Raw genomic sequence first — 144,179 nt, 5'->3', positions numbered from 1 at the left:
TCATCTTGGGTGGTTCCTTGGGATCCAAGCGATTTTCTACTCTGACACTGTCTTGACTCGAGTCGTGGTTTTTATACTACTATTTTAGTATATGGTTTGGTCCCCCCCCCCCCGCCGGGAGCCCACTGTCTATTAGTGCTATTTATGATTGTTTCACAGTATTGTGTGCTTTGTGTTCATCTGCTTGTAGCAGATACTGTGAGGTATTTAAGGTGTTATAATAATAATAATATATATTCTTAGAACTACCGTGTGGTTCTCCTTTCATTTAACCAATACAATAAGGTTGCATTCTTGTAAAACAAGCTGCTTAACATTGCTTCTAGACTAAGCCTGAAGCCTTTTCTCCACAGCTACCATTTGGATAGCTTTCTAAGGTTATCTTTGACCTCTTAAATCACCATAAGGGTCGTTTGGACTGAAGCAAGCTGCACACTTTAATTATTGGACATCAAATATCAGGCCAACTTCTCACAGTTACAGATAGAGAAGTGCTTCTACGACTCAAATGAATTGTAAACTTAAAATCCTCTTTAATAATAAAGTCAGATTTTAGGTTACAATTCTGAAAATGTCACTTTTAGAAAGTTGCATTTTTTCTGCCAAAACCAAATGTGCCTTTCTGCCAGTGTCCAGGGTCACATGACTGTAAATGGTACTGTAGTATGTTGTGTATTCCCTCCAGACATGGGGACAAAAGGGTCTTGGGTGTTGGTTAGAGTGTTACTCTCCAGAGCAGGTTGACTTGGGGGTTGTACTGACAAATGCAGTTCACACACACACGTGCCCGCCCATTGATACCTTACACAGTTTGGAGCCAAACACAGGAAAGAGGGAAAGTTATACAAAGTTGACAACCCTTACCTAATAACCCAATTTCTTACATCAGTGTTCAGTGGTGGAATCCAATATTTGAGTGGGTACAGTACTACTCAGTGATTTGTGTAAAAACGAAAAATCCTTTGTAGCAACCTGACAGAATTGATTTTTTTAGAAATGTTCCTTTATGTTTAATAGGCTACTTTACCAGAGTTTTCTAAAACTTCATTCCTTTCACATTCCTTGTGTGCCTGTGATTTTCCTAAAATGGACCTGAAGTTCAACAACATTGATAGCTTCAAGGTGGTGGAATTGGGGAAGCTCTGCAAGGAGAGAGGGCTAACCTTGGGAACGGGGGCCACAAAAGTGGACTTTCAAATAGACCTCAGAGCCATTGAGGTGATCTGCAGGTTGCACACAACAAAAGAACAGGAGGGTGATGAGCTTGAGGATGAAGAAGTAGATGAGCAGGATGAAGACGAGAAAGGGGGTGGTCTGGCCATAGGCCCAGAGCTGCAGCAAGTGAATGAGGAAAACCTGTCTACTGGCTCAAGGTCCCCTGCGAGGAGAAGTGTGTCATCCCCACAACCCTTCCCCTGAGGAACTGGAAGACAGAAGAGATGAGAGAGAGAGTCCGATCTGCAGCTGACCAATTTCTAACTGGTCATGGAGGAGAAAAGGTTGGGTTTGGAGGAGAAAATGGTCTTGCTAGCTCATTAAATGAGCCAGAGAGAACTGGACTTGAAAGGAAAGAAGGCTCACAGAGTTCCGTTAAAAAGGTGATGGCCACAATCCGGTGTCCACAGAGGATAAAAGGACCAACATCACCGAAGTCCTGGTGCCTAGCTTTGAAGAGGAAGGCCATATCGATAAGTATAGGCATAGGGTTCCAGAGAAGGATTGAAGGGCTACTCAATGGAAGCACATGACAATTGTTAGGATGGATAAGGTGTCTTTTTTTTTACATATCTACGTGCTTTGATTGTTCTGAGTTAGGGCACAAGTAAGGCAACCTTGTCTGTTCCACAAGACCATCCATTGGTGGTAACTCTGCAGAGGTGGCAAATGTGGCGTTAGGTAGAGGTAGACCTCAGGTTTTGCCATTGTGTTGTGTATCTAGTTTCCTAACATGCAATCCTCAAAGTATCTGAGATGTAGGTTTGTCTGTGTTAATGTGCATTGTTTCATATAAGATCATAACTATCAACCTTCATTACATGCCACATGTTGAAATGGTGTCTGTAAGTGTATTACTGTAAAAAGATAATTCCAGGACCCATAATATATGTTAATATTTAAATGTATGGTCCATCCAAACTGCATTTTGGCAACAGGTATGTAATACTAACCATTTTGCATGTGTTGGCAAGTCGAAATTGAAATGACTACAATGAGGCCTTGCTATTGTAACTCAAAACAAGATGGCATTGTGATTTTACCCATACTCACTTGTCTGACATATTACAACTGATGTTAATTTCTCATGGAGTTAACCATTTTGCAAGTGCTGGCAAGTAGAGATTGAATTGACTACAACTACGAGGCCCTGTTTCTGTGACTCAAAACAAGATGAAATTGTTATTTTGCCCATTCTCTCTTGTCTGATACATCACAACTGATGTCCAATTCTCATGGACTGAGCAATATACATATATGCTGTACTCATTGGCATGTCTGCCTACTTAGCGTTATGTTGTCCTGGCCTCCTCAACTGAAACTATTGATGTAATGAGTTACACCATACCAAGTGTGTAGCTCAAATATTTGTAAGACATAAAGGAAACTCAGCTGATTAGAAGTGGCAGGTGACCAAATTGACTCTGCACTGCTCACATGATGACTAATGCTGAATATACAACAATGTTGTGTGATCACCTGTTTTGTACACCTAGGACTTGGAAGGGTCAAATACTCATGTTACCTCCCCACTGTGTTGCCTTAAATGTTTGGGAGATGTCATGCTTATTCCTTATTCCAAAATGCTACATTTTAGAAGATGTCTAATTCACGTACATGTATTTAATATCTTCAAATATCATGTTATCAAGTTCATTACCACTGAAATATATCAAATAGTAAATCGGTACCTATTTTGTTTTACCTAGGTTTTTACTTACTGTATCCCAAAACATTTGGATGCAGATACCACACTTCCACCTAGCAGAGCACCTGGCCAGAGCATGGCCACTGAAGAGACTCCCACTCGACCCCAGGATCAAGCCCACGGGGATGACAGCTCTACTGGAGTTCTGGACATGGACGACGGTGCTGGTCCATCTGGCCAGTCTGTGGAGACAGCAACAGTGAGTTTCACTGTGCCCACATCAACACCCCCCCACCCCAGCAGCAACACCTGAGCCAACCTCAGTCTCCCAACCTGTTTACCTAGTGCAGTTGCATCCATTGTGTCCCCCTCAGTCCAGGTGACAATCAACAGCCAAGTTAGAAAGAGCCAGGACCCAGTCGGAGAGGCCACCCTGGGCCCAGGGCAGAGACCCGTGGGGGTAGGGACTGTGGGAGGGGTACTGTGGGCCAGCTGAGTGAGGCCACTGGGGCCACTCACACCCAGGCCACCATCAACTAATTCTTGGGAGCCTATCGGGACTCCCAAGGCATGATGGGCCAGGTACTAACCGAAATTTGGTAGCAAAGCAGTTGCATAGGGACATACACCAAGAGATGCAGGCCCCTAACAACAACATGGGCTGCCTCACAGGGGCGCTGCAGGACATTTACATACACACCTGTGCAGGGCTTTTCCATCACCATTTACCTCTTCCAGTGGTCCAACAACATGGGACCCAGCAACATCTGCGGCAGCCGAGGAAGAGAGGCTAGAGGAAGACACACCTGCAGACACCCCTGTCCATACAGCTGTGTATTTCCCCCACACTGCCAAGCGAGGATGTCCATGCAAATTTCCAGGTCGTGTGGTTGGCAAGACCTCAACCACCGCCAGCAAACAACCTTGCATCTGATTTCCTCCAGTGTGTGTAATATATTCACTCTGTGGACTATTTCTGGACCCATTTACCTTTTTGATGTGAGTAGTTTTTTGGACATTGGACTTCAAACAATTTGACATCTACAACTATGGTTTCATTCACCATGACTGGCTTCTTCAATTTTTGGTTTTCCCTGTTTGGTTTTCCACAATGTACATTTTCTCCTTGTTCACTGCAATAAATAAACTAGTCAGAAACCCATTGCCTGCTGTAGTATATCTCACAATGTTTAGCTCAGGATCCCAACGATGCCTCACCAACACATACATAAAAGTCTATTCTCATATACTATCTTTATTCTATTGTTCCAACAATAGGTTGGCATTATGTTGGAAACATAGCAAATCACACATAACTCAAATATTCTGTGCCAGTGATCACATTTTCAGTTGCAGACCGTAACAAGATGGAAGGAGGAGATACATAAGGCAAATTCCTATTGGTTGGGCAATTTAAAATTGGTCAATATCATCAGCTGGAGCCATATCGCCTAGCTCTCAAAAGGAAACCCACATTGATTAACACCCATAGAACAAAACAGTACTACATTTTCTGATCATATTATCTTTTCAATCCATTGTTGCTGCATCTGTTGGCATGTCACAACCGAATCATCACAACAAGAGTTGTTGTAACAGTCAAAGTAATGACATTTCACAAAATACTTACTCTCATGAGAATAATTTGTGGATGAGACCTTGGTGCAAGCCAGCTCTTTCCTCTTCACCACTATCATCATCATTTGGTATTCCATGATACTCACCCGGTGGCACGCATGGTCTCCATCCTCCGCGATATAAAGGATGTTTCATGGAAGGGCAGTGTTGTGGAGCATGCAGCAGGCCACGGTGATTTACCACACCTTCCCGGGAGAGTAGAGGAGCACTCTCCCAGTCTTGTCCTGACATCTAATTTTGGCCTTCAGGAGCCCAAAAGCCTGCTCCTCTGGCCGCCGTGTCCTTCCATGGGCCTAACTGAAGCGGACTTACCCTGGTCTTGTTGAATTCCTCAGTGGTGCCATCAACCATGGATGGTCGGAATATGCTGAATCTTCTAGGTGAGAGACACAGGCACAACAGTAAGTTCAACACTTACTGATTCTACTACCTGACTGTAGTAAAGAGGAAGTGAAAGTGGTGAGGGACTCAAGCCTCGGCTGACGCGCCACGACCGGCTGGACGACTTGGGCGAGCCGTGCGCACGTTGCAGGAGACAGGAGCTCCATTAATGGCAGAGTGTGCTTAAGCTAAAGCGAGACCTACATAGACTCGCATAAGACATAACAACCAACACGCCTGGCCACAGAAAGAGACCCGAAAGCGCATAGGGAGCTAAACAGTACGAGACACGCCCATGCCCACCATCCTGGGACACGCACGGGTCAAGCGCAGAGCGGCGAATAAACTGAGAGACACACAGGGGAGACAAGCATAATAACCTTCCTCTCACCATCGCATACACAAGGCTAATGAAGCACTGATCACATAGTGCAGAAGGACTGAGACCCGCATTTAAGCCTAAATGGGCAATATGCAGTGAAGATTACGAAAGGCAGCGCCATACCTAACATAAGCACACTGCAGATACGCGGGCCAAATTAAGAATACTGCCCACAAGCTCCAAACCACTAAAACTAAGAAGCAGAAGGCACAAGATTACTAGGGACACCAAAAAACTATTTGCACAGCACTTAGGAGGAGCAGAGCAGCTGAGGGGGGTCTGCATCTACCGCTAGGCAACACAGCCTGGGTGACCACATCACCATACCAGGAGGGGCTCTTAAGCCCACCGGTTCTCCCTCAGCGCTGCCTGTTCAATATTGGGAGGAAGACCTTGATTAGAACCCTATTATACATCCCTGATAGCTAAAAAACTCGATAAGACTATTTTAGATTTGCACTGGTATTATAGCTCTGGGGCTGAATACATATTGTGGTAGTCACACAACTAGATTAGCGTATTTTTGTGCTTGTGCCCGGCCCTGGTTTAAGATAAACAGATTGACTCTATTTCCTGTCACAAGGAAGCATGAACATTAACTGAAGGGACAGACATTATCTTCATTGTGTTATTCTATATTTAAACTTATATAACTGTGATAGACTGTATACGAATTGCACGAATGGCACATGGTTGTAAAACAAACTCACTATCCTGTACATATATATGTGATTGTACTAGGGGTTACCAAACACTAAGCATGGGTAAAAGGAAATTACCACAAGATCAATGAAAGACCACCTCCCCGGACCGGACACAGACACATACACAGACCTCACTACTGAAGTTTATAACAGGTGCCATGGGTGCAATAGAAAAACAGATTACCAATGTCAAAGAGTCTCTTTTAGTATGTGGAGAACAGAATCTGACATCCCCAGCTATAGCACAATCTTTAGGCAGTGGTATGGTTAGACTGACTGAGAAAGAAGCAAATTGGTGTATCCAGAATATATCCAATACCATTAACACCTCTAAATCAGATTCGCCACTTCCGTCCAGATGGACAAAAAAGCTACGCATGTGCACAACAACGAATACACAAAATAAACAGACCCCCAGTAGTAAAAGGTCCAAGCCTCAATGTAAAAATGCCCAAAAAGTAATAATGGATGTTCTTGACCAGTCTAAGAAGGTTAGCGATCTAAATAATGGGAAACTGGAAACATTGTGTGCAGTTGTCAAATCCCTTGAGTTATTTATGAGAAACAGCATAGAGAGCATTACCACATGATTAACTGAGATTGAAGTTAAATGTGCGACATACCTGGATAAATTGAATTCCCGTGTAATAAACAAGTCCATGAGGAATGAGATGGCCAACAGTAATGTAAACAAAATACATCTAGAGAGGCAATCAAATAATGTATGTACATACACTCCACACCACTCTACTTTCAAGCTTACCAGAGAAAGCAGGGACAAACTCAGATAGACAGTTACCACCGCATGATAATCCGATCCCTGCAGATGCTTTGTCTCTGCATCCAACTGAGTTCCTAGACCTCCCACCTACTGCCACTCCATATGTTATAATTTTATCAAATGTCCCGCCTTTAAATCATAACACCGCAGAATCCTGGACTTCTCTTAAAAATAAGTCCTTAAACTGGTTGGGGGTAAGATCAGGGCTAACTGAACATCTAGTTGCAGATCTAAAGATGGCTAGAAGGATCAAATGGGTGGGTAGATCACATAAATCGCACCCAGGAGATTGCATAGTTCTGTCTTTTAAAACGCCAGAACTTTTGGAAACCGTACTAAATAGAACTAGGCCACCTATCATTACCTCAGACTCAATATCTGCACTCCCTCTGGGTTATTTCTATCAACCAGGCATACGGGGGTCCATCCAATGGTCTACCCCGCAATGTATCCAAATACCTCCTCTTTATCAGTCTTACAGCGCCCCAACTGTTAAGAGATGTCATGGCCTTGAAAACTTAGAGGATATGGATTAACCACCAGCAACGGATCAAGAGGGAATGGAGCAGAGTCAACTGGAGACAAATGTACCTAATCACTTGGGAGGAGGGAGACAGGGAGATCCATCCCACTCAGCAGATGAACGCATAGGACTAATATTTTGGAACGTGGCAGGGTTTAAGAATAAAATTAACAATCAAGAATGGTTAGACTTTGCAATGAGGTTTAATTTGATATGTTTGCAGGAGACCTGGCTGGCAGAACCCGTACATACAAATGGTTTTAGAATTTTTTTTTCCTTGCTGTCCCAGTGAGTCATGGCAGACTTAAAGGTGGTTTATGTATCTTTAAGTCTAATAGCTTTCCACCCGTCAAACCAGTTATGTGGCAAATCAACCCTTACTACCAGGTGATCATGTGTGAAGGGTCAGGATCGGCCCGGATGGTTGTGGTGAATATGTATAACAATTCCCAAAATGGAGATATGGTGCCCGATTTGAATAACTTATATCAGTGCCTGGAAAAATTGGACAACACCAAAAAAAAAGATATTGATTGTGTGGGGAGGTGATTTTAATATCCAACTGAGCTGCTCTCAGGATGAGAAAATATGCGGCATGAATAGCTTAGATGGTTCAAGCAAAACAAATTTCCTACACAATAGTTATGGTGACAAATTAAATTAATTAATTTATACATTAGATTTATCCTTTTGTAATGAAATGTCAATACCATATGAGCCTTTTAAATGTACTTTTAACAGTAATAGTAAACCTTGTACTATTGATTACGTTTTAAGCCCAAATAATCTGGTCCCTGAAGTTTTTCATATTAAAACCCACTCCATTCCACTAAGTGACCATTATCCTCAATCAGTCCAACTAACAAAGTCTCTATTAATTAAAGATAATAAAGCCCCTGAAATGGCTTCTTGCGGCGACTTAGGGCTAGCCACTATTAATGGCTTTTCATTGCGTTAGCACAAGATCATTCCAGAGGACTTCCTCGGAAAATTAATTAGAGAAGCGAGGGATGACTTTGACATATGCCTGGATGACAGTGCACAGCCAACAGATATCACTAACTCCTTCCTAGCCATAAGCAAGATGGCGAAAGAGAACCTGCAGTCGACAAGAAAAATGAGGAAGGTTAGAAATGGTTGGTTCGACACATATTGTACAAAGGCAAATAAAAAACTTAAACAGAAACCTTAGGAATGCAAACGGGTTTAAACAGTGTAGATCTGCCTACAGACAGTCTTGGAAAAACCAAAAAATAAGGCTAAGAGATGAGGCCTGGGACGCACTGTGTGAAGCAAGTAGGTTAAACTATAATAATACATTCTGTAGGTTAGTAAATTCTGCCCCATTGAGCGAAGATACTGGTCCAGGTATTGTGGTTGCAATCCCTGAGGATGACTGGATCAAACATTTCTCTGTCATTTATGCTGCACAGTCCCCCCCTAATTCTACCACTGCTAACAATGTTAATAGGGACACCGACCAGCCACCAATTATCGCCCTTTTTACCCTAGATGAGGTGATTGAGGCGATAACTTCTAATAAAGGGGGCAAAGCACCCGGCTCTGATGCCATGCCGATGGATCTGTAAAAAGCTAATATTCCATTGTGGGGACCCATCTTCTTAACAATTGTTCTTAAAGCCTGCTGTATGTCAACATTTCTCCCAACATGGGGGGAATCTATAATAGTTTCCATTCATAAAAAAGGGGATCGACACAACCCTGCCTGCTACAAGCCGATCTCGTTGCTTGACTCTTTAGTCAAAATAGATGGTAGAATAATTTTAAATAGACTACAAGAATGGACTGACAGCAAGGGTATGTTGACCGATCTACAATATGGGTTTCGTACTGGAGTGGGGTCAATTGAACAGAGTCTTAATTTGTCCATCCTCATAGGGAAGTACACGAAAATCAAAGGCGTCTACCTGTTTTTGGGATTCGTTGATTTTTCTTCTGCCTTTGACTGTGTTAACCATTCCAAACTCTGGGCGATTATGCGCGAAATGGGTGTGGACTCTCAGATAATTTATTTTTTAAGGGACCTATACTCAGGAGCCATGGCTAGGGTTAGACACCAAACTCCCAGCAAATGCACTCAGTCATTCAGCATAGGAAGAGAGGTGAGGCAGGGCTATGTCCTTGCACCTTTTGTGTTCTCACTTTATATCAAAACTGTTGTCTGGGAGCTAGCTTTACCTCACTGACCCATACAGAGTGCCACACAACCTTGAGGTCATGTATTGGAAGGTCACATTATGCAATTTTATGTATTGATGTGGTGGAAATGTATTGTTTATTTAGGATAAGTAGGCTCAGCCTGCAGAGAGCAAGGCCTGACAATGAGTTGTGCTGACTCTGGGCCACGTGCCAGGCTGTGGCAGAGTTACTGTGGAAATACAATTGATGAACAGAGTAATCTCCCTGTATACCTGCAAATCCTTGGATGATCCCAAAAAGAGTTTTCAGAACCAATAGTAACCCTGATTGCTTTTACATAGACTACATTTGGAAGGGTGACTGAGGTAACCCTCTGCCATGATACTTCTTTCAATTGACCCCCACTGTCAATGTATGTCATTTACTTATGACAGGCCCCTTACCCCCTACAGGTCTCTTTTCACCTTTCCATAAGTCATACTTGCACTGTAAAGACCTATTGAACATGTAACACATTACTAGTGGAGATAGTTGGTTACTTCAGAAGAGATTTTGATATGTGAATCACCAGCTTTGTTTCATTCAACGAATGAAACAAGAAATACAATGATATGTTGATTTCATCCCCGTAACAGTGCCACATATGGCAAAAGGAGTGTCCTTTGATGGCACTACATAATTCTATACAAACTCAATCAGACTTAATATGATATTCCAATAAGTAGCCATGTCCACATATCCTCAGATAGGAGGCTCTCAGTGACACACATGGCAGCCCTTTCATAGTGACCGAAGTCTTAGAATGTAGTCTATACTATGGCACCCACCAGGCTATATGGACTGTATGCATCAAGTCAATGGGCCTGACTGTAATGGTGTCTGTACAATAATGCACAAGAAGTTTACCAGGCTATATGGACTGTATGCATCACCCGGAAGATTGTGGAGGTCCAGTTGGGCAACTCTTCGCAATGTGGATGAGGCGTGCACAGTGCCCTGCTCCCCCTAATGGCCTGCATTCTTGGTGTGACCTAACCGGAGCTTGATGGGCAGTTGAGGGTCTGATAGCAGCTACAAGGCACTGAGTCCTGGCCAGAGTTGTACATGTTACACTGCCAGGTTTTTGGGTTACAGGCAGGCATTTCCCCATCAACATTGGGGGTGACCCATGTGCGACATACAAGAAGAGTTCTTGTTTGTGTATGTCTGATAGTAGGTGCATGATGATGTGCTTTGTCTATTGTCTTTATGACCAGGAACACAGCAGAGCCCAGTCCACTGCCAATTTACGGTCTTGAGCAGACTCATGGCTGAGTAAAGGGATAACTTACTTCATATTGTTTGATGTTCTAGGTGACAGTTGTACCAGGCATGCCACTTGTCTTCATTGTGTAAGGAGTGATGTTCCCTCACTATTGTCTCTCATGTGATGGTAGCCCTATTAAATGTGACATGGCATACCGTGCATTTTTTATGCAGTGACTGGACAACACTTCCCATTTGTAAGTTAGAATTTTACAGTGACATGAGTGTGCAAACATCACTGGTACCATCAGCATTAGGGCCTACATGGTGCACAGTATGCCCTTCCCGGTTATTTCATCTACAGTACTGTTTCAAGATTAATTTGCTGACTGCTGACATGCATCAGGGACTGAGATGTAGAAATCAGGAGATCATATGTGAGTGTCCACACTCAGTCCTACAAGGCAATTTGTGTTTGCTATACCAAATGGTACTGTGATGTGCCATCCCATAACGTCTGTAGTGATCACAACTCTTCATGTCATAGATATTCACTTACACACAACAACCTACAAATGTATATTGGCTTATAGGAATGCAATCTAAGAATGGTGTTCTTGCCAGTACCAAGCAGGATTAGGGATGTTCATAGGGCTATAAGAAGTCTTATGATGTGCGCATTTGGAGTATCTATTTCCCAAAACTTTGAAACTTAGGTGCCGATTCCGATCCGGTAAAACCCGGGTACGAATGGTCGTACGGAGCGTTTTTTCCATCCGACTCGTACCCGGGAAAAACACCTTACAAACTCGCAAGTACGATTCGCACAGAAATACCATTTCCGTACGAGTCGTAAAAAACACCGTCCGACAAAAAAATACATACAAATCTGAATCTGGACGGCGCTTACGCGACGTCCGGATGGAGTCAGGCAGCGTTCTACGGACCAGCAAGTACGATTCATGCCGACGTGACTCCGCATGCAGCATTTTTTATGGGAGCCTAAAACTGCCGGGAAATTGAGGACGACGCGAAGCTGGAGCACCGGTACGCGACGGACAGCGATGGACCCCAACCTACGCGTCATCCCGGCCCTCATAGCCTACGACCTCGTGTTCAGAAACCGACGCAGACTCCACAGACGGTCAGAACAACCCCCAGGGGCAAAGGGGGGGTGTGTGCAAGGGGCAGGAAACATAACCCACACCCCACAAAATACTAATACATCCTGCACATTAATTACCTCCATGGTCTGGTCACTTCGGGGGGCGTGTCCACCAATCCCACATCCCGCCACAACGGAAGTGGACATGGACACGTACCCGTCGCCACCACAATGGTGGTACGGGACATACCCACGCCCCCCAGAGTGTGGGTACGGCCCGTACCACCATTGTAGTGGTGATGTTGGGGTACGCGTGTACGGACCGTACCCACTCCCCCAGAGCGTAGGTATGGGCCGTACCACGCGTACCCCTATGTCACCGCCACTATGGTGGTATGGCCCGTACCCACGCCCCAGAGCGTGGTAATGGGCCGTACCACGCGTACCCCTATGTCACCGCCACAATGGTGGTACGGCCCATACCCACGCCCCCAGAGCATGGGTACGGGCCGTACCACGTGTACCCCTACATCACCGCCACAATTGTGGTACGGCCTGTACCCACGCTCTCCAGAGCATGGGTACGGGCTGTACCACCATTGCAGTGGTGATGTAGGGGTATGCGTGTACGGAAAGTACCCACGCCCCCAGAGCGTGGGTACGGGCCGTACCATGTGTACCCCTATGTCACCGCCACTATGGTGGTACGGCCCGTACCCACGCCCCAGAGCGTGGTAATGGGCCGTACCACGCGTACCCCTACATCACCACTACAATGGTGGTACGGCCCGTACCCACACTTCCCAGAGCGTGGGTACGGGCCGTACCACGCGTACCCCTATGTCACCGCCACAATGGTGGTACGGCCTGTACCCACACCCCCAGAGCATGGGTACGGGCCGTACCCCCATTGCAGTGGTGATGTAGGGGTACGCGTGTACGGACCATACCCACACCCCCAGAGCGTAGGTACGGTCCATACACGCGTACCCCTACAGCCCCAATACATGATGGATACAAGGCGTACACACGCCACAGATGTAGGTGTACGGCTTGGTGAAGCACATCAGCTGTAAATTGGGGGTGGTGTATGCCCAGGACAGCAGTGTACCACAGCAAGGGCGCAGGTGGGTGGGTGGGTGCAGAGGACCCCCAGCAGTGCCCAGACATATGAGGGGTGGGTGCAGAGGACCCCCAGGAGTGCCCAGACATATGAGGGGTGGGTGCCTATCACTCCCAGCAGTGCCCAGACATATGAGGGGTGGGTGCAGAGGACCCCCAGCAGTGCCCAGACATATGAGGGGTGGGTGCCTATCACTCCCAGCAGTGCCCAGACATATGAAGGGTGGGTGCAGAGGACTCCCAGCAGTGCCCAGACATATGAGGGCTGTTTGCCTATCACTCTCAGCAGTGCCCAGACATATGAGGGCTGGGTGCAGAGGACTCCCAGCAGTGGCCAGACATATGATGGGTGGGTGCAGAGGACCCCCAGCAGTGCCCAGACATATGAGGGGTGGGTGCCTATCACTCCCAGCAGTGCCCAGACATATGAGGGGTGTGTGCCTATCACTCCCAGCAGTGCCCAGACATATGAGGGGTGGGTGCAGAGGACTCCCAGCAGTGCCCAGACATATGAGGGGTGGGTGCCTATCACTCCCAGCAGTGCCCAGACATATGAGGGGTGGGTGCAGAGGACTCCCAGCAGTGCCCAGACATATGAGGGGTGGGTGCAGAGGACTCCCAGCAGTGCCCAGGCAAATGAGGGGTGGGTGCCTATCACTCCCAGCAGTGACCAGACATATGAGGGGTGGGTGCAGAGGACTCCCAGCAGTGCCCAGACATATGAGGGGTGGGTGTCTAACACTCCCAGCAGTGCCCAGACATATGAGGGGTGGGTGCAGAGGACTCCCAGCAGTGAACAGAGACATGGGGGGGGGGTGTACATCATTATCAGATGACCACAGCTCCATGGGTGAATGTACGTATCCCTAACTTAGGACAATGATGATAGTGCCATAACAACACATCACTGACAGCAGTGTCCCACTCCCAGGAGGAAGGAGGTCTAACCCCCACTGCATGACACACCACATGTGGGTGTGAGGACAAATAACACATGCATACCCACCCCTGGCAGATGCAGCACAATACACACACTGAGATCATGCCACAAGACTGTATAGTCATGTCACTGCCTAACAAACTAAGAGAGCCAAAGAGAACACACACTGTCACGCACATCCCAGGACTGATAGGAATGTTCAGGTGCTGGGCTAGCCACCAAGATGTTGTCTGTCATGGAAGGAATAGTGTGGAGTTCCCACAGATACAATGCCCACAATTGTGAGTCAGGTGTTCAAAACCCAGCAGAACAAGTACCATATGTGTACTAGGCTGGGATTACACACATGCATTGTGCGGAAAAGGGACCATTTATCCATGAAGGCATGGCAAAATACTCTATACACATGTACAGTGAGTACCAAGGATGGCACAGACGATGCATGGCCAGAGTTGAAGGGATCCATCACCAACAAAGGACATGTAGACACAGGGCAACACAACAATTGTGCAACTCTCTGCAGGGGAGATGTCAGGTGCCACAGAGGAAGGAACACCCCTTGGGACAATGTCTCCAAACACAAAGAGCATACACGACAAAGAATCTTTGCAGAGATCGCGTGATGGCACGCAGATACCAGGTTCCACCCCATGAGCAGCAGACCACAACATTTCCCTGAAACATAACACATGCCCACAACCCCAACTCCTGTAGCATCAGCATCAACATCAATACCTGAAATGCAAGACTTTTCCAAAGAAAAAGAAAATGCTTTATTCAGCATGAAAATAATAATGTGTAAACGAGACTATTCACAAAGGCCAATGGCCAGTCCATATCAGCAGTCCTTGGGGGGGGACACATGGCCATGCGTCTCCCCTAGCTTGCCTGCACATCACAAGAGTGTTTCGTCGACTGGGGGGGCATCATGTGGGGAAGGACCAGGCACCGCAGGGACAGGAGGGGGAAGGGTAAGTGTTGTGGGTGCAGGGACGGATGACTCCACCACAGGGGGTGGGGCAGCGTCAAAGGTGGAGGCGAGCTCAGCACTGCACACTTCTGCCAGTTCTTCAAGCGTCTTCCCTGCACCCAGAGAAACAACAGGCCCCAAGGAGGGGGGGGGGGGGTCAGAGGGATGGGTTGCAGCGCCACTGGGGGAGGTGGTGGACGGGCTGGGGGACTTAACTCCCCTACCCGTGGAGTGCCGTGACCGTTTGCGTCCAGGTGAACTAGTGGGGCTGAGGCCCAGCCCAGCAAAGTAGGCCTCCTTCTCCGAATCTGGGGCAGGGGAGCCAAGGGGAGTGACATCGGAGGGACTGGGGAGTGAGTCATGTGGATGAGGACTGTGGCTGCGTGCCTGCCTGTGTGCCCCAGACCCAGTGGGTGTGCCTGCTACCCCCTGAGTGTGCGTGTCAGGAGGTGTGCGCTTGCCCTTACGTGGTGGTGTGCTGCTTGTGTCTGGTGGGGTGTGTGTGTGTGGATGTCTTGGTGTGCTTGGGACAGGCATGGGTGTTGGACTTCTGGATGGGCCAGGGATAGTGGGGGGAGGCAGCGCTGCAGGTGACTCGCTACTGCCGTCAGTGACGAGTCCAGGGACCTCAGCAACATCCGTTGGTCAGACATCGCTGATGACATGCCCTCCATGTACGACACCATCTGGGTCAGCAGTCTGGTGTGGCCATGGAGGACAGTCAGGATCGATGTCTGCCCAACTTGCAACTGTCGCTGAATGTCCACAGACTCGGCAGTGAGGGCAGCAGGGGGGACAGGGGCAGGGGGTGCGGTGCCTGGCACGAAGGAGACACAGTGTGGCCTAGCACGGACAGAAGGGACCCAAGCAAGTGGGAGGGCGGTGATGGGAATGGAGGGGGCAGCGAGAGATGTACTGCTGCTTTCAGCTCTGGGAGCAGCCTCCGCTCCCTCTGGGAGCTCAGCCTCGGACCCGTCTGCCTCGTAGTCTGTGTTGGTACTGGGCAGGTCACTCCCCTCGCCCTCCATGCCACTAGATTCCACCGACTCCACAGCAGTGGTGGCACCACTGCTCGATCCCTCCTCCACGTCCGTGCCGGTGTCTCCCTCGGTGTCTTCCGATGATGCTGTGGGCAAGGTGAAGAGACAGGAAAAAATCAGTCACCTGTATACATCTGACACATGAGTCCAAACAAAATAGGCAACAGTGCATATCAGGAAAGGCATCAGGAGTAACATCTAGGATACTCCCCACATATGTAAGCCCTGCACTCCCCGGTTGGTTGACACACCATGCCACTTGCAAACAATGAAAATTAGGACACAACAGCAAATAACTTGAAATCACAAGATCATGAGAAGCTAGTGTCTGGGATCAGCTGAGCACAGCAAGACTATGAAGGCATTCCACCTCTTGTTCACTGGGAAACAAACAGTATTGTCGCACCCAAGGCCAAATACCACATGCCAATGCAGAAGGTGTCCCCACACTCAGAGACCTGTGAGTACTTTTGACACCCCAAATAAATACATTGTGACTCCTGGAGAATCACAACCCTTTACAAAATGGACATGTCTAGCATGTGTGAATGTGGCACTCTGTGAACACAACACACATGTGTCTGTATAGCAGAAGTCACACAAGGAGGTGCACACCAAACTACATGTACACAGTCATTGTCTGAGCTACCAGACTCATTCAAATCAGTCACTGTTAGGCAGAAATGGCGTAGCAGTAAGTACATATACATGGCACCAGGGTGGCTGGATGACTTGACACTCGTAATTTGGTATCAGCAACAACCAAGGATTAACCCAAATGCTAGCACACTGTGGGAACATGTATATGTATGAACTCCAAACAAGTGTTGTCCAAACTGTGCCTTACTGTAAAATGTGCCAGCGTGTCCCTGGAAAGTGTAAAGGTGGTGCCTTGTGCACTTCCTTGGGAGACATCTGTCATGCAGGCACATCATTGTCCTTCACAACAAAACAACAAGGTCAAGCATATGAAACATTGAGACATGTTGACAGGTGTAGTGAGTGCCAATGGACATTTTCTCTGAGTAACAACTTGAATAATGTCATTTTTCACATGGCTATCCGTCACCTGATCACACAGTTGGCTACACATATGACCTCCTGACTGTCATCTGGAGTGGCACACATGTCCACACCCAGGACAATGCATAAGCTAATGGGCCTGCAATTGTTTAGCAAAAAAGCCTAGCTGTACTGTGGGTTCCCCCTCATGGCAAGCCAGAATGTACCCACAGATGTCAGAACACAAAGTCACAACTGTGTAGCATCTGAACCACACACAGGTGCCAAAAATGTACAAGCAAGAGACATGATTGTCAAAAACTGACACAGGCAATGAAGCACAAACATTAAGCACTGGCCAACATCACGGGGGCACTGCAGGATGAATTTCTGTACTGCGAATCATCACACACAAGTCAGAACTGGCAATAAAAACATCAGGGTTGAACATGTACGCCCCTCCCGCACATACCCACCCATACCTGAGTCAATGTGACTGATACCGATCAAGAAGTGACACCTCTTAATCAGGGTTACAATAACTGTGCTTGAAAACTAGCTTCATTAACACAACATCACCTTGTAGGGCTGCCAAAACATATTGGTCACAAACAAACATCAACAGATTGTTGTGAATAGCCACACAGGCACTGCCCAGTGTGAGTATGCACAAGCAAACTGGTGTATCCCTGTCCAGTGGGCAAATGTATCACACATATGAAAAATACTACCTAGGCCAGGGAACAATGCCACAGAGGCAGAGCCATGCTGAACCCACAGTGAATGTGCTGGATGACACACATGAGTAGGAGGGCAGGCTGTGTCAGGGGACTGTAGTGGGCACACTGCTCCATGGTCCTGGAATGAGCTGACTGTTACAGGAGCAACCGTCACGGCACTATGCATATATCCCACTCATGCACATCATGTCTGAGGCCACAACATTGGTAATGCATGCTGCAAGTCTGTTCATTTGAACCCTCACACTCCTATGTTGAGACTCAGCATCAGTGCCAACAATTATGCACCCCCAAATGACTGAACAGGACAGGGCACAGGCAAACCACCCCCACACATGATGCTGAAAGCAGTGTGCACCTTGATACACTGGCAGCCTAGATGTCCATTTGCAATAGTGATAACACACTGACCAGGTAACACATGTCAAGGAGGGGAAGGGAGGAAGAACAGAACAGGTTGACTTGGGGTAACAGGATATGCACTGCACATATATAGCCTGGCAGTGTATCCAGGCGACTGAGCAGCTACAACAAACACACATGTACCTACCCCCTTCCTGCTTTTGTAACTCCTGTATCCGCCTATCCAGGTCAGGGAAGACCACCGCCAGGACACGCTTCATCTGGTGGGTCAGGCGCCGGCGCCCGCCATGCTTGCGAGGGGCCTCCTCCTTCAGCATGACCCGGGCGATCCTCCGGGTCCAGCACCGGATGTCCTGCCATCTCTTCCTCACTTGTGGCAGGCGCTGACTGCGACCCTCCACCGATTGCACGGCCTTGACGGCATCCTTCCAGATCTTCCCCTTGTGGTAGGTGGATACCTGTGTGGATGACAAAGTGGGACAACATCACTACACCTGCACCATGTCACAGAGACACACATTTGAACATCTTAGATTTGTTGAACAGGGCATAGTATGCTGGCAAGTAATAGCACCTTAGTCATAGGTACTGGCCGTACACGCGTGAGTACGTGCCTATCACTATAGTTGGGGGTACCGTAGGGCCTAGTGATACGGCACGTACTCACGCGTGTACGGGCCGTGCACGCGTGAGTACGTGCCGTATCACTCGGACCTACAGTAACACAACTATAGTGATAGGCACGTACTCACGTGTGTACGGCAGGTACTCACGCGTGAGTACGGGCCCTACACACGCCCTCAGAGCATGTGTACTGACTTTCACAGCTTACACTGGTGATAGGAGGCGCACACGAAAAGAATGGAGGTGTCAGACTCGCACAAGGCTGTACATCAAGTCATTGTCAGTGCAGTCCTTCATGTGCAGGGCCTAGGTGTGTCACGCAGTGATGTGGCACATGTCTCCTCATGTTGTGGCACAATAGATGTGTGATGAGCTGTTTACACATGTCATGTGTGATGGGGCACTAGGTGGCACACTTCCCCTTCACACTTTGCACATGTGTGCATGTACGACACACGTGTCAAGCACTGCATCACTGGTATGGCACAGTCAGCAACACCCGCAACTGTCCCCTGATGCCAGGTACATGGATAATTACACCTGACATGTGACTCCCAGCGTGCCACGATGTGACTATGTCATGTGTTCCCATGAGCTTTCCATTGGTGTTCCGTCAACTCCATCTGCTGTTACAGTATCCAACATGTGTCTGTGTGCATATGTGCATGACACACATATATGCACACCATGTCACATGTGGACTCACACGTTACATGTGTCATGATGTTTCGAAGATGACTTCCTGACATGAGGCAATATGTGCGTTCTCTCAATGTCTGTGTCATCAGTTTTTGACATGTACCCCTTCATGAAAATGTGTGTTATCTGTCCTTTTCCAGATGACATGTGACCTGTGCGTCTAGACTCCTGCCAGCTGTCTGTATGAGATGACATCCTTCAAATGCTGATATGTGGATGTCTGTCACTCATGTAATGTGTCTGGCTTGTCACTTACACTGGCCCACAGCTATTTTAATGGCATGTCACGTCAACATTGCCATGCAACTATTGTGGCTGGCTCTTCGTAGGAGTATCACCTGGCTGGCCTACGTGTCCTGGATGGATTGCACAGCACAGACTCTGTATTAAGCAGATGTGTATTAGTTGTTGAACATGTGCTCACCTCAGTGACATTGGTGTGGTAATGTACTCACTCTTCGTTATTCCTTCCAAATCTCTGCAGGGCACCGCCTCTCCCCAGACGAATGCCAGACCTGGATGCAATGCGTGAACATGACTGCATACGCAGATACCGCTTCTCGCAAGAGTTGATAGAGGACTTGACCCGCCGGCTTGCACCACACCTCCAACCACAACACAGGTATCCTACAGCTCTGACCCCCAAGATGAAGGTGATGGCAGCCCTGCATTTTTTTGCCACCGGCACGTTTCAATTGAGCATAGCTGATGTCGGTGGCATGTCCCAGACAATGTTCAGCCGTGTCCTGCATGATGTTATAGAAGCCATGTTGGTGCACCCGGATGAATTCATCCATTTTCCCACTCATGAGCAGTTGACAGGTGTCAAGGGTGAATGCCCTGGGAGGGATGCCTTGTGTAATTGGGGCCATTGATGGGACACATGTGGCTTTGGTACCACCACAGGCACAGGAGGTAGCCTATAGAAACAGAAAACATTACCACTCCATTAATGCCCTTGTGGTGTGTCTTGCTAACATGCTGATTTCCCATGTCTGTTCCCGTTTTCCAGGGTCCGCACACGATGCATACATCATGAGGCGTAGCAGGGTGCCAGAAATGATGCTGCAGCTGCACGCGGAACGAGCATGTCTTGTTGGTGGGTATACTCTGTTAGTCCTGTGTTTAGCGCTATCTTTGTAACTTACGGCATCTCCTGACCCACTTCTTCACATGATGTTTCCATGTAGGGGACTCTGGCTATCCCAACATGCCATGGCTGATGACGCCTCTCCGCAACTCCAGAACAGCCGCAGAACACCGGTACAACGACACCCATGGGCAGACGAGGCGCGTGATTGAGAGGACGTTTGGACTCCTGAAGAGCAGATTCCAGTGCCTCCACAAGACCGGCGGCGCCCTCCCATATGCCCCGGTGAAGGTCTGCAAAATCTTCATTGTGTGCTGCATGCTGCACAACATGGCAGTGGAGAAGGCCGTGCCACTCATCCTTGATCCGGATGAGCAGGATCATCCACCCGTGGAGGATGAAGGGCTCAGGCACGGGGCAAGTGAGGATGAGGATGAGGATGAGGACATCCGGAGTCAGCTTATCCGCAACTTCTTCTCATGATGGTGAGTTCCTGTGTCTGAGTGTGCACGCTTTGAGCCTTGTGTAGCATGTGTTGCAATGTGTGTGTCGAGCTGACTGTGTGCTAAGTGACTTGGAGGTGTGTTCTGATGTGTCATTCAAGTGATGATGTCATTCCACACATTTTAGCTGGGACACTAAATTTATTAAGGGCATGGTGACAACATCATTCCTGTAGAGTACATGTACATGTCTGCGGATTACTAGCTCTTCGCTGACTTGTTGTGTGTCTGGCCTCCCCAGGTTCTTGCAGCTGTCGTCTGCTCATGTCATCATTGCCCTCCTGCTATTCCTCATGAGTATTGCAACGTGTGCTGGATCAGAGTTACATGCACAGACATGGTGAAAAGTCATTTGGGGTAAGGAGTGCAGCAAGCCATTTTGTGGGTGGTACGTGTTTGTGATATGTGGGGACTGCTCCTGTGCATGTTGTGTTACCATGCATACATGTCGACTCACCATGGGCCACATGACGTGTTGCATGGCTCCCATGAATTGATAGTCACCCTTCCTGACAGTCATCTGTAATGGTTTGTGGATTCTGATGAAGGCATCAATGTGTGTATAACGTCCCTCAGGAACATACGGGATGCTAATGGTGGACATAGTGTGGGACATCCCCATATGAGGCTCAATGGGGAATTGTAGACTCTCCGTGTGCAGCAAGGGGTGTTAGGCTCAACCCCTTCACTTGTGTGCCAGCTCAGTAGGATTTACCACATCTGTGTGTTGAAGGGGGTGTCCAGTGTAGGTCACACATGGTCAGCCAAATGACCTGTGAGTCTGTTCCAATTGATGCATTTCCCTTAGTGTGAGGCTGAGTAATAAAGGTGTTCGTCACACTCCAAGGTGCCTCATCTCTGTCAATGCAGGTCTCTTGCCACTTTGCATGCGGCATATCTGGCATAGTTGTGGAAGATTATGCATAGGAGTCCATGTGTAGTTTAGCAACATGCATGCAGTTGCTCATGGATTAGGCTCCCTATTGGGCATGAAGTACATGGTCGTGTATGTTTTTCGGCATGTTGGTCCACACAATGGGCCATCAACAGCTGCTGAGGGTGTGTCTCCTGTGCGCAGGTCGGCCTTCAGTTTCCTGATCCGGTGTCATGCTTCTTTGGTGATTGTGCATGCATTGTCTCTGGGTGTGCCATGTGACACTGGACACTCTTTACTTTACACACGCGCCTGTTGCAGTTGTCCTTCTGACATCCTAGTCTTTGTGTGCAAATTCTGTCATTTTGCAAGGAGATGCCGCCTGCTGCTGCGTCCCCTGCAGCAAGGGCCCACAGAATAGCCAGATTTGGCAACACACACGCCTCCAAGATGCTCCTCACTTCCTCCCTCCACCCATTCATTTGGCTGTCCTCAGCTTGTCTATGCTACTGTTGCTGCCACTCGGTGCCAAAGGCTGGACCATCAGCACATGCAAGGTGCACATTGCACCACCATCCTGTCCTTGCATAACCCACATCACACTACAGTCTGCTGTATCAGTCACACTCCGAGCTATGTCCATCCACACATCTAACGCCTGCTGTCAGACATACCCTGGGCACACACACGACACCTTTGCATTCTGAGTGTGCAACTCCAACTGCCTACACTGCGCTGCCCCACCTTCCAGGCCCTGTCACACCAACCAGGTCACGTCCCTAATACTCCCCACCGGCTCTGTAGCCCAGCAAGGGCATGGGAGTGGGACTCAAGGCTTCAGCATGTAGTATGGTGTCATCGTCTGGGACATGGCACAGGTATCATCTCTCAGCATGTCAATCTACAGAGTGTCCAGGACCCCCCTCTCCACCATCACATGCGCACAGCACCTCATCATCAGCTCATATGCCATTGACAGCCAGGTGCTGCTCACCCTCAACAAAGACACAGACATTGGCAGTTCCATCATTCAAGTATGCATGAGATCCATTGATGAATGGCTGAACACGAGCCACCTGAGGCTGGACTTGTACAGGACTGAGGTGATCATCTGAGGATTGTCCCCTTCCAGCTGGGTCAAGTGCCTGTGTCCCACCCACAAGAGCCCTGAACAAGCACCCAGTGGCCACACACACAAGATGGTGTGCATCATGTTTGGCTCGCTCACATATGCCATGCTAGTCCACAGCATCTGTACCTCATGCTGCAACGCCCTCTGCATTATGCACATGATCCACAGATAGATCCACTCCAAGAAAAGACAGACCATCCCCCAGGTCGATGACAACATCTGTGTCAAATACTGCCCTGCCCTCTACGGAGCAAGTACATCCAAACTCCCAGGACACTGGTCCACTTCCAGGGGGCATCTGCACACCTCAGCTTCAACACCCTGCACCCCAGCCACCTCACCGTCCACCATAGATAGCTGCAATGGATCACTGTCTGCTGCAGGATGACCTCCACACTCCCCACCCACACTCAGGAGGCAGTCCACAACCCCGACCCCAAACCAACCTTGTACGTCTGTCATCCTAGATCCCGTTGGGCCATCTCCGTGCATCCAACCTTGCCCTGGCCACCGTTCTTCACATCCACCGTACTCCAGCATACAGGACATTGTTCTCCCACCTGGCCATACATACCTGGGACTCCCTCCCCGGGAAACTCCACATGATCCATGACCTCTACGCCTTGATGATAATCTCCCAAATAGGTCTCTCCACACAGTTTAGCAAGCCCCCCCTCAGCAGCCAGAGGCCATCACAGGTGAGTGTTGTGCTCCATGCCTACATTGAATGATACCTTGTGACCCATGTGTGTCCTGTACCAGACTCTGATCCCAGGGTATGGGTGGCTGGAGTTAGTTCAAGACTCAGGCATAGTTTGACATTTCCACACACATATGTCGTGAATAATGCAAAATGACAGGAACGTCTCATGACCAAAGTAAAAAATGTATTTGCGGTGGGGTACGTGTTTTGGTAGATGAAATTAGGTGCTCTACCGGGGGAATAGAATCCAAAGTTCACAGGGGGAGATGGTATCCTTGGCATTGGAAGTCATCAGAGTCCAGGGCACAGTGTTGGTCATCATTGGTCAGACTATGACCAGCAAGTCCATGTGGCAGAGAATGTCATTGGATTAGGTGCTGCTGTTGCGCCAGAGGGCCAGGTGCCAGACCAGGTGACCTGGGAGATGTGGATGGTCCACTGACTCTCACGGTCTTTTCCGTGGACGACCCACCTTCCTCCGGGGACCCTCAGATGCAGGCCTTGACGATGCTGGGGACGCTCTGTCAAACGAATCCTCCTCCTCCTCCCTCCCTGTGTCTGGTGCTGGTCTATGCCTGGTGGCACAGGGAGGGTTGCCCATGCTTTGGGCAATCTGATGGAGTGATTGGCTCATGCCCCTGTGCACCGCCAGGAGCTCAGCCAGTCTTGCCTCCATCCGTCCTTGGTGTTGTTGATGACTGGCATGATGCTCGACCTGCAGGTTCTTTATCTCATCGAGGGTCCCCTGCATCTCGGAGAGTCTCGACACGACCTGGTTGATGCCTCTGGTGTCATGCCAATATGAGTCCAGGATGTTGCATATGTGTGACATACCGGTGTCCTGAGCTGGCTGGTCAGGTTCGCGCCTCCGCCTGCCTCCACTCCCACCACCCCTGCCCACTTGAGCCTGGCCTGCCCTTGTGGGCACATCGGGTCTACGGGACCCCTGAGGGATGGCATTTGCAGGGTTGCCTGCCTCCTCCTGGGTGCCCGGTGAACCTTGTCCCTCCTGGTCAGACTGGCTCTGTTGTTCAGTGTGAGCAGGGCTCCTGGGTGTGTCCTGGGATGTGGCAGGAATGGGGGTGGTGTGGTTGGCACAGATGTACCTGACACAGGTGCTGCAGGGGCTTGGGCACCAGAGGGTCCAGGTTGGTCGGGGTCATCCACGGAGTGGTGAGAGTCGTCGCTGCCGGTGGGATCATCTTCACGCGGAGCCTGGGACTGTGATTCTTCCCCCCAGTGTTGGGGGGAGATCGACGACGTTGCCCTGTGTGTGAGAGAGAGACAATGTTAATGGTGTTTCATGCGACATCTATGTTTCATACATATTCAAGTTGACACAGTTCCTCCAGGTAGTTGCATGTGCCTAGCATTCCTCTCAATGTCCACTTGGGGATGGGTAAGTTGCGGGGGACAGATTGGGATGTTCTCCTGAGTGTTTGACCTGTAGATTGTTGGCTCTGATGCTTATTTGGCTATGGATTGGTCTTGTTGTGTCACATGTCCATTGTGGGAGTGTGTAAATCCGTTGCCTGCCCCGGGGGTGTGTGCTTGTGTTAGGGGGGGGGTTGTGACCGGGCCTGCTGTTGTGTGTAGTGCGAGTTGTCATTGGGTCTCCCAGGTGATGTGTCTGTCCCCTCATGGTGCATGCTGGCATGACAGTGAGTGTGAGTTCCTGTGCTAGATAACTGTGCTTGTGGAGTTGGTGATTGAGTGTACAGTGGTCCCAGGAGGGCCTTGTGCTGCATACAGCAGGGCCAAGTGTCAGCTACCTTGTCACTACTTTGCCAGTCCCTGTGCATTGTGCATGGGTATGTACCTATGCCATATGGGCTGAGGGCATTGGTATCTGCGTCTCATTTTCACAATGTGTTGTGTGGGGCCCACCCTCCCAGCCTCCCGGACATCCAGTCTTGTGTTTGTGGTTGTTGTAGCCTTGGACATGGCCTTGCCTTGATATGTGAAGGGTGCATGGAGACGTTAGTGGCATGAGCGTGGTTTTTGAGTGTGGTTGTGTGCGGTGAGTGCTTGGGGGAAGTTGCGTGCATTTGGTGTATATGTGGTGTGGACCCCATTTCTCCCATGTTACGTTAGTTGTTTGTGTACTCACCAGGCTCTGCGACTCCTTCGACTCCGTGTACTCCCACCGGCAGTAGCAGGGCCATCACCTTCTCCTCCCAGGGATGGTAGTGTACGGGTCTGCGGGGCGGCCCACCTCCAGTGATGTTACTCTGGGCATATTCTTCGTTCATTTTCCTCTTGACCGCCCTGCGCAGATTGTACCACCTGGCTTGGCATTCATGCCTGGTCCTTTGGATGGGCGCAACAGCATTCACCTTATCGACAATCCACTGCCACATGGCAGATTTTTTAGCTATGCCGGTCTGTCTGACCAATGTTCCAAACAGCTGTGGCTCGACTCTGATGACTTTGTTGACAAGGAGGTCCAGCTCCGCTGTTGTGAACTTTGGATTCTTGTCTGTGGGCATGGTTTGGGGTGTGGGTGTGGGTGTGGATGGTTGTGGGTGTGTGGGTGTGAATGTGACGGTGTGTGTGTGAATGTGAAGAGGGGGATGTTTGTGGAGGAGGTTGTGTGAAGGTGTGTGAGTGAAGGTGTAGTGAAGGTATGAGTAATGTGGAGTTGTTTCTCTGAGGGATCTGGCAGCAGTGGGTCTGTTGCAAAGGCTCATGGGTTGTGTGTGTGGGCCCTTTTTATTGGTCTATTTTTGGGTGTGGCTGTGTTTGAATTTTGGTGGGTGTGTTATAAGAGGTGGTTGTGATTTGGGGCCTCTGTTTGCCTGTTTGGATGTGCCAGGTCAGTCATTGAGATGTATTTTGTCATGTAGACGTGTTTTGTGGTGTTGTGCGAGTCAAATTGACCCTCCTTGTGCTGTTTTACAGTGTCCTGGTTCTGTAAGAGTCTTTTTCGCGTAGGTACAATCTGTACATACGCGATGCTGGGTGAGGCGGCTGGGGTACGGTGTCGGAGTGCGGCGCGTACATGCGGTGGGGGTAAGGTGCGTACACGTGTGGCCCTGGGGTATGGCGCGTACATGCGGAGGTATGGCGCGTACATGCGGTGGGGGTACGGTGCATACACGTGCGGGCCTGGGGTACGGCGCGTACATGCGGAGGTACGGCGCGTACATGCGGGGGTGAGGCGCATACATGGGGGAAGGCGCGTACATGGGGGGGTACGGCACATACAGGTGCGGGGCTGGGGTACAGTGCAGACAGGGGGGTAAGGCGCGTACATGGGGGGGTACGGCGCGTACATGGGTGGGGGTACGGCACGTACAGTTGTGGGGCTGGGGTACAGTGCGGACAGGGTGGTGTACGGTGCTGACATATTTGGGGGAGGGGGGGCTGTAAGGCTCGTACACGGGCATAAGTTTACCCGTGTACTTGTGTGCTACTGCGTTGACTCCGTACGGGCCATTTTACATGCGATTGTGTATTCGGACGGATGGTCGGGATCGTACTTGCGCGCTCGGACTAGTGTTTTACAATTTGCACGTAAATATGTCCGGCTCACTCTCGTACACTTTTCCCAACGATATTCGGACGTAAAAACTTTCCGACGCACTCTCGTAGACTTTTCCCGACGCTATTCGTAGTTATTTTTCACGTACGAATCGTACTTGGCCGTTTGTACGGTACTTGTACGACTCGTACGTAGAAAAATACGGATACGGGTCGTACGCAAATTATTTTTAACGGATCGGAATCGGCACCAAAATGTTCCTAAACATGACATGGAGACATGAAAAATATGGAGAGAAAAATGTCCCAGTTTTGCGAAATTGGTAACTGGGCATTTTGGGCCCTTGCTCACCCGCCACTCAGGGAAACCTTCAAATTCCAGACATTTCTGAAAATCTAGACACCCATGAGAGCTCAGGGTAGTGTGACTTTCATGGATCACACCTTTATGTTTTTTTATACAGAAGACCTTCCAAACCCTCAAACTTTGGCTAAGACCATGCCCTTTTTTCACATTTCTAGGGGGAAAGTTTTCAGAATCAGCGAGGATCCACAAATGTGCTACCACCTAACACGTCCACATGTCTCCTGATTAAAACAGTACCCCACTTGTGTCGGTGGGCCTAGTACCCACAACAGGTAAGGACCTAGAAAGCAAAATAGACAGTTCAACTCTTTCCACCCAAAACTGACCTTGTTGTTGCAATGTAGGTTACTTTGAATTTTGGGCCTGTGTTTGAACGAAGCGAAACCTAATAAACCCAGACATTTCTAAATGCCCATCTCCTGGGATGACCAAGCTGGTGTGTTTTTCAAGGATCCCATGATGGTTTCTTACTCAAAATGCCATGCAAACCTCAAGACGTCGACCAGCAATCCAGGTCCAGATATTCACAGCCCAAAATAATTGTGTTCATTTTCTATACCCATCATGTTACCACATTAAGGAATGTGTGGAAAACAAGTGCCCTAGAGAAGCTACCATCATCTTGGGATTAAAAAGCCAGTGACATGAAAGAACCTCCGTGGTGAATGGAGACTTGAATAGATTGGAAAAAACAGGAATCCAACAGTCTTTTAGAGTTCTGGAGTGAATAGTCAGGATCAGTAAGTTTATGGAGTGAGAAACAAGCAAAGAAACAGCTTTGTTTTGATGCACACTCCAACCAGATGGAAGCCCATCTATAGCAAAAGAAGAAGAAAAGGAAATAACATCAAACATCACAAGACAGAAAACAATTGGGACAATCATGATGAAATTAAGGAAGAAACAGCTATACCGGAAAAGGAAAGAAAAAAACCCTGAACTGCACTTGCTGTGGAATAACCTTTAAAGGCTTATGCAAACTCCCAGGCAGGTGATTGCCATTTTGGAGCTGGAAGAGCAATGAGCTACAGCCAGGTCCCCAGGAGCATGAATGAAAGCAGCCCCTGGTGAGTGAGCCACACAGCCCACAGCTGCAGGCTTCTTGCTCCATTTCCTAGGACCACTGACCCGTCAGACCAAGCAAGAAACCATAGGTGTTGGGTGCACAAATGGCTGAGATGCTGCGGTCGCAAAAAGCTAAAAACATACATTTTCCTCTCTGAGGAAACGTTCCGAAACCTACAGGGATCAACGAATATCCTTCTACTCAGCATTCCCACATGTTTTCCATTAAAACAGTGTCCCACTTCTGTGAGTGAGCCATTTGCCTGTGACTGGAGAGGCACCAAAATGCAACATGAACAGATTAAAAATGTCCACTCAAAACGAATAATTTTTTTTTAAGGTGGGCGGCTGTAAAGTTTGGGCCTTTATCAGCCCCCATCCAGAAAAACCTACCAAACCAGACATTTCTAAGAACTAAACACCTCAAGGAGTGAAGAGTGGTGTGATTTGTGTGGATCGCTCAAGATTTGTTGACCCACAAGCCCTTTCAAACTTTGTCTAAAACACACATTTTCTTCACATTGGCGTGAGGGGAAAGATCCAGAATCTCCAGGGATCCACAGGCCTAGTGCATGATTGTAGGCAAGGTTTTGTCAAAAGGGCCAGGAAGTTATCATGTAATGCAACATTCACTGCAGAAGCAAAACACAATCTCTACTTATGGCTTCACACTTGGTCATAAGACCAATAGGAGGACACTGTTGGCTTGTAAATAATGCTCTCTGGAAGGTAAGACTCCAAAACGTCCTCAGTACACTAATACACTCTTGAATGGGGCTGAAGCATATCCTGCGTCAAATATTGTTGGGCATGGAGGTTAACTTGAACAACAATCTTTCAGAGAAAATGATCATCTATGAAGAGACTAAAATAATCAATTGGAGTGAAATTGTCTGTGTACACAGAACAAACACAAATCCGGTAAAAGTAGGAAAAACAGTTTGGACTCCATCTGGAGCAACCAATATCAGCCACTTCTCCACCCGTGCTCCAAAAGACACAAGTCTCAGAGACTGTGGGTAAGCTTAAGGTACATTACCCATGGAACTTCCACTTCCTGCTCTGTAGTCCTTGGGCTTTTCTTGGCAACGACAGAAGTGTCGCCATCATGAGCGAAATCAGATTCCTCTCTCAATTCCTCTCCAACAGAGAAATTGCTGTCAGAGTCCTCTCCACCCTCACCATTTGATGCAGTGGCAGTCTCTTAATCATGCATGGCTCCAGTTCTGAACTGGATTCCAGAATCAGCTCCAGTGCTGCAGCAGTAGACCTCTTGAGCGAAGCCATATATGAAAGTTGAGAGCACACATTTTCAAAGAGAAAAACCTGAAGAAACACAGTGAAAAACGAAGTAAAACATTGATATTGTGTGAACAAAAATAAAAAAAATTGACTTCTCTAAAAGTAGAAGTGGAGAAAAACAAATCATGCTGTGCAACAGAAAGCACACATTATATATGTTGTAAAAAGAGAAATAAAATATGCAAAGAAAATGCACTGAAATAAAGCACAATTTAACAAATGATAACAGTTTCACATATTCTACCAATTACAAAACCTACAAAAAAGCAACAACCAACAACAATACTATACCAAAGAACTCTAATAAAACACACACACAAAATGATAATATTTGCACATATGTGACCTCTGTTCAGTGGGCTCTGCAGAGAGGCCAACATTGAATAAGGTTGTATCGTGAAAACAATTATAACACTGTGACGTTCCCAGTGAGAAACACCCTGCCTTCAGCCTCAACTCCAAAGCTCTCAAATTGTCCATAGCTATATGAACCAAAAGCACCTAGTTCACAGTATCCACAACCCATGGGTCATAGGTGGCATAAAACAGTATTGAAGCAAATCCTCTGGAAAAAGCAGTGCTTTTAGGGAATGCCAGGGTCACAAGTGAGATGAAACAGAAAAGAAATCTACCATTCAGAAAAAGCAAAAACATTCATGGAATGCAGGATGACCTAAAGTATGAAATGTGAAGTCCCCATCTTGTACACCCACTGAAAACCTGATGAATGCAAGCAACTCAGTTCACAGTATCCACTATTCAAGGGTCACATGTGAAATGAAACAGTACTGAAACGCACCAGTTTGATAAAGCAATGCATTTCTGGAATGGAGGATGACATAATGCATGAAATGTGAAGACTCATCGTGAGCACTCACCAACAACCTGATCACTGAAGGCAACACAGTTAACAGTGTTTACTATGCAGTGGTTACATGCCTTTCGGCAAAAACAAAAACTATTCTGGAGTACAGGATGAACTAAAGCATGAAATTTTGAGCTCAATCATGAACACCGGTCAACAACCTGGCAACTTACTTCACAGCATCCTCTATGCAAGGGTCACATGGAGCATGAAACAGTATAGAAACAAGCATTAATATATACACAAAAAATACAACCTGAAACTGTGTTTTGCAATGCAATGCATTCTTAAAATTTCTGGTAGAGGGGTGGGGCTGCCAGTTTTTACAGTATTATTATTATTAATGGGGGCAAGGTCATGTATCATTTTACCTTCCCCACCATGTAATGAGAGGCAAACATCCTGGGTGCCTAGTGAAAGCACCAGGTGATCACATCCAGTGTGCTCACCTGTGCTATTCAGGTTAAAAACGGTATTGCTGCAAAGCGTAGTTGTGCAGGTTTCCAGCATTACCTCACATTTTGCACAGTACCTTACAAGCAAGAACAGGGCCGTTTTCTGCCCCCTTTGCACTTGCAGGGAAACCATAAAGTCGTTTCCTGACTGTCAGTCTCTGTAACTGAGGTCATTGCTTCACTGATACAATCATGTCAGTTGCAGGACCTTCACACCCTATGGGCTGGGGCAGGAGAGTCTTTGCTCTGACCCAGGGAGGGTGATGGGTTATTATTATTATTATTAGCTTATATAGCGCATGAATCACTCCCAGAGGGGTATCTCGGTGCTTGCGGAATTGCAGAAGAAGTTGTGATGGTATGCTACACTAAAAAAGGGTGGTTTTGAGGGCCTTTCTGAATTTCAGGTAATCAGGGCATTGTCTTAAGGCCAAAGGGAGCTGATTCCATATTAAAGGTGCCGGGTATGAATAGGCTCTTCCTCCTGTTTGTGTTTTTTTAATCCTAGGGATTTTGAGCAGGGATTTCGACCGAGATCGCAGGTCCCCTGGGGGATAGAATGGTGAAACCTCTCCGCCAAGTAGGAGGGACCGTTTCCCCATATTGCCTTGTGTGTCAGGCAGCAGATCTTAAACTTCACCCGTTTCCGTACAGGTAACCAGTGTAGTTGTCGTAGAAGAGGGAGCAAGGCTGACCTGTAGGATGTGTTTGCAACTAAGCGTGCTGCGGTGTTTTGTACCACTTGAAGGCGATTTAAGGCAGCCTCGTTGGCTGAAATCAGGAGAGCGTTGCAATAATCTAGTTTATTCAGTACCAGGGCTTGTATAAGAGTCTTTCATAAGGAGTCCGGGAGGTAGGGGAAAGCTCTTCTCAGAAGGTCCAACACATGAAAGCATGCACCAATCGTGTGGGTAACATGTTCTTTCATTGTTAGAGTCTGATCGAGATGCACCCCTAGATTTTTTGGGGCAGGAACAGTTCCCAACTCTTTAGGCCACCAGCTTGGTGCCCATAAAAGCGGAGCTTCTCCGAAAAGCATGATTTCCGTCTTACTAGCATTCAGTTGTAAAAAGTTGTTACTCATCTATTGTGAGATGCCCAGCATGCCGGAAGAAAAAGAGGCTTGGGATGTCTGGGATGATTTATTAAAGGAGAAGGTGAGTTGGGTGTCATCTGCATAGGATATCGGGACAAACCCGTGGCTCCCTAACAGAGTAGCCAAGGGGGCAACGTAGATGTTGAACATAGTTGGGCTCAAACAAGAGCCCTGAGGCACTTCCTTGGTCAGTATTTCTGTATTGGACCGATATGGGCCCAGATTGATAGTCTGAGTGCGATTATAGAGGGAGCTGGTTATCCATTGCAGTGCCACTCCCACAATCCCTGCTTCCCTCACTCTTCCGAGCAGAGTCTGGTGGTTGACCGTGTCGAATGCGCTAGAGAGGTCTAGAAGCACCAGGAGGGTTGATTGGCCCGGATCTAGCGCAAGCCTGATGTTGTCTGTTATGGCCACCAATGTAGTTTCCGTACTATAATTGGGGCGGAAGCTTAATTGAGATGGGTCCAGGTAGCCAGCCGATTCGATATGGTCAGATAGATGTTTATTGACATGTTTTTCCAGGGTAGGGTAGGAGGGATATAGGGCGGAGATTTGAAAGATCTTCCATGGGATTAGGGGAGTACCAAAGCACACAACAGCTGCTGCTCCAGTGCCAGGTGCTTTGATATTGCCTCCATGTCAATAGCGTCCAGTTGTGAGCAGTCGTGACATGGAGGTTACATCAATAGCACTGAAGGAGTTCATTCTTAACAAAAAGCCCCATATTGTCAGTGTGTCTGTCCCATGCCATGCACAGCTCAAATATGGTAATCATGATCACCAAATTACACAAAAGTAAATTATGAGTCCAGGGAGACCTGGTTCACTCCCTAGTATTAGTTGTTTGTGAAATAGGTAAAAAGTTATAGAGACTAAGGGGGTTATTATGATGGCACTGAACCCACCACCGGCAGCCTGACGGTGATGGGTCCACTGCCATCATGCGGCCATTCTCCAGCACCAGATTAAGATGGTGGGCGGTGTGCTGGCGGACGGAAGGCCAGTCCGCCACGGCTCTGACACAGGCAATTTTTATGATTGCCTGTCGGACCCATCCCGCATCCACAAAATGGTGGCGGTGCCTAGCAGGGACAGCCAGCCAGATATGGATGCTGCATCCCTGCTAGCCTCTGTATGGTGGTTCAATTGTCATTCAACGGTTGGTGAGGATGTATTGTAAGGGCCCATTGTGGGCCCCCCTTTTGCAGGGGCATGTAACTACAGTTCCCAAGACCAGGTGGCAGGCACAGCGTGGTGCCTGCCAGGTAGTGCAGAGAAATGCACAACATGCATTTTTATCATTGCGGCGGGTGCTACAACCAGTGGCACCCGTCGCAATGGTAAACATGCACAATGCGTCCACCACAGTGGCGGTCACATTGTAAATACATGTGCAGGACCGCCGCCATATAGGCAGCCGGTCCTAATTCCCAGAACAATGGCAGACGGACTTAAGTCCGTCCTCCATCATAATCACCCCCTAAATTATTTAATTCATTGGCTAAAGAGGAAGCAGACTGAGTGAAACACACTACTCTCAGGCACCTTTCATCAAAAAGCTTATGAACATGTCATTAGTAGGAAACACCTTTTGTAAGAAGTAAAAAAACTTAGAGAGTTAATGGAATTAATAGAAAAACTATGTGCAAGACTCTTTATATAGTATAGATGTCCAGCCACCTCAATTTGTAACCCATTTTATTACATCTAAAATCAGATTGTACGTGTTGCACAGTTACCTGCTTCTGTCTAGGGCCATTGTACCCTAAATTCGAATTAATGGTGAAAAACAATTCCTGATTCAAGCAGAAGTGAACTATATCCTCCCCTACCAGGATGGAGATCTTTGTATGATAAAGTATAGGGAAATTTTCCCTATGATTTACCATGCAGAGATATCTGCCCGACTGCAAGATCTCCCTTTGGTGAAGTATAGAGATCTTTTCCATATATTTTACCATATTGAGATGACTGCCCTGGATGAGGAATCTTCCATTGGTAAAGTGTCGGGAAAAGTAAAACAGTTTATTAACCTTGGATTAAGTTTGTAAAAAACACTTATATTAAATATATAAATGTACATTTATTTTCAATGTAGAACTAAATAAAAATGCTACAGTACTAAATTTGTCATTTTGAAATAAATCTTTAATTAATGTAAATATATAAAATTACATTAGGATTTTTTCCCCTCAAGTTTACATTAGAAAATATATTCCCATTGATGCTGAGAGAGAGGCAAGATGGTGGCTGCGGCGATAGACGAGTACGCTGCTGCTCCTGGACCCCTCCCCTGTGACTGAATTATGGTAAGAATCGGGCAGTCTAAATCCGCTGCTAAAAGTACGCGGCATGATTTGGTGTGTTTTCGTTGCCCCGCAGCCAGGCGACCTGCACTACTTTGGTTTGGCATCTGCTTCGGTCTTCGCGTTCTCTGTGTCTCACTGCAGCGGCCGAGAGCGATGCCGTGGCTGGAGGCGGTGCAACTCCGGCCATGCTCCTCACTAATATGCCCCCGAAACCGACCAGAGACGGGAAATCACAGATCTCTGCTGGCGCCTCCAGAACAGCAAGGGGCGGTTCGGCACTTCAATGCAGCGGCAATACCAATGGCATTCCTGAAGCTGTGGAGGAGAAACATTAAGGAATGCTAGGAGAGGCTGGTGGTAAGCGCAATATACCCTCTTTATTTTTAGCAGGGAAAGGAAAAAAGAAACCCCAGCTCTCTCAAAATAAAAATACTGTCCCGGGCAGCAATGTGGGTGGTCAGGAAGGAGCACCTGGAGGGCAGCTGAATTCTTCCACAAGATTGGGCCAGCTTCATTCTAAGGCTGACACCGCTCACCAGTATCAGGAGATGCTAGGCAAACATGATATGGTAACAAAAATGAGGAGTGACCGTGTTGTTAATGGTGCTTCTGGGGGTAAAGAAGGACACCTCTCTGCACCTAGTGCATTAGAGGGTACCCCTAAGGATCACACAGAGTTTAATAAAGTTATTAGTACAATTCCGCGTAAATCAGTCAGTCAGTCATAATGCTTTATTTCGATAAATTAATATCATAAAAAGACATAGGAACAATACAATTACACTTAATCAACAGTTCATAATTAATACAGAATCAAATCATGATATATTTACATACTGTTTCTATTTACACAAAGAAAATCTAAAAGCTATGTAGTATCTAAAAACCCAATTATTAAAATCTTTAAAAAGAGGTCAGTTAAGTAAGACAAACAATTCACATCACTTGTATATAAGAATGTGGTATAGAAGAAATTCAGGGAGTATCCTTTACAAGTAGACAATATAAGAATCTCCCAATTATTGTAACATATTTATAGGATTGTTGGACAACATCCTTTTCTTAATCCTAATAGCCCCCACAAGAAAGCTAGCAACAGAAAACATGATCCTGGGGGACTGTAGTAACTGGAGAAACAAAAGAGCCGGCTTAACTTGTAAAAACCCTGCCTCCTTAAGGATCGGGATTAAAAATTTCCGTCTTAATGCCGTGAAGTGATCACAGAACATTAAAAAATGCAGTGTGTTCTGAGTCGAGAAGTTGTCACACTTACACGACAAAGCGTTTTCGGGGGCACACCAGGTTGGAAAGTGACCAAGGGATAAATTAATCAAATTAAGCCGAAAACGAGTTAAAAGAAAACGATGGTAAGGCAGGTTTACAATAGTTAAGTATGGTTCAGGGCTGAAATGGGTACTCAAGATAATGCTAGTCCTCACCGTAGGTTTCTCAAGTTCTACTTGTTCCCTTTCCAGACTTAACAAGTCTCCCATCATACCTTTGATCAGAACAATGTCTTTTGCGGTTATTGAGGCGGGAGAAGGAAAAAGATCTGGTCTCCCTAGCTTATCAAGACAGTTTTTAATATAAGCTAGCCACGGTATATTGTTTACTCTATCTAGCTGCAAACAATCTTTTAAGATGAGATGGTTGAGGGGAATTTCTTGGTTCAGCCATATCTTTAACCACGCCAAGACGGGGACCACTTTAATCATGCCTGATATATATCCTATACCAAGTTCAGAGTGGACAATATATGTTGAGGTCGACTGTGGTACAGAGAGAATAGATCTTAGAAACTTGTTCTCAGTAATCTGGATATTTTCCATGGAACAATTACCCCAAATAGCACTACCATATGTAGCAACAGCAAGGCATTTAGCTTTATAGATTTTAAGCAGAGTTACTATTGGCCTAGCTCCCAGTTTTTTTATAAAACTCAGGAGGGCAGAAGAGGACCTAGCAAGAGAAATGTTTCTAATTTTTATCTGGGGGCCCCAGGTTCCTCTCTCATCAAAAGTTATCCCCAGATAGGGAAAGGTAGTCACTCTGCAAAGCTCTTGTTTCCCACAAGTAAATGTTTTTATGGACTTGTTGTTTTTGCCCTTGCCCATTATCATAATTTGAGACTTTTTAACATTTATCTTTAGGTCCAAAGAACCCATAAAGTCCTCAAAGGCGTCCAGTAAACGTTGGAGACCGACGCCAGTCCGTGAAAGTAAGACAGCATCATCTGCGTATAGGAGAACTGGGATACCAAGTTCTCCTATACGAGGAACATCAAGGGTTACTGCATTTAAGGAAGGCTCTAGGGCATTTATATAGACAGTAAATAGGAGAGGTGCCAAAATGCAACCCTGCCTAACGCCCCTTTCAGACTTAAAGTGACTTGTGCAACGCCCCTCCGGGGTGACTCTAACCGCAGCTATAAGATCAGTATGGAGGTCTGCTAGAAGATTAACAAGGGCCCTGTCCAATCCTATGTCCAGCAGGATCTTCCAAAGTTTAGAACGATTTACAAGGTCAAAAGCTGACGAGAGGTCCATGAACCCCAGGTACATGGACCCCTCCTTGGCCCTCGTGTATTTTTCAATCAATAAGTGCAAATTAAGACCTTGGTCTATTGTGCTCCTTTTAGGTCTAAAACCATACTGAACGTTTGAAAGGACCCCTTTCTCAATTAACCAATCATTCAGTTTTGTTAAAATAACCCGGCCCAGAATTTTCACAGATGAATCAATCAACGAAATAGGTCTGTAACAGGATGGGTCTTGCCTGTTACCCTTTTTAAAGACCGGTATGATGATGGATTTTTTCCAGGAGTCCGGGATTTTGTCTGTTGTAAGAACATTAAAAACATCACAAAGAAGTTTTGACCAGAACTTTGGAGCACATTTAAAAATGTCCCCTGGAACTCCATCAGGGCCCATAGCTTTATTTTTCAGGGTCAAATCTATAGCCCGTTCCACTTCAGCTGCCACAAAGGTGACAGCGGCCTTAGCAATACAACATTCCGCTGCCTCAGTTTCTGTAATGGCAGCAGAGGTAACAGCACTACTAGTTTCTGAATATATCTGACTAAAATGTCTGATCCAACCCTCATCAGGAATATTTGCCTCTAGAGGGGAGTTAGAATCATCAGAAAAAAGTGGCTGATTTATAATATTCCAGAATTGGCCACTATTTTTTAAAATTTCTGGATCAAGAAGTTGGGCTACAGCATTTTCTTTCAGATCCCTCTTTCTTTCTAAAATAGATTTTTTACACACAGACCTTGCACTTACTATATCTGCTCGGATTTTAGGAGTGGCCTTCAGGGCTTTTAGTAGGACTTCATGTGCTTTTGAACATTTCCTATCAAACCATCTTTTGCCCACTAATAACTTCTGCCTAGATTTCTTCTGAAGGCCACAGTTAATTTCTGTACAGATATTATCAAAAGCCATTATGACCTCTTTGCTTTGTATTCTATTAGATAAACATATTGCAACTTCATCCTCCACCTTGGACAGAACCTCCTGAAGAAAAGTTTCAGGGACTATTTTTGACCATTTCAGCTTTCGGTTCTGATCTTTAACCATTAGGTTTACTCCACCTCTACCTTTCACTGATTTTAAAGAAATTAAATCAGCAAGCTTCAATTCTAATAAAACAGGATTATGGTCACTAAAAACTGATACCTCCGTACAATAATTTGACAGGTTATTTAACAAAAAAGAAGTCACAAAAATATAATCAATAATAGTACCCATGTCTTTTCCCTTAAACGTAGGGGCTCTATTTTTTCCATCCCCGCAGCCAGATTCATATAAATTCCATCTTGCGAGAAAGATTTCAAGAAGCTCACCACCCCTAGTATGTTCTAAATGAACTGGAAGAGAGAGGGGGGGACCTTCATCTTCCTGTCTAATGCATGGTAGGGTGCATGGGTGTATATTAAAATCCCCTAAAAATATTAATTCAAAAGTATTTACATTTGCACTATAGACTGAAAGAAACTTGTCCAGTACTTCCAAATTTTGACTGGTACAATCATTTGGGTGTGAATTATAAAAATTAACAAAAAGGATCTTGGCCTTATCTTGGGAAGAAAGTTCAACAATCAAGCAATTATCAGATCCAGACGAACACTGAGTTAATTTGCCTTTTATGTCTAATTTAAATAAACTTAGCAAGCCCCCCTTTGCTCGACCTGCCACACTGCTAATAGCTGGGGTACAAAAATGGCTATAGCCATCCAGGGAAAAGCTGTTAGCCTGATCCCAAGTTTCTTGTAGGGCAATTATGTCAAAAGCTTTTAATGTTGATAGCCATTCGTCATTCCCAATTTTATTCTTTATACCGGCGACATTCCAAGTGGCAATTTTGAAGGACGTGGCTGATGGCTGAGTAAGATTCCTCGAGGCATCGGGTAGTCAATCGTTTTCTTCCAATGCGGATAAAACAGTATAACGATTGTAAAGGGGAAGAGTATTAACCATCTGCCTATTGGCTGACTGATAACCAAAAGAATCGCCGCTATTATGGTGCATAGGTGCATTCATAGGTATATTAGAGAAGCATCCAGCCCTTCCCTTTGCATAACCATTTCCGGGAAACCTATGCTGCTGAGGTGGTTGGTGTTGAGTGATAGCCAGATGATTATAAAAATAACCTAGGGGTCTAGCAGATACAGAATTTTCCTGGGTTGGTAAAGATGCAGCTCTAAGGAGGACGGTAGCAACATGTTGTGGGTATTTAAAATTTACAATGATGCAATCCCCTCTTATATTTTTTGTTCCTTTACCAATCCAACTGACTCTACGGGTAGATATAATGTCATTAGCAAATGCTAGGGGAAAACCACAATTCCTATTTAGCCAAGCAAGTTTTTTATTCTTTAAGGCATCATGTGTTTCTAGCCTAGGGTCAGTCAAACAAGAGTCAACCTCAGGAACATTTATTAAAACCACAGTGTATGGGACACACTGCGGTGGGAGGTTGACAACATTTTTCCCCCTGTATTTGCTATTCCTAACCGTGTCTCCCCCTGCTAGGTTATTCTCAATGCTCTTTTGTACTGTTTGAGGATGTAATAAAGTAGGTACTAGAGCTAGAGCAGTACCCACTGGTGGTGGGTTAGATGGTAGAATAACCTGAGTATTTACAGCTGGAGGAGCCTGGGTGATCACCCCTGAACCACACGCCCTGGAGCTAGCTGATGCATCTACTACAGGTTTCAATGAACTATAACCTATGGAACCAGATGGACCGGGTTGAGGGCTCCCCATGGTAGGAGACCGAGTTAAATGGAGATCAAGGAGGCCCTTCAATCTAGTGACCTCTTGTGACCTCTTGGACGACTGATTCTAATTTTGCCACCAATGGGCTAATAAGAGCCTCTAATTTGGATTCAAGAATGGCTGCCAGGAGTTCAATATGTGCTGGAGGCAGAATACTACCGTCAGCATTATTTGTAGACTCTGGAGTATCTCCCCTACCAAGTGATATTGGACCTGAATTTTTGGACTTTCGTCCCGCCACCCTCTTAGCCGGAGCCTTCCTACATGCACGCACTGTTCTACGTGCATGGGATTTAGATGATGTGGGCCTTAGAGGGGATGTCAGGGTCTGGCTAGAAATAGGGTCAGCTACTGTAGACACTAAAGTGGATACATCATTCATTAAATCTACATTGCTGGAATTAGCACAGCCTATATCCGAAGTAGTAGATGTGCTCAACCTTGTAGGTGACACATCTGGACTCAACCTGCTCAATGATAGTCTCCTATCTTTATTAATCTTACTGACTACTTTAACAAGATAGTTATCCAATGTCCTTGTGTCATTAGTAGCCACTGATTTAGAGGACCTGAGCTTAGACATGTTCTAGCCAGCAGGTGTTAACTACAATATATTAGACAACATTGTATAAGAAACAGTAATGTCAATGGGACCAACACGCAAAATGCGAACCTGAATCAATAATGGCAATAGTGTCCAGGCTTACTAGCAAGCCAAGAACCGAATAATACGAACCAAGATCCGTAGCCCAGCCCGGCCTCCTTTGGCCCCTGACGGCCACAGACGGCCCGCCCTTTGCCCGGGCTTCGCCCGGCGCGTCCCGCGAAGCGGGTCTCTGCGCGATTTGTAGGCGCCTCCTGGTGCTGTCACAGCGTCAGCTCAGCGCGCCGCCGCTGGGGCTGCCGGGAGATCGAGTCCCGGGGCGGCGAGGCGGAAGATTGGACCCGCTGCTGCTCGCTGGCAATGGCGCCCTTGGACTCCTGGCGGTGGCGGTGGCGGCGTGGACCAAGAAGACCCAGCTTGGTAAGTTTGCTGCTTCCCCCCCGCTCCGCCAGCCTCTGCGCGATTTGTAGGCGCCTCCTGGCGCTGTCACAGCGTCAGCTCAGCGCGCCGCCGCTGGGGCTGCCGGGAGATCGAGTCCCGGGGCGGCGAGGCGGAAGATTGGACCCGCTGCTGCTCGCTGGCAATGGCACTCTTGGACTCCTGGCGGTGGCGGTGGCGGTGGCGGCGTGGACCAAGAAGACCCAGCTTGGTAAGTTTGCTGCTTCCCCCCCGCGTAAATCAATCACAAGGAAAACAAAGATGGACAATACCCCGGTGTCTGATATATAAGGGTTGAATGGCAGTTGCAGCAGCCAGGGCTCTGCAAAAGAAATTGACTCTGGGGACAATTTTTTTTCCCAATAAGGTCCCTCTGACTCATCAGGAGATGAGTTTTCATCGATTCTCAGATCTGGCTCTAGAGAAGTGTGGTAAATAATTTAATTACCGGAACTTAATTTGATGCGGAAAATCTATAATAATAGCTCAGTAAAATAAGAGGCAGAATCCGTGGTATTAGAGGTTCTGAACGGGCTTTATTCCAGAATCAAATTAAATTGAGGAGCTCCATATTCCATCACCACGAAGGTTCAGGAAGTGAAGACGCTACTTTATTGACAAGTAATCATTTTTATACAATAGGCATTACAGTGAAACAAATGCAGGAGGCGTAACAATTGATAGTAAAGATAAAACATACATGCGTAGCAAAAGTGGGTGTAACTGGGTGTAACTAGAGAACGTCATCAGGTATGATGTCATAATAGGGTGGTTCCATGAAAGAATTTCGCAATGTCAGCAGAAATACTTGGCAGAAATGCGCGCGCAGCGGCATGACGTGTGATTGACGTGCAACTAGGGGGTGAAGGGGACTTGACATTTAGCTCTACATGTGGCGACAGAAGTCTGGAGGGTCAAGTCAACCTAATCCCAAATCATATCTGACATCCTATGTTTAAAGAACTGTGTTATCCAACAGAGAAGTCTCTTAGAGTAGAATCTTATTCTATACTGACTATACTGACTATTAGTGCGTGTACAAGCGTCTAAGTGTCTACACTAGATGCGGGGGCAGAAATCTTCCATGGTAACAGGGCTATGAATTACTTGCATAAAGACAGAGAAGCCGGGCCTTTTGCTCGGTAGCTGGAAGAATGTTTACTTAAACTACTAGACAGGAATGCATTGGATAGGGAGCGGAGCAGATAATTTCGAAGGTGAAATACAGTTTTTGGCAGGCAACAGGCTGATGTCAGGCACCGTTAGCCGCGCAGAGAATGAGACAAAGTTCATGGTCACAGATGCAGGCTCAGACTGGAGCTCTCAGAGGCAGAAGGCAGGAAAAAGCTTGATGGCAGAATCAGGGCCTACTTGCCTGGACTGTAAAATGGCATAAGTGAACCATATAAAGCCGGTGGCCTTTCATACTTAGGAATGGAATATCCGGCCCATTCATGGCGGATCTGAAAGAGGACATGTTGACGGTGGACGCACATGTGTTTGCGTCTTCATAACTGGAACTGGAGGGAACATACATGTACTTGTGATTTATACATGAAACCGTTGGGGTCCAAGATAGGGGACATAACTGATCAGAAAAATCCATATTTCCACATTCCCTCCTTGTCCCCTACTTGCCCGTTAAGAGATATCAATCTTCATCAATCCGTTGATCTGTTCATATAGCATCATTTGTTCTTCTTTTTTCTTCTCGGATGAATGAAATCTTGGTGGTGGAATACACGATGTGGCACACAGACCACAAATCGCTGGTCCACATTGCAGGCATAGACAGCAACTGAATAGTATGAGAAAGCCAATACCTAGGAAGGATAGGACCTTCCATCCAAAGGTAGACAATACACTCCAAAACCAACCGGACCAAGTCCAGGTGCCTGGATTCTGGTGTATCTGGCTTACAATCTTATGAAGGCGAGTTATGGCTTTATATACAGATGGCGAATTTTCTGGTATGAAAATGCAACAGCTTGATCCGATGACCCTACAAGCTCCGCCCCTATCGGCCAGGATGACGTCAAGGACAAGACGATTTTGAAGCACAACAATCCGCATAGCAGACTGTTCTTCTGTTAAATTGCCTAAGGCGGAAATAGTTTCGTTCACTACTGCTTCAAGGGTTCTAGTTAATCTACGTATCAGCTTACTATTAGTAACTGTACCTATATAGGGAAAGAGACCTTTATTGAAATCTGTGTATTTTTCCCATGCTGTCTCAGTGTAATCGACTATTGGGAGATCTCTCCTTTCTCTATTGTGTACTAAATGAGTATTTCTATGATAATCAGGAGGAGCTAGAAAAACAGGTGGCAAAAGGAATCCGATGTAGCAGGTACCATCCCAATCTAGAGGCAAACGTATATATGCCGTCTGACCACATATGAAGTAGGAATGGCGGGAAGCTCTAAATGTAGATCTGCCTTGATCACTAAATTCTATTACAGTGGTGCATCTACTATGGCACATATGTATGGAACCATTCTTTCTTACACATAATTCACCTTTTACTGGAAATACTGACATGGCGGGTAAAATTGGTGTAGCTTCGGATTCGACATTTAGGATCATGAGATTAAGCGTAAAATTACCTAATCCATACACTTCATTTTCTAGATCAGTTCCTGTTCTTTTGGGAAGTCCCTCCTTGTTAGGGTGACAGACTTTGAGTAAAACTAAGTTCAGATTTCCCCATACCCAGTTATTCTGGTAAACTGCAGAATTCGAATCTAGGGAATTAATTAAACTAAACCATGCTCCACAGGAGCCGTTGTGTGTGAACGGGTATGGAAAGAGAGGTAGAATTCCTTTATAATTCTGATAGGGAGGGAGTCGACCACATATCCAACAATTTGTAGCATTGCTAACCTGATGGGAATGATGTAACATACTAATAAACGTGTTATTGCGCAGCGCAAATCTATAAGACAATTCATGCGGAGGTAATTCACTAAAAGAATGTTCAGCAGTAACATTATAGACATGTCTAGAAATAGGATAATATATGTGCAACAATATACTTGTAGTAATTATTAAAAGACTTAAAAAAAACAAAATTAATAACGTCACTGTGCAATGACTACGCAGTGATTTACAGTACGCATGTCGTTTCAACTTTATCCTTCTGTTTCTTTCTCTATACAGGTCTAAGGGATACATGTCAGAGACAAATTCGACCGATTCACCTTGGAGAGGACTTAAACAATCAAATTGCCTGACTTGTTAGACCTAAGTTTTAGTTTATATTGTTCATGGTTACTCAGTTCAACCAAAGGAAGTTTTGAGTCAATCGGTGAAGACACGCAAGGTGTGTCGTTTACGTCTGACGGTAGTCCATGAAATTTCTTGATATGACTTGAATGTATCCAGCCTTATCGACCTTCGATCTTCACGGCTGTCCTCGTCGTTAGCAATACGAGTTGAGGCGATCTCCACCTAGGATCCAGCTGAGACTTCCGATCAAAGTTCCTCACTAAAACTAAATCTCCTGGAATTACGTCATGGGGTTTCACCTCGGTGTTGTCGGGAAAGGCTGCAGCTACCTGTGAACGACAAGATTGTAGTGCAGACATCAAGGAAGCCAAGTAATCTGTCAGCATATTACAGTCAATATCAGTTATTTTGCGTGGTATAGGCGTCCCCCACATATTTGGTGGTCTACCGAAGATCACTTCATAAGGGGATAGCCCTGTTCGAGAGTGTGCTACCATTCTCATGTAAAAGAGTGCAACGGGTAAGGCTACTACCCAGTCGACACCTTTCTCTCTACAAATTTTGGACAATCTAATTTTCAGGGTCTGGTTATGTCGTTCCACGAGACCTGCTGCCTCGGGGTGTCGGACACAGTGAAATTTCCACTGATAGCCTAACAAAAGTGAAACGTGTTTCATTAGTTCGGATGAGAACGGCTGGCCGTTATCTGAGTAGACAACACGTGGTAAACCGTATCGTGGGAAGAATTCTCGAACCAACTGTTTGGCAGTAGTCGGGGCAGTGTAATCTGAAACCGGGTATGCCTCTGTCCAACGGGAAAGAGCACAGACAACTACGAGAACATATTTGAATCCTCGACATCGTTCCATCTGGATATAATCCATCTGGAGGACTTCAAAAGGGTGATCAGGAGGCTGAAATCCACCCTGTTCTACAGGAATGCTTTTACCTGGGTTAAACTGACAACAGATCATACAGGTACGAACTTTTTGTTTAGCTGCTGCTCGTAAATGTTTGTTGAACCAAATGTGTTGAATGCTGTCTAGCATAGCCTTTTCTCCTAGATGCGCTGGACTATGTACAGTGTTAATAACGACTTGGACCATTGAATCAGGAAGGAACCACACAGGTTTTTCCTTCGTCATCCATCCTTGATCCGTTTGGATCCCTCCTAATTCAGTCCATTTCTTTATTTCGTCTGGTGTAGCATGTGTCTGTATGTCAATTACGTCAAGAGCGGGATCCTTTACCGTCATACAATGTGTTGGTGTCAGGACTATTGTCTTTGTCATGTCGAATGTTTGAGTTTGAGCAGTCTGTTTAGCTGTTCTGTCAGCTAGATCATTGCCTTGAGAAATGATATCAGTAACTTTCGTATGAGCTTTACATTTCATAATTGATATTGCAGTGGGTAGATGTATTGCATCTAATAAGGCATGAATGAGGGGTCCGTGCTGAATGTGGGCACCGTGAGAAGTTAAATAACCTCTCTCTCGCCACAGCACGCCGAAGTCATGTACAACTCCGAATGCATAACGTGAATCAGTGTATATGTTGACTTTTTTATTTGTGGCTTGAATACAGGCTTGTGTCAGAGCGATGAGCTCTGCGGCTTGAGCTGACAAGGTATTTATGCAATTTGTTTCAACGATTTCAGTGTCTGTTGTGACTGCGTAAGCGGCCACTAGCTCTCCTGTACCTGTTCTCATACATGAACCATCTACATACAACGTCAAGTCTGGGTCTGACAATGGGACGTCTGTCAAATCTTGTCTGGGTTTCGTCGTGATAGTGATAACTTCAATACAATCATGTGCTAGTGGGTCTGTTCCATTTACAGGTAACAGTGTGGCAGGATTCAATGTACTACAACGTCTGATTTCTATATGTGGCTGAAACAATGTTAATTCGTAACCAGTGAGTCGTGCTATAGTCAAGTGTTGTGTTTGTGTGCGGTTCAAGAGAACCTCTACTGCATGTGGTACTTGTGATGAATATAAGCCCCAGCTAGGCCCGCAAGAGACAAGGGTTCGCTCTTCTGTAACGAAATCTATAAGGAAGTTGGCACGGAAACTGCAAAGTACAAAAACAACGTTTATTAACCCTTAAGGGTGGTCCTACAATCCACACAACACTCTTCAGTATTGCAAGGAGTAGCACAAAGAACTTGCATACACAGTCCCCTTTTATACACAACAGAGGGGCTCATAAGTGGGTGGATACCACATGAGGTTGAAGAACATTACCATTTAGGGTCATTCTCGATACTGAATCAATACATGGGCGGAGCCAACACGCTCTTTGGGCCCGCGAAAACACATGGTCAAGCAAAGCTAATTATAACAGATGTGGTCAAGTCTGGGCATGCGCCAGACGGACAAGAGAGAGCTATTTGTAAACTGTTGCTAGGCAGATTGCAAGAGCAACTAACACAGAGGTCGGACTCTCCTCGTGGTGAACACATGGCAGCATGTCAATACAAAATGGAGTCCGGACTTCGGCCAACATAATGAGGAAAACATGAACAAAGGGAAGCATTAATGTTTTCAGTAAATGCTTAATCACATCCTGCCTTAATTTACAACAGACGACCCTTTCAGCATTTACTGAAGACATCCGGTTTCCAAGAATAATCATCATATATGTCAATTATCATCATTCCTTTAACCTCTTTAGCTAGACCCTTCTGGCGGGCAACATCGGCAATAGCTTTCTTATCTGGAATGCAGAGTGAAATGCATACGGAACAGCACAATGGTCCACATTGAATACACATACAGAGAAAGAACAGAATTGCTATAATAATGCAGAGACCAGTTAAGACCTTCCATCCCCAGGCAGTAACCAACGCCCAAAACCATCCAGAAAAGGACCAAGTGCCGTTTTCTGTGTGGATTTCAGCTGCTATTTTATGCAGCTTATTAATGGCGTTATAAACGGATGGCGTATGATCAGGAATGAACACACAGCAGCTACTTCCAATAATTTTACAGGCTCCTCCTCGATCAGCTAGCATTACATCCAATACCATACGGTTCTGCAATGCAACAATTCTGGTAATCTGTAATTCTTCCGTAAGATTCCCAAGAGCAGCAGCAGTCTGATTAGTCACAGCTTCTACCACTCTTGTTGATCTTCGGATCTTCCTACTATTCAGAGCGGCTCCAACAAAGAAAAACAGTCCTAAGTTAAAATCAATATACTGTTGCAAGCTGGTATCTGTTTGATCCACCTCATCAATTGATAGAGTACGTTTATATCTATTTACAGTCACATTATTCAACAGTTTTAGATCCTTATGATATGACGCAGGTGCTAAGAATACAGGAGGTAATAGGAATGATACATAGCATACCCCAGACCACCCAGCCGGCAAACGGTAATAACCTTTATTTCCACATACAAAGTAGGTATTATGGGACGCTAAGAAGGTGCTGTTGTTTAACCCATCGATGTTTAGTACGGTTATACAATCACTGACACCCACAGGAATAAAACCCACACTCTGGACACACAGGTCCGCTTGGGCTTGTGCTACTTGGATTACGAATTTGTCCTTCCCCTCAGTGTCTCTGGTGTTTGTGAAGATATAGGGGATGGATTCATTGTCCGGTCGATACTCTTCCCATTCCCAAATTGTCCCATTCGCTTGTGGATATCCATTCTTGTCCTGATGGCATTCTTTATTAAGTCTAAAAAGCAATCGTCCCACTGTCGGTTTCCGAGTGGCAAACAACAAAGTGTACCAAGCTCTACAAGAGCCATTGTGAGAGAAAGGAAGTGGTATGAATGGCGTACCTCCTTTCTTCTGATGGGCTGGCATCATCCCACATATCCAACAGTTCGTAGCGTTCGTAGCAACGTGGGTGTGATGCAGCATCTGAATGAAAGTGTTATTCAAATAGGATTGTCGATGCTTCAACTCTTGATATGGCAATGTATAAAAGTAGTGCTCCGCAGGCACTGGAGTCGTCAACACAAGTGTCTTTCGAGCAGGAGTTGCCTCCTCCACAAACCATGCGGTTATACCAACGATGGCTACTGTTAGCATGAACCCCAATGCACAAAGAATTTTCTTCTTCTCCATGTCAAAGGAAACAATACCCTGATATCTTCCTGAAACTAAAAAGGTCTGTCAGAACTCTTCCCCTTGGGCAGCGGTTGATTTCTTCACCAGCGGGCCAAGACGGGTGTCGCTACACTAATGCAGGGCTGATCCCCCCCCCTTGCCTCATCGGCTCTCCGTTTCACTAACCCAAGGGCCGTTCTGACAGTATGTCCCGGTACTGGAAATCTCACTTCCTTGGTCGCAGATGATATCGCCTTCCTCCAGAAGTCGTGTGGTCCGAAAAGAGCTCCTCAGTGTCGTTTGGCTCTGCAGCACGGCCTGTCTCTGCTGCTAGGATGTCTCGTTGATCGGTCAGCACGGCAGACTCCACCAATCCGGGCGGTACCTTTCGACAGTGCAAGGAATGGATCCAATTCTTCCTGTTCGAGACTCGCACAGCCGTCCTCGTTGCAAGAAGGACTTGCTCAGGTCCGACCCATCTCGGCTCCAAACTGTTCGATCTGTCGAAAACCTTTATCATCACATGATCTCCAGGCCGGAGACCATGTCCTTCGCCAGTAGACCGATCAGGGAGCGCCTCTCGGACCTGTTGATGAATAGAAACCAAGTTATCCGTTAACTGTGCCAGATAATCACTCATCATCACACAAGGTACATCATACACAGCCTTAGGCCTTGGTGGACCCCAAATATTCATTGGGCGTCCAAATACTATCTCATAGGGTGTAAGGCCGGTTCGAGAGTGTGGCACCGACCTAATTGACAATAACGCCAGTGGCAAGGCGTCTGGCCAAGTCAAAGATGTTGAAGCTTGAATTTTGGCGATCTTAAGCTTCAGTGTACCATTATACTTCTCGACTAGTCCTGCAGACTGGGGGTGGAACACGGCGTGGAACTTCTGGGTGATGCCTAGGCCCTTCAAGACATACTTTATAACATCCGCTACAAAGTGAGGGCCATTATCACTCCACAGAAGTCTACAGACGCCGTATCGGGGGAAAAACTCTTTCAGCAATAGCTTCGCTGTAGTCATTGCAGTATTGTCTTTCGCAGGGTACGCCTCAACCCATTTACTGAAGGCGCAAACCACTACTAGAACATACTTCAAATTATTACAGCGCTCAAGCTGGATGTAATCCATCTGCAGAACCTCAAAGGGTGCAGTGGGCGTCGCAAATCCTCCTGCTGGAGTTCGCGTGCCTTTCCCTGGGTTATACTTCAGACAGATCATACAGGTCTGCACCACCCTCTTTGCTGTGCTAGCAATCTCTGGATGCTCCCAGACTTGGGTAAGCAATTTCACAATTGCGGAAGCTCCAACATGTGCTAGCCCATGTGCCATCTGGACCATAGGTTGTACAAAAGCCGCGGGTAATTTCCATCTATCCATCTGCTTATTTCTCCAGCAACCCTCGTCATCCAGTTCTCCTTCGCTAGCCCATTGTTCCCGCTCTTTGTCAGAAGCGGTCTTTTGTATTTCTCGCACTTCCTCCTTCGCATCGTGCCATCTCTCCACCTGTGACTTCACTACATACATGGCAGTAGTACCGGGCTGCATCGCAGTCTCCCGTGCTACTCGATCCGCTAACGCATTCCCTTCTCCAACCTTATCAACCACTTTCCTATGGGCGCTACACTTAACAATGGCGATTTTCTTTGGGTATGTCAATGCAGTTAAAAGGTTGTGGACTAACTCCCCATGCATTATCTGCACCCCATGTGACGTTAGAAACCCTCTCTCCTTCCAGAGTAGGCCGAAATCGTGCGCTACTCCGAAGGCATAGCGGCTGTCTGTGTAAACATTCACACACAATCCTGTACTGAGCTCACACGCTCGTGTTAACGCTATCAGTTCCGCTGCTTGAGCTGATTTCTGTGGTATGCGTGCTGTCTCCACTATCGTCTGTAACGTGGTAATTGCATACGCTGCTGAAGTCGTACCATCTGGTAGCTTCAGGCATGACCCGTCTACCCACAACTCTCCATCTACCTCTGAAAAGGGCGTATCCTGGAGATCAATACGACCCTTTGTTTGTTCCTCAGTCACAAGAATACAATCATGCGCTTTCTGTGCCTCAGGCTGGGTCTCGGGATATGGCAACAATGTGGCCGGGTTTAATGTCACGCACCTTTTTAACGTAATATGAGGAGCCAAAAGCGTCAGCTCATATCCCGTTAAACGGGCACTGGTCAAATGCTGCGTCTTTGTTTGATTAAGCAGGGCATCCACAGCATGGGGAACTAACACCAACAATTTATGGGACAACACAATTCCTTCACTTTGGCGTATTGACACAGCTGTCGCCGCTACCGAGCGAAAACACCCTGGTAATGCTCGGGCGACAGGATCAAGCACAGCCGAAAAGTATGCACAAGGGCGCTGCTTGTCGCCGTGCATCTGCACTAAAACTGACAATGCACATCCATCTTTCTCATGCACATACAACGAAAAGGGTTTGCATAATCAGGGGTCCCTAACACTGGTGCTGAACAAAGGGCCTGTCGCAGTTGCTGAAAAGCAGCATCACACTCATCTGACCAAGGGATTGGGATAGGCGTGTCTTTTGTCAAAAGAGCTAGTAATGGCTTAGCTATGTGTGAAAACCCCAATATCCACTGCCTACAAAAAGAAACAAGACCCAAAAATGCACGCACATCCTTCTGCGTGGATGGCCTTGGTGTATCCAAAATTACTTGGATACGATCTGGTGTGAGTGCACGCCCCTCCTTAGACAAAAGGTGACCCAAATAAGTCACCTTTGGTCTACAGAATTGCAATTTCTTCCTAGAGACCTTGTGATTGTGGGATGCTAAAAAGGAAAGTAAGGCTATCGTACTTTTCTCGCACAACTCCAGGGTGTCAGCCGCCAACAGGATGTCATCGACATATTGAATGAGGGCGACCCCCTCGAGTAAAACAAAGGAATCCAACTGTCGCTTCAAGGCCTGACTATAAATACTAGGGCTTTCTGTATAGCCTTGGGGAATTCTACAAAAACGATAAGATCTATTGTTTAATGTGAACCCAAAAAGAAATCGGCTATCAGGGTGAATGGGAATAGAAAAGAAGGCATTTTTCAAATCAATCACTGAGAACATGGTCGCCGTAGGCGGGACCAAGGTAAGCAACGTCGTGATATCGGAAACCACCGGGTACTGAGGTATCACGATCTTGTTTACCTCCCTCAAATCAATTATGAACCGATAGACCTTTGCATCCGTGTCCTTTTTCAGAATAGGGAGAATCGGACTGTTACAGATATTATAGGGAACTTCTTCCACTACTCCTACTGCGATCAGGTCTTGCACAATCTGTATGAGAGCCTCCTCGCCCTCCTGGGAAATACGATACTGTGGGAGGCGTGGTAGTACCGCCCCCTCCTGGACACTAATGTGGACCGGAGGAATCACCATGTGTCCCACATCTGTGTCCGAAGTCGCCCATAAAGCTCGGGGGAGGGTAGCCAACAACGCATCCTCTGATATCGTACACATCCGCCCAGACCGGGGATAGTTGTCATTTAAAATCACCCTCACACCCTCAGGGGAACAGCGGATTGTAGCCCTAAAGTACTTTAACATATCAAGGCCCATAATGTTATCCGGTGTGTACGGGGCAAGCAGAAACGGGCAGGGCGCAGAAAAACAATCAACTTTAAATGCAAGGGGCTGTGAAAGAGGGCTTCGGGAGAGTGTACCGTCAAACCCTACCGATGTAACTATTGAGCCGGATGGGGGAGCCCCCGGAACCAAGTACCTAGACAATGCACTACGTGTCGCTCCTGTATCCACTAGGAACTGATCAGTAGAACCTAAAACCTCAGCCGATACATAAGGACCCGTCTGATCGACCGGCACCTCAACTGATTCGGACCCCCATCCTACGCATTCCTATGCATGCTGGGAATCATGATATTCCGAGCGATCGATGTCCGATACATGATACTGGTGCTGGCGATCGAAAACGTTTGAGCTATCTCGGTGCTGTCCGGCAGTATCGAAACGGGCATTATCGTTGGAATTTCCTCTAAAGTTCGAGAAGCCCCCTCTACCTCTCAGGCCACCCGGAGCGTGCCCCTGACGCGAAGCACGCAACGCTGGGCAATCCCTGGCCCAATGGCCCAACTGCTTGCAATACGCACACTGGTTCCTATTCAAATCAGATCGGCCCGAAGGGGGACCATAAGATCCGCCCCTTCCTCTATTATTATTACCCCGGCGGGGCGGGCCATATACTTGTGCTAACATCACTTTGGTTTTAAGATCTTTCGATTTCTTCTCCTCCTGGCCCTTCGCCTCGTGCTCCTGACGCTCATAATACTGGGCGATGGTCAGAAGGGCCGTCGGTGTCGCGGAGGACCAAGAACTCTCACTCGCTTTTAACCGGGCCGCGACTGCCGGCAGCAGATTAGCCACATATTTGTCCGCGAAAAGGTGGCGGCCCGTGTCGTCAGTAAGCGACTGGCCACTAAAATCATGAAACGTCTCCTCAAAGCGCGTAAAGAAGTCCGCGACTGACTCGTCAACTTTCTGTTTACATGCAGCTAACATATTCCAGTCAATTTTTTTAGGGGGGATAATCGTCTTCAACTTAGCCACAATAGCCGCAGGGAGATCTAAAATATTCTGGGGTGGTTTCTGTGCGGGCTTCCGTTCCCTATCCTCATCCTCAAGGTCAGACCACCGGGCCTTGAAGGCAACCGCATCATCTACCTTTCGGACAGAGCGCCACGTATCCGGCGGTAGGATAAGGCCAAAGAACAAGTCTATATCCGCTAAGGTCATAATGCAAGAATTCAAGGCCCCCTCGACTTCTTCATAGAAGGCCGCTGGATTCTTGCGGGGGTCAGGCAGCGCATTCTTTAATGCCATAACATCGGCCCTATGCCATGGAGTATAAACCCAATTATACACAAAATATCCCCTAGCATCGACAGAATTAATATCCGAGCTAGTCCCTGCTCCCTTGGGAGGAACATACAAAGGCGCCGCCTCTCGCATTGGTTTAACATGCACTATGTCATCCTTATCTGACTGGGAGGCGGATGAGTGGCCCCCTGCTGCAGACGAATCCGACTGCTTCTCCTCCTCCGTTTGTTGACGTGCTTTCTCTCTAAGGGCCAGCACCTCGTCCCGCAAAGCGAACAGCCGCCGAGCCGCCTCAGAAGCCTTAGGGGGAGAAAAAACACCATTACGTAATGCTCCGGCATCCGAAGACACTTCGTCAGGCTCAAGGACACTAGAATATTTTCGGAAAGCAGCAATTACTTCATCCGCGAAATGAGACAGAAAATACACCCTCTCTCTATCTTGCCACGACCCCCAAGTATGGAACAACTCATCCTTAGACATCTTGCCCTTAAGTGCACGGAGGGAAAGTTTCCGAAGATCAGCCATGTGCTCGGTCGATAACATGGACCGCGTGTCGACCTTACCCGAAGCCGGGCCAGAATCTTGCGGCCGCGGAGCAGATGCGCCAACATAAGGGGGCGGAGAGCGATCTAGTAAATAAAAATCGTCATCAGGATTATTAAGGACAGGATAAAGTGGCTGACGAACAACATATTGACCCGACACTTGTAGCCTACGCTCTTTCTCTTGTCTGTCCGTTTGCTCTTTGTCCTCCCGACGCTTCGCTTCCTGCGCTCGCACATGATCATTCTTTCGTTGCTCCTTATCAAACAGCGCTTTCTCACATTTCTCTCGCTCACGCACTTCCTTCACCCATAATCGCACACACTCAAACATATCCTGACGAGCACGTCGCTTACACATACACTGTTCCACATACTCAATCTTACGTATATCAAACGATCCATACAAAGGCCATCGCAACTCAGGATCCTTCCTCGTATATTTCCTCCATAACGTGCTGTACATTATGGAAGAAAGACCATGCTTCACGTACATATCCCTATTAGGAGTCCCCTCTGGGGGAGCTGGAGCAGATTCCTCGAGGTTCAACCGGTTTCCAAGACAGCAGCACCACTTACGAAGTGCGCTAAAAGCAGGCATGCTAGGAATAATGCAAAATATGCAGTATTATCAAGAAAAAAAATGGCACTTAATCGTTGCGCCGTTCAAAGTTTACACAGCTCCGGAGAAATTTCTCCACATTACCTGCCTATATGTGTTGCAACGCATATATTTTCACAAAGACAAATTCAAAATATGACTAGTCACCATCAATCAAACTCAAATAGCCAGACCAGGCTTCAAAACTCGGAGCAAGTACCGTACAACGGTTCTTACCAATCAAGAGTCCAGGTTCCAACTGCCAAGCTCCACAATCGCCCAAACGGCTCTCACGGCAGGACCGACAGAAGAGGTCTCAGTCGATGACCGGCGCCACCCAGATGGTCAGCTCGGAAGGGAAGGAAGAAAAACCTCGGGATGCCAGGGCTAAGACGCCGCTGGCAGTGATCACGTCCCCGGCCAAACTCCTCACCTTCGTCGCGACCAATCCTTCGAGCATCCGAGTCGCCGATGAGCCCCACGTGACGGGCGCCAATTGATGAATATAAGCCCCAGCTAGGCCCGCAAGAGACAAGGGTTCGCTCTTCTGTAACGAAATCTATAAGGAAGTTGGCACGGAAACTGCAAAGTACAAAAACAACGTTTATTAACCCTTAAGGGTGGTCCTACAATCCACACAACACTCTTCAGTATTGCAAGGAGTAGCACAAAGAACTTGCATACACAGTCCCCTTTTATACACAACAGAGGGGCTCATAAGTGGGTGGATACCACATGAGGTTGAAGAACATTACCATTTAGGGTCATTCTCGATACTGAATCAATACATGGGCGGAGCCAACACGCTCTTTGGGCCCGCGAAAACACATGGTCAAGCAAAGCTAATTATAACAGATGTGGTCAAGTCTGGGCATGCGCCAGACGGACAAGAGAGAGCTATTTATAAACTGTTGCTAGGCAGATTGCAAGAGCAACTAACACAGAGGTCGGACTCTCCTCGTGGTGAACACATGGCAGCATGTCAATACAAAATGGAGTCCGGACTTCGGCCAACATAATGAGGAAAACATGAACAAAGGGAAGCATTAATGTTTTCAGTAAATGCTTAATCACATTCTGCCTTAATTTACAACACTTGTACTGTCAATGGATGTCCTAATACTATGGCATCGCTTTGTCTGATTGCTAAAGCTGTTGCTGCCACTGATTTCAGGCACGCAGGCAAAGCCTGAGCTACGGGATCTAATGTACTAGAAAAATAAGCACATGGTTTGTGTGATCCTGCTTGTTCCTGTGTGAGTACTGACAAGGCAGTACCTTCGCGTTCTGTAACGAAGAGTGTAAACTGTTTATTGTAACATGGTGTTGCTAAAACAGGTGCTTGGCATAAGGCTTTCTTTAGGCTTTCAAAAGCTTGTGTATGTTCCTGAGTCCAAGGGAGAACAGTCGATGTGGCTGCCTCCTGTGTTGTCAATTGAATGAGTGGTTTTGCTAGAAATGCATACTGAGGGATCCACTGCCTACAATATGAAGTGAGGCCTATGAAAGCCCGCACCTCCTTTTGTGTCTTGGGTACTGGCATATTAGCAATTAGCTGGATGCGGTCTGATGTAAGCTGCCTTCCCTCCTTGGACAGCGAGTGACCAAGGTAAACAACTCGCTGGACACAGAATTGCAGCTTAGAAGGGGACACCTTGTGCCCCTTTTCGGCCAATAATTGTAAAACCGTCAGTGAGGCTTTTTCACATTCAGGTTCGCTTCTAGCGGTGATCAGCAGATCATCGACATATTGAAGCAGGGCAGTGTTGACTGGCATGTGGATACTGTCGAGTTCTCGTTTCAGTGCTTGGCTATAAATGCTGGGGCTTTCGGTAAATCCTTGAGGTGCGCGTGTGAATTTAAAGCTTCGTCCATTTAAACTAAATCCGAACAAATATTGGCTTTCCGGATCTATTGGGACGCTGAAGAAGGCATTCTTGAGATCAATTACAGTAAAGAATGTTGCTTCGGAATCGATGGCTGTCAGTAATGAAGAAATGTCTGGGACTACGGGGTATTGTGGTACTATGCATTTATTTAATTCGCGCAGATCAATAACCAATCGATATACTGGCGGGGCTGTTGGATCGGTTCGTTTAAGAATCGGAATTATCGGTGAATTACATACATTGGAGTCAGTTTCCACAACCACTCCTTGGGTAATAAGCTCGTCAATGATTTGCAGTTAAGCCACTACAGCATCTGGGGGTAACTTGTATTGTCGCATTCGTGGAAGTACCACTCCTGCCTTTAGTGTGACTCGATATGGTGTAATGTTCATGCAACCAACATCTGTAGGGCCTTGTGCCCATAAATGTGTCGGTAAAGTCTGCAGTCGGTGATCCATGTCTCGGGACACGTAGTGCCCTTTGAAATCACGTAAAAACAATCTTACTCCTTCCGGAGAACAACATATTATAGCTCCTAGAGCTTTCAAAGTTTTTATGCCTAACAAGTTTTCTGGACATGATTTAGTAAGTAATAAATCTGTAGTTCGTGTCAAGGGACCGATCGTAAGTGGAAGAGGCTGTGTTACTTCGTTAATGATAGGTTTTCCTGAAAAGCCAAGGGAAATATTCTGTGTGCCTGAGAGGGGTGCCCCTGGTACTTCACTACGTTTTATTGTTGTTCGGCTTGCCCCTGTATCAAGTAAGAATTTTCTATCTTGACCTAATAGTTCACTGTGTACATAAGGTCCTTCTTGATCTACAGGGACCTCAATAAGGGGTAAGCCAACTTCCCTCTCTAGGCTGTTTCATGAGTATCGTTGATAATCAGGATAGTCATACTGTGCGGTCTGATACATCTGTCGGGTCGTTGTTTGTGTGGCAGCAATAGGCTGCGGTGGCGGAGCTGGCATAGACTGTTGCGGAGCTGGCATGGACTGTGCATGCTGCGGGGCTCCTTGTTGGTTCTGATCCTGTCTAATTGGTCGTGGTCTTTCTTTTGTGTTACCTATGGCGATATTATGTTTTAAGACTGGACAATCGTGTACATAATGACCTGGCTGTTTACAATAGTTACATGTCCCTTTTACAGGACCTGTTGAAACACTGGACTGTGTTATACCCTTCTTATGACCATCAGCTGGCACTGTCTGGGAAACTAGCATTTTCATTTTCGTGTCTTTCATGCGTCTATGTTCATGTTCTTGTTCTTCTCTAATTCTATTGTGATGGTACTGTAGCATTTGTAACATTTGTGATGGAGTGTTACCTTGCCAGGTACTCTCGAACTTCAATATTCTATTCTTAACTTGGGGCAAGGCATTCTCAACCAATTTTGTCACAAACAGATGTGGATACGGCTCGCTACTTGCTTTTATTCCACTATTTATACCAAAACATTTCTCAAATCGGGAATAGAAATCACTAGTGTCTTCATCTGATTTTTGTTTACAGGCTGATATTGCACCCCAGTCTTCCTTTTTCGTAGTTAATAAACGTGGCAGTACCTGTACTAGTAGACCTGGTAGTGCTTTGGTCTTGTCCCCGAGCCCTGAACCTGGACCTCGAGCTTTTTCTTCGTTCTCTAATTCTGTCCAATCTATCTTCTGGTCTCCCACCTCCCAATCCTTTTCCTTGAGTTTTTCGTAAATGCCCGCAGGCATTAATACCTTCAATATTGTCATAATGTCGGGGTAGGTATATTCTCCCATGAGTAACATATCTTTAATTTCACGATGGAAACCCGCTGGGTCTTTGTCATGACTGGGTACCACTTTCTTCATTTCTAATAGTTCTATTTTGGATATGGGTGTGTATACAAACACACGTTTAAACTCATTGTCATCACCCTTTATCGGGTGCACTTCGCGTAAGGGATTTTGTCTATCCATGTAATACGTCGTTCTTTCCTTGATGGGCAGTGAGACATGTTCAGGACATACAAAAAGAATGTACTGCCTTCTAGATTCTAGTATTTCTCTAATTAACTTAATACCGGAACCTCTCCATTTATTCGTGAGTAATTCAGTCAATATATCAGGTAAGGGGCCAGGATCGGAGTTTTGGCTTTTATATAATATAAGGAGTTGTTGAATCATATAGATACCAGCTAAACGCTGTTCATCTGGGGCGAGGTTCAAAAACGTATGCGCTAGTGTATCATCACCATATTTTCCAGGACTATCAACCCAGTGTACGGCTGACCTAGCTAATTCTTGTTCGTCCATAGAATCGAGTATATGATAACCCCTTCGTTCTCGGAGTAATTTGTCAGCGGCTTGGAATGAATGTTCGGGGGACCTTATATTTATTATAGGAGTTTGGAATTTTCTGTTATTATCTGGACGTATCGGACATATCGGATCAGTAAAGCATCTAGTACTATTGCAAGATCTTCCTCTACCTACATAGGCCATGGTTTCTAACTGTCCTGTGGGCAGTTCTAATTCTTCCTCGTCCTCAGTTTGTTCAGGTTCGTCTACTGCTAATCTTTCTTCGTGTATTCATTCTATTTCTTTGCGGATCTTTCGGCTCATAGCTACTATACATGATCGTTTATCGTGTCTCCCCTCTGATATATTCTTACCCCATGTGGTAAGAATTTGCATTTCTTCCGGACTTACCCCTGGTTGATCTTGATTTCTGATCACACAGTTTATGAGGAAACGTAACAGTTCCCCCTGTATTTCCACCTTTTGGTACTCCATGGCTCTGTTAATACTCTCAGGGTCTCGCCCTGACTGAACAAAATGATATATATTTTCTAAATGTGCAGTCATTCCTGGTAGCTTCCCTAAGTATATTGCAGCTCGTCGGATACGTAATGATGCCAGCATCATTTCGTCCCCTTTTCCGGGCACCGGGTCATATCTACAATCTATTAGAAGTTCCTTGAGCGTGTTGGGAGTTACTAGTTTGGGTGTACGTTGGTGGGCTAATTCTTGAAAGGAAAGTTTATTTGTTCTGGGTGGCGTAGAAAAAATGCTTGATGCACCTCCGGTAGCACCACCTGGGGTGCTGGATGTGAAAGGATTCGTTGAACGTGATATAGCAACCATAGGTGTGGATGCAGATGTAGAAACAGATGTGCTTGCCGGAACTTGTGTCGGGGTTTGCTGTTGCAGAGGTACAGACGGAGGAGGGTCTTGGCGTTGAACCCCCTCGGCAGACGGTCTATGTGGTGCAGCATTAGCATACTCGGGAGCTGCGTCGTCTAAATAGGAGGAAAGAAAAACATCTTCTGCGGATCTGGGATGCCCTTTGGGATGTACTTTTATCGGAAACAATGGGGGTGGCAAGTCTTTTGGTATTTCCGGAGTAGCCTTAGGTAATCCTTCGGCCAGAAGAGGATACATACCATTTTCAAGGGCATTTCTTTGTCTGTCTGTTTGTTCTGACTTTACTCGAGTACCTTCTTCAATTAATACACTTTCTCGAACTTTATTTGAATTCTCCTTACTTTTCTCTTCCTGTCTGAGCGCTTTTTCTGTGCGTCTATATGATTCTTTACGCCATAATTCAATGGCATCTTTCTGTGACTGTCTAGCTTTCTTTTTCCATAATTCTTCTTCTACTTTCATAATGCAATCTGCATCCCAGGTCCCAGCTGCGGGCCACCTCTGACTTTCTGGTAATTCCTTGGTGTAGTCTACCCATAGATCAAGAAATAATATGGCGTCTAGGCCATGTTTATGATACATAAAGTACCCTGGAGTGTCCCTAGGAGGAATGGGAACAGCTTCTTCGAGTACCCCTTTTCTAGTTGTGATCTGTCTTAATTTCGAAAAGAGCGGCATATTGAGAACTGATCTGATACCTAATTTTGAACACGTTTAATACCATAAAACACAATAATGGACAGTCATTCACACCACAATATACAGAACGTATTTAAAACATTTTAACATTTAACATTTAATGAGTAAACAATGATGGTCATTTAGGGAACTAGTCACTAAGCATAATACTCGATACTAACTAGATAATTCTGAATTATATACTAGACATACTTGATATACTGCTAAACAGTACAGATACACTGCTGAAACAGTGCAGACCGGATTTGTGTACCCAAACCCGTCTTGACCGGCACAACCTATGTGCACGTCAGAACGCCTCCCCGATAATGGTACTCACCGGGTAGCTCGGAACGGAAGGCCTCGGAACTGAACTGAACTTGAACCGGACTGGACTCGACTCGGAACTTTGGAAACTTCGGAAACTGGTGGGCCTCTGTATACCTCGGATCTTGCTCTCTCAGCTAGGCTCTGGTCGGGATACTTCGCACTTCTCACCGCCTCGTCTGGGTGTTGATCGCAGCCTCAGTTACCCCCGCTCGGCAGGAGGGAGATACAGGAAATCCTGTTGGTACGCGTTGTTGTCCGTCCAGCTGTGACAGGAGACCGGGCCTGCAACGCACCGCCGGCGCGTGAGATGAGAAAGTGTCCCTATTCGGGCGCCATATATGTGGTAAATAATTTAATTACCGGAACTTAATTTGATGCGGAAAATCTATAATAATAGCTCAGTAAAATAAGAGGCAGAATCCGTGGTATTAGAGGTTCTGAACGGGCTTTATTCCAGAATCAATTTAAATTGAGGAGCTCCATATTCCATCACCACGAAGGTTCAGGAAGTGAAGACGCTACTTTATTGACAAGTAATCATTTTTATACAATAGGCATTACAGTGAAACAAATGCAGGAGGCGTAACAATTGATAGTAAAGATAAAACATACATGCGTAGCAAAAGTGGGTGTAACTGGGTGTAACTAGAGAACGTCATCAGGTATGATGTCATAATAGGGTGGTTCCATGAAAGAATTTCGCAATGTCAGCAGAAATACTTGGCAGAAATGCGCGCGCAGCGGCATGACGTGTGATTGACGTGCAACTAGGGGGTGAAGGGGACTTGACATTTAGCTCTACATGTGGCGACAGAAGTCTGGAGGGTCAAGTCAACCTAATCCCAAATCATATCTGACATCCTATGTTTAAAGAACTGTGTTATCCAACAGAGAAGTCTCTTAGAGTAGAATCTTATTCTATACTGACTATACTGACTATTAGTGCGTGTACAAGCGTCTAAGTGTCTACACTAGATGCGGGGGCAGAAATCTTCCATGGTAACAGGGCTATGAATTACTTGCATAAAGACAGAGAAGCCGGGCCTTTTGCTCGGTAGCTGGAAGAATGTTTACTTAAACTACTAGACAGGAATGCATTGGATAGGGAGCGGAGCAGATAATTTCGAAGGTGAAATACAGTTTTTGGCAGGCAACAGGCTGATGTCAGGCACCGTTAGCCGCGCAGAGAATGAGACAAAGTTCATGGTCACAGATGCAGGCTCAGACTGGAGCTCTCAGAGGCAGAAGGCAGGAAAAAGCTTGATGGCAGAATCAGGGCCTACTTGCCTGGACTGTAAAATGGCATAAGTGAACCATATAAAGCCGGTGGCCTTTCATACTTAGGAATGGAATATCCGGCCCATTCATGGCGGATCTGAAAGAGGACATGTTGACGGTGGACGCACATGTGTTTGCGTCTTCATAACTGGAACTGGAGGGAACATACATGTACTTGTGATTTATACATGAAACCGTTGGGGTCCAAGATAGGGGACATAACTGATCAGAAAAATCCATATTTCCACAGAAGAGTCACCTGGTAGCTGTCCCAGTGAGGCAAGTAGTGTACAACTTGAGGACCCAGGCACTGATACTTCGGAAACAGGCACAAGGACAGTGTGCAAGAGGCATGAACCACTTAAGGGCGCAGCACAGACTGCTGGTACAGACACATTGGTATGGGATTATTCATTCTCAGTAGGACTTGGGGCAGATGGGGGCCCTCATCTAACCATATGGAGGAGGCCTCATTGGAGAAACTGGATGATATCAGAGCATAATGGCACACAGCGAAGAGATACGCACGGAGAGCCAGCGGACTCAAGGAGGCTGTCGCAAACTTCAGAATTCCATAAGGTGGGATTGCGAAATCCTGTTCAGAGTTTGCTGAAAGGTTTAACGAAGCAAAAGCTCAGATTTCAAGTCCAGATCCTGGTTTTACGTTCTATTCACAGCCACGCAACAAGTTTGTCAGGCTAGACTATTTTTTTTATGTCAACAGCGTTTCTCTCGGGGGCAAAAATTACAGTTTATCCTCTGCTGATGGATATTCCGGCTATCAGCACTTCTTTTCCTCCGAGATCCTTCTCGTGTGATAGAAAATTCTTGCTGGATATCTTGTTTGTCAGCCATATGAAAAGTTGGATCGTGCAATTTCTTGATATCAATTGCAACTTGACTTTATGTGCTTTGGTGTTGGGTGCCTTAAAGGCAGGGCTTAGGGGGGAGTTTCTCAGTTTTGGACTGTATAAACAGAGGCAATTTAAAATTGTGGTTCAAGATCTGTATGAGGAGCTTAGAAAGGCTGAAGAGAAACTCATACCTGGGCTTCATGCAGGTATTGTCACTACTCCTTTGCAAACTGAGGTTGCCTGATGTAAGGGTAAAATCAATATTCACTGAAATAAAGAAATTGCCCTTAAATATAAGGTATACAGAGAAGAGAGTTAAGAGTATGGGGAGGCTACAGGCAGTGTCTTGCACAAAGAATCATCACTATGACAGATTTAATGGGGAAGATAGTGGAGACACCTCCTGAGATCCTAAATGTTTTTCACTCCTTTTCTTAGGCACTTTACACTGAGAGCAATCCCGGTGGGCAGACTGGAGGGGCTCTGTTGCAGAATTTATATTGTGAATCGTTGGGCCAGGAAGAATCGGCCATGTTGGACACACCTATCACTATGGAGGAGGAAGCAATAAATACGCTAGCCAGTGGTAAGATGTCTGGTCCAGATAAACTTCCATTAGAAGTTTATAAAACATTCTTTCAGAAATTAAAGATAGATATGTGGCTACCTTGCAAGCAGTCCAACTTGGAGATCTGCCGCCATCTTGGGAAAAGGAAAACGTTATAATTTTTTTTTTAAAGATAAGCCTCCATACCTACCGGGGTCCTATTTCACTGCTAAATTGTGATCGGAAAGTCTATGCCAAAATGTTGGCCTCACATTTGGCTAGGGTTATCACCCCACTGGTCTCCATTCAACAACATGGATTTAAACCTGCCAGGGGCACAGTCAACCACATCAACAGGGTGGTGACCGTGTTAGATTTGGAAAATGCGCAATGAACCACCATTGGCCTGGTATTACTTGATGCCAAAAAAAGCGTTTGTCCGTGTCTACTGGGACTTTTTAGGGGCGGTTTTGTGGCGTTTGGGGATTGGGACGGGTTTTAGTAACTCTATTGTATTGTTATGTTAAATTATTTTTGTAAGGCGCACAGCTACCCAAAAAGGGTTTTCCAACGTTCTATTCAGGTCATGTACAGAACCCCTATCGCTAGAATATGTATAATGGGCCCAGAGTGTGAGCCGGTGTTTATCTCTAGAGGTACAATGCAGGGCTGTCCCTGCTCCTCGCTTTTATTTTCTTTATATATTAACCCTTTTTTAACAATGTTGGAGGGGAGTACAATGATTAAATCTGTGCTCTGTGACAGTAACAATTTCGGGTGTTGGCATATGGTGATGATATAGCTGTTGTAACTTCTGACCCAACTACAGCCATGCCTGAGATAGAACAGCTAGCGTACATGTTTGGGTCAGATTCTGGCTATAAATTTAACCCGTCCGAAACAAAGGTTATTTGTACAAACCAAGTCTGCAGTGGTGACCCCAGGGTGACCAATGAGGCTACATACTTGAGTGTTGAAATTAGGGTCTGCTTGAAAGATCTGGCAGAGGTCAATTGGGGTTGTATTCTTGTTGGAGTTAAACAACAGCTAGACAAGATTGAGTGTCTCCACCTTTCACTGGTGGGAAGGTGTAATGTTCTTAAGACGAATATTTTACCCAAAGTACTATCAGCCTCATGCATCAACCCAAAATCCAGTCGGTAAAATACCGATTCGGTAATAGCTCCCGGTATTAAGTAAAAAATACCCAATCCCAATGCATCAACCCAAAAGCAGAAATCGCTATTTAAGGAATCCTTAAATAGCGATTCTTTAAATAGGGATTCCTTAAATACCGATTCCTTAAATAGCGATTGCATTTAAGGAATCCCAAAGTGAGATTCCTTAAATGCAATGCATCAAAGTTAAAAAATTAGCGATTTCGCTAATAGGGGGAGCAAATTACCATGAAGATGAACTGCATGGTAATTTGCAAAAACTTTGAAAAATGCACTTTTGTGCATTTTTCAAAGTTTCATGCTGCGCACACACATGCCCTTAGAGCATGTGTGTGTGCACCATATGTGCACATATCATTTTCAGGGGTGCAACAAGGTGTCCTTTTGACACCCTGGCACCCTTGAAAGTGCTCCCGCTATTAGCGATTCGGTAATACCGAATCGCTAATACAGACTGGCTTTACATTCATTCCTATGGGCCTCCAAGCCCATAGGAATGAATGGGTAGGTATTCCTTATTACCGATTCGGTATTACCGATTCGGTAATAAGGAATATTAAGGAATCGCTATTTGAATAGCGATTCCTACATGCATAGCCTTTTGCTATTCCTTATTAGCGATTCCTTATTTTTCGCTAATAAGGAATCGCAAATGGCATTGTTGATGCATAGGCCCCTATATTATTTTAGAGCAGTACCACTCGAATTTACACGTCAACAGCTTCAGAAGTTACGGTCATTATGTGGTAGATTTTTATGGGGACTGGGGAACTACGCAGAGCAATAAGACTTATGACGCTACCCCGTAAGCAAGGGGGCTGGGCAGTTCCCAATTTCACATTTTTTTATTATGCTTGTATGGTGCAAAATATGCAGATTTTACTAATGGGAGAGGAAGTTGGAAACATGGCTGTGGCGCCATCCATTTATCAGATGTTAGGCTCAGAGGCCAAGAACTGTTCATTTAAGATACTGGAGCCTAGCTATTACAAAAAAAAACGATTTAAGGTCCTATTAACAGCTTTTAAGGCTTGGAAGCCGGTAAGGAGATGTTTCCAGATTGAGGAGATTTGTTATTACACACCCACACCCGCCTCAACACTGTTGTCCACTATTTTTTGGTATTGGATAATGGCCAGATGGAGATGCAAAGGAATCGCAAAGATAGGTAACTTCTATAACGATGAGGGTCTCTCTTCATTTGCAACACTGGCTGGTAAGCATCTCCTGCCTAAAACCGAATTTTTTAATTTTTTACAGATTCGTGATTTTTTTATATAGAATTCAGAAGCACAGGGTGATAGAGCCAAACCCCTTGGTTGAGGCAATCAGACGCAAGGATCAGATTAGTGTTTTATATAATTGTTTGGTGGATACTCAGCGGGGCGATTTAGATGCTCAAAATCTTAAATGGTATAATCAATTTGGGCGGCAAGGTTTTTTTGGGAGAAATCTATTGACACTGCTTGTTGGGCTTGGCCCTTTTTGGCAGGTTCACCCCTAAACTTTTTGCCTTATTTCTGACATGGTGCTGGTGGTTTTAGGCCTCTGGGCACTTTAGCACTGTGGTCCAGTGTAAAGTGCGTGCGTTCTCTGTGTACATTTGATATGGTTGGCCTGCCCTCCCGTAGGAATGCATTGGGGATTCCCTGATAAAGTGTGTCAGTGGTTATTCCTGGAATGGGAGGAGCAGAGTGGTCGAGTTTAGTATGTATGAAATTGTGAGAATAAATGCTGCGCGATGGTGTGCGCAGATTTATTATGACTAAGGGAGTTGGCATTTCTGTGTGCTATGTGTCTGCCTGTCTGATGTGAATTGCATGTCTGGCTTGTGAGTGACAGGGGCTGGGAGGTGTGTGTGGCTCCAGGAGGGACAGGGTGAGTCAGCACTAGGCTGAATGGGACATCTGTGCTGGGAGTAGTGGGAGGAGTAATCCCCTGACCCTGAATAGGACTGTGCCTAGCCTGGACAATGCTGGCTCCGCCCCCTGTGGTGCGTCTGATCACCTAGCCTCCACCTGACACAGGGGAAGAGGAGCTTGGAAAAAAAAAGTGCTCTAAATCCCCCCTGAAGCAGTTGCATCTGGTCCCCCCATGCCCTGCACTACAGACAAAGGAATGCTTGGTGTAAATGTAGGGGCTGTGACCCCATGAAGTTGTTCAGTTCTTATTCTGGTGTGCTGTTCCTGACTGAGGGGGCGTGCTGCTGCTGGGGCCCAGGAGGAACCGCCATGGGGACTTACCACCCTGCTGGAGGGCCCTGTGTGCTGGCTCCCTGGGCCCAGCTGTTCCCCTTGGACCTGAAAGAGCTTGTTGCTTGGACCCTGTGATGGTCCAGGACCTTCAGGACCTTCTTGCTGCATTTTGCGCCCTGTGAGCGCTTTATTTTGATTTTCCCCAGAAGAGGAATGCATGGGTTTTGCAGAGCAAAGCTGCCCGTGGAGGAGGGAATCCCCGGCGTAGGGATTCCCCCGTTATGCCATCCCGAGCGGGTGCCCACCCCGCAATTGCGTGTTTCTGAGCAGGAGCCCACCCCGCTTTATGTTTTCTTAAAATGGTGGGTCCCAGCCCGCTTTTGCTTTATTCTATTTGCGGGTACCCACCCAGTATTTTTGGGGAGATCACCGGCGCGGCCCGATCCGCAGAAGAAATCCTCTCTGGGCTGCTGATGAGCGCGACACGGAAGCCAGGCGCACTTGCCTGGTTGTGGACGGGGCCTCCTACGGGCAGCCGGAAGTCTTACAGGGCTCCCGTACATCTGAAGAGAGAAGTCCCGGGTGCCAGGAGGGGAGCCGGGTGAAGTGAGGAGAGGAGCGGGCGAGGCGAAGCAGACGAGGCCTCCCCAGCAAGACAGGAGACCGGGAGAAGTGGTGCTGGTCCCATGGGTTGCTGCGCTGAGAGAGGAGTCCAGAGGAGACTTCCCCCCACAAGAGCCGGTGAGTGAGGGCTCTATGTGGGTGTGCCGATCGAGGCACAGTGACAGTGCCTATTTGCTGAGCGGACCCGCCATTGCGGGCCGCTCCAACGAGGGGGCATAATTTTTCCGATGGGCACAGGAGTTTCAGGGCCCCAGTGGGGGTCCTGAGGGCCTGTGGTGCCTGTGGCTTCTTCCTGATGTAAATATTACAGCTGGCCTGCTTGCTAGAGGGCAGCTGCAACATTGTGGGCTAGTTTATTTAGTTATAGGTCCCGAGGGCCCCAGTGAGTTGGTGCATTTCGAGGCACATTGTCGGTGCCTGAGCGGTCCCGCCATTGCGGGCCGCTCCAATGTTGGGGGGCCAATTTTATTTAGAAAGGCCCAGTGGGGCTGAAGAGGCACAGCCGTGCCAGGGCCACCTTTACTTTGTTTGTTCCCAGCTGCACAGCACCAGCGCGGGCAGCTGCAATGTTTGGCATATTTGTTCTCAGGGCACATTAGTGCCAGGGCCTTTACTGGATTCCCAGCTGCACGGCAATTAGCGTCAGCTGCACCGTCTAGGCTGACATTTCTGTGGGGGCATTTTTAGTGAGACAGGAGTGAGAGGCACTCCTATGCCCCAGCACACTTGCAAATTTTGCTGCATTGGCTGCCACCCTGACATTGGGACAAAGGGCATTTGAGCCCCTTTGGGAAGGTCAGTTGGCCAGGAGACTGTTAGGTTGATAGGGCACCAGGCCCTAATGTGAATTATGTGGTGCTAGGAAATGTGATTCATGGACTGTGTTTTATACACCATGATTTATGGCTCTAAATGTGATTTACGTATGAGGTTATTTGCATACTGTGGTTTATGCTTGTGAGGGTGTCCTCTACTGTGATTATGCCCCTAATGTGAGTTATGCTTAGGAGGTTATGGTCTAATATGTTCAGGCTTATGAGGTTGGTGCAAGATATATATTTCACACCTAATGTGATACTGTGCATAATATGGTGTGTTACAGGATGATGCTGAGTACAGTGTTTGCCAGTAATTACTGGTTGTGTTCTACGTTTATGATATGTTCTACATTTACTGTGTTCACTTTGCGATGGTTCTGAAAGTGGCCCAATTGGCCCTGTCATGTGTATATAATCCCCTGTAAATATTGCCTAGTGCCAGTTGGCACAGTGTAAATTGTGTGATTACTATTCTAATGTGTTTTATGATAATACAAAGGCTATATTTGATATAACCTTGTGTGGAGTTCCTAGTATGTTGATGCTGTGTGTGTGTTGCGCAAATGCTTTACACATTGCCTCCGGGATAAGCCTGACTGCTCGTGCCAAGCTACCAAAGGGGTGAGCAGTGGTTATCTTTGGCGTGAAACTCCCTTGCCCTGACTAGAGTGGTGGTTTCTGCCTGGCTTTGGCGCAAGCCTTAGCCAACCAGAAATCCCATTTCTAACTGCTGAAAAGATTTTGATTTCCGCAAATTTAAAGGCACAGCACTTTAAGACCATATTCGACCTCTATCAATCTCCGGCTAAAATGTTTAAATGGGGTGTGACAAATGATGGGAAATGCTTTTGTCGTGGGGCGGAGCAGGCTGATATCTTGCATATTGTTTATACATGTGGGCATTTAACCCAGTTAGTGGGGCATATTAAAAATTACCTAGCTGAGATTATTGGGGTAGGAATTAAGATCAAGCCGATAACAATGTTATTAAGTATAGGGGAGGGTTTGATAGAGGGACAGGCGGTCCACAAGTTTCGCTACTTGATTTCTATAGCCACAGCCGTGGCACAGTTATGTATAGATTCTATGTGGTTACAGAAAGAACACCCTACTTTTGAAATCTGGAGAGCTAGATTCTATGCTATTTATAACCTTGAATATAGCCTTTACTCTCTCAAGGAATCACGCAGACAGAAATTGGTTGTGCAGTTTTGGGGCCCAATGCTTGATCATATTAAAGATTAGAATTAAACTATGAATTAATATCTATGTATATCACCTCCATCTTATTTATTTTCTTCTGCTTTTAGCTGTTGGATGACTGTTTTTTGGGGGGTTTTTTACCTTCGTTTTGTGGCCAGATGTGTTTCTATGATGAACTATTGTGTATTTAATCATGATATGGATTGAAATAAAAATATATAATTAAATAATAAAACGAAAATGTATTCCCAACTACACAAAAACATTAATCATTAATAAAAGTAATTATAGAATTAAATCAAATTAATTTAAGCATATTTAATCCCAATTAATGTAAAATGAATATTAAAATCAACAAAAGGTAGTTAAACTATTTTCAAATTAAATAAAAAATATGTACTCGTTTTTATATTTTTTAAATGTTAAAATATAATTATTTACATTTTTTATATTTAATTTAACATTATTTCCTATTGGGTTTCACTTTAAGTCCCTAACTGATTTCTATGGGAAGGTGTTGCAGTACCAGAGGTTGACCATGTGTGATGCTGGACTTACTTCAGCTCTGAGCTGCCATTTAGTGTCCCTTTTTGTCTGTAGGAACTTTAGAAGTGCAGTTTGTGAATATCAATGGGCTTACTGTTTTTGTGGATGGGTACACGTCCCTCCCTAAACCCCTGCTTGACCCTCCCTTGAGCCTTAGATACTCCTCCCTATTCCCCTCCTTATTGGTAAGTATTCACAATTTTCCAGCAGCTTCTCTCTGCCCCTCTCACATTCACCACTAAAAGATATGATTACATGTTCAGAGAGTCCTCTGATGGGAGGAGAGCTCTGCACAGAAAAAATAGGATAGGCAGATGTGCAAACTCAACTGCCGAAAGAACAGACAAGATCGGTCTGTAAAGTTTATTCCCATATGCGGCCGGCATTGCCGTGATATCAATTGTGGAAACCCCCAACAACACTGACGGTATGAGTGGTGTGACTGCACGGCCTCAATAAAGAAAAGACTCACTGCGGTGAAGAAGGAAGTCCTACGGATGCCGGGAGCCAGCATGTTTCCTTGCGGTGAAGGAGGAAGCGTCTCCATCAAGTAGTCCCCGCTGTGCACGAGTGAATCTCCTGACTGCAAGAAGCTGACGGGGGATTACATCTTAAAGCGGCAATGCCGGGGCATGGGAACTTAAAGTGCCAATGCAGCTATCCTGGTGAGTGCACCAGCACTCCATCTAGTGGCCGATCAAAGGTACTGCACCCACTAAAGAAAATACATTGCAAACACTGTGCTTTCCCCAGCATGAAACTCTGCTTTTAACAACAGCCCTGGTTAGAAGGACTCCCTTACACAGCACAGCTGGCGAGAGGCTGTAGCCGTCCTGCAACGTGTGGAAAGTGGCTGCAGCGCCACCTAGTGCCATGAGGATACAGTGCGCCTGCACCGAGGAAAACCCTGCACCGGCGTCTCCAGCCCTGCTCTATCCCAGGCGAAAGTAAGCACAGGAAGGTCCCTGATGGTCGTCACCCCAAGGAAAGGGAACCCACAGTGCCGGCAGACTGCGCACCCTGGTGTCTCCTGGTGTACACAGCAACACCTGCAACCCAGAAAGCTGGCATGTAGCAAAAGGAGAGCTGTGCAGACGCCGGCACATGGACATACTGACCTGCCACCTGTCTCCCAGGCACCGTTGTAAAGGAGAAGCACCAAGGAAAACAGCACAATCCCCAAGTAAAGGACAAAGACGTGAGCAGAGCGCTCTAACCCCTTGGCTGATGCCACCACAAGTAAGAGGGTGGAGAGACGCACCAGTACAAAGAGTGCTCACTGCAGAACCACAGCATCGCAGTGGCCAAAAGCAGCAGCAAAGAGCCCTGGGACACTATGACGATGAACTGCCATGGGCAAGAGGGGAAGCAGAGAAAGCCCTGTGTGTTGCGTGGAAGAAGAAGCTCAAACAAGCCAAGGCAAATGTAAATGCGCAGCAAGCAAGAATGACTGGTGCAGAGAGCGCGCCACCTGCGGCGGTCCAACACAACCACAAGTGAGGAGAACACGCCCCTGGCGGTGAACGACTACCACCAAAAGGAGGAAGAGCAGGCACACCTGGTGCCAGAAGAGGGCGCGCAAGAAAAGATGAAGCATGCGCAGTCCGAGGTGCTTGACTTATGCACCCAGAAGCGCACCAGCATGAGTAAATGCCCCGGAGGGAAAGAGACCTCTCCAAAAGAAAGGAAAAGAAGCACTGATGGAAACAGCAGGGAGAGCCCATACATCTCCACAGCAGCAACAGCAATGGAGCCCAGAAGGGGCCAAACACAGCACAGTGTCCTCCATCCCACTGCCGCAAGCAGGAGTCGTCAGTGACCCAAGGCTGACGAGAGGAGAGTTGCACACTACCAGTGAACAGCTCACCACTGCCCGGGGAAGCCATTCCCTGGAGAGGGAACACCTGGAGCAGGAGTTTTTGGACACATCGCCACTGCCCGTGGAAGCCATTCCCTGGAGAGGGAACACCCGGAGTAGGAGCATTGAGAAGCTGCCTGAAGAAGGAGCACCCAAGATGAATGGCTGCTCGCTATGCAGCCGAGAAAAGCGGCTGAAGTTTTGCCTGTATGGTCCGGAGACCATTGAAGGTAATAGGCCCGTTGGCCTTGTTAGAACATGGTGCATGTCATTGCACCCGGAGGAGAAGCAGAAGAAGAGTGGAGATCGTGTCACCCCAAAGGGCTGGACAAATGCAGGGGTGACAAAGACAACGAGAGGAGAAACAAGAGGACTCGTAGCACCACAAGCCAAGAACACCTCCAAAGACACCAGACAGCCACCAAGGCAGACCGACGGCCCTGGTGACAGCACCAAGGGAGAACCACACATAAGCCGCAGCAAGCGCAAACCACGTTGCTCCAATCGCTTCACAGTGAGACCATCCAGCCCTGAGTGTCGGCAGTTGGAGTCGCGTGGCATTCCTGCTCCTGACTGCAAATGCCAGAGATGCAAGACAAGATTCAGAAGAGGCAGTCACGTGGCTATGACGTCCATCCAGAGACTTCCTCTCCTAGTTAATCATCGCCACCGGTCGTCCAGGCCCCATGGCAGCTACGCCATCAGCGCCATGTGTGCGAAACTGCACTCAGCAAGACACGTGGAAGTGTAACCGGAGGGTCTACACCGAGAATCGGACAAACAGTTGAAGTCAGAAGAGGAAGTCGTGAGTGGCAGGGCCGGACGATGAAGAAAGCAAGCTACAACAGGAGAGAGTCCTGACACACCGACAGCAAGGGAAGAGGGGGACAACCCAAGAAGGAACTGGCAACCGCACAGCGGGAGTCCGAGAGTAAGCCGCACAGCCTGCGCTAACCGAGTCTCGAGCCCCACGTTTCTCAGCGTGTTCATCACCCCTTCGTCATCAAAGTTCCAACAGCCCAAGAAGTACAAGTACATGAATGCAAGGCCTCCCCAGACAACATGGAGGTACCTGGCCACTCCCTGCCTCAGGTGATCGACTCCAGACTAGACGCCTGCATCCATCAAGGCAAGTCATCACCCGCCGTTGTCCCGATTCACCACATGGTTGGCAACGCTACCATGGCAGTCCTCATCAAGTGCATCTACCAACATCATCTTGGATACACATGGATTGGAGTCCAACACTGTTGCCAAAATAGCCAACAAGAAGACTCAGAGGTTATCTGCTAACCTGGTCTGCACCTGAACTGCGGCAGAGAGAGCATGTCCTGACCAAGACCCATACACCCTTGAGGTTTGTGCGAGAGACTGGCTACTGGCTCCTTGGTGGTTTGCAGCTGCTCCCAGCCGGCACACACGTGGCCCCATCGCAGCCTACCAGCAGTCCTGTGGCAAGCCCAATGAAGGGCCTCCCCAGGCGGGAGAGCTGGAAGGGACATTGCCCCACTGACAGGTCACCGGACACAGCAATACAGCCTAAGAGAGACTTCAGGTGATCCAGAAATGATCCAGTGAACTTTCACCATGGACTCACACCATGATCTTGACGCACCCAGTTAATGAACTATTGTTACATACCACATACCATCATCCAGGTCAGCGGACAGGAGTTACGTGGGACTAAAGGACATGCTTACACCAGCATTTTCCTAGTGCGCAGATGACATCTTCAAGCAAGAGTTCGTGTCCTGAACCAATCAGGTTAAATGATGAATACCTCCTGAGTGTCCTGCCACAGTTAAAGTCACCAGCCCGTGTCTGCCGTCTTCCTGATGCCGGACCCGAGAAACTGATGGATCCTGTGGTGTATATTTCGTCACTGTGTATCCCTACAGGTTGAACTATAGAACTTTTGTTTTATTAAAATTTGGGAGGAATGTTGTGTCCTGCGAGACACGTTCCAGTGTCTCGACAGGCACAGAGTTAGTAGCCACTCCCCTATGGGAGTGGGCACACTTGCACCCCACATGAATCCTCCACAGGCGTCATGAGTGACATGAGCCTGTTAATAAAAGGGCCAGGGTGCACGTGCTCATGGCCAGTTGATTAATCAGGACCACTGTGTCTGTGTCCGTCATTCCTTAGCATGTGGACCTTGTGCCCACAACACAACACCACCCAGGGTGGTGTGTGAGGCCTTGCCATGTATTTTTGTATGAACCTCTGGTCCTTACATTTAGTAAAGCACACAAGACAGTGAGATTCCCACAGAGAATCTGGACAAATGTCCCCAGATGAGAACCCTTGATAGTCTTGAAACACGGGTCTTTTTTCTGTCCTTTTGATAGTACAGTTTGTGGTTAGGAGGACGCAGATGAGGCCGTTACAGTTTTTGCCTCATGTTCCCTCAATCCAAGCAGTAGGGATCATATGTTTTATGAGATGCATCAACTTCCCACATAGGTTTGTGAATAAAATGTTGTAGTATGTTTTGTAGTATTACTATAAAATGCAGTTTTTTAATAGGCTCAATATTTGTAAGGAAAGAAAGTCATAACGAGACGGCAGAACCTATCAAAGGAAAGCTTTATTTTCAAACTGCAATACAATTCAATATCAAAGACTAGTGGAATACAACAAATGAATGATTCTCTGTTTATGACAACTGTAAATAAATCTCTCAAACCTAACTCGTATCTAGAAGATAATTTAGCAAACTTTCACCTGCTGCGACGGTTATAAACTCACGAACCCACTGTCCCTGACAACCATTTTTAGGAGCGGGTTTCCCTGCTGGATGCAAACTGAAGCTAATGAAATATCGATTTTTGTTGTTACCTAATATGGATTTTATGTCACATTGAACGGAGTCACTTACAGTAAAAAGCTGCAGACTGTTTTGCATATTCTGTCTGTCTCACTCTCACAATCGACCGCAAGAGCTGTCTCTGTTATCTTTTAAACTGTTTGGGAGTTGATACTTGTCGACAGGTTGTGATTCTCTCTCTCTTAAAGTGGAGAGCCGAGAGCTGACCACAGGGTCTGTTTAATATATGGACACTGTTGAGAAACTACTGCCTGCAAATGACACAAAATAACTGTACCGGCCATTACATCCGCAGAGAATTGGTAGACGGCGCCTCTCTAGGACACCCTCGCCTCCCTCGTTTGCTCCCCCACCACCCCCACCACACCCACACAGAGAAGGACAATCCTTCCCCTCTGCCCAGGGCTTCCTTGACGGCCCTTCTTTGTATACAGAGAACGTGGAACATACACCATTCCAGCATGCTCTTGGATGTACTGTTGTTGCAGTTATGGAAACATACCTCATTTCCTCTGCTACATTTACCACATGACAATAATGTAACTGACATCAAAACATCTATCTGTGCGACACTCTTTTCACAACTTCCTGTAACTTATTTTGTAACATGAAAAATGCACCACTAATGCTCTGATTGCAGAGCCAGTGGGACATCCAAAAACAAGCAGCCCTGGCAAAAATGCTGCAACCAGCCCCACGCCTTTAGTCTCCTCCTCCTATCTCTTTCCAGCCAGACATTCTATCTCATCCTCTCCTTTCTCTCTTTCTAATAGCTTTCTCTATATTTCTCTCTCCTCCCTATCTCTCTCTCTATTGAAGCCCCAGTTCCTGCTGCAGTTAATCTCGGGGAGAGAGGGAAAGTGACTGAAGCACCCGGAGCGGGCCTGGTCTTTCAAAATGGCCTCCTGGAGCTCCAGGCTCAGCCCACCAGGGAAATGCCCGGTGGGATAAAAGGCCTCTCCGGCCCTCATTGCTTGACTGGATTTACACTGGCCTCTTTGTTTAAACAGTTGACATTCAATCAGCCGTGATCTGTGCAGGTAACAGGGGTGGGGCGGTGGGGCCACGTGAGGGGGGATTTCAAGGGACGATGCAGAGGGAAAAGGTAATATTTATTTAATTTTCCCTCTGCATCGTCCATCGAAATACCCCCATACACAGCCCCACCGCCCACTGCTGTTACCTGCAAGGACCGCGGCTGCCTTCAATAATATAGCCTTATAGCCCACCGTAGCGGGCTATACTGGCTATTAAAGGCTCACTCCAGCGTTTTCGGCTCGGGCCTTTACCAAGGGAGCGGGACTTTAATATAGCCTTATAGCCCGCCGCAGTGGGCTATACTGGTTATTAAAGGCCCGCTCCAGCGAAGCCTTTAAGAAGGGAGCGGGACTTTAATAGCCGGTATAGCCCAGCTTCGAAGGGCTATAAGGGTATTGGAACATTCTGCCACTAGAGGGCAGAATGTTCTAACAAATAAAACAAAGGCTTCAGGAAGCGCGAGGGGATTAAAATCCCCTCAGGCTCCCTGAAGCCTTTGTTCATAGCCAAAGCTGTGAACAAAGAAACATTGGAATGTTGGAGCTTCGGGCTTGTACCATCCATTATAAGCCCGAAGCTACTCCATTATTTTCAATGGAGTTCTCGACATTCCAATGTTCTAATTGTAATTAAAGCCACTGATTACCCTAAGGAACTGCAACAACGGGTGTTTTGCGATTAACTCCCTCTCAGCTATCTATGATCCAACGGTGTCTGTTTGCAGTGCTGAGAGGCATCCTAGGTAGCCATGCGCTATATAAAAAACACAGAATTGAATCGGAACAATGACTGCCTGGTGTGCCACTCTACCCAACTCATGGGTTGTCATGCCACTCTCAAGCTTATGTCTCTAAACTCTAACACTCTTTCACGCCAACCAGAATCTCTGTCCATTCCAGAAATCGGACAAGAAAACCTGCCCTGGTTGACTTCTTCATTAACAAAGTAGGTCGCACACTGCTCGTCATACCAGCAAATAGCCCCATAGAACTCTGGATAATGTAGTGGCAGCGGTGAGTACGCCTATGTCTCTATAATGCCATCCCTGGACACGTGTTTCGAGGTAATTGCCTCTCGTCAGCAGGGAGCAGGTAGGTATGTGGGGTGCCGAGTAGACTGCCAAAATATTAAAGGTATAGTACCTCTCACGGCGCGCAGGTGCGGAACCCAGACTCGTCAGCCCAAATCGCTCGAGGGAGCTTAAATACAATCTTATTACCTTCACACGCACTACAATGAATGTAAGAACAGTAATGGGCTAATGTAGGGTTTGTCTCAGTATTCATTGTAATGTCACCATAACATAATTAGATTACTTCAGCCAGGAATCATAAGAAGGGCCTAATTATGAGTTTGGCGGTCCGATGGACTGTCAAACCATGGTGGCGGTGCGGAACCGCTGTACAGGCAGTCTGACCGCCGTATTTTGACTTCGGAGGTCCAACCCCCATACGACAGCTGCTACCGCCAGGGATTCGCAATCCCTGGCAGTCTTGCAGGGGTCTGAGGCCACAATATACTGGCGGTGCAGGTGCTGCCCCGCCAAGCATATTATGAGCTTCCTCACTGCCCTCATGTTCATGGCAGTGAGCCCACCATGAAAAGGGTGGCAGTGAGGAAACGGGCCTCTGGTGTCTCAATGCACGGGGATGAATGCCAAGGTGGAAAACGCGTGGCGGTCCCATGGCACTGCCTTTCTAAAGCTCTCCTATGAGCCTTTGAAATGCAGTGTCGTGGGCCAGCCACTGCAGGACCTCCCACACTGATTACATTTTGTAATCTGGAGGGCGGTCGGTGGTGGAGTTTGGCGGTGTGGGAGCGGGATGGTGGCGTGCCACCCAGCTCCCACGTGTCCAACTCATAATCAGGCCCTAAGTCGTCTACATATCAGTAATTAAAAAGTGAATAAAAGATGGAACTTGGTTTTCTGGTTGTATCCTGCATTCGAAACTGCAGTTTTAACAGCAGCTTTGTTCTCGTGCAGAGCAGCACAACTCACATGAACATAGAGGTGGTATCACTGCCCTTTTATGCAACCCCACTTCTCTGTAAATATCAAAATCATGATAAATGAAAGAAAATCTGCTTAACACTTACTTAACATGATTTCTTCACTCTTCCACCCACTCTAAACACTGCCCTAGAAGCCAAACTTTAGGGGTCCTCAGTTTGGGTGCCTGTTACCCCAGGTTCAACTATATACAGCAATCTATAATGATTCACATTTAGGATTACTGGTAAGGTGGGTGACCCACAAATCAGCTACGACTGTAAAAAGTATTTAACTAATGTTCTAGACAGAAAACCAGTGCTTAATTTGAGCCCCTGGTTTCCGATGCTTGGCACCTGCCCTTAATTGTCAACATCAGAGCGTGTGACAGTCTGCCACAAGGTGGCGCTGTATGGCTAATTTAGAGATGACCACAAGAGTTCATTATAAATTTAATATATATTAAAAATGACTTTTACCTAGCTCCTAAGCCATTCTTATAGCTTTGTGGGCCGGCAATAGCCCAAATTGTCTCACTTGGAGTGTGATGGTTAGTAGTTGTGTTGTTACTATTATTGCCAGCATAGCAGGGGCAATGTGTGGCGCAAGCTGTAGTGGCCTCCTGACCAGAGCCCTGGCTTTTATATATATTTTTTACAAATTAAGCACTAAAACACCATAACAGAGGATCAATTCGCCTTTACCTTTAATAAATTCAAGTTAATAAATACTTTTTCAATGACTGTGCATCAGCTGGCAAACATGCTTAGCAGCAACCTTAACTGAAAGAATGAAAGCCCTTCACTCGAAGCCAGCACCGAGCCTTTCCGCTCGCTCTTCCGTGCTGGCTAAGCCTAATTGATGCCTGTTTTGTTCCTGCCCTCGATTTCTTGGAGCGACATGTCCTTAACAACCTATTTCGGAAGGAATGTGCACTCGTTTTATAGATGGCATTATATGCAAACGCATTACGAAGGTGCAGCAGAGCACACATTGCATCATAAAGAACGTTAACACCTATTATACACCCTCTTGGCCTCGAGCTATAAAACAGACCATATCACTGTAACTTATAAAAGCAAACACAATAACTTTTTCGAATGGAATTCTATAAAGCGTGCAGCGGGAGAGGGGCCAGGGATTCGCGAACCACCTCCATAGACAGAATGCGACTGAGGAATGAATGGGCTTGGAACCTTGACAGATAATTCATTCTCCCGATAAAGGTTTATACTTTGCATATTGTTTCATCACCGAGCTGCCTACTCCATAAAGCTGCTAAATGCTGCCAGGCAAGTGTAAGCGTCCGGCGTGTTTATCAAAGTCATTTTCTCTGTCAGGGACGGAGCAAACAGGTTAAAGCTATCTGAATGAACGGCACTGGCGTCACATAAGATTCGAAATTCATCCTGGACACGGTAACACAATCTCTTGACTGGCTTTCTGAGGGGTCATATACCGCCGCGTATTATGCACATTGAACCTGACAACACCGTTACGTAAGGCAAGCCCATCCTCTGCTAAATGAGTGTTTGGCAATGACAGAGAGATTGTAAACGCTTCCGGTTCCGATAAACATTGATTAAGGTTTTAATATGGCGGGCATGAGTTTATGTCAGATAATAATGAAAATAATTTACAGTGTTGGGATGAAGATTTCGTGCTTAGTACTGTCACTGAATGTAGATCAATGTATGGTTTTATTTAGAGGGTTTGTTTTGGAGGACACAGAAGAATTAATTTTTGTGAAAACATATTCTCTACAGCAGAGTTGCTGCGGGGGAAAGCTGTAAGGGTGATAGTGAAAGGAACAAATGGCCTGAAACAATATTCCAATTTGCAATCTAGGAATGCGCGATTTGCACCTAATGGAAACTGCATTTTCGATGCCACCTATCTATGTACTAGTAGGTCCTATTGTTAATTGTATATTGGCAGGGAGTTGAAAGGGACCTGCCTAATGAATATTAATATATATTCATTAGGCAGAGTACAATTTGAGACCCTCAATGATTGGCCTCAAGGCTCAGCATTTGCTTTCACAAATGTAATTTTTTTTAAAAGCAAACAGTGACCATTACAGGTAGAGATGCTGCTTTAAAAAAATGTCTCTCCTATTTCCTGTTCGGACAGTGTTGTAAAAGCCCTTTTATGAATCTTCCGACTTGGAAAAGGCTTTTTGTACATTGTGTAAAGCCTGTTTGTAGTCACAAATAAACCCTTTGAATTTTCGAACGCCGGATATTAATGGCATTTTGTACAGTGATTGAATGTAAATTCTTGGGCTTAGTGCTTTAACTAAATGTTAGCTAGTTTGTGGCTTCGCCCACCTACTTGTTTGCAAATGGGAATGCAAATTGCCTTACACCCTAAGTGCTAATTGGGTGCTTTACAAATTGTACATTTGCAGGTGGTCACATAACCACTAGCCTAAGTATTAATAATTGGGCCCGGTGCAATTAGCAACTCCGTGTCAGTGGTTGCTGGTACAGGAATGGAGGCTGGCACAGACCTCTGTCCCTGCATTTGCTTCTCAAACAGGAAACATTTTTTTCAGCAGCACAGATGGTCATTTTAAAAAGTGTTTCCAATTTGGGAAGACATTGGGTGCAGCAGGCAGTGGCATTTTGAGCCACTGACTGCTCCCCCATAGCATCTGTATAATTCACAAAGGGGATGCTGTCCCAAGGGAAGGGCTACTCCTTAACTTGAGTCAATAAAAAATCAATAGTTTACCCATCCAACAACAGACTCACACAATCACCAACCTTCCACTCATCACCATTCTCTCATCACAGACACACCGGCTGAGCAGCAGGTATAGCACTGCGTTTGCAGTCAGAAGCGATTGATACATCCCTTTCCATATTGCAAATAGGAGGGGACGTCCATTTCACTCTCCCACCAATATGCAACGTGATCAGGGTCTCAAAAGCGCTGCAAAGAGTCAGAAAGTATTGTCCAACTCGTGTAGTTTGCACATTGAAAAAATCCTTGTGGTGGTCACTAACTCTGGTATTTTCCAAATTGTAGGGGTTGTGACTGCAAAAGCACTTTGCATATCTGGCTGTAAGTGTCTTTCATTAGAAATAGATGTTGAAATCTCTGCAGCCTCCCCTTGCTCGTCTCCTAGAAATTACACCATGAGTTACATTGATCACTTTACCTGTTGAAAGATGCAAAATAAAAGTGCTGCACTCAAACGATGACAAACTGGTTGCTGTTGAGCAGCTTGCAAGTGTCACTGCTCAACCTGCTCTACCTTGATGTTTCCCATCTACAACAACCTTGCAAAATGCAGTCAGGTATAAAGGTTCTTAAAATAACTCAGTCAAGTCAATCTTCCCCTTGCCTGCTTTTAAGTTGCTGAAAGGTTCCTCTTGTGAATGTGCAATTTAGGAGTATGCATTTCAGGTGGGGTTTGGTGTTCCATCATGTTTTCTCTGTGATTGGTACTAGTTTGAGGTTGGCCATGTTTACCTCTCTGGTGTTTGGTCTCTGTTCTCTGTGTGGGATTAAGACAATTGTTAAGATGGGATTCTGGCTATGTGGCAAGTCATGGTGTGCATTCTTGTACCTGCAGAAAATGGCTTGGATGTCATTGTCTGATAGAGAGATCTTGGTCCTGGCTAGTCTCGAGGAGGCATTGTGGAAGGGAATGGATCGCAATCTTGTGGCCTGGGGTGTCTGGGAGCTGTAAGAGTTTAATGGCAGGTCGGAATGGTGTATGAAATTATCAGGGAGGATCGCCCTATTACTAACAGGTATCTTTGAGGGCCACCTGTTGTAGGCCAGCTCAGTTGTGATGCTTATTAGCTTCTGTAGGTCAGATTTGAGTTGTTGTAGTTCCTGCAGTAGCGGCCGGTGGAGGGAGTGCTGCGGGGAGGTGAGGCGGGCGGGGGAGGGGCAGGGTTGGGGAGTAGTAAACACCGGAATACGGGTGAACAAAGGTAAGTAAACAATTAAACAAATAAAATGAATTTAGTTGTGTGCGCTGCATCGCAAAATGCTCCTGAGTACCTGTGTAATTTCCCACAGCCTAGACTCAATCCCGGCGTGGTATGTGGCAGTGGTATGTCAAAGCTATTAATCCTGAAGGGTGAAGCTAAAATTATTTGTCCTCTTCTCCCCACCACGCCCCTCTGTTGTACCTGAGCATTGACTTGATGTTGTAAAACAGCAAAGTTAACACTTGATATCTCCTTGTTGTTCTTGACCTTCCCAAACCCTTCTATTATGAATCTAATTAGAGAGTTTACACACATGAGCATACAGCAGGATTTAAAGTAAACCTGTCTAAGTCACAGATCCTGATTCTTCAAATTGCTAATGAAACAGAGGTACTGAATCTGAAAATGAATCTGTCATTTCAGAGGACCACAGACTCAATTGTATACCAGAGAGCAAGCTTAACTCTGGACCTACCAATTTTTCTTCTAGCCAAAGGATCTCTCCTCCTAAGAGTGCCCTTTGAATTTTTGGCACTGTCAGCTTTGCAGTGCCTGCAGACCTAAGATTCTGAATAGGCCAATAGAGGGTGAGTAGAGGCCGGAGATAGGTGGGTCTTTTCTCGTTCAGAATCCTATGGCAGAAGCACATAGCTATAAAAGTCAATCTGTCCTGCACCAGTAGCCAGTGCAGTTCCCTAAGGGCAATTCCCACTGGGACTCGCCTTGGGATGTTTAACAGTATCTGGGCTACGCATTCTGAACTCTCTGCAGCATTCTCATTCAACTTTTGGTGAACCCTAAGTAGAGAATGTTGTAGTAATCCAAGCGAGATGTAATCAAAGCATAAATGATGGTCTTTTATGCTACCAGAGGTAAAATATCTAAGATTTTCCATAGGATCCTTAGTAGGCCAAAACAGGTGCCGGCCAAGGCTGATATCTGTTCCGTAAAAGAAAGGGTGTTATCAAACCATAATCCTACGTTTTAATCTTAGGTTTGGGAACCAGCCGGACCCAATTCTTCCGGCCAACAGATGTGAGACCAGATGGAAGGTTGTTTACCAGCTACCATAATGTCAGTTTTTCCTGCATTTAGTTGGAAGCAACTGAGATTCGCCCAGTTGACCAGATCAATTAAGAAAGCTTTAAATTCAGGTGCATCCTCTACATCCTTCTATTCTAATGTGATAATCAGCTGAGTGTCGTCAGCACAGGACATCAGATTCACCCCATGTTTTAGGACTTTGTCTGTTAGTGGGCACATGTAAACATTAAAAAACGTTGGGCGAAGGGCAGAGCTCTGTGGTATCCCTTGTAACAAAGGTTGGATTTCCGACTTAAAGGGCCATTGAAGGGCTTGTCCTATAGGAAATGCTTGATCCATTCCCAAGTGCAGCCTCTGATACCAGCATCCCACAACTGTTCCAGGAGAAGGCCATGTGATACAGTATCAAAAGCTGCACTTAGATCCAACGGGATCAGCTCTGTTTTCCTACCCTCATCCACTGCCATTTTTTGTGCTTCGGAGGTTAGCAGTAAGGCAGATTCAGTACTATATAGAACTCTGAAGCCCGACTGAGTTTCGTAGAGTACCTGGTTTTCTTTCATAAACGTGGTCAGTTGATACATTTCTCTGCTATTTTAGTGAAGAAAGGTAGCAATGATATTGGTCTAAAATTTTCTGGGAGCGCAGGATCCAAGGACGGTTTCTTCAGTAAAGGAACCACAATCGCGTGTTTCCAGTGGCTTGGGACTTTCCCAGGGCTAAAAGATGAGCTCAGCAAGTTATTAAGCACTGGTGCAATAGCTTCCTTCCCTCGAAGCAACATATTTGGGCGATAATATCCATGGGAAAGCCCGATTTTACTTCTGTCATTAGCTGTAATATATCTCTTTAGGCTGGTGGTTGGAAGGTAAACATTCCCTCATGAGATGTTCCACTCTTTGGGGGAAAGAATGTAAAATTCCTGCTAGCTTCTGGGAAGGTGGCAGACATCTTATCGATTTTTTCAGAAAATAAACTAGTGACTTTATTACAATACTCCGTAGATGCCCGCATCACTGCTGCAACTTGCTCCAAGGAGGTCAGTTCTTTGGCGATACGAAATATGTCTTTGGAGGCGTTCTTAGCAGATTCAATTTTATGAGCATAGAAATCCCGACGTGTTCTCCTAGCCTGTTGGTGATAGTGTTTTAGCGCTTCGAGATATTTCAACTTGTCCTCCAGTTGATAATTCCTCCTCCAGCAGCGTTCAAGACGCTAACATTCTTTTTTAAGCATTGCTAACTCCCCTGAGAACCATTCTGCTGCAGGGTAAGAGTGGAAACTGTTACATGGTTTCAGATATGTTAAGGAGTCAACTGCCTCCATAATCCAATAAGAAATTTATTTGCTAGCTAACAGAGGGGAAACCTCCAATTCCAGAGTGCTCAGTGTCAATTTGGCTGTAAAGGTGTCAGGGGTTAGTTGGGACCATTTCCGGGTCCATTTTGACTCCGAAAGCTGTTTTGGCTAGCCAGAGACTTTCCTAGGGTTCCTGATCTCAAATGGAAGAATCAACTGATCAGACCATGCCACGGGCAAAGGAGGTAGAGCTTCCACCTGAGTACTATTATAAGAGATATTGTCTAGGGTGTGACCCCTAATGTGTGTAGGGGCATGAACTAACTGCTCCAGTCCTATGGCCAGTAATCCAGTTGTAAGCTCACAAATTTCTTGACTACCCTTATTGTCAAAATGTAAATTCAGGTCACCTAGAATTCCAAAAGTTGAGTAACAGATAGCGTAAGGAGGTCATATCTCTACCACAGCATTAATAAATGCTCTAGCCGGGCCCGGGTACTTATAAATTAGGAGACCAGCCACTGAACAATCACTGTTTAAGGACATGATAAAAAACGCAGCTTCACACCCCATAATTGGCAATTCGGTAATTTTAACCTGGTAATCCTTTTTAAAAATCACTGATAACCCCCACCCCTCTGCCCAGGTCTATCTATTCTCAAAATAGCATATCCCTCAGGTAATGCCTCCAGAATATCTGGAGCTGACTGTTCTTACAGCCAGGTTTCAACTAAAAACTGCCTTACTGGCTCTGGGTCAGCTAATAGCTCACAGATTTCCTGTCTATGTTTGCTTGGAGACCTACAATTTAAAGACAGGCAGAGTGAGGAGTTGTTTGTGGGCTCTGGGACCCTTTCCCTCTTCCCTCCCTTTTCTGTAATATTAAAAGAAACGTGCCACCTTCCGTACCTACCCAGCCATTAGCTCCAGTACCCACATCTATGGAGTGGAGGCATTCCTTGTCTACTGCCTTTCTAAGTGTTAGGATCTCTGAGGAGGAGCAACAAACTGCTCCCCTAGTTGGCCAGGCAGGGTTCCTGGCCCATGGCACAGTCAAGGTGTGGACGGGCGCAGACAGGCTTGCCTTTGGCGTGCCCCCTTCATGCGTCCACTGTGCGAACGCGCAGCTGTCATGATCTTGTAGCCCGTCTCTAGGGGTGTGGCTAAGCTCCGACTACTGAGATCGGAGGGCAGCTGGCTGGGACGAAGGTAAGCCCAAGTATTGCCATGCAAAACCACACAGCAAGTGGTGTGACGTTAAACAAGCATTTGCAATGCAAAAGGTCTCGTATTTGCAAGTGTTTAAGCTACTGGCATTGCAAATGACAATGCCTTTTATTTATCTGTTTTGATAATTAAACACATATATAAAAAGCATTGTCATTTTGAATGCCAATAGCTCAAACTCATATAAATGCTAGATTTCTTGCATTGCAAAGAAGTGGCCACCATTATCCTGGGCTGCTTGGAAAGTGAAAGCGCGCATGGCGCACTGAATGTTGCAGGAAAGCATGTCATGCCTGCAGTAGGAGAAACTCATTAAAGAAAATAGTGCTTACAGACTAAATAAGACATACTGTGTAACAACCAAAGTAAAAGGGCCAGTCCTCATGGAAGGTTACAAATGAAGACAAGGCGGTACAAAGGAGGAACTAACAAGCCTATTAATGATTTAGAAGACAGCATTTACGAAGGACATTGACCCAAGCCAATGACAAATATGGGCAGAGAGTGGGCGGGGCTTCAAGTCCATACTCAAATACAGTATGCCTCGCAGAGCAGCGCATGCGCTGCCCTGGATTGACCTAAAAACATTGGCATTTATAATGCCAATAACTACAACATGCGAGACCGATTGCACTTCCAATGCAATACGTCTCAGATTTGTTAAAGTTAGAGCTGTTGGTGTTGAAAATTACATTGTTTTCTTACTTTTGTTTTTTTGTACCATTGGCAATTGTGCTATGCAAATATAATAACTCCACTGCAAATTAAAAAAAAATGTACGTAAAAAACATTGCTATTTTCAATGCCGACAGCTCTAACTTTAACAAATGCGAGACCTATTGCATTGCAAATGCTTGTTACTCTTACAGTCTAACTGGACCTCTGACTCTTATTCTGACTTGCCCACGTATTATGCTTCCAAACGTCTGTCTCCTTCCTGCCTGGCTGCAGACCTTCATGGGCTTCCTAGAATGGGAAAATGCATGATTTCCATGTTTGCTGGCAGTCTGTAGCAAAGTTACATCACACTCCAAAACCCTAACTTTTATTTCACCAAACTCTTCCTGCACCCATTCACCTAAACTTTTCAAAGAAAAGATGTGAGTGCCATCAACCTCTGCCATTGGAATGTTACAGCCAAATCCAAATTCTTAATACAGACTTCTATGCAGACTACAACTCATCCAGAGGTAGAGCAGACACTCGGGGTGCTATCAAGCGCCTCCCTTGAGCGTCGATCTCAACTCACCTTCACCCTTCTGGGGTGGAGGCTGTCAGTCACCGGCTACACTACCCGAACCTTCTGAGGCAACTTTCGCACCCGAACCTGAAGGCACACCAAAAATAAAAGGACAGACCTTTCTAAAAGGGGTGGCCATCTTGAGTGTACGGCCGACCTGTGCCCTTTTAGCAAAGATGCCCGGTACAGCGGCAATATTTTTATATTCCATCGCATTTCTCGGAGCGCAAACAGAGTGAGCAGTGCAGACCTTAAAACTCCGGATTTACTTCTTAAAAAGGCTGAGGTTTCCTGAAGCTGTCACCTTTAAAGGGAAAGAAACCTTTAAAATGACGATTTTAATTACTATCATCTCAGAAACGAATTATATATGTGCTGAGTTTTAACCACCTGTATATTTTCTTCAATTTACTCACATTATATTCGCCTTTTTCATAGAATGTGTCATTTAGAAAATATACTTTTCAAAGAAAACATAATGAAATTTGGAAATATTTCGTAATAATTACTGATAGTTACACATATACGCCGTACGTTTACCAAAAATCTTGCAGGTGACGGCAGGCTAATATGGCCACTCAATTTAAATTGTTTCTTTAGCTTCTGGTCCACTGGCAGAAAAGACAGCGTAGATAGGCTGTAGAAAGCATATCAAACAAGCATTTGCAATGCAATAAGACTCGCATTTACACGAGACCTCTTGCGTTGGAAACGGGAGTGCGGAGGATGAGAAGACACGAACAGGAGTGTGGGGAGGGCATGGAGGCGAGAAGTCTGGGACTGCGGGAAGGGGGGCATGAGAAGAAAATAGTGTTTTAAGTAAAGGGGCCAGTAGCCATGGAAGGATACAAATGACTACCACTATAAGGTTTGAGTTATATTGTGAGTGGGGACATCTCACAAAAAGTAACGGACTGGTCTCACACACCACCTGGTGTCATGCTTCATCATTGACCAGTCCTCGCCCTCTAAAACCTTGGTTTGATAGAGGGCGGGCATACACCTGACGGCAGGGATGCACTTCTAAACTAAGTGGGGGACCGTGTATGAGTGAGTGAGATTAAAAATCATTGTAGTTATCCTCATTGTGTTTTTTAATGTGAAAGGTAACTATATGATGTTTAAAAGCAGGTGACGGTATGTGGGAGAATTAGTGTCCCCTTACCGTTGTGTTTAGAGGTCAACATGTTTCTGCCGTCTTGGCCCAGGAGGGTCCAGGGCATTCATCAGGACCTAAATATGTAAATGGGGGCTCCGTTCTTACCAAAAGTGGCACTGGGGAGGAACGGGAGCAGTCGCCTAGGATCCACGCAGGAAACTTTCCTTGAGGCAGTTCTGACAAACAGGGGTATCCCCTCCCCTCCTCCCATGGGGCCAGTAGCTTTGTTTTTTAGGGCTTGAATCTAGGAGCCATCCAATTGTGGAGTGTGACAGGGATCACGCCCACACAGTGGTACACTCTTGCCACTTTTGGTAAGAACGGAGCCCCCATTTAGGTCCTGATGAATGCCCTGGACCCTCCTGGGCCAAGACGGCAGAAACATGTCGACCTCTAAACACAACGGTTAGGGGACACTAATTCCCCCACACACCGTCACCTGCTTTTAAACATCATATTGTTACCTTTCACATTCAAAAACACAATGAGGATAACTATAATGATTTTTAATCTCACTCACTCATACACGGGCCCCCACTTAGTTTAGAAGTGCATCCCTGTCGTCAGGTGTATGCCCGCCCTCTATCAAACCAAGGATTTAGAGGGCGAGGACTGGTCAATGATGAAGCATGACACCAGGTGGTGTGTGAGACCAGTCCGTTACTTTTTGTGAGATGTCCCCACTCACAATTTAACTCAAACCTTATAGTGGTTATCACTTTAGGAGCAGCTCTTTTGTGGTTAAACATTCATAGTTGGAGGCTGCTAGCTCCTAAAACCCCGTGCCTCTTGTTCCCTCCTCCACACAGTGTGGAGCTCATGTGTTTTTGATTAGGATACAAATGACGACATGGCTGTCATGAGGAGAGACTAACAAGCCTAAAACCAATCGCAAGGCAGCATTTAGAACCTAAGACAATGAAAAAGATGGGCGGAGAGTAGGGGGAGCTTCCACGAAGCTTCCATGCTATACTGAATACTACATGCCTCGCAAAGCGAGCAGCGTATGCGCTGCAATGCTAAGCTCGACCTAAAAAGGGGTCACAAGGGAAAAAGGAGAAGGGGTAAGCCCTGTAAAACCAGAGTGCAGGGGAGCCAGGCACCTCCCAGCGCCTAGTGCGCTTTACAAGGAAATAAAGGAAGTGAATAAAATAAAATAAAGGTGACACAGGAGCTAGGCAACTCCTCGTGCCTAAAGCCCTACAAGGAAGCCAGCAATAAAGATTTAAAAACCGGACTAGGAAGCTCAGTGTAAACAAAGCTCTCACCACTGGTGGGATGAATAGACATAGGGGCTGATTTAAACTTTGGCGGACAAAGGAAACTCTGCTGGTATGGCAGTGGACATTCTCCCTGCCATCAGGAGGGACCTGTTCCCGCCAGATCTCAGTTGTCCAACAGCCAGGGGACAACTCTCAATTGCTGTCATGACGTTTCCTGTAAATGTTGCAAATGTTTGACAGACAGTTCCTTCAAACATAATTATGTCCATCAAACATTTACACAGTTTACATTTTTTTTAAAACAGGCTCCCAAAAGTGAGCAATTTTGGGGGGAAACTGAAAAAGTATTGGCCCCCACACCATGGGATTTTTCTTCCATGGCGTGGGGATCCTTATCTTTTAGTTTCAAGTGACAAACAGCAAATGAAACTATGTGATCACCCACTCTAAATTGGGTGGGAAATCAGATGGCTAACCTCCAAAGTCCCATACTTTGTTGGACTTTTGGAGAATTATGTTGGTGATGGAGCCAGAGTAGGCCCCTTCATCAGCATTCTATTGATCTGCCCTCCTCTGAATCGGGCGGGCGGACCCTGAGATTGGCAAAGAGGGTACCCCATTATATTTGCGACAGAGTACCCTTCTCTGCCAAACTCGAAATCAGCCCCATAATAAAGAAGAACATGCTACTGCATTTATTTCAATCCCTCCCAATTAAAGTTTGCTCAATCTTCTTTGAGGTACTTCACAAAGCCATATTGAATTTTATATGGAAAGGGGTCAATTCAAGAGTATTTTTATGTCTGTAATAAAGATGCAAAGATAAAGGTAGTTTGGCTGTACAAAACTTTTATGCATCACAAATACGAATGATAGTGGGAAGGTCCAAAGTTCAACAGTTACCAGTTCAGATTGAATGGGCCCTTAACAAATCTAAAGTGCTAGAGATCTAGGATAAATTAGGTAAAGAAAGGGAGCGTCTAAATTTCCCGTAGCACTTCACACCAGTACATTTTAATGCAGCATTTACCTTAGCTCAGTCTGTCAGACCATAAGAAAAATTGTGAAAGGGAGGGTGTAGAATAAACGTAGAAATATTTCAAGAAACACAAAACAATTTGAAAGATGCAAGACTGGCTTTAGGGTCAACAAATGGGGACTCCTACACTACTCGCAGATTTGGCATTGGGCCCTACATATGATGGTGAAGGGGTGGCTATCAGAGACAATGGCGGCTTCCAAGAGGTTCTGCTAACGGCAGATGGCACCCAGGGCTTTAGTCTCTAAGACATAGCCATTCTTTCACAGTTGGAGAAAGAAGTAAGTGGATAGGTGAGCAACTGGAAAGAAGTTGGAAATGACCACCTTTATATGTCAGGGTTCCCAAATAATGGAAAGACGTTGGAGAGAGCGAGTCTAATAATTGTGAAAGCACCGGACCATGAGCAGAGTTGTGAACCTGAGTGGAAGCACTCCAGCCCAGTGAAAGAGGCAAAAAGTGAGTTTAGGGGAGTAGTGAAGGAAAATAGTAAAGATGGGGACTCTTCAGCTAAGTGGAAGAGCCACATCCTACCTTGAAGCAGTTTTTTAATTTCTGTGAGTAATCAGCACACAGTACCTACACTTGCTACGAGAATTGTGCCTGCATACTAGTCCCTCTACATAGCACTTCCGCTTGCCACACTAACTCTGTTGCCTGGTGCAGGTTGCTACCAGCAACCCATAAACACTGTGGGGCTCATTTATGAGCCCCTGTGTCACTTTTGCACCACCAGTGCGTCACTTTTTGTGACGCACCAGTGGCGTAAAACATGCGCCATGTTGCGCCATATTTATGAAGTGACGCAACTAGGTAGATGCGTCACTTCGTAAACTCCTGCGCTACATTACACCTGCGCCAGGTATAATGTGTGCAGGGTGGGCATACCCTCGCAAGAAAGGGTCGTAGGAGTGGCGCAGCAAAATCTATGAGATTTCCCTCCGCCACTACTAGGACGCTAATGCATCAAAACCTTACGCCTGCCTCATGGCAGGCATAAGGGTGACGCAGGCCCTTTCACATGGGGCTTGCCCCATGTGAAAGGAACATTGTTGGAGTTGCGTCAGGCTTCCGAAACAACTCCAGCAATGCGCCAACTTTTTGCGCCGACAAATACTTCAGTTATACTGACGTATCTGTCCTTCCTTGCGACATGATGCGTCATATTATAAATATGACGCATCATTGGTCGCAAGGAGGGCGCACTGAGAAGTGACGCATCGCTGCTTTCACGCAGCGATGCGTCACTTCTCATAAACGAGGCCCTTTGTCCTTTTCCTTTGTCCCACAAAGACATATAGTTTGGAGAGAAAGTATAATGGGAAAACTACATTTCCAAGCAATGTGTGCATACACAAAGAGTTTTAGGAAGCCACGAATTTGTAGTGGTGAAGTGCATTTCTCAGAGATGCATACATATACAGTGAGCATAACAGGACGTAAAACTCATATTTGGTTTGTAAGTACAGCTTTGTTCTTTGCTCAACATCACTACCTTCTGTTTGGTGCTGTGAGTTTCTCACCTGTATTAGAAAAATGTACCTACACTCTATTGCGTGTATTGTATTTCTTGGAAATAATAGTACATCCATTACCTAATCACTACATTACAAGATAAGTACAGGTAAGGATAACAGATGAATATATTGATTAAGAGGGTAATGAAGATGATGAGGAAATAAAATCAGGAGTACTATACTTACATGATGTACAGTGGTAGGCGATGTAATGGAAGCAATATTATTACAGATTTATATTTTTTACTTTAATATATTTTCAGACAAAGGTTATTGGTTCTTATTTCCTAAACCGCCCCAGATTCTCCCTCTTCAGCAAGTCTTTTGAGATGTCATTAGTGATGTCATGAATGATGTAATTTAACATGTAATGAATGATGTAATATGTGAGATTAAAAGCAGTATGCAACTGGGGAACATGTTATGGTTAGTTTCGTTAACAATAAATGGTGAACTTTAGTTTGTTTTTACATTTAGTTTTTAACCCTAACTGCACTTTAACTGTGTTTTTATCTGTGAATTTTAGAGGTTTTATAAGCATACAGTATGCTGTTATGAGCAAACCTAACTATGGGCCTGATTACGATGGCGGAAGGACTTCTGCCTGTCCCCCATCGTACTGGGGATGGGGACTGCCCGCTTATAAGGCAGCGGTCCCCCATATCAAATTACAATGCGACAGCCACCACGGCGGCCACAAAAGGCATTTTTTTCATTGCAGCGGGTGCCGCAATGGAAAAAAAACAGGTTTTGCTTTTTCCTCCATTACGTGCCTGCCACATGGTGCAGGGAAATGTAGGGGGAGCACCACATGTGCCCCCCAAACCCAAAACCACAGTGCCCATGGGAAAGGGGGCCTGTTACAGACCCTCAAAGTCCATCCCCACCAGCCCTTCCATGGCGGGTGAACCGTTATGGAAAGGCTGGAGGGGATGGACCATTGTAATCCCTACGGCGGAGCCTGGTAGGCACCGCCGACACTTCAGGGATAGGGAGGCCCTCTGCCGCACCGGCGGGTTCACTGCCATCGTAATCATCCCCTATGACTTCACTTTAACCTTTTTTTGAGAATTTCTGTGTTTTTTAAACATCAGTCAACGTGAAAGTGTTTTTGCAACTCAGCAAGAAATAAATTCTAACCATTGCTGTGCACGCATTTTGACAGTGAATAGTAAGGAAAAGCTGCAGTCTCTGTAGATGAAGACTGCAGACAGTTTAGCTATTACAAAACACGCGTCGAAGCATGGGTTGACTGCATTTCATGTTTTATGTTAATCATCTGTAGCTTGACCAGATTGTATGTAGGCAGACGATGTTGAGCCAACAGCTAATGTGCACTATGTACTTCCTTCAACCGTTCGCAGTAGCTGTAGACTACAGTGCTTCCCTAAGCACCAGTGTCAACAGGCAGCCTTTGGCTCTGTGCCGTAGAAGGTAGGCAGCAGTGTGTGACCTCTGGCCAGTTCCTCTGACCCATCCTTAATTGGCTTTTAACATCCATAGTAGATTCACAGGGAGGTGAGACCAGTGGTCTCAAACTTGAGTACTCTATTGATGGCATGGAGGGCCTGACTTTAGCTGGTCCTGCACACCCCCCTCTGTGACCATTCCACTTTGACTAAAGCCATTATCCGTCCATGTGGAGCGGGTGAGCTGCAGGGTCTGCCATTATATCGGGCCCTGCTTCATACCTTCCACAGGTGTCTGAACTCTGTTTTTCACAGCTTTTGACCATACAGTGTGGGGTTCAGCTGCAGGACCATATGCAGTCAGTCAGCTTCACTACATTAAATTTGCCCTGGTGTTGGTGGTATTTTGGCTGGGAGGTACTAGCACTTCTGTGCTGCAGCAGGGCACCATTGGCCTATGAGGCTTACAACCGGAGGTCTACTAGCGGGCGTACTAGCCTTACTACAGCGGGTGGGAGGTACTAGTGCCTCTGTAGTCAGGCCCCTTTGAGCCTATGAAATTTTCACCTGGTAGTGTTGTACTGGGCAGTACTGGCCCCTCCACTGCCAGGTCCTTTAGCCCTGAATCCTGCACCCCTTAATGGTGCAGTGGATGGCCTTCAGCGGTGGGGCCCATTAGCCCATGAAGCTTGCAAAAATGGTGCTGTACCAGTCAGGTAGTTCAATCAGCTCTGGAGCCAGGCACCTTGAGATTTTGAAGCTTGACCTGGCAAGGGATGCTAGCCTCTCTGAAATTGGCCCTATTGAGATCTTGAAGCATGCACCAGTGGTTATGTACTGGGTGAGTGGTACTTGTGTCTTCACATCCAGGCCCCTTGAGCCTGTTACACTTGAATCTGGTGGTGGTGAACTGGGTCGTACTAGCCCTCCGCAGCCAGGCCCCTAGAGCCCTTGAAGCTTGCACCCCCTGGTGGTGTAGCAGATGACCGGTACTAGCCCTCCACAGCCTGGCCTCTTAAACCTGTGATGCTTCCACCTAGAGTAGGCTACTGGGTGGTACTAGACCCTTCACAGCCAGGCCTCTTGAACAATTGAGTCTTTATTCTGGTGGTCGTGTACTGAACTGGAGAAATAAACCCCTCTGCAGCTGGGCCCCTTAAACTTGTGAAGTGTGCTTGTAGTGGTGGTGTAACACCCATGTGGTAGTGGTGTAACCCTCATGTGGTACTAAAGAACTCTGTAGCTAGACCCCTTGAGCATGCAAAGTATGCATCCAGTGGCGGTGTACTTAGCAGTTACAGCACCCCCCACCGCCGGCCCCCTTCATTCTGTGAAAATGCCTCATAGAGGTGGTGTACCAGGAGAACATTAGTAGGGCTTCCACGGCCAGTCCCTTGGTTCTATGAAGCTTGCACTGGAATGTGGTGTACTGGAAGGGCAGTACTAACCCTTCTGCAGCCGTGTCCCTATGACTTAAAAGCTTGTACCTGGTGGTTGGTTACCAGTAGAGCCGAACTAGCCCCTTCGATGCTAACTCCCTGTGAATGGTCTGTGCAATGGCAGTTGGCTGAAGGATCTGTTCTAGGAGCTGCTTAAACAGTCAGGATTTCAAATGCTTCCTGAACCTCAGGAAGTTAGGGTCCAGCCTGACCATGGAAGGAAGAGAGTTCTGTAAGATGGGGGCCAGGACAAAGAAGCTCCTGCCCACTGCGTGAACCAAGGGATCCTTAACTGGTTAACAAGAGAGCATCTAAGAGCTCAAGTAGGAACATATCTCTTGATTTTGCTTTCTACAAAGACTGGAGCATGGTCATGAATAGAAATGTCAATAATACAGGCCATTTTAAAAACAGCTCTCTATTTGACGGGGAGCTAGTGAAGGGTCATTTAATTAGGAGAGATATGCACATGTTTTGACAGCACACAGATTATCCTTACTGCTGTATTTTGATTGATTTTAAGTAGACTGAAATTCCTGATGGGATTGGGCAGTACCCTCAAGCCAGAAGATGAGCTGAGAGTCATCAGCATAGTTGTAGAAGCTACAATTACGACTTACCAGGGCTGAGATAGGTGGGCAGATGTAAACAGCTGAGCCCTGGGGGGCCCCACAGATGACATGGATCTGTGTGTGGCCTCTTAAGAAGGAGGATATCCATCTCAGAGCCTGACCTGACAGACCAACCGCCTTCAGACGATTCAGCAGAATTGCATGGTTGATAACATCAAAGGCAGCCCATAGATCTAGGATGGATACATGTCCCAAAGCCAACTCCCATCATAGATCATTGAGGAGAGAAAGCACCACTTCTTCAGTTCCGTGGGCTGGGTGGAAACCAGACTGCAATGGATGAAGAAAAGCCCAAGATTTACAAGGATGTGTAAATCTGAGGCAGTGCCAAAAACTAACGCTGTACAAAAGCAGGCGTTAGATTGGCGCAACAAGGAGAAATACTTTTATTTCTCCTCATTCTTGCTTTTTCTATGTGTGCTGCAGAATGCAGTACACATAGAAAAAGCAAAATGCCAATATTGGGCAATGCAGGCACCCTTGCACTATAGCACAAGGGTGTCTGTGTTGGAGTTAGGCAGATATTTTTAGCGCTAGCACAAGGCAAAACACAGGGGTGCACCATATTTTTGTAAATACATTGCATCCCTGCGTTTTTCGTCGCTGCAAAATTTGGTGTAGTGCCGCGCCATTTCCTTGTACATCTGTTCCAGCATGTCTATTGAATTCTCTTCCAGGAAGTTGTAGAATTCAGTGCTATGTTTACTCAGGAACCTGGTATTGAGGAGAGCAATGTGTAGGGAATGATACAAACTGTCAGGGGGTAAACAAAGGAGGAGAGCTGGACAAAGTAGAACTAGGTTGGATAGGGACCACAGAACACTCCACAGGGGAAGGGTTTCTAAGTAAGCCTGCTCTCCTCAAGGTCTCAGCAACCTTTTGATCAAAGGGAAACCTTTTGATCAAGGGGAGGACTGACTCATGAATCCAAGTGCTGGATCTGCACAATTGCATAACACTTTTGTTATTTTTGACATAGTGGTAGTGCCTTTGGCACCCACTCCCCACATGTATCTGGGGATCAGAGAGTGCTCACCCTGTATTTTTATGTGCCCTTTTCTTATTTGTTTCAGGACTTGGAAACTCTGGAGCTTATTTACAAGCCAGCGCCATGAGGCCTCAAAAAGCCACCTTTCATGTAGATATGGTGTACAGCAATGCAGCGCAAATCGCTGAGTGGCTTCACACTTTATTGGCAAGGCGTGCCATGGGCATTGCCCGTGGCATTTGACACATTCCCAGATTTACAACACAGCATAAACCTGGCAAAGCTTCAAAACCACTCTCCATATGTTGTCACTAAGTTAATTATTAGTTCAAATTAATTGTCTGTATGACACAATATGACGTCAAACCTGCATTTAGAGATGGGGAAATGTGTAGCCCCTATGTAGGTTACACCGGTATAGTCTTCCCACTGTGATGATTTTGTAGAGGAGACGTTTGATCATATGCCTAATGGCAATTATTTATTAGTCAAAGCACCGTTTGAAAATCCAATTATTAGTGAAAAGTGTAATTCGGATTACAGCTGGACTGATTACTAAGTAATTGACAATGGTTGGTCGAGTTGATACCTTGACCTGCCTTAGCCCAAGCCAATTCGAATTTGAGTGACGCTGCAGATAAGGGTATCTACTAACAGCAATGATACTGTAGATTTCCATCAATTTTTCAAGAAATAGAGCAGTTCGGCAAACATGTTAAAGCTGTTAAAAATGATAGAAAAGGAAATTGAAACTAAAATGACAAATATAACATTTAGCATAGTTAAAGCTGCAAAAGATTGTGATGAAAATGCTAATAAGAAAATACTGAAAACAATTATTTTGTGTGATAGAAACAGTAAAGGGACCAGATGACTACAAAACAGATTTCTTATCATAAAATAGGAGAAATAATTATAAGATATCTACCGAAAGAAAAAAAATACGAATGGAGCAAAAGATAAGAGGCAGATTCTGCAAGGAAAAATGATCAAAATGAATAACTAAGGAATAATCATTTGTGACATCAATTGCAAAATACACAAATATTTCACAAGCTATTTTTAAAAACAAGCAATTGGAGCATGGATTCCTGGACTGAATATTGAAAATTCGACTAAATGTACCATAGGAATAGAATCTCAGGGACTTTCTTTTCAGAAAAACTGTTAACATTAATCTAAGGTTCCAGTGCTTTTTGTACGAACAGCTGTATAAATCGACTAAAGTATGTCAACCATTTCTTATGATCAGCCAACACATGTTTCACTCATATGTGTAAGTAGTGCCTCAGGCTTGTTCTAGCTGAAAAGTCAATTACAGGATGTCTAGAAGAAGACATCTCTCGAGAGACTCAATAAACAGTGGTCTGACTTGAGTCACACAATGGATAGTCACAGAATTTCTTTTCAGACCACACTTGTATGTCCGATTGCCTGAGTTGTAGACATAAGGTGGATGAAATTATGCCCTATCCAACTCTAACCAAAGCGAGTTTGAACATGCACAAGTGTGATGTTGGTGTAATCTAGGACTCAAAGTCAAGGAACGTAATATACTTTGTGCTATATTGAATTGTAAACTGAATGTTGAAATCATGGCCATGTAGAATTCGCTTGTAAAGAGGATCTCTTCAAGTAAATATTACATCATCTATCTAATATCCCAAAGGGAATGTAACTTATATATCTTTATGTCACGGTTGCCTGTTCTTATATCACAATAACTCACACATTATTTGACATGAGATGGTGCAGCATGGTGTCCATGATTGTTTGACAGGTTTCTTCATATCTGTTCAACAAGCTTAAAAATGTTGTTGTCCACAATTAACTTGATAATTTCTAGAAGTATTAAATTGTTATGACAACTGGCTGATCATGACAATATCTTTTTTTAATAGTGACTGAACATTTTCTATGCAGAATGAACGCACAAAGGATTTGAATGACCAAAGTCAGAGTAATATATTTTTTTTAATATCATTTTTTCAATGGGTACACAGAGAGAATGCGATAGCTCAACATACCAGTGCAGCTTCAAATTGACTTAGTGAATAAATTCAACATACACAACGTGACCCAGCTCCAGACAGGAACATTCTCGGCATCACAATATATCCCTTCACCTAGACGCACATTAATTGTAGCATTTCTGGTAATTCCTGCCTCTGAGGACATTTATGGGAGAAGCGCATGGACTACCTCTGTAAACATTCCACTTAATTGGATTGTTGTTATATTTTACCAATGAGGAAACTACTGTATAAAAGCAACATAGTGATATAATATAGATGAAAAGACATCAATGTATTGGAATGTTCAGTAAGATGGTCAAACGATGTTAACTATTAGTCCACACAAAGACAGTGGAACCGCCTTCCTAATATTGTTAAGGAAAAATACAGTTGCTAGGAATGGATTATTACCCTCCAGATATATCTATTCATTTAGCTCTGTAACAAACCAGCATCATACCACACATTTAAAAGTTCACAGAATTAGACATGTAAGTTACATACAGAGTTACTTATCCTTCTAAGGATTTTTATTAGAAAGTGAAATTTGCCAGTTAATTTAACACATGGCAGTTACTCTAATTCAACATAACGGCATTAAAACCTCTTAATCTGGATCCTTCGACTAAAATGTCCTTATGAAGATTTGTTCAGAGAAACTGCTTTACTTGATCTCAAGTTATTTTGGGTAAAGCAATTACCAGAGGATTCTATATGAAGATGCAAGCCCGGCATATTGGCTTTGCCAATGTGTGTTGCAATAGATTATGAGAAAAGAACTCATGTGTATTTGTAAAGCGCACAGTCACTCTCGAAGGCATCCCGACTCTGAAAGTATGTGTATTTAGCCCTGCATTCCTTGTCATTATTGTTACCAACATAGGATAGCACTTCCCCATTATTAGAACAGGATTGTATCTATCATTTCCTATCCCCTTTTATACCAATCAATTTCCTCGAACTGTAATTGAAATGAAATCATATAGCCCATGCAAAATCAATCTCATGTGTATTGGTCGAACTGAAAACTTCTGAAATTATTGAACTAATTTGTGTTAACGGCCTGTTAACTAATGTGAAGTTGTGAACACCTCCTTCCAGCTGGGGCGTAACACAGGCCCCCGTGTTGTGGGGGGGGGGGGGGGGGCATGCTCCAGGGGCCCCCTCTGCTGCCGTCAAGCACAAAGCACAACACATCTGGCTTGCTTGGAGGTCATAGGTTACGAAACTTACGTTACGCTCGCCGCAGTCTCTTTTTAAATTAAATGGAGCGTGGCGTGCAGTTGTCGCCACGTCTGCACCAGCTCTTCACCCTTAAGGTGGGGCTGGTGTCATGCGCATCGCACATTTAAAAGTATGCATGAGGTAAGGCATCCCCGAGACGGCCAAGAGGGACCTTGCTGCCGCCGGCCATAACTTAACTATTGCTAGACCTGTCTTCTGCAGTGCCATCCGCTGCCTGCCACTGAAGCTGCAGGCCATGCCTCGGGTGAGTCTGTCGGAGGAGCGAGGAGTCTCAGAGGGTGGGGTGCACTGGGCAGCATACTGGACATGTCAGCAACTTGTATCATGGGGCCGGGATTAAAACATAATATAGGCCCCGCAGCAGCCCCGTAGTATCAGTGGCATCCATGATTGACGGAGAGGCCCAAAACAGGCTGGTGCTTCTAAAGAACAAGAAACCAATTGATTACATATTTCTGGCAGAGAAAACTAACATCCTCAGGGCTTAATTAATGTATTATCTGATTAAATTACATTGTAGTAAAATCTGGGTGTCTCAGAATCCTCATACTTCTATACTCCACGTCTTGGAATGGATGACGTTTATTTTTCCATTCCCTTTCTTGAGAAATGACACTGCATCTCTGGCTGTTACTCAGATTCTGGTGTCATCTTGAGGTACGTGATACTCCCCTAACATTTGAGAATTATTACATCCATTCCACTCCATGGAGTATAGAATCGTGAGGGTTCTGAGACACACAGATGTTACTACTATGTCATTTATTCAGATAATGCATGAATTAAGCCCGGAAGAGGTTCAGTTTCTCTGAACAAAAAATGTTGGCTGCACTGAGTTTATAGAATGAAGGAAAATAAAATAAAGATTTCATAAGACTGCGGACTTTGAACTTTGCTTTATTGGATGCACCTTTCCTTGTTGTTTTTATTGATATGTCTCTACTTAGTACTGGGGTGAGAGTGCACCGAATCTCAATTCATGGAATACTGTGAGAGGTACAGTTACTGGCTGTCCGACGTTGGTTTGTGCTTTCAAGTGTTTCTGGCATTAAACGGTAAACAGCCATTAGTACTCGACTTTTTGTTCGCATACCATTACAACGCAAGCGTAACAGCGCATGCGCTGTAACAATGCATAGCCTTTACTACGCATGTTATTACTTCGCATGCGCTGTTACAATGCATGCGTTGTATTGCGTGTATGGCTGTGACTGAGGATCCGGCTCAAAGATGGCAGAGAGGAGGCAGCGATGATGTAAGTAGGAGAGAGGCACTGGTGCCCGCATGCATGCAATTCTGTGACTGAGGACCTGGCGCCAAGATGGCAGAGGCTGTGATGATGGAAGTAGTGGAGAGACGCTAGTGCCCCAGCAGATCTGCAGGCTCCTGTGCGCTGGCTAGGGGCTTTTTTGAGGAAATATGCTGCGAGTGAGGACCCAGCGCCAAGATGGTAGAGAGGAGGCAGCGATGACGGAAGTAAGGGAGAGGCGCTGGTGCCCGGGGTAGGAGTAGTTTTGTGCTGGGGGTAGTGTTTTAGGGTAGTGTTGTAGTGTTTGTGTAGTGTAGGTTAGTGTTTTAGGGTGAAGGGTAGTGTCAGGGGGATGTGTAGGGTAGTGTTTCAGTGTAGGGGACAGACTGGGGGTAAGGGTAGGGTCGTGCTGGAGATAGTTTGCTAGGGTTAAGGGTAGTGTTGTAGTGTTTGTGTAGTGTAGGTTAGTGTTTTAGGGTTTAGGGTAGTGTTATAGTGTTTGTGTAGTGTAGGGTAGTGTTTTAGGGTTTAGGGTAGTGTCAGGGGGTCGTGTTTGGTAGTGTTTCAGTGTAGGGGACGGACTGGGGGTAGGGGTAGGGTCGTGCTGGGGGTAGTGTTTACAGTTTTGGGTAGTGTTGTAGTGTTTGTGTAGTGTAGGTTAGTGTTTTAGGGTTGTGTCGGGGTCGTGTAGGGTAGTGTTTCAGTGTCGGGGATGGACTGGGGGATAGGGGTAGAGTCGTGCTGGGGGCAGTGTTTTAGGGTAGTGTTGTAGTGTTTGTGTAGTGTAGGCTAGTGTTTTAGGGTTGTGTCAGGGGGTCGTGTAGGGTAGTGTTTCAGTGTAGGGGATGGACTGGGGGTAGGGGTAGGGTCGTGCTGGGGTAGTGTTTTAGGGTTTAGGGTAGTTTTGTAGTGTTTGTGTAGTGTAGATTAGTGTTTTAGGGTAGTGTCGGGGGGTCGTGTAGGGTAGTGTTTCAGTGTAGGGCATGGACTGGAGGTTGGGGTAGGGTCATGTTGGGGGTAGTGTTTTAGGATTTAGGGTAGTGTTGTAGTGTTTGTGTAGTGTAGGGTAGTGTTTTAGGGTTTAGGGTAGTGTCGGGGGGTCATGTAGGGTAGTGTTTCAGTGTAGGGGACAGACTGGGGATAGGGGTAGGGTCGTGCTGGGGGTAGTGTTTTAGGGATTAGGGTAGTGTTGTAGTGTTTTTTTGTAGTGTAGGGTAGTGTTTTTGTGTAGGGTAGTGTCAGAGGGTCGTGTAGGGTAGTGTTTCAGTGTAGGGGACAGACTGGGGGTAGGGGCAGGGTCGTGCTCTGGGTAGTGTTTTAGGGTTTAGGGTAGTGTAGTGTTGTGTAGTATAGGGAAGTGTTTTAGGGTAGTGTTGTGGAGTGTATGTTATGTAGGGTAGTGTATATGGATGTAGAAATTAGCGTAGTGTTGGGGGTTATTTAAAAAAAAATGCATTGCAAATCTATGCGGGTATTGGGATCCGTTGTAAAGTAATTTCTTATGCATTTTAAAGCAAATGCGAAGTAATGGGATTTGTTATAGAAAAATGTGTTGTAACTGTACTTGCGAACTACAAACAACGTTGTAAAAGTATGCATTGTTTTAGTTTGTGAAGTATCGTCATATATTTGCATTAAACAGCTATACATAAGCACCCATTCCTGAGGATAGTGTGAACAAGTCAAGATGAGACAATGTGACACATAGGAATATAAAACTGGCAATATAGAAGCTCTAAGGCTGTTCTTGTCCAGTGAAGGGAGAGGAAATCAGGCAGTGAGCTCTTCTGGAATATGTTTGTTTAATAAAGTGCTACATAGCAATGTACGATGCTACAGAGAACAAGAGGCAGGATATGGCAGCATAAGAGTAGCAGGGTGCTGTCACAATGGCTGACCATGACACTGAATACAAAAACATAGGTACTTCCATTACCTGAACACTATTACATTGACCCCCAACATCGCATTGTCATGCTGGCATTCTCCCCTTATACTTAGCACACGCATCAACTAGGACTATTACCATGACATGCTCTTATTTGGACTGGGCTGTAGAGCCTTTATTGGTAGGACTGAAGCTAGTATAGAAAACCTATTGAAGTAATGGAAAGTTGATGTAATTTTTATTGTTAATATGTTCAGTCGATGTAGTGGTTGGTCACTGTAATGGGGTTGAGGCTGTGACATATATGGTGTTAAAACTAGCATTGATAACATGCAGAGGGAACTTTCTGAAGGCAGAGACTGGTATGAGTGTAGCAAGTAGCATCAGTGGTGCCACAGCTCTATATTCCTCCTTTTAAATGCTGAGCATGCAGTGTCTGAGAATGCACTCTGGATCTGACGGATGGGGCAAAGCTTTGCAAGCAGGAGAGGAGGTCTCACGTTCTCATTTTAAGGAGAATGAGTGACTTGAGCTATTTAGAACAAAAACACACTGTGCACAATGATTACTAATTACCTGGAGAATCCAGTTCAAGTTGGTGTATTACTGTTTTACACACCCTAACTACTAACATTTCAATAAAATTTGTATCCACAACTCACTTGACACAACAATTAAGAATGCACTAGAATATTCTGCTTTTCATAAACAAAAATTATTCGTTCACTAAAAAACACACTGTACAAACTGAGATTAGGGGTCTGATATTCTATTTATTTTCCAACTTATCACTATGTCCACCCCTCCTGACTGATAGTTTGCTTAATAGTAGGCTTCATTTATTTCCTTATACGTTTGTGAGCATGTATGAGTGCAAGCATTGCAGTTTCATATTACCCACTGTAGTAGTATTCCCTACTAGAATCCCTGAAGGATGATTAACCATGTCAGCCCTGTGGTGTCTCCTTCTCCTGACTGAGTCTCTGGAATACTTTTATCATGATTAGTTCAGTGTGTTACCAGTTAAAATCAGTTTACTCCATACAGTACTTGCACTCAGAGATTTCTTAGGGAACTGGGAACACATATTCCTAGGTGTGTCACTTGCAGTGCCTGAACCCAAAGAGAGGCTTTTCTATTGGCTTGCATGCGACATGAGCACCTAAACTGCTTTGCTCTTTGCATCTAGTGAGAGGTCCAACATCTCAGCAGGTTTACCAATGCAGTGAATCTTTTCGCTTTTCATCACCCTAGTACAAAATTGTGCCTGGATTGAATTTTTGTTAATAGTATTTTTATTAAGATTTTTCCAAGCATATCACCACATAGTGCATTACAATCCACGTCACTGTGTTCCAGCCTCCAGGGGCACATCAGTGCTGTAGCGCACTCAGGCAGCACTACACTCTCTCGCCGGCATTGGTTGCACCAGTTGAGTACCCTCTTAACAGTCCTGCCTCATATGGCGTAGCTTATATGTTAAGTGTTTTCCACTTTCTTATTAGAACTTTGAGCAAGAGAATATAGAGGCATTTCCTTATGTGTTGGAGGTTTCAAATCAAAATACACCAGATTTGGGGCAAAGTGGTAGATGGTGGGCCAGGCCACTGGGGGTGTGGGGGGCCCCCTACATGTGCTTTGCAGGGGGGCCCCCTCAAGTTTCATTACCCCACTGCCCTCCAGGTCATTACAAACACTGCTTCCAGTCTTGAACTTTTGAATAATAGCCTGGTGCATTCTGGGTGCTGTAGCCTTGTTTTCCTTCTGTTGATGCAATTAGACTAACACACAGGAAATCATTGATAAGTAGGTGAAAAGCTCAGGACAGGAGACAAATTGTGTAACTAGTGAAGTAGCTACCATGAATGGGGGACTTCGAATAATAACTAAAAGCATGTTTTCATTGACTAGTAAATTTGTCCTCATGGTATTGTGGGTAGAAGCAGTATCAAGTTAATGGGTAGTGGATGGATGCATGAGCGCTAGGATAAGTGACTCAGTACATTGATTACTAGTCATGGAGTTCATGGATGGAAGTATCCATTCATCTACCAATTGACCCCTTCTTCCTTTAAGTATCTTGCTCATTCACAACACCGCACACAAACTCACCATTCAACAAAGAGAAAACTTCAGCTTATCTATGAGACATAACAAGAGGCATGGCAAAAATAGTCTGAGCACATTTGTCTTTGCATGTTTTTTCTTGCATTACCACAGTAAAGCCAGTCCTATTGCCTTTTCAAGTGATTGTAATATATGCTACTAAAATCTGCTCACTATTAGAAGGAGGAGCTTATTTGTGTACTGATGTAAATGTCAATATTGGCTCAAACATTCTGTTAGTGAACTATGAGCTAAATTCAACTGTGGCTTTTCATGTTCACAAATAAAAAGGGCATCGCAAGGGCAGTCAAATTCATGTCTGGAATACACAGAGCGAGTAAGTTACTATGGTCAGAACAAAAAAAGAACAAACATTTACAAAATCAGTGCAAAACAATGTGACAGCTTTTGCCATCGGCCTGCATGTTTTCTTTGTTGTAGTCACGCCTCATTACTTACTGTTGTTGTTTGACCAATGTGGCCATTGTCCATTTTGTGTAGCCAGCCATTGTGCTTTTGCCATATGCCTGCATGTGTTCTTTTGTTGTGACCATGCCTCCATGCTTGTTGTTGATGGTTGACTATGTGGGAGGTGGCCATGTTGTGTAGCAACCCTTTCAAACCCATTTTCTAGGGAAATTGATAGAAGAGGGCTATGCCTTTCTGTTTTTGTTAATTGTTTTTACTTTTTTTCCTGAAATCAGTTTAATAATACGCTCTAGGATCATTGTAGTACATGTGTTTTATCAGTGATTTATATTATATGCATTTTTTGCCTTTTCCTCCCTGCACCTCCTTGCCTCCCAATGGGTTTCTCATAGTCTCATAGTACACCAGCAATTAATATTTTTTTATTTCTTTGTTTTAAGTATTAATCTTTTTTCCCAGAACCTTCCTGACTGTCACAGGTGTCTCCCTTAGATGCATTTAAAGCAAACAATTACATTTGTATGTTGTTATCTTGATTGAAAATGAACTATTATGTTATGGTGGTGTGGTTTGACTTTGGAATGGATACACCATTGTTGTTAATTATTTTGGATAATAACTTTAGTAACCACACTAAAATATATTGTGTGTACTAATTCAAACTGCAGCAATTCCACGTTTCACTAAATGTTTTTCTTACTTGTTTGATTTTCAGTGCACAAGAGACATCACCCACAGTACTGCCAAACAGAAGGCCTGTAGAAAGTGATGTGACCCCACAACATGTGTCGTGAGTCCTCCAGTCTCTTCTGTTTGTGCAGCTAACTGCAGCTAACTGCCACTACCAACTGACAGCTTCAAGATAGCTCTAAAGAAAGGGGCTGCAAAGAAAGAGGCCATTTAGGAGAAGAAGAAGTGGATTTCCACTACTGGTGTGTCGGCCCACACCCCCATTACAGGAGTTGTTTGCCAGCTGCACCAGCCTCCAGGGAGCAAGCCGGAACAGCACTCCCGCATCAACGGCACCACCCCAACCTAAGCCTATCTCTCTCAGCGAGGCAGCCACTTAAATCATGTTGACACCGACGAGCAGTGACTATGAATTAGATTTGTCTCTTTCACAAAGTAGTACCCAATCATCGCAGGAAACTGAGCAACGTGGAAAACATCTGTAGCCAGCAATAGTAGATCTTCCGGAAGTAGGAGCAGAACAAGAGGTTTATCTTCCTGTTGAGCAAGATCCTCCTCTTTTAGAACCATTGGCCTCTGGGTCTCCAACAGCAAAAAGGGAGGGCACTCCATCATCATCTCCAAGCTCCCCTTTTGACGATCTGGAAATGGATTGGATCCTGGCTGAGTCCGAGACACACCAGGGGAGTCAAGGGAAAAGGAAAGTTTCTGAAAGCCTTACAATTATGGAAGGGCATGAGGGTAATGAGCCAGTCGTTGTCATTGAAGCTGGAATAAAGTAGACCACCATTATTCCTCCTATTGAACCTGCTCCAAAGGATGTGGCACTGATACCACTTCCAGCACCAACTCCTATATTTGTAAGTCCCCCGCTGAGACCTGCATCCACCACTACCTCTGTAGATGTATGCACTGCAGAGAGGCACTCGTCGACACTACCACCTACCTCCAGTTCTTCGGGCATTGGCATCAGTGGCCCACTGAAAAAGTTTACCTCCCCAGTTTAGGACTTCTTTTTGATTAGCACGCAGGAGGATAACAGTCCAATATGCTTCATATGCTGCATGAGTGTTAGTCGAGGTAAACCTGGTTCACACTATGGTACTGGAGGCCAAACTACCCATATGAATAAAACATCATGCAATCTGCTGGGAGGTGCATCTTAAAAAATAGCTGCAGGTAGTGGTGATAAAAGTGATGAGAGCAGGGAATCAGCTCTTATCATGGTGGGAGGTGAAGGTGATGAGGAAGAACAGGGTGACTACTTTATGTAAAGCAGCCCTGTCCTGCAGTGCACCAGTATCATCCACATCATCAACCTTGAAATGGCACAAAAGTCAGATGAAGACACCTCAGCAACAGCATACAGTTACTGCCACAAGACAAACTTTGAGTCTTTCACTTGCTGGTTCTTCTCTCCGGAAGTCACCTGCATCCGTGGCACCAAAAAAAGGAAACATATCCAGGCTACTATTATGGGCATGTTTAGGCAGGAAGGGCTCTATGAACGCAACCATCCAATGGCACGTTTGTACAATGGGAAGTTACCTATAATGCTAGAGCTGGACCTACTCCCTTTTTTTTTCGTGGAAGGGGTGCTTTTTTTCGAATTTGTGGCAGCCATCTATCTCAAATGAAAGGTTCCCAGCCGGACCTATTTTGCCAGATTTGCTGTTCCAGCCCCGATTTGCAGCAACTGGTTGGACATGCTTTGCAGCATAGTGCTGTTCATACTATACACCTGATGACAGACATGTGGACCGGTTGTCAAGCCACTGATTACATGCGTATCACTGCAAACTGGATCTCTTTTTTGGGGGTTAGGCACCAGCTACCTACAGGTCTCATGGCTGAAGACACTTTTAAAGGCATTCGGTGGCATGCAACAGTAGCCATGTTAGCCATTGAGAAATCTCATACAGCTGCAAACATCTTGGAAGACTTTAACAACAAGGGGCCCGATTCACAGAACTAACTTAAGACAAAATCCTAAACTTACTACTTTTGGTATTCACAGAAGTTAGGATTTTGTCTTAAGTTTGTCTTAAGACAAACTTAAGACAAACTTAAGACAGTCTTAAGACAGTCTTAAGACAGACTTAAGACAGTCTTAAGACAGTCTTAAGACAGACTTAAGACAGACTTAAGACAGACTTAAGACAGACTTAAGACAGACTTAAGTTAGGATTTTGTCTTAAGTTTGTCTTAAGTCTGTCTTAAGTTTGTCTTAAGTTTGTCTTAAGTCTGTCTTAAGTCTGTCTTAAGTCTGTCTTAAGACTGTCTTAAGTCTGTCTTAAGTTTGTCTTAAGACAAACTTAAGACAAAATCCTAACTTCTGTGAATACCAGAAGTAGTAAGTTTAGGATTTTGTCTTAAGTTAGTTCTGTGAATCGGCCCGAAAGTGTTTAAATGGTTGAAATAACGATGTGTCAGAATTGGATTTGTTGCTGCGGACAATGGCAGTAATATAGTTAAGGCCATGGTAGATGGTGGCTATTTCAGGGTCGTGTTTTTGGCATATTGCATCAATCTGATTGTGCAAGACTTTCTCATAAAAGAAGACAAAGTCAGCAATTTACTGATCACCTGCAGATGAATCTGCAATAATTTCAGTCATTCTTTTAAAGCACGGAAGCAGTTGAGGATTATTCAGCATGCTAATACAGTATCAATTGACACCCTCATACAGGATGTGCCAACATGCTGGAACTCAACCCATTATATGTTGTATTGTCTGTTTGTGCACTACTAACCGATCAATGACTATGTCATTCAAAGAGGAGGGAATGCAACTGGAAAAAGCGTGACCATGGAGATGGAATATGGGGCCTAGTCAAATGCCTGACACAGATGCAACTTCTGTTTGAGGTTTTCACACTGAAAGTCAGCAAGGAGGACTGTACTATGGGCCAAGCTATCCCATTGTTGTATCTCCTACAGGACCAATTAAAGAAGCCATTCAAAAGGCTCCCAGATGTGAATGAACATGCAGAAGCGCATGGCTTGGTTGAGTGCTTAATCCTTAGCTCAGCTGTTCATGCAAGCAAGGAGGACAGTACGATAGGCCAAGCTATCCTGTTGTTGCATCTCCTACAGGACCAACTAAAGAAGATGTCTGAAAAGTTCCCAGGTGTGTACAAAAACGCAGAAGTGCATGGCTTGGTTGAGAGCTTAATCCTTTGCTTCGCTTTTAATTTAACACTGCAAAGAGACATCATGTCGTCCAAAGAGTACATCTGTGCCACAATACTTAATCTGTGGTACAAAAAGATACTGGCCACTTCCATCCCTTTTTCAGAAGGGGATGTTTCACAATACAAGACATAGATTGTTGAGCAAGCCAGAGACCTGGAAGAAGAACTGCTGGAAATTAGAGTCCCACTACCGGGCAGATGTTCTGGGGTGCCGCCTTCAACTTCCAGTGAAGACAGTGCGGTTGTGTCACAGCAGCCAACACCAGCAACAAGAAAAAAAGGCAACAACCACAACATTACCACAAATTAGCCCCAATGTCTGCATTGGCTTGGTTTCAAGTGGCAGGGCTTAAGTACAGTGCAGAGGAGAAGTCAAAAGAGGTCGAGCAAGTGGAAGCACCAATAACCACTTAGAGGATGTTCCAGAACTATCTGGATGACCCAAAAGAGGTCCATGTTGATCAAAGCCCATTGATGTATTGTTATGGGAAGATGCACAAATGGGTAGAGCTCAGAAGGCTAACAATAAAGTATCTGCCAGGGTTTCTTCTGAGTATGTGTTCAGTGCAGCTGGTGCAGTTGTCACAGTGAGAAGGACCAGCCCCTCTCCTCAAAATGTGGAGAGACTGACCATGATCAAAATAAATGAACACTTCATACCACGTAATTACACTGTTCCTGAAATGCTACAGGATGAGGATGATTGGTCAGACTCCAGTGTGTTAGCTGACCAACATCTGGACGAACCACCTAAGTTTGAGGACAAACACTGCTTCCCTGACTGAGTAGGTCACCACAGAAGTTTTTAATTATTTATCATCAAACTGCTTTTACAAAGTATAGAAGGATGTATCTAGTGGAACATTGTGTTTGTGTCTGACTTATGCAGCCCCACAATTTTTAGGCACATGTATGGTCAGATTGGAGTTGGACCAATTTACAGCGAAGAAGCCTCCATATTCCCTTCAGGTCATTGGAGTCAATGCCTGCGTCCCTCCCATGCCTATCCTTATTTTTTTATCACCTAGCAGGGATTTCCACTTAAAGATAATTTGATTTAAAAGATTTCCAAATTCCAATGTGTTGCCTGCATCCAAGAGGAGATACAATTGTGTACATACCACTGTGCTTCATTTGGAACAGGTAACTATTGCACCAATGAGTGATACATTATTGAGTGATTGTGAGTGACAATTGATGATTCATGTGGTGGCAGACAGTGAGGGAGGGTGACCAACCAATTTGTAAACTTGATTTTGATGATTTTAAATGTTTGGAGCCTGATGGCTGATCATTTTTCCTGAAGGTGATTGGCCCTTTCACACTTGCCAAGATTTACTTGCAGGGTTCACTCTTTATTATGGTTCTTCAGAGACCAGACCAGTCACTTTAGTTAACAAACGCTAATCTACACTGTTAGATCTGGCATCCTTGGCGTGGTTTCCCCTGTCTTTTTGGCCTCTGTAGCCTGTATTTTTGCTGTGTGCTGAATTACGTTTTTGATAGTCTAGATGCTTTGGGCACTTTACCACTGCTGATCAGTGCCAAAATGCAAGTGCCCCCATATAAATTGTGTTTATGGATTAGTGTTTCCATGATTGGCTTATTTGATTTACTGCTAAGATTCTAGTACATTGCACTGTGTGTGCCCAGGGCCTGTAGATCAAATGCTGCTAGGGAGCCTGCAGCGTGGATTGTGCCACCCACATAGGCAGCCTTTCAAAGGTGTCTCAGACCTGCCGCTGCAGTCTCTGGGCACAGATTTAACTGCCATTTCGACCTGGAAGTGGACCCACTTGCCAGGCCCTAACCATCCCTTTTCTTACATGTGAGTTACCCATAAGGTAGGCCCAAGGTACACCATGGGCAGGATGCAGTGTATGTGAAAGGTAGGACATGTACTGGATGTGTGACATGTCCTGATAGTGAAATACTGTGTATTTCAATGTTCACTATTGAAAGGCTATCTGTCCCATAGGATAGCATGGGAGATACTTTGTAACATCTTACAAGTATATCTTCCCATGGAGACAAGATTGAAAGTTGGAGTTTAGGGTCTCTGAACTCAGAATTTAATAACACATCTTTTAGTAAAGATGGTTTTTAAATTGTGGGTTGAAAATTCCACTTTTAGAAAGTAGTCATTATCTTGCTTCACCATCCTATATGCTTCTTCTGAGTTGCGTATTGACTGTCGGTTTTGTAGTGACAGGGGCAGGAGATGGGCATTCACTGCAGACAGCTATAGGGGGTTTAGGTGTGTCCCGCCTGTCCTGGATGACTCAGAGCTGGGCTGAATAGACGTGGGTTGCAATTAGAGTAGTGGGAGGAGTTTTCTCTGCACCTGTATAGGCCCTGTCTCCTCTGCACAATGCTGTCTCCACCTCCTGCAAAGATGCTGGACCTGAGAGGACAGAACTGGTTTGGACTTGTTGCAGGGATTCTGCACATATACAGAACTAAGCTCAGGAAGCCAGGACCTCGGTGTATAGTGGTGTACCAACCTATCACCTTAGTGCCCAAAATTCCAAAAACCGACTAGCTATAGTGTCTCATTTGTTCTCCTATACAATCACAAAGCTACAAATGATTAGACAACCCTGAACACAACACTCCCAACTCTCCCAACTCTCTCAGGAATCGGGGTATCAAGACAACTCTTTCACTCACTCCCTCATACTTGTCCACAATAAGAGTAATCTGAGTCATGGTATAGTTTAAAATGTTTATTTTAACTAACGTGCTCTATGGTACAGTACACATGCCATTACCCTTGTTACAATTCCATAGAATACAAACAGATGTCATTTTATAAAGACAGTGGAAAAGGACTATAGGACCTAACCACCCTCCCCGTTGTAAGAAAGAGTTTATTATAAAAAAGAAGACCTCTGGGCTTTGTCAGCAGCCCCCATACTTCAAGGCCTAGATGAAAGGTTTACATCTTAGGAACAGCACAGCTCTTCTCTCTGGAAAGGTCTCTCTCCAAGTGTGTGAACAACATGCAGTTCTGCAATATTAAAGGGCGCAACTTTCAGTAGTGCAGCTGTGTGTCATGTTATGTCTAGGTGTGAGGGACTGACCAGAACAGAATAACAAGGGGCATTGTTTAGTGACCTTGTACATCGTGTGCAGACTAAACCCCAGAGAACAGCAGAGAACGCGAAAAGCAGATCGTTCTCATGTGAAAGGCACACAGTCTTGCAAAATAAAGGCATGTAGTAACGTGTGCAAAAGCAGCCTCATGGCAGCGAAGCTTATGCTATCATAGCAATGTCGACAATTAACCTACCAACCATACAACACCATCCCCTGGTAAGTCCATAGTATATAGACATAGGACCAAAACAGAGTTAAAAAAAGCAAGCAAAAGCGCTTTCTTTTGAAAAAAAAAAAACATTTGGGGAAAAAATGCTTTTGATGCATAGGAGCCTAAAATATGTCATTGTTGAATTAAACAAAATCAATCCATCAGGGTGTATGAGCAAAAGAATGCAACACCTTCCAAAAGGACATCATTATCGTTAGTAGAAAAAAGAGATGCCATCCAATTCAGTAATCTGAATGAACAAGCGTGCTCCTCACAGTCGGGCGCCTCCATGAGCATCGCCGGATAACTTGCGTGATATTCGATGTAACTTTGATGCAGGAAATTCTGAGTAGCCTCACAGATATCCCATTGAGCCAAGACTCCAAATGCAACCGCACACGCCATATGGCCAATCCCAGAACAGTCCTGCTCATGGGCCATTAAGGGACCCCTCAAGTGGTCGGAATCTGGGTCTGAACAAGACGTATTGGAGAGGCACAAATCCTATGCCCATGTGAATGGACACCGTAAACAAGAGAACACAGGTTGCACCCAAGTGAAGTAGGCAAAGTGGAAAGATAATCAATAAGTCACGCTGAGCATTGCTAGTGGCAATCTACCAAAGCATCCATGCATACGAAAACGCAACAGTTGCAGGCGAGCCTGGTCTGTGCAGCACTACAAGAGTAGCAGCCATTGCACAGCAGGCACAGTAGAAGCAGGATTCCACCAGCTAATGCCAGTAATAATGGGAATCCACCCAAGACGCTGGAAAAGATAGAATGAATAAAGGCTGGTATTACTCCAAATATTGTCTGAAAAGAAGTCACAAGTCCAGAGCAAACACCTTTAAAAAAATTTGCAAGGCCTTGCATGTCAGACACATTGAATAGTCAGTGTATAAGCTCCCAAGAATGTAGTGGGAGGTTAATATTCAGAAGGGACTGAATCACGCTAGATGTTCTAGCCATCTGCAAGTCGAAGGTCTCACACTCTGAAGTGAGGGGGACTTCTTGTTGAAATAAAAGCACTTTACGTCTAATCAATTTGTTGAATTCTGTTTTCAAAGTCGGAATGGAAGGCCAAATTGAGCTATCTAGCTTCCCACGCGGGGGAGGAAAAAGCAAATTTTTACAGCAAGATACGCGTTGTGAAACCGTTACTGTATACGGGAATCCAGCCAGTAATCCGCAGCAGTCTTCATTATTCAAAATAAGATAGATACCGTAAGTAAGCAGGGTAAAGGCGGGAGTTATCGCGTGGACTGGGATACCTTTTAAAACACAAGCGAGGTTAGGAGCTGACACGTTACAAGCCCCATGCAACTTTATGTGTTTACAAACAAAGGAATGATCTACTGTAGAATCACAGTCCTCCCCTGTCAGGTATACTTCCTTACCCTCCCGTAGACATCTGTAAGTGAAGGGCAAAGACCACAACTCATGCAGAAATGTGCTACCTAGGGGTTCAAAGTGTCCAAGCGGGTAATGTTTCATACAAGAGGTGAACTGAAATAATGAGAATGGTAGAGATATAACCACATGAATTAACCAAGCAGCAGAGTCAGTTTCCGCAACAGAGAAAGGCAAAGGGTCTAACTTTTCAATGTGTAAAAGAGTCTACATTGCATCTCTCATGGACATAAACTGCTGTTGTTCAGTCAGATTGAATGGTAAAAACAAAGCAGAGACATTTAGATAATCCAACAGGACTTTTTCAATATTTAGAGTCTGTAAAGTCCATGCGAATTGCATAACTGAACATAATTGTTTTTGACCATGGTATAACACAGATACATCCTCTTGTACAATATCAATAACAGAAGAAACAATATTATCTAAGGTATAAATGCGTGAAGATAGTGTGTTTATACTATTGTCAACTACAGCAAGGACCTTCTCCAAATTCGCTTGGTCAATTTGACGCAAACGGAACGCTGCTTCCATTTTTGAAAGTTTCCATATTTCATTGTAAACTGCGTAAATTAATCTCTTTGTTCTAGGAACCCTGGGTCCCAGTAAAAAGTCAGCCAAATTCATGCCACTGGACAAAAGTGATGTGTTGTTTAAAGGAGGGTAGTGTAGAGTGATGCAACCGTTGATGACATAATTTACCAACCGAATAGGTGGTAACCGAATGTGAGTTTGAAAAACGTGGATCAGGTCTATCCTATGTATAACCATGTGTTGTATTATAAAAATGCAGTTAGCAAGCATTCAAATTCGTTTGCCATACTAGCCACCCAGAAGGACCCACATCAGAGACCTTAAAAGTGTTATTTTGAAATGAGGCTTGTAATACGTCAATGGTAAGATTTGTGTATGCGTGCGAATTGTTATATTCAGCTAAAGAGGGAATGGCAGGGGCGTTCAACTTTTTTGCACTTGCTAAACCAAAACAAGTTGTTTTGTACACTGTATCATTCAAAAATAATATTTGTGTTGGGATGAGGCAGGCACGATGTAAGGCTTCAGTGCCCTGCACTTGCCAGTTCATAGAACCCCAAATTGATTTTAAATCAATGGTGGCCTTCCAGCGATCATAGCCCTGTATTGACAGATAATTTTGGGAAAAAATTGGAATAAATCAATTTTGTATGGGTCATCATAACCTTGGGCCTGAAGAAGTGTGTAATTTAAAATAATAGGACTCAGGTGTAGACCTATCATAATCTGTGAAGTATGTACATTTATTTCTATGGGTTTTTGAGCTCCCTTTCACCGGTGTAGGGCAATGTTCCTATTGTGTATAATTGAAAACAGGTCCTAATATATTTGTCATATGCAGGAAATGATGCCCATAATGTTGATAACAGAATAAATCAGCAGAATTGGCAGAATTTAAATACAAGTCTTCAGCATTAAAAGCAGCATAATACTTTAAATCAGACAACAGTGATTGTATTGCATGCACATCCCAATCATCCGATCGTAAGTCCTGTGTCACCACATCTCCCATGGAGACTTGAAATACGTATGGCACGTCGAGCACCTCAGTCAGGTCATGCATTTCAAAAGCTACTTTATCCCAAATGATGCCATCTGCGACTGGGAACGCAGAAATGTTAACAAGATTCTGATCACGTTTCATTATGTGGGAAGATGAATGGGGGGCCAGAATAGCATTGACCAAGTTCACAGCAGAGCGTTCTGGCAAGTAATGATCATTGATGAGTAAGAAAAATACTGTCACAAAACCAATTGACATGAAGAGAAAAATGAGGATGAGTACCAAACAGATGTAGGTCCGTGGTGGGACTAAGTAAGTCTTTTTGAACCAGGAGAAAAAAATACATAATTTGGTAGGGCCAATTGATGAAGTGGAGGATGAGTCATAAGAAAAGCGGGCATGGTGTAAAGGACTTTCTGGCAATTCATGCAAAGACTCCCTCGTAGGATAAGCATATTCAATTTCTGCACTGGAAGAGGAAGCAGGCAGGACAGGCAAATGGTCAACAATAGGATCCATCTCAATTACAATGTCCTGTGGAGTATTCAAAGCCGCGGCAACCCCAGGATTCCTAGAAATTGTGGGGCACAAAACAACAGGCGTGACACTATTCAGAATCAGCCAGACACTGTAACTTGACATTGTCCACTGAGATGTATCTGTTTTCTTTGCGAACAGGCAGCGGTGGTAAAATGACTGTACGAGTACACATCAAGCCAAGGACCTGAACCGGTGCACGATAAGAGGGGCCAAATTATTTTTTGTTCTCCAATCTTTCTCGGAGCAGATCACCAACTTTCGGAAGCCAGCCAGCCACCGGAATAAGCAGTGCAGCATCAGTGGAAGAGGGAACATGTTCAGCTGCAAGACTGTCACGGGTTTCTCGTAGGTCCTGTAACATAGTATAATGATTATCTACGTCAAAGGTTGCGGCAGCCGCCATAACGTCTAGATCATCAAGGTCTGGCACAAACATTTTAATGCCAAAGAGCATTTCGTATGGGTTCGGCCCACCTAGAGGTAATCTAGGGAGTTTATTAAGTGCACGTGAACTCTCTACAAATGGGCCAGACAGTTTCTGCCAGTACCTAAGACCCTAGCTGTCAAAGATTGCTTTAAGTCACAGTTCATTCGCTCCACAATTGAATTGCCCTCAGGCCTACATGGAGACGAAAACTGCACCAGCACCCCCAAAGACTTCATCGCGTCCTTGTACACCTTAGAGGCAAACGTTGGATCTTGGTCTGCGGGTCATTAGTGCCCTCTGTAGTGGCAGCTATAGCTGCCAAAATTTCATTATCAATCTTAGTCATGGACCTGTAACGGCAGCAATGGAACACGTGGCTACTGCAGATTTGGCTGCTTCATCAGCCAAATAATTACCAACAGCATGTGCTCCCACACACTGATGGCCAAGAATATGGATAACTTGTGTTAGTGGCAGGTGTTTTCTAAGTTCCACCACTCGAACCCAAAGCTGTTTATGCTTTATCGTGCTGCCTTTAGAATCTCGATAATCATTTTGAGACCAAAAGAATAAGTTGTCATTGAAAGACTGAACACAGTAGTAAGAATCACACACAATTAGAGTATTCACATTTGGATCTGCAAACTCGAGAGCAAGAGCCAGAGCGCGCAGCTCAGCCAATTGGGCAGTGCAGTCTCCTAGCGCCTGTGTATGCACTATGCTAGACTTGAATTCACCATTCACCATTGTACCTGCCACAATAGCACAAGCCGCTGAATAAGCGTGTTTAGAGCCGGTGGCCGGTTGCGCCAAGCCTTCGATGTAAATAATACATTTGTACTGCTCTAAAGGAAGTAATGACAGAAGAGGAGGATGAACATGTTCATATTGCAAGAACTCCTGTGTCTGAAGAGCGGGATAAAAGATAAATGTGACATCAGGAGATGTCTCAGTAGTGCCCATTGTATCCAATGGGGATGTAATGCTTTAGAGTTTGGTACAACTTGCCTTAGTCACTGCTTCTAAAGCAGGGAAAGGCGTAACCATCAGAATGCGTTTCCCCTGTGCCAGTGCGCGTTCCTTCAGGGCCACCATCTGTACTGCTGTCAAAACTTTTTCAGCATTCGAAAACCGCATTTCATCAGAAGTGTACAAATGTGATTTGTATGCAAGTGGCACTGAGTCACCCTCATTGTACGTCAAGTAAGTGAAACCCACTGTGCCTGGCACGATTCTTATCACCAGGTTTGTGTGGTTATCACACGTCAACAAGTACTCATATTCAAGCAGATCAGACTGCAAAGATTGCAGTATAGCTGAATGTTCCGGAAGCCAGCTGGCAGATGAAAATGTAGGTTATATCAAAGCATATAGAGACTCGATACGCTGGGTATAATCGGGAAGGTAAGTCCTCCCGAATTAAAAAATCCTAGCAAAGACTGAAGTTCTTCAGTGTGGATGGAGACTGCGATTGTGCACTTTTCTCCAGAAAGTGGGGGGCTGAGCCCCTACCTTCACTGTTGAGTTTGTAGCCCAAAAAGAGAACCGCATAGTAGGCGATGTGTGATTTGGCAAAGTTGAATTTGTAACCGTACTCGGCAAACATAAGTATGATGCGGTCGACAAGGCATAGATGCGGCCATAGTTCGTCGTCCGTCAGATAAATATCATCAACGTACGAGTATGCATCAGGGTCAATGCTGTCTAACAAAGAGACAACATGCGCAGCAAATACCCCGGGGCTATTCTTATACCCCATGGGCAAACGCCTACATTTTTTCTGTTTTCCACCGGCCGCAAATTCTGTCCATTGACTGCATTCAGGAGCCAGATTATGACTATAGAAGCCATTCGAAATATCAAGTGTCATTTTGTATTTCTTACGAGCAAGACTGTCCACTAGTGCAGAGCTATGGGTATTTTGTTCGGCAAATGTACGACAATGAGAATTCAAATGTCGGTAATCTAACACAATGCGATACGACCCATCGGGGTAGGCTACTGTAAAAAGAGGATTATTTATCAGTGGCAAGCATGCCTTTATCACACCTTGATACTCCAGCTCAGTTAGAACATCATACATGGGGGCTTTAGCCTCCCGCCGGATGGGATATTGGGGTTGAGGCTGTGGAATAGACCACAATAGAATCTCATCTGCCGGAGAACCTTTAGCCCAGCCCACTTGGTTACGGTTCACCCCCGGTGCAAGGGCCAAAGCCCACTCAGATGCAAAAGCTTCTGCATGCTCCTCTGGGACGTAACGCGAAAAACTCGGAAGTATCTAGTCCTCCCTTCTAGATGCGGCTAGAACAAACTGTGCCTCCGCCAACAAAATGTCGTAAGAAGAGGTAAGATTTTCCCAAAAAATCCCTGTGATCACATGCTCTATGTCACCTTCAATTTGAAAAACAATGTTATACAGTCTATCAGGAGAGGCAACTCGGGTGTCTGCTGTTTCTACAGTAACAAAAGTATCAGTTGGTTTCGCCTCCAGACAAGGACGCAGTGCCTCCCGCACTATGGTAACTTCCGCTGCGCTGTCGAGCAGAGTCACCGCCCAGGTCCAATCCAGTAGTCTGGTTCTCACCATCTGAGGTATATTTCGCTGTCAAAGCAGCAACTTTCTTCTTTTGAAATGGTGGCTGAAACCGAGGCTGCTCCTCTTGTTCGGCTTTAACATCAAACTGTCGAGGAAGATCCTGTCCCTGTTGCTTCAATGGTCCTTTGCCAGGACCTTGGCGGTCCCCACCACCGAGTTGTGAGCCCAATGTGTCCTCTAAAGAACGAGGAGAGCGTTGTTCAGGGACTTGAAATCTATTAGGTGACTTAAGTTTCACACGATCGCGCAAATCATAAGTACGCTCAGAAGTCTCAGTGGTCTGTGAACCTGCACGCGACCCCTGCTTCTGTTGCTGCTGCCCCTTTTTTGTATTTTTCCAGTTCTTTTTTAGAAAACAATGGTCGCCCATCTTTATCAGATTGAATTTTCGGTGCCTGGGGTGGCGTCTGCGTTTGAGAGAAGGGCTTAACCCCCAGACTATTGCGCCCTATAGTTTTGTAAGCTTTTGAAATAATCTTCGATAATTCTCGTGGCTTGTCTACGTCAGCCACGGCCTCCAAACAGTTAGCCACCTGAAAGTGCATGGTATCCCCCTTAACATTAGCAAGGATCATATCAGCCACTACGTCGAACACCCCCACAAGTCGCATACACAATTCCACAGCAGCTTCGGCTCCGTGCTCATCTTGAACACGCTTAATCATGGCCGGTAGTACAGTCACCGACGGGGTGTCGAAGCACATCGAATATACCGCTGCTAACACTTTACCCCAAGTAGTACAGTCAGCTAAATCAGGAAGCAGGCCTTTAGGCATTGAACCATATTTGGTGTTGCCAAACCGTTAACGTAACTTCAAGAGACATATAATGGCGATAACCTACAGGAAGGGCCGTGGCAGTATATTCATGAAACAGATAATCCGCCCGTCAACTGCCAGAAATGGGACCCAAGAATAAAACACCTCAAAAGAATAAGCTGCATTTGCCTCAACAACAAAAATGAGCGCAACACCAGCATCAGGGACTCCATTTTGAGTCAAATAAGCTTTGATTGCAGCTCTATTAGGCGGCGCAATAGCTACTGCCGCCATGATCAAAAAGAACTTACACGTGGCAGCACAATAGTGAGTATAACAAGTAAATAAAAAGACCTTTTAAAATTCAAGTTTGAAAAACCTATAAAGGTTCACAATATAGGAGCAAGCGCCGTCACAACCATCTCCGGAAACAGAAGTGAGGCGATTGTGGACAAGCACAAGCACTACTCAAGCGTCTCGCAGATAAGAACCAGACCAAACGTTGGCGGCACCATGTTGCAGGGAGTCTGCACATATACAGAACTATGTGCAGGAAACCAGGAACTCGGTGTATAGTGGTGTACCAACCTATCACCTTAGTCCCCAAAATTCCCAAAAACGGCTAGCTATAGTGACTCATTCATTCTATACAATCACGAAGCTACAAATGATTAGACAACCCAGAACACAACACTCCCGACTCTCTCAGGAATCGTGGTAGCAAGACAACTCTTTCACTCACTCACTCATACTTGTCCACAATAAGAGTAATCAGAGTCACAGTATAGTTTAAAATGTTTATTTTAACTAATGTGCTGTATGATACAGTACACATGCCATTACCAGCAACAAAACACAATACCGTTAGCATTGTTACAATTCCATAGAATACAAAGGGGGATGTCATATTATAAAGACAGTGGAAAACGACTATAGGACCTAACCACCCTCCCTGTGGTAAGAAATAGTTTATTATAAAAAAGAAGACGTCTGGATGTTGTCAAGCAGACACCATACCTCAAGGCCTAGATGAAAGGTTTACATCTTAGGAACAGCACAGCTCTTCTCTCTGGAAAGGTCTCTCTCCAAGTGTGTGAACAACATGCAGTTCTGCAATATTAAAGCATGTGACTTTCAGTAGTGCAGCTGTGTGTCATGTTATGTCTAGGTGCGAGGAACTGACCAGAACAGAATTACAAGAGGCATTGTCTATCGGCCTTGTACATCATGTGCAGACTAAACCCCAGAGAACAGCAGAGAATGTGAAAAGCACACCGTTCTCATGTGAAAGGCACAAACAAAGTCTTGCAAAATAAAGGCATGTAGTAACGTGCGCAAAAGCAGCCTCATGGCAGCGAAGCTCATGCTAACTTCCATACAACAGACTGAGCTGAGAGACTTTTTGCTACAAGAGAACAAAGGAAAATGCGCTATAAATATTGGGGCCTAGACCTCAGAACTTTAGAATACTTCTGGACTCAAGAGGAACCTCGGCCAAGGAGAAGAGCTGAAGAAGCTGTCAGGATGAGTACTGCCCCATTGCTGTGTGGATGCTTTGCTGGGTTTGCCTGCAGTGGCTACTTCTGCCAAGTAGAGGACAAAGACTGAACTGTGCAGTGTATCCTGCTTCAAAAAGATCTTCAGGGGCTTGGTGTAGAGCTTGTATCCTTTTCTGAAATCTCAGGGACACAAAGATTTCACTTCCTCTGCCCCGACGCCTGCCAAATCAGCACTGTATCGACTCTGACACCGTCACTGAGGCAGCTGTCTGCACCAGAGCTGAGGGCATTACTCGTGACGCTCACGACGCACAGCCCCGACTCACAGCGCAACCCCGACCTCACCGACACCGCTGCTTCATTATTGCAGAGCTGATACCTGATGTGCATGACCTCTTGAATCCATCAACCCCGCACCGTCGTAAGGAACTGATCCCTCGCCGCCACCTCAATGTCACCTCCCCAGCAACAGTAAGGAACCAATGCCTCATCTCCCCGACAACAGTAAGGAACCAACGCCTCCCCTCCCCTGCATCGCAGTGAGGAACTGATGCCTCACCTTCCCTGTGGTTATAAGGAACCAACGCCTCCCCTCCCCTGTGGTCTTAAGGAACCGACACCTCCTGGCACCAATGACGCATCCCCTCCCCAACTCCATGCACTGTCTTTGTTTTCATTATTTGCCAAGATACCTTTCTTGGGGGTCTGTGTGACTCCATGCCTGGCCAGCGCATGGCACGGTCCATGCTATACTTTGGGATTTTCATCGGTTAATAGCCCCAGGGGGAGCTATGTGCTGCTACTAGCTTTATTTTTGTAAATAACCTATTTTTGATGATATCTTGACATATGTATGGTGGAATGTTGGTCTAGTTTTGTTTAGATAAAGATGACTTAATTTTCAAAACTAGTGTGGTGTCCATTTGTAATGTTTTCACTGCGCTACTTTATGTGTGCACACATGCTTTACACACTCCCTCTGAAATAAGTCTGTCTGTTCATGCCAAGCTACCAAGAGGGTGAGAAGGGGTTGTCTAAGGGCAAAACCCCCTTTCCCTGACTAGCAGCAAGGGTCCCTACTTGGACCATTGCCAACTAGAGACCCCATTTCTAACATACACAAAATACTCAAATTCTGTTTCTCTTCTGGTTCTTCAATAGCAGTGCACTACAAGTCTATCAAGCTCGGTCGGAGTTGGGCTGATTCATTACTCAGAGTCAGGAGAAGGATGAAAGGACAAAGGGCGGGAATACCTAAACAGCCAGATGAAGGAAGTTATCAACTTCAAAGGAAACCATGATGATGATGATGAGTCTGAGGCCTACTCAGCTATGTAGACTGGAGAGAGGTGCGTTCATTTGGGAAATGCTGCTCAGTGTGTGTGCTGGCTCAAATGTGAAACTCCTCTTCTTTGGTTGTGGTCAGACTGGGGGACTGTTGCTTGTAACTGGAGAAAGAGTTGTGATGCCACATCACCACATGATGGACACACTCGGCTAAGTGTTATGATGACAGTTGTGAGATTGATCAGCCCTGCACATGCAGCGACTTGTCTGTGTTTGGTTGTAAATTATCCTCCCTTCTCAGTTAATTAATCGCATACAAGCAATACAATAAATGATTGCAGCAGCATATGCTCTTGCTCTGCCTCTGAGTCTTCTTGGCAAAATTAACATGACTCTTCTCCTTGACTTTACAATATAATTTCTGTTTTACAATCTGCAGGCCTTCTCTTCTCCTGCATGAAAGGCAAAAGCTCCATAACACTCCTGCTTACCTTACCAGACCCGTTCGGCCAGGCACCCAAGATGGACATTCCTAGAATGATGATGGGTGGGATGCATATCTGTCTCACTTAATAAATACAGTATACTGTTAATTTGTCAATAAGCAAACATTGTGGCTTACCACGGTTCGTACCTACCGTCACTGGTACACCCCCTCCAACCGCCTCCATATCTGGCACACTGGTGCTGGATCCAACACTGGTGCTCTTTGTGGCTAGAAAAAACATTACACATTTTAGATGCCAAATATGCCTCCCCTTATTTATGTTTTTTTTGTTTTTTTTTTTAACAGAATACAGCCCCAATACATCACTACAGTTCCGTTAGCAGTATGTTCTATCAAAAATATCACTTGGGGCATTTTGTTGGTTGACAATGTTAGAAAAGCCCATTAGTCAAGCCAACCAAAAACTTTTTGTGATGGAGGAACAGAGCTATGATGACTCTGAGTCATTGAATCGGAATGAAAGGGCGGAATAAATTGGTCAGTGAAGGAGATATGGTCTTGGTTGACAACCTCTTTAGCCTACCACTGAGAAGTTGGTCTGAGCAGCGACCTCTATAGTGAAGAGTAAATTCATGAACACCTGTAGATGACATGAATTATCCATGTAATACACTACTAGTGGAGCTGAATGCCTTTGTGTAATATAGACTTCCCCTATTCTATTAGATCCTTGGAGACATTTATGCGCTGATCTGGGGACCAGGCGTGTGCATAAGGATACTATATGAATAACTGCCTTTGAGGCGCGAAAAGTTAAACAACTTCAAGACGTGTATGAGGTAAATTCAGGAATGTCTGTAGATAATGTGAATTGATCATAAACTTAATTACCAGTAGAGTATAGTGTTATATCTCTACCTAAATAGGCTTTTCTTACCCTATTACCCCTTTGATGGTACCTGTGTGCTGAAAAAGTCGACTGGGTCTATACAAGAGGAGTTCGATAATATTCACGAGCCAAGGGTTCTGCATTCAATAATTGTGAGTCTAACCATTACAAAAACCACCGTCTAATATACATGAAATGCTCTGAGCCACTAACTAAGAGAGAACAATGTGTTAGACTGTTTAGCCGAAAATGTCAATTATAAGGAGCTGATCAAATATATCCTAAGATAAAAAATGTTCTTAAACATTTATCTAAAATTGATTAATTGATGGACGGTATTAGTACTGACAAATCTATGTATGTGTGTGTGTTTGCTTTAATATGTGTTAAAGTATGGGATGAGTTTGGGACATCAAAATGCATAATAATAGTATAAAGAATGTATTGTTTGAAATTACTCACGTAGAAAGTCACTTATATTATTGTTTTGTTATACAATTTTTTTTTTCAGATTTTAAACATATAGAAATTGGGATCTACAATTAATCCTGAGGAAGGTGTTGGCTGTATACTAGGGCCTACCGAAACGCGTCGATGCTCTTAATACAAGGAAATCATTGAAAATCTATGATGACAATGGTTCTGTGACATGTAAATCATGATTGAGTCTCATTCACCACCCCCTTTTGTACCGCTTTGTTCGCCATAAGTTGGCAGGGTATGCTCAGACGTGAGTCCCTTGCTCACTTTTCCACTGGATTCCAGCAAGCCTGGCTGAAGACGGCTGAAATGCCAGAAACCGGTCCTAGGAAGCTTGTTTCCGGTCCAGGGAAGGCATGGCTTGGCAGTTCGGGCTGGACTGTTCCCATGAGGCACAGGGTCAGACTGATTTGCATATGGCCATGTCTGAACTGGGGTGGCAGAGTGGGCTAAAGAACGGTGATGGATCAAACCCAGATCTGTTGACTGGGTGTGAGTGTTTGATTGGTTCTGATGCTCCGTCCATCACCACCCCCTTTTGTACCGCTTTGTTCGCCATAAGTTGGCAGGGTATGCTCAGACGTGAGTCCCTTGCTCACTTTACCACTGGATTCAAGCAAGCCTGGCTGAAGACGGTTGAAATGCCAGAAACCGGTCCTAGGAAGCTTGTTTCCGGTCCAGGGAAGGCATGGCTTGGCAGTTCGGGCTGGACTGTTCCCATGAGGGACAGGGTCAGACTGATTTGCATATGGCCATGTCTGAACTGGGGTGGCAGAGTGGGCTAAAGAACGGTGATGGATCAAACCCAGATCTGTGACTGGGTGTGAGTGTTTGATTGGTTCTGATGCTCCGTCCATCACCACCCCCTTTTGTACCGCCTTGAGTCTCATTGTGGTCACAACCGATGAATCTTTGATTTGGCGATTCCCTATCTTAGATTAGGATTAATTTGTCCTTTTCTCTCTTTGTTCTCCCAATTCTTCAATGTATTGTTTTATATAAATATTGATGTTGATTGGTTACACTACCGGTCTATGAATTATAACAGAAAAGTTTTTTATGTTTTTACTTTTGGAAAACTGTTTTTCCTTTTTAGCAAAAATATTTGGGTAATATTATATATATCCTGTGACATATGTGATTAAGTTTAATAAACTTGTTGAGAAGTATTTTGATTGCATTTTTGGTGTCCATTCTCATCCTGCTATTGAGAGATTTGTGTGTTTGAGTGACTGTTGAAACATATTGATCCAAGGGAGATCCTTTTTCTGACTAAGGTCTTGGTTGACAAATGCAGTGGGACTTCATACTTCTTTCCTGCCATGCTGCACTGCCATGGAAACTGCTGGTGTAAAAGGGTTGCTAAAACAGCACAACATGGGGGGGTGTCATCATGACCATGGGCACTCTCGTTTTTCTGTTTGAGCATGAGAATAAAAAAGAAAAGCCTTGCCAGCAATAATGCGTGGAGAAAAATAGTTTACTTGGGCCTGCAATCTTTACAGTAGAGTACCTAAAATATGTTCTCTTAGTCTTAGAAAACCAGCCCACAAGATATATAAGGGTACAGGGAAAGCTTACCAAAAAGCAGAAGAAAGCTACAGACTACTAGTACAGACAGGGTGAAGACAGCTACAGAAACATGAAATATAGAAAAAAGGGTGATGCAGGGATAAAAATAATTTAACAAACATTAGATAGGAGAGGAGTTGAAGAAAAAGGAGACAGAATAAACAAGCATTGAAAATGCATTAGGTTTCGCCTATATGATTAATACATATGTTTTTTGTAAGTTTTAAGCTGGAAAGCAGTTGTGCAATATAAGTTAAAGAAACTCCACATTTAATGCAAAAGATTTCACAAGCATAGAGCAAGCGATGTGCAGGTGAAACCTAAAAACGGTCTGACACTTGTACCTGGCTGACTTGTGCATATTATTCTGTATTAGTTTAGAATGAAAATTTGTGCTATATTTGCATTTGTGTGAATTTAGCAGTAGCCTGGGACTCTGTTTAGTGCTCTTAGACTTAAAGTTGTAGTGCACTGTGCTCCATTAAAGGGAGAAAAGAATAAAGGCAGTTTTAGACAATTGTATTTCAGAAAAACGTAATTCCTTTAAATGTTCTCATTTCGCTGAGATAAACGCCCGTTTTAGTGACATTGTGTCATTTATTGTGTCACATAGCCATCCTAAATCATAGAAATGTCACACTAAAGCTAAATGAAAACTTTTCAGGTAGGGGTTCTATTGTCGGATAGATCTTCTGGTAAGGGAGGTCTCTCCAATGAGGTGTTCTTTGCCAAAGTCGCTTGCAAGGGTGGCATTCCTTGCAGCTTTTTTATGGATAGCTATGCTATAAAGGTTCTGTCTAAGGCCTCTCAGATTTCTTTTGTAGTTGCTTAGAGGAAGAACCCTGTGTTTTGAGGGTGGGGCGGATGTTTAGATGCACTGCTCTTCGGTTGTGTATTCTTTTCTGAATGGATGGATTGGGTATGTTCTAATGGGATGGGCTCCTCGTGTAAATATACTGTCTGTGAGGGGCTGCTCATATATTCATTGGTTGCCATTCAGAGGGGCAGAAGAGGGGAACAAAGTTCTCCATTAAGTGGGCTCTGAGGATGAATAAGATTGGCCTTGGTTCCCCCAAAAAAGAGAATAGGTCTTGCACGCAGCCCAACCCTCTTACCAGAAAATAATTAGCAGGGAATGGCAATAAACAGGTACCTTCGGGGCCCGTGCTGCCCAGCAGCACTCTGCTAACCAAGGGCGCACCTAAATAAATAAATCTTGAGGCATTCCGGAGGGCACAGCTCAGGACTGAAAGCGGGGTTTGAAGCACGATGCGTTCCAAGTCTTGTGAAATAATAAATGAACAAAAATAAAAATGGAGTGGATGATCTAAATGAAGGTAGGGGTTGTATTCTTGGACAGATCTTCTGGTAGGGAAAGTCTCTCCAATGAGCAACGAGGTGTTCTTTGCCGAAGTCTCTCGCAAGGGTGGCATTCCTTGCAGCCACTTTTTGATCACTATGGTATACAGGTTCTGTCTAAGGTTGCTTTGATTTCTTGGGGTATGTTGTAATGGGACGAGCTCCTCATGGAAACGTACTGTCTGTGAGGTGCAACTCATATATTCGTCGGCTGCCAATCAGAGGGACAGAAGAGGTGAGAGAAGTTCTCCCTTAAGCGGGCTCTAAGGATGAATAAGAATGATTGTGGTTCCCCTAAGAAAAGAGTATTGGCCTTGCATGCAGCGCAAACCTCTTACCAGAAATACTCAGCAGGCGACAGCAATAAAAAAGTCCCTTCGGTGCCCGTTCCGCCCGCAGCACTGAGCTAACCAAGGACACAGCCATCTTTTTCCCGCCTAAATAAACACATTTTGAGGTTTTGCAGAGAGTGGAGCACAGGGCTGAAAGCGAGGCTTGGAGCATGATGCGTTCCAAGCCTCATGAAATAATAAATGAACAAAAATTAAAATGGAGCCGATATACACGCTAGAAATACATGCAGCCAGGTGGAAAATGATTATGGGAATGCGCTGTGCAGGGGAGATTAGGCAAACAAGTGCTGTGCAGGAAAAATATTTTTATAAAGTGCCCCAAAAAGCAGATGGAAACAGTACTTCTGAACCGGGAAACTGATAAGAGAAGCACAGGAGAGGAACAATACAAGGAAACAGGAAACAGGGTGCTACAGCCAATAGAAATGGAGGAAAAGTAAGTTACAAGCACAGGGACCAATGAAAAGCAATGAAAGCAAGTGTGTGTGATGTAAGCCCTTTTAAGATATATTTAATACAAAAAAGATTTCACAAGCACAGTGCAAGTGCTGTGCAGGCGAAACCTAAAAAGAATAAAGAAGGAAAAATTATTTTAATAGTGGGGAGAAGAAAAAGTTAGGGAAATAATAATAATAACAAGACTTACTGGGCCCAGCAGAGCGATTGGCCATGGTCGCATTGCTGCTTGTGGTGTTGGTACTTCCACCAGCCACGGCACTGGTGGTGGCAGCCCGTCTTGGCCTGCCATTGATGATGCCCTCTTCTACTTGCCCTTGGGTGCTGATGTCAGAAATAAAAAAGATTACAAAAATTATTAAGTGGTGCAGTTAATCTCCCCAAAAATATTTTGATAGGCAAAAGCAAGCGCAGTAACAGTATACTTTCTAAATCAGATCACCTATAGTACTAGTATTGAGTCGACCTATTACTAATTTACGAAACCTAAGCCCTAGTTCTAATTTCCTTAACCAAAACTACATTTAAAATACTAATGCCTCGTGTTTGCAACTATTGATGTTTGCTTCTAAACCCCCTTTGATGGGCCAACTTAGTCTTCCTCTTCAATGTATAGATGCATTCTACAAATCACTGGGAGATTGGGACTGTTATAGCTACATAACAAAAGGCGCAGAGAACACTAACTCACTGATATTACTACTTCCACTATATTAGTGACAGGACAGCATTTGAATGACTTCTTAAATAATCAGCCCAAGCGAGTGCCGTGAGTTGATTAGGTAACGGCGAGCACCTGGCTAGCTCAAACTGGATCAAATAATATTCGTAACGTAAACTTAACCTACCTCTCACTGTGAACAGTATGCTATTTGTAAAAACATAGTAGCATTGTAGAACACTACACATAAATAATTACTCACAAAGCCCTGCAACCTAAACGCCTAGCAGGTAGAGCTGGTCCTGTTCAAGGGGTAGATGATGTCTGTCCAGCGGTGCTTCAGCTGCTGCACCGTGCGCTGCACCCCAGGGCACCAGTGCATGCACCGCAGCACTCTACTCCAAGGCTTACCCCCTCCCAGGCCTGCCGCCTGCTGCCAGCATGGAGGGGAGGTGGCACTGTACATGAAAAATGAGTGTGGCCAATTCCACCTCAGAAAAAATGGGGTGAGGCTGCACCCCTTGTCCGACGCTTCCACTCTCTCGCTGCGATGACATGCCACTGGGTGGGAAAAAAAATTGAATAGGACCATAGGAAGGAAGTAGGAAGTATGAGAAGAAGAGGGAAGAACGAAGGAAGTAAAGGGAAAACAAAAACAACAAGCATTGAAAATGCAATAGGTCTCGCCTTTGATTAAGTTAAAGCCATTTGCGTTGCTAATGGTATTGTATTCTAGCTTTACATTATTTAGTGTATATTTGTGATATGTGCATATATTTGCATATATTTTCTCTCCCCTCGCCCCTTTCGCCTGCCTCATGCTATTGTAATCCTCACTATATGAAATTAACACACATACTATTCTTATATTCATTCACCTCCCAAATCTGAAACACTGCTCTTTTCCTACTAACGCTATGCTTTAAACTACTACACAGCTAACAAAGCAATTCTAACTACATACAATTACAACATATCACAAATATACACTAAATAATGCAAAGCTAGAATACAATACCATTAGCAAAGCAAATGGCTTAAACTTAATGAAAGGTGAGACCTATTGCAGGGATTTAACCCCTTCGGCTCTGGCTATGAATGTGCATCTGAGCCTCTTGAGGTGGGAGGAGTTGTGGTCATTCCTTCTGCCTACTTTGGAATCGGCTGCCTTGGCATCTGAGAGGTCAGCCAAAATTCAGCATTTTTAGGAAAGATATTACATCTTGCCTCTTTGCCTCCCCTCTTCAACTTCCTTCAATCACATTACATCACATTACAGTTTCTTACAGCCATAAACGCAAAGACGCTCGTGGGCATTTGTTGCACTTCATAAATATTTATTAATATCAATAAAACTATTGCACATGAAAGAGCAGCCTGGAGCAACACCTGCTTGCAGCTCCTCTGAGCTGGCATTGAGGGGCGTCCTCACCCACTGCAGGCTTTATAGGGTGTGAATTATGACCAGCCCCCAAAAAAACAACAATGGTAATTAATGGCATATTACGCTCTGTGCATCTGCATACGTATTGGTGTTGGATTGAGACAACGTTTATAATGCAGTCTGGGCGATGTAGTCTGGTGGAGAGAATATCCCACTTTACAGGAGGGATGCCAGCGCTTTGGAGACTGGGTCGGCTCCTCCGTTTTGAGCGGGGGTGCATTGCCCCACTATGAGAGCCCCAGGACAAAACTGAAAAATAAAATTGCAATAAAGTTTATTTATTACAGTTTTATTTTTCAGCAACCGACCTGTCCTGATTGGAGTGTCAGGATGGGGCATGGCCACTTCTGGGGGGCGGAGGGGCCAGGTGGCACCTAGAGGGAGGGGGTGGAGGTTGCTGTGCACGGCTGAGTCCTGGGCAGGAGGGAGACGGAGTGACAATGGTAAGGGGGCCGTCCGACCCTCCAACCCTGTCTGAGGAGTGGTGGTAGCCTGACCGGTAGGGGCAGGGCAATAGCCAGAAGTGGTTGGGCAGATATGATTGTACAAGGGGGGGGGGGGGAGTTGCGGGCTATGGTGAGGTGGGCCTAGGTCGCAAGTGACGGGATCAGCTACTAATGATTGCATTTTTTTGAGGGAGGTCAGTGGGTGGACTTGCATCAATGGGGGAAGGGGTTGGCAGGAAGGACACAGGGGAAGAGAGTTAATGCATCCGGTGCCCTCAACAGGAAGTGGTACGTTATGGGGGGGGCGAGTTTATGGTCGGCAGCCCATCTTGTACCCGGTCTGTTGCTTTATCACCCTGCCCCAGGAGCCACCTGTTGGAAAGAGGCAGCTGGTTGGACATCCCCCCTACCTCTACTCTTCCAGGATGGCCTCTGGACTCCCGCACGGCAGATTCCAAAAGCGCCTAGGTGTGGCCCGGTCTCTCACGAAGCGTAGTGGGCTAGGCACATGTCAGGAGCTGGTCACGGGTAGGTGGCACAGTGCCACGGGATGCCACCGTCCTCTTCCTACTGTCTGGCTCACTTGGGTAGGGCCCAACTGCTCTTCCCAGTGCAGTGAGTGTAGGTGCTTCCTGCCTTACTTCCTGGCAGCGGGCTTCCAGTGTCCCCGTCGTGGCTTCACCCTCTTGCCCAGACTCTGCCAGTTGCTCACGAGTACCGTCTCGACTGGCAACATTGGGTTTCTCTGCGCAGCATGCGTGCAGATTACACAGTAATATCCGGTGTATTGGTAACGCTGCGTGGCTGCCGCTGAAGAGGGTGCTGCAGGGAAGATTGGGGTGTACACTGTGCCTCAGCCCTGCAGCAGCAGAGTGCCGCAGGGCCGAGTTTGGGTGCATCGACAAAGCTATGAATGGCATGGTGCTGTGGAGCCGCGCTGAGGGGCCTTGACAGAGCGGGGTGCGGTGCAAGAGGGAAGCTGCAGGTCAAGGGTTAATTCTGTGTAATTGGAGCGGTGGAGAACTAGAGTGCTGCTTACCAAGTTTCACTATAGTTTGGGGGGCTTCCGCCGGCCCAGTCGCAGGCCCCACCCATGTCGCAGGCAAACTTGCCTGACTTCTGGGCGTACGCGGCTGGGCAGCAGCAGCGCAATCTCGGGCGGCAAATGAGGGGTAGGCTCCCTCAGTGTAGAAATAAAGTTAGTATGCGGGGTGGGCACCCGCTAGGGCTCACATAAGCGGGGTGGGCACCCGCATTAATTTATAAAGTAAAACGGTACCTGCGGCGCGCGGTCCCTGGATGAGTGTGCGGGAACGGCGATGGCAGAGGGGGTGGAGTCTCGCCACGTCTGGCTGAGCTGCTAAGGCACGGTCGCTTTCACTTTCGTCCTTCACGAAAGCTTTCTTGTCTTTATGGGGTCATATGTTTGAAACACATGGCCCCATAAAGATAAGAAAAGATTTTACCACAAACGTAAAGCAACCGAGCCAGTCCAACTGGGACGGCTCTAAAAGAGAAAACTGTACGTCACTAGACACTCTTTTCCAATGGCTGACCACCGCTTAGCATAAACGGTGCCACCAGCCAATGGAAAAGAGGGGCGTGGCTTAAACCCCGCTAGTGAAATCTACCCTAACTCATTAAATTTCGCCAGCTAGACTGAGCATGTCAAGATATGCCTGGATTTAGTCCAAAGTAAATCAATGCAGTTATGGGTAAAATTACCAATAGACAGGAGGAGATTCCGTTCTGGATTGCACAAAAAACAAATCAGCTTCATAATTAAAAAAGAAGAGAAAAGAATTACAGAGGGAAAAGCATGGTAGGATATATGAGCTTGGGGATAAAACGAGCAAACTGTTAGCGTGGCTAGACCGGCGTGAACAGGCTAACTGCCTGGTCACGGAACTTACTACTGAAGTGGGGGAAACAATCACTGATGTGCAACTAGTAGTGGACAAATTCGCACAATACTATACTCGGATATATAAATCTCGATCGGTCTATGCAATAGAAGAGTCGAGAGTTTTATTAAACAATGTTCGACTGCCAGTATTGCAAGGGCAATTAGGGATCTGCAGGCCGGGAAGGCTATGGGCCCCAATGGTCTCCCAATTGAACTCTACAAACTAAAACCCGACAAAATAGCCCCCTATCTCAAGGCCATTGATGAGGAAAGCCTAGAAGCCGGTTTGCTTCCCCAAGATCAGTGGCTGGTCACGGTGGTAGTAATACATAAGGAGAGTAAACCTAGGGATCTCTGCTCCTCGTACAGACCTATCTCTCTTTTGAACGCAGAGGTGAAGATCCTAGCCAAAGTTGCCGGCCACAAGGTTGATCAGGACGATCTCCGATCGGGTCCATCTGGATCATTCGGGATTCAGCCATCTAGAAACACCTCCCTAAATCTACACCAACTCCAGGGGGTACTCGGGAGAGTAGACACGCTAAGAGAAGATGCGGCGGTGGTGTCCTTGGATGCTGCCGTGGCATTTGATACAATCGAATGTCCATACCTCTTTGCGGTGTTGCAGAAGATGGGGTTTGGACCTGGGTACATTGGATGGGTGAAACTCTTATATTTTGAAGCTTTGGCACATGTGGTTGTCAATAACAGGAAATCAAATATCTTCACCCTTGGAAGTGGGACAAGACAGGAATGCCCCCTGTCTCCTTTGCTTTTTGCCCTGGCACTTGAGCCTAAAATGGTCGGAAGACTGGGAGGATCGTATCTCCCTGTACGCCGACAATATCCTCTTGTACCTAAAGTCACCACGGGCCTCGATCACCAGAGTCCTAGACATCTTCACCACCTTCGGTAGATTTTCTGGTTATGCCATTAACTGGGCCAAGTCTGTGATCTATGTGCAAAGAGGGAGGTTCCCGCTCTTGCCCAGGGGTTGCAGTGTGCTGGAGGTGATTGATGGCTTTAAATATCTCGGCATCTACATCACAAGAGACCCTAAGCAGCATTACGAGCGCAGCCTTTTGCCGTCATTGAGACGGCTTCAAAGTGATGTGGAGCACTGGAAGACCATTCCGCTCTCCCTGCTGGGTTGAGCGTCTCTTTTCCAAATAATGTCCCTACCTCGCTTTTTATACATTCTACACAATTCGCCCACCCCTGTACCTGCTTCCTATTTCGCTGCAATCAAAAGCGAGCAGAGAACCCTATTGTGGGCTACCGGTACACCTCGAATATTGCTTCCTAAATTGGTGCGGAGCTGGTATGATGGGGGAATAGGGCTCCCAGATATAAAAAAATAATATTGGGTGGCGCAATTGGTCGCAATTAATCAGGGTATATATCGTCCACATAACGACCCGGGATACCTAATTGATAGGTGACTGCTACCAGGAGCGTCATACATAAAGGCGGTCTATTCCAAACCTGCTAAGGTTCACTCAAAGAGCCAATGGCACAGTCAGTCCAAATCTGGCATGCAGCCCACAGGAGTCTTGGGTGGGACAAGAAATTCACACAAGCCAACCCCCAGTGGGATTCGTATATGTTGGGCACCCTGAGAAATTCCAGAGGCTTTGATAAGTGGGACCCGATAGGACTGTCAAGAGTGGGAGACATGTGGAAAGGGGGTAAAGTAATTGAGTTGTCCTTGTTGCAGCTAGAGTATGACATGGCAGACCCAGAACTATTACGATACTGTGAAGTGAGACATGCTCTGTATGCACACATCCCAAAACGGGAAACCCTACACGAAGCAACACCGCTGGAAGATAGGATTATTGACGGCTATATTGCCCATCAGTCAATATCCCTCACGTACCGCAAATTGATTAATCACGCCACGGATCGTCTGGTAAAGCTGCGAGAGAAGTGGTCAGATGACATGTCAGTGCTAGACGATGAGGACTGGAATGATGCACTTGCGTCTCCAAGGGAAGTGGCAATCTCATCGAGACTTAAACTAGTACAGTTGAAAATACTGCATAGAACGTATTACTCACGAAAAGCCCTGACCAGAATGGGCTATGGAGAGGATTCAAGGTGTAAAAGAGAATGTGGTAAAGAGAGTACGTTCTTCCACACGTTGTGGGAGTGTCAGAATATTCAGGAATACTGGACGAGGATATTAAGATGTATGGCAGAGGTGCTAGGTCAGGTACTATACCTGGAGAGCAAAAGATGTTTACTTAATTTGTGGGGACCAACAGATCTGAAAAGCAAAGAGAAGCTGTGGGTGACCTTGGGGCACATGATAGCTAAACGCAATATCACTAGATTGTGGGGAGCAAGAGAGGTCCCAACACTGGCACTATGGAAGCAGGATATGGACTGGTGTATGTTTAGAGAAAAAACAGTCTATGTGTCCAGAGGGTGTTCAAAGAAATGGGTTAAGATATTGACAAAATGGAATGAATACCATGGAAGTATCTGTGTTCTCCCGTGTCTCCCTACCCACCCCACTCTTGACGAAGTTATATCGGCTGATTAGTGTAAATGGTAAGCACATATAATTGTATCTCCTTATTGTGTCATCTCAAGCTCATGGTTGAAACCTGTAAGAGTTTTTTCTGTCTCTATGTTACATTACTGTATACCTGTACTACTGCTCTCAATAAAAAGAGTTATAACAAATAAAAAAGAAGAGAAACTTAAAAAGTCGAAGCCTCAATACAAAAAGAAGAAGGTAACTGGCTTAAAGTCAAGCATGCCATGGATATTGAGGACACTGCTTCTGAATGGGGAGTGGGATCTGACCACGCTGGACAGCATGGCAGAAGTCACGATAGTTCACCAGAACCTTATGGGAGTGTCTAGCGGCAGTAGAAACGAGTGACTACATCCAGGTGGAAACACAGGACAGGATAATGAATGTCCCCAGTCAATTATATGAATTTGAATTCCTGATGGAGGGGGATATACCTGGTACCATAAATGTTCTCCTTTGTGAGAACTTGTCATTTGGCTATGACATTCTCTTGACTGAAAAGGATTGGCCACTGAGTTTGTTATGGATTGCCCAAAAGGGCAAAAGGTAATTTTACCTGTCTTCTGCAACTTCATACCAAATACAGTTAAACATTATCACACCCCAAGGAGTTGCCTCAGCGCAACCTCTGGCGTTATACTGCAACCATTTGGGTTGGGATGGTGGATCCCCTTATCACATCATACTTGTGAGGTCCACCCAACTACCACAAAAAAAAATACCTCATTAAACATGAGGCTAAAAACAGGTTGGAGAAAAACTTGAACACCATGGATATAATAGGAAGTTACACCTCACCAATGAATAATCCTCTGCTTCCAGTAATGAAAGTAGACTATTCATATCCCTTAGTGTTAGATTACAGATACTTGAACACTGCTACACGCACATTGGCTGTATAAAACAGGCATATCACTGCACTAATGAATAACAAATTACGTAAAACATACAAAATCACATTGGACATATAAAATGGATTTTTCTGCCAAAATGAAACACCTGGAAGCAGGTACTTGACTGCATTCAGCGTCCCAGGTTCTTAAAAGCAGTTCTGTTTATTGCTAAAATGGTATAAGAATATCCTAGGGCTGTTTTTAGCCCAGGTAACAGAACTTTTACAAGATTTTTATGACCAAGCATTGTTCTACGTCGAAGACATATACTTGATGGATGGTGAACTATCAACTCACTTGGCAAGAGTAGATCGCATAGTTTGGGGACTTGCTCCCACAGGCTACAAATTTAATTTTAACAAATCAAATATTGCCTATTTTAGTATCCTATTTTGGGATATGAGCTGTCAAGTGAAGGCAGAAGCCTTGCAACACATTTCTTAGAGAAGTCTGCGCTGTTACAACCACCAAACATGTTGAAGAAAATCCAATCAATATTGGGTTTCCTAAAGTTTGGCAGAACTTACATTCCAGACTATGCAGAAGATGTAAAACCATTCTAGGACTTGATTCATCCAGACTTTTCAAGTTAAGATTGGACATCTGAACACACACAAATTCTACATTCAGTTCAAGCTGACATGTTAACTTCAAAACATTTACACACACGTGTTAACACCACAAACCTGATGATCCATGTAATTGCGGGTGCATCAGGATATACCTATGTCACATTCAATGAAGGAGACACTGTACCTATTACTTATAAATCGCAATTCTACACAAATGCAGAAATGTGCTTTGCGCTGACAGAAATCATCCTGATGACAGTACAGAGTGCTGTAGTGAAAGAAAGGTCATTGGCTCAGGGGAAACAAATAATTGTCATGACTCCTGTTCAGGCCTTAGAGTCTGTTCCAAATGCAAGAGCTTTACATCCACGATAGATACAATGGGCCTATTCACTCACAGAAACGGATGCAGATTACATATTTTACTCTACACTACTAACATATCTGCAATATGTAAATGTAAATGTAGTATACTTGTAAAGCGCACAGCTGCCCCAGCAACGGGGCGTCCCGGCGCTGTATACTGCTGGGGAACCCATCCTGGCTTTCCCTGTGAGATGGTCCCTACTGGGCATCTCCAAGGTGAAGACAAGCATCCCCGGCGCTGATGGGGCCATAAGTGGAGATTAAGCAAGTTATTGCCCAGAGTTGCTGAGTGGGATCCATGGTTAGAGTAGGCACCGAGGCGAGAATTATCGAGTCCGCTGACCTTGGCCAAAGACCCTGCCGCGTCGGGAATCGAACCGTGGTCCCGGGCCGACCTCTGCTTCCAGGTCTGCCGCCTCTAACCAGTGAGCCACACCACTCCACTATGAATAGCCTCTGTCCAATGAAGTCATGCCTCTAGATCAGTATGATTACATAATTTAAATTGTTGGTTCAGCACAGCCTGCCATAGGGACAAAGCACCAGTACTCTGCCGCATGCAGAGCAGTAAAGGGTAGAATGCAGGATTGAGAATTCCACCACCATTAAACCTACACGCAGTCACCATGTGATTGGACAGCGAAGTTGGCTGAACTGAAAGCTCTAATTCTGGCATTTGAGAATATGGAGCCCAGATTCCCCACACTCATAGTGTGTGATTTGTATTATTGTGTCCAGTCTACAGTAAGTACTGGAGCCAGAATGGATTCAGAGGTTCCAAAAGGTACAAGAAAATGCAGAAGCTGCTTTTGGGACAGGTGGCCAAACTAAAAGCATGTTTGCCACTGACTCATGTGATACTTGCACTTCAGCGTGTAGTAATACATATTGAAGGAAATTCCATGGCTGACGAATCCTTAAAAGCAACAATGCAGTCACTGCAATCACTCGTTCTAGTATGAGGATAGATGGAGACATCATGATGGCTGTCAAGGCTGAATGCGGCGGCACACTCTTGCCGAAATACTCCTACCAGTTAAGTGCGCAAAACATCCAGTTTACTCATAATCCTGGAGTGGGGGATAGAGTAATACCTAATTCAGATCGCAGGTTAGGTTGATCCTAGCAGCTCATTAGGGTCTATCATCTGCTCACACAGGGCTAGTGGCTACAATTTCACTATTACAGCATCGCTATTGTTGGCCAGGACTATACAAACAGACCAAGGTCTTCATCCTTAAATGCAACATCTACCAACAGATGAAGGGTTCCACCATAGCACGCTCACCATAGACAGCTGTATTGATCTCAGACAAGCCTCTGACTTGTGTCGATTTGGATCACTGTATCACTGGGAAACCTTACAATCAATTGGGTCTTACAAATACATCCTGGTAGCAGTGAATTCCTGCTCTTGAGTTCCTAGGGGTATGGCCACATAAATGGGCTGACACTCAAACTGTTATGAAAAACTTGCAAGTTTTTGGGGGACATAAGCAGTAGCCACATTCAATTTGGACCAGGGTCCAGCATTTGCCTCCAAGGAATACAGAGACTCCATGGGAAAATTGTCCAGTACTCCTTTCCCTATCATACTGGGGGAAACATGGTAGTGAGAGGAAGAACCGAGACTTAAAGTTAAAGCAGTCTTTAGTAGCTAGGGTATTAGTTTCAGGTCACAGTTGAGTTCATCCCCTGTATGAGGTCCAGAAAGCCCTCAATAGTCTGCCTATAAAATCCCTGGGTGGTCATATTCCCTATGAGATCCTGTTAGGTGTGTCCCTCCCTTGACAGTACCTACAGTGGCGGTGGAAACACCTTTTGATATTAGTGAATATTTGGATGTTTTACAGGAACTGAATAACTTCCAAGAAGATCAGAGCAACACCCACCAGAAACATTCTGCCACTGGTGAAGTAAAAGTAAGTGCCAGCAACTCTGTTTGAGTTCCAAATATCGGTGCTCTGGTCCAGGAGAAGATAGTGAACAAAAAGTAATTTGAAACAACCTAGCAGCTGAAGGTACCAGAGCTGTATTTTTACATCGCCCTGCTGGCAGCAAACACTAGAGTTTGTGTTCATTGATCTCATCAAACCACATCATGTGGCCGGTTCAACACAATAGACCAAAAGGGCTCCTGGGTAGTTACCTGTCTTCTCTCATTAGCCTACCGGAGGTCCCGTTGGAAGCTATGATCGATGTTGTAGCTTCTTCTCCCTGGTAGGACAGATAACACTGAAGTATCTCTTCTTCCTGTTACATCAACAGATGCCATACAATCATCATGTACAGAAACACAGATTTCAATTCTGCAAACAGACAGGGATAGTGTCTACCATAACTTACCACCATTAGAGTCTTCTACCAGTTCTACACAGATCCACGAGCCTCCCAATCTTATGCAAACAGCCTCCAGTTACTTTATCGACTTTGATGATTTCTCTTCAGATTCATCAGACCCAAAACCACCTCATCGAAGGAGAGACCACAAGATTTGTGCATCTGGCTCAAAAAGACATACCTCATCCTTCCATGGATATAGATTTGGATTACACTTGCATTACTCTGAACTGGTAATCAAAGTTTTGAAACCACATTCTTCATTACATACAGTGCAAAGAAATCTTTCCTTGGTAACATTTCAGCTGTTCCAGTTCCTGATGGAATTGATTGGGATAAGGTGTCCTATGATATATTTGTTCTGACTAAAACTTTACAAATACCTTATATATTTCATATTTCCTTGAATTATGTTATCTCTTCTGTTACTATCTCTGATAATTAGGACATTAACACAGTGCATGAAATGTTTTCTGATTTAGAGCACTATATGGCTTTTAATAGTGAAGAAATGTAGGAGGGTACAATCTAATTATGGTTACAATTATTTAGATAGAGCAAGTAGTCCATGTGCAGTATTTAATTACACACAATGGGAACACTTCCCTACACCACAACAGAGTAGCTCAAAAACATTTGCACAGAAGTTTGCACATTTTTATGGCTGACCCAGAGACCTATTATTATAAACTCACAGTTTCACAGGCTAAGAAAACTGTGCTCATTGATACCAAATTGATTTATTTTGTCGATACAAGGTTTTGACTTTTGGAAAGACAATGTTGATTTTAAAATCCATATGGGGAACTAGAGAATGGGAGGTTCAGGGAAACAAGGATTTATTTCCAAGAATACCTGATACCACACCAAATGATTTTACTGGTTAAAACTGTGCAGCAGATGTCCTGTCTTGGTGAAGATATGGGATCATAATGAACTAAACATTCCCACATTTACATGTTTCGTGAATTGGCAGCAATTCACAAATTACACGGAGGACACGTTTGACAACATGCTTAGAAATGGGACATACAATTCTTCACGTTCCAATCAAGAGGAATGGTTAGTGCAGCTGTTAGATTCTAATGGATGTCAGGCACGTTTTCTTGACAACTCAAAATGGATTGGGATAAATAGGCTAGTCCCACGTTACTTGCAGACAGCACATGCAGTGGTCACAAAATACAGTGTTGGAAAATAAAATTGTGCCTAGACTGGCTAAAACATTCAATGTTGTCAGAGATGAAACAGGTCCTGTCTCTTCTTTCTGATGGCATGGCCTTACAGGATTTGTTTTAGTTCATCAAAAGCCATGTCAAATGCACTTTCTGTATGCAATATACAATGAATGTGGAAGGTTTCACAGCATGAAGCTGCTGGGAGACAGCATGTGACTGACAGAGCAAATTTGGAAAGAGCTCTAGAAAGTAGTAGACAATGGTGTGACCACCTTATCCACTAGACTAGAATATGTTCTCTGGGTAACATTGTATTGTCTGCTATTGACATCATACAGAGTAACATGTCCTCTTTGCAACATGGGCAATCACAACTTAGATCTATCTTGCTGCTACGTTGGACTCTACAGACACTACATACTTGTCTCAGATTGAATAATACACAGGTTTATTTCTCTGCCAATTCCAACTTTTCACTTCAAATACTGCTTGTAACACCATCAAGAAGACAGATATGAAGCGCTAGGAGAAGGGTTTGTACACAAGTCATGGGTCCTACCTTTAATTTGTCATTGTAGAAATGGTGCAACTGAGGTTTCTCTTAGTAGCATAGACTGTGAGAATACTTTTGGCCATTCTTTATTTTGCACTCAATCAATCAATCAATCAGGGTTTGTTAAGCTCAACTACTCACCCAAAGGGGTCTCAAGGTGCTGAGGGGGGTGGTCTTGAGGTCCTTCAAGAACTTGGAGAGTGTTGGTGTCTGGTGGAGGTGGAGAAGGAGGGTGTTCCATGCCTTGGCTGTGGGGAAGGAGAAGTAATGACCTCCCATTCTGGTCTTTTTGATGCACGGCACCATAGCATGGGAGAGCTGGCCTGAGCAGAGGGATCTTTGGGGTACGTGTAACAAGAGGGGGTGGTTCAGGTAGGCAGGTCCGGTATTGTGGAGGGCTTTGTGGGTGTGGGTGAGAAGCTTGAAGGTGATTCTCTTCTCGACAGGGAGCCAGTGTAGTGTCTGCAGGTGTTGGGTGATGTGGCAGGGGCACGGTAGGTTGAGGACTAGTCTGGCGGAGGCGTTTTGAACGTTCTGGACTTTGGGGGTGAGGCTCTTGCTGGTCCCTGCATGGAGTGTGCTGCTGTCGTCCATTCTGCTGCTGATGAGGGCGTAGGTGATGGTTTTCCTGTGTTGAAGGGGAATCCAGTTGAAGGTTTTTCGTAGGAGATGGAGGGTGTTTAAACAGGAGGAAGTGACAACGTTGATTTGGTAGTCCATTTTGATTTCGGAGTCCAGGATGATTCTGAGGTTGCGTGCATAGTCAGTGGGGGAGGGTGGGTTCCCAAGGGCGGGATCCACCAGGTGTCATTCCAGGCATTGGGGGTATGGGCCCATGATGAGTCCTTCGGTTTTGTCTGTGTTTAGTTGTAGGCGGCTGTTCTACATCCACCTGGAGACTGCTCCCATTCCTTCTTGAAAGTTGTGTTTGCAGATGTTGGGTTCGTTGGATACAGAGAGGATGAGTTGGCTGTTGTATGCATACAATACGATGTTGAGTCCGTGGGATCTGACGATTGGTGCGAGCGGGGCCATGTAGACATTGAACAGGGTAGGGCTGATGGAGGATCCAGGGAGGATATTCTCCATTGAACATTTAATGTCCCCAAGGTGAACTTGACATGTTATCTGAAAGGTTCCCTGGCTGCTGTGATTCATCCTCCAGTCAGATTGCTCTTGAATGACAGCTATTTGATGTTGAATTGTCAAGGTTGCTGTGCAATGAGACCCGAATACCATATCTGGTGAGAGTTTCTGGGGTCATGACCTGTAGTGCACAAGTACTGTTTCCACCTGCCTGTACAGTTGAGGATGCAACAATTTGGCCTTGGAAACAGATTTTGAATGTGAACTATTATGCTTTAAGCAGACTGAAAGCCGTATTGTTTCATAAGGAAGTGGCCTTAACATATGCTCGGGAGATGTTTGATCTTCAAGTTGCAGGGTCTTGCTCTGAGATACAGCAGCTACTTTGCACCAGTCTCCCACACCATTTTTGGGAGTTAGTGCACTGTTTTTTTAACATTTCTAATACTATGGGTATAGCACACTTTTTAAGTCAATTGGCTCTGGGATGGTTAGTACCTTCCAGACAGTCTTATTTTATCTTTCATACACTCCACGCTGGGAAGCATTTTTGGAGGTTTACCGCTTGTCCTGTTTCAAATTCTCGAGACACTGATTTTATTCTATTTGCTCCACAAAGGATGTTCAACCACACAGCCAAATGGGGCTGGCACTAAAACATGAGCCACTGTGTCATGAGGGAATGATACAGTCCTTTGGTTCACCCTTCCTTCAAGAACTTAATGAGACCTGGTTCTTGTCCTTTCGGCCTGTCTGGTAACACTGCGTGCAGCCTGTATTCCACTGTCAGCTGTGCACTTTTCAGTGTTCCTTGGATAAATGCTTGGGGGTGACACTGGTCCAATCTACAGACATTATGCTACAGGAAGGTCCACTAAAGACGCACACAGCAAAATACTTGAGGATAATCAAGCCACTACTGTTACTTATCAGTTTGGACATCTTGGAGGAGAAGATCTTCAAAAGATTTCTGAGAAGTTGTCTCACCCTTAATGTATCAAGGCATGCTTCATCATTTGACGACCTCTCACACTGGGGTAGGAATCCCAGCGGACTTCAGCGAGGTAAGAAAATGCCTAGGGGGTTCTTATAAATCTATTTCCAATAGAGTTACTTGGGTTGTGTTTCAGGCAAAAAGAAGTTAAAATAGACCTAGGGGTATACTCAAAGGTTTATTGTTTTAGTGAGTGCCTCTGGTACCATTAAAAACATAAAAAATTGGTCATTAGGTGAAACACAATGAGTCAACTCACCATCAAAGATCCTTGAACTACCAACATGCTTTGATCCCTATACCAGCCTAAAATGGTCTCGGGTCTTCTCCAGGGTATAAGGATTTCCTAACTGCGGTATCCAATCTAACCATGCAGAAAAATTTAATAATTAAATCCCTACCAGTCCCTCATTCAGATAGGTGTAAACCTAAAAGAACAAAATATAAGGGACAAGCATAATTATGAGTGACCCCATCCTCATCATAACCACATTTTCTGCTAGGTGTGATAGTGTTTTATCTCTAAATATCATAGTGCACCACTTAATCCTAAAAGTGAGTATAAAAAAATGAGGGTGTTACTCCCAGTGACACCAACATAATAATAGTAGTAATTCAACAATAACAAACAGCATTGTTTGGGAATCCATACGTATTGGATGTGTGTGAATGTACAACTTCTCACTTAACCAAGTTATATTAAAATACAGGCATCATAGCTGAGTATGGGGGACGTCTCCTTTGTAGTCACACACTACTAATAAAAATAGGTCGGGAACAAAGAAGAGAAATGATAGGGCACTACCAATGACAATGTAGCATTCTTGTAAAAATGTGTGCATATTAGGTACCAAACTAGGACATAAATCCCAATTCATACCAGTCATTCAGTTATGCTATTATATTTGCCCCTCATTACACCAGGGACCTTTTATGCACTCTTGATTGAAACTGCGCTCTGCTGCAACCATTATTACAGTCCCCATGGCAAATAAAGTTGTTGTACACCTTTGTAAATGCATATTACTTCATACCATGTATATAAATCTCCTGCTTTTTTCAACATGCCTTTTTTGTTGCAATAAGCTTTGAACTATGTTATTGCCACACACGCATACATGCTTACAAAGAGACATAACAAACATTCTCCACATATCTGTTTAAAATGCGATGCGCTGTGCATGTTACATATAAGACGGTTGTACACACATTCAATTTAAACACCATGAGCATCACAGACCCTTACATATATCACAACATGTTTTTACATGGTATGGTATGTTCAACACCCATGATTTTGCCCTCAAGTGAAATGATAACGCTTGTGTCCTCTGAAACATTGCGCAAACACTGGATGCTTGTATCTCTGTATCGCTTCATAGATTATGTCACAATTCATCAAATACAGCATAGTGTGATGTGACAAAATCCGTACATGTTGTCACCAAATGTAGCTCATCCTTAAGATGCCGTGTACCCTTTGTGGCCCGATATCCTAACATGACAGTGCACACAATCATGCCAAAATCTCAGTGAGAGGCCCTGGGAGAGGTATGATAAATATCTATGCGACCGTGATAGTAAAGACAATGCCGCCATTCCATGCTGATATACAAACAGCGTTTTTTTCCATTTGAAGCAAAACCTCACTACAGCCCGGATCCCCTACTTACTCAGTCAGAAGTTAGGCATTTCTGTTGAACCTAGCAAAGGCCCCTCTACTGCTGTAATGTGAGTGGCATGCCTCTGCTAGCGGACTGGTTTTTACATCTGGTTACTACACCAGAATTGTATCAAATGACGCATACCTCTTCTGATCCATCCCCTTAGTACTACAACTCAATAGGGAGTTATAGTCCAGAGTTCATACGACCAGAATCTAACCAAGAGCAACTCCATATCAAGATTTACGGGCCGAGTTCCGAGGACCCGTTAAGTTTTTTTGCCCATAGTGGGAGCGGGCAGATTTTTCTACCAATTCCTAAATATCATTTTGCAGTTCTCCTCTATATTGAGTAAGACAAGGCGGATTTTCAGCGAACTGTGCTTTACCAACCAGGGTGTGAATAAAGTGCATCTATGTGCTGAAT

General features: G+C 45.3%; 1 long non-coding RNA gene across 1 annotated transcript; it reads right to left on the bottom strand.

The window, feature by feature from the left end:
- Positions 1-34,714: 34,714 nt before the first annotated feature.
- Positions 34,715-126,690, bottom strand: LOC146821767 (uncharacterized). Its single transcript, XR_014962769.1, has 3 exons — positions 126,635-126,690; positions 122,187-122,263; positions 34,715-34,844 (listed from the first exon to the last, which is right to left on the bottom strand). It is a non-coding gene; the product is annotated as an uncharacterized LOC146821767 (long non-coding RNA).
- Positions 126,691-144,179: the final 17,489 nt, after the last annotated feature.

Source organism: Triturus cristatus, chromosome 6, assembly GCF_964204655.1.
Source record: "Triturus cristatus chromosome 6, aTriCri1.1, whole genome shotgun sequence".
Classification (NCBI taxonomy): Eukaryota; Metazoa; Chordata; class Amphibia; order Caudata; family Salamandridae; genus Triturus; species Triturus cristatus.
Note: the sequence above shows the minus strand (reverse complement) of the source record. Positions and strands in the feature narration are given on the sequence as shown.